The 144179-nt window shown below is 40.0% G+C and overlaps 1 protein-coding gene across 4 annotated transcripts; it reads right to left on the bottom strand.

Annotated features, from left to right (window-relative positions):
• Positions 1-28249: 28249 nt before the first annotated feature.
• On the bottom strand, positions 28250-102491 carry col5a1 (procollagen, type V, alpha 1). Of its 4 annotated transcripts, XM_079364228.1 has the most exons (67): positions 102033-102491; positions 86480-86647; positions 80613-80826; positions 80164-80326; positions 68838-68969; positions 67041-67148; positions 66554-66959; positions 65869-65934; positions 65333-65781; positions 65190-65246; positions 63016-63057; positions 62309-62371; positions 62121-62195; positions 59873-59965; positions 59190-59246; positions 58966-59019; positions 58695-58748; positions 58444-58497; positions 58266-58319; positions 58122-58175; positions 57586-57630; positions 56840-56893; positions 56294-56338; positions 54984-55037; positions 54853-54897; positions 53673-53726; positions 52629-52673; positions 52413-52466; positions 51520-51564; positions 51124-51177; positions 48767-48874; positions 47584-47637; positions 47002-47055; positions 46200-46244; positions 45949-46002; positions 45814-45858; positions 45669-45722; positions 45515-45568; positions 45366-45419; positions 44697-44804; positions 44491-44580; positions 43884-43937; positions 43532-43639; positions 43329-43436; positions 42165-42218; positions 41979-42032; positions 41755-41862; positions 41607-41660; positions 41387-41494; positions 39214-39267; positions 38907-39014; positions 38722-38775; positions 38558-38611; positions 38382-38435; positions 38238-38291; positions 38014-38121; positions 37806-37859; positions 37657-37710; positions 37328-37435; positions 37007-37060; positions 36884-36919; positions 36690-36743; positions 36285-36552; positions 35583-35695; positions 33616-33684; positions 30968-31201; positions 28250-30771 (listed from the first exon to the last, which is right to left on the bottom strand). In XM_079364228.1, exons 1-67 carry the CDS (start codon positions 102130-102132, stop codon positions 30625-30627), a joined length of 6003 nt encoding a protein of 2000 aa, XP_079220354.1. In that variant the 5' UTR covers positions 102133-102491; the 3' UTR covers positions 28250-30624. The 4 variants fall into 4 exon arrangements, with proteins under 4 accessions (XP_079220354.1, XP_079220353.1, XP_079220352.1 ...); XM_079364227.1 differs by lacking the exon at positions 33616-33684 and adding an exon at positions 33488-33556 and having other exon boundaries at positions 65333-65934; XM_079364226.1 differs by having other exon boundaries at positions 65333-65934.
• Positions 102492-144179: the final 41688 nt, after the last annotated feature.

The raw sequence follows: 144179 nt of genomic DNA on the forward strand, positions 1-144179 counted from the left end.
CTTGATTCCAACCAAAAAGTCATGTTGAAGACTCATCAAAACTACAAGTGTAGTGATTCCTGATTGTGTCTCTACATTCGGTCTCGATAGTCTATTGTCTTGTCCTGAAGGTTCTACCGGCACATCGTTGTTTTGCATGCAGGATTATGCATTATAAGCAGAGATTTACCACACAGTCAGCAATCAAATGATGGAGAGTGACATTTTGGATTGTTGGCACCATAACAAATCCTAAATTCAGTCCCTGCACAGAACCTCTTTCTATAGATCAACCTATTGAGCTCATTACTCCATTACAATTGAACCTAACTCCCATTTCTGAAGCAAAAAGACAATGTGGTACCAGGAAATAGTCTGATCCATTTCCGCTCATACTTATTCAATCTTGAAATGCCGATACACTAATGAAGCAAAATGTCAACACACAAGTGCATTGATTTTGTTTGAACACCAAACAGCTTGACTGCATGCACGAGTGTCTCACTTAGGGTTGAATCTACACTGAGTGAAGACCTATTGAAAGGAATAGTTGAGTCCCAGTTCGTCAGTCCATCATGCACCACCACAGATTAATGTTGATCACATGTGTTTCTAGACCCATGATGAGTTTGAGGGGAAAATCAATGGGAGCTCAGTCTCCAAGCTCTGGCTCCTTAAAAATTGGGGCCTGGAGGGGGAAGAGATCAATGACCGCACCAGAGGATGGTGCATGATCCAATTACACCTGTGTAGCAGCAGGAATCCATCTTGCTTGTTGGCATTCACAGAGGAGCATTAAAACCCTTGAAAAATCTCATAGAAATACCCACAGCCCTCCCCAATTCCTGGAGGCTAACACACACTGGAGGATGTCCAATTTACAGATTTAGAAAGATGCTAGCCAGCTAACAAGCAGCTACTGTGAATTAAATGAACATATTAGTCTTTCACTTTTCTAGTAGGAGTTATAGCTCTTGTATTAGTTTGTCATCAAGATTTTATGTTGCAACCATTTGGGTACAAACAACAATTCACTGTGGATTGAATAATATGGGTTTGTAAAGTTTGCTACTGATAAGCAATAAAGGAGGCCCACATGTGCATTTGTAAAATTGTGCAACTATGGCTAAGGGTACCAAATTTCTTCTACTTGCTTCCCAGGAGTAAAGGAATACAATGTTCCACTGAGACAACAGTAAATCATTAAACAGCAAAATAGCATGAAAGTAAGTGGGAAGCTTAACCAAAATACAGTCTACCTATAGGAAACATGAACTCTGTTTTATTGTACCTGTTTAGGTAAAGTTTGTGCCTTGTGTAAAAGCACACAAATCCATCGGGCACATTTTGATTAAGAAAATCATTGGTTTGCACCACATTTTCTCAGTTTGACAACTTTTTGACCAGTAGTGTCCAAAGTGATAAAAAAGGCATCTTAATTCAGCAGCAAGTTCAAATGGAGTCATCTGGCTTGAGGCAACAAACTGTTGCAATTACTTGATAAAGTCGCTGCCTCTCTATTATTTTCAAGAGGCTGAGAAGTGAACTGGGCAAAACATCATAACCCTGCAGAGCTTTTTGACAAGTCTTTATTTTTTTCTAACCAACATCTTTATTCATCATCGTGCCAGTGAACAGAGTGCATGCCTGAGTTAGATTGCTTTTCAGAGATCCACATTTTCTAAGTGTTCTCTGATGTGCAGCTGGCAGGGAATAGATGTTGTAAATAGTCTTTTTTCCAATTGGACACCACAACTTACTTATTTTGCCATATAAACTCACTCTTTTCTTTTGCATGGGTTTTTATTTTATTTTAGTTGATGTGTGCAAGAGCAAAGCAGAACTGATGTTGAATGAGTTTGCATGTGCATACACAGCCCAGCCCTAACTCGATGCCCAAAGCATGTAACATTACACCACATCAACACCCTCCTGAATGAACCTGACACAGAATGCTCATCTTTTTCAGCCCTTTCAAAAAAGGCATGGGGAGCTAAATTGTCAGTGTGATGATGAGCAGGCCTGGGCGCTAGAGACAGCTCATATTGAAATAGAATTTCTAATGCAATTTGAGCAAGCATCCGCAGGCTTCAACCGGATTCCTTTCTGTGTTTGATTTAGTTGCAATGATTCAAGAAAAGATATTGTGTTTGCAAATGAATTTGAGCTTTAATGCAGAACAGAGATTCCATCCAAACATCATTAGGTCTGAGTTTTTCCCTCATTCTATTCTAGGCAAAGCCAGGCAGAAGCTATGAATGCGTAATTTGCATCACATTGGGCATCATTAGCAGCCTTTAACAATCTTAAGACAGTGAGAGCGTTGCTCCTTTTTCTGATGAGCCAAAAAGTATCTTTCCCCTCAAACACTGCCGGCGAGGGAAGACGCAATAACTTCTATGACAGTCAAGATGTCTTTATTCTCTGCCATCATCACATTTAGGCCTGTGAATAATTTATAGTAGTAAATACAAAAAAGTCTAATGAATTTACACTCGGCTCAACCCCAAACCCCTTAACTACCGCTGCTTTTCCCGTTAAGTTTTCCACCCTTGTACGGCATCACTGCACCATGGCAGATTTACCACTAGATTTTTAGCGGTTCCTTTATTTCATTCTGAAGAAAAATACAACTCCATTTGGGTTTTGTTCACATGTAAAATGATGATCAGCCAACTGTGTCCTGTCCCAGTGTGTTATCTGTAGCTTGTTACCACAAAGCTGGCTGAGCGAGACTTCACGAAATTCATGTGCTCCCAGAATAAGATGAACATGGCAGAGGCGTGTCCAGACTTTTTTTTGAGTGGGATCGCCCAACCATGTAACTGATTTGTGCAAGCGTGGCATGCACACAAATGTTATATTTGTATTTCAATCAGGAGAGACTTAATTAAGAATGAACAATTATTCATTTACAATGAAATGTGCAACAAAGTCTTTTTGGGGGGCTCCACTCCATCGTGACGACTTCATGTACTGGGAGGGGTAATGAGGCCAATGCAGGATAGGATACCCCCATGGAGTGTAGACATTGGTGGTGGTGATGAAGAGGAATGGAGGTTGTGATGAACAGTGGGTTACAACCCGAACCTGGAAGCTGCTGAGCTGGATGGAGGTGACTGAGGCTGAAAGAAAGAACACCAGTCTTCCTGTCTGAACTTACGTTGAGTTTCCATTTCTTTACCTTTTCTATCTCCAGTTTCTGACAACAAGAGAATAGAAAATCATTCTTCGTAATCTTCTTAGCTTACATCTTTAAAAAACGAGTCCAGTTTCTAAATATAAATACTTAGACACAATTCTTTTAGTTTTCTTATTCAAACCAAAGAAAATTAAAACCATCCTGTTCCAACACTGCCCAAATACTTGATTTGAACAAAGCAAAAAGTCAATCATATTTTAGGTTTTTGGGGGTGGTAACTAGGGTGGCCTATGTCACCCTTGGACACCTCTGGGGTGGGTTAAACGCTAAATAAAAAGTGTGTGTTCTTCACCTGATCCTAAAACTGCATTCACATTCACACATAAAAAGCCTAAATAAAAAGCGTGGATAATTAAAAAAATTAAAAAAAAGTCAGATTGATAAACTCGACAGACCTTCTGTCCCTTGTTATGGTTGCTAATCTCTGATAAGCTAAGCTGCTCAAGGAAGCTGTTTTGCGCGTTGTCAGTTGTTTGTAATTAGGGGAGCTGACAAAGATTCTCTTGTTCATATCTAAACCCCACAATAACCACCATGAACAAACGTGCTTCTTATCCATCCCACTGTTTCACCGCACTTTAGCATCTCACACTCTGACTGAAAAAGAAAGAGATTTAGAAAGACGCCAACACCGTCTCTTAAGCCAGACACTGAGGAGTTATGAGGGGAGGACAGGAGAGAGACGTTGCCTGGAGTAAGAAAAGACAGACTCCTTTCAGCCTCAAGGTAACTCGAGATTTTCTTCCTGTAGGTGATGCAGCTTTCAGCCAACCAGACTGGGAGGAACCTACTTTGCCTTCCCCAAAGGAACCTACTTTGCCTTCGTTAAGCTCCATAGTCTACTAATTCTGCTCTCAGCCGGCTAATATGGGAGCAATACATTACACTGGCGAATAGTGTATGCAGAATGCTGCCTGGGAGAGATATATAACTGATTTACGGTGCTTTCTAATGGGGTTGTGTTTACTCTGTTCAGAGGAAGAGTCAATGAGCCTCCTCTTATGTGGTCTTCACAATTTGGAAGGCAGAAAATTCAGAGAAAAAAAACAAAAAAACAAGCTGAGACATGATCACTGCTATGTTTAGAAATGGTGAAAGAAAGTGTTCTTTCCTCTGTGGATGCTTGACATACTCTTATATACTAATCCGACCTCTTAAGAATAGCTGTAAGTGTTGTGTTTTGCCTCTGTGCACTTCCTGTCAGCGCTGGTGTGTTGATCCAACTTAAAGCTGTTCTTTTTCACTTAGTGACATTGTTTCCTCCTTTCTAGACCCTTGTTTGTGTTGTACTTCCTTTCTGACGTACATGGCTTTGGATAAGAGCATCTGCCGACTGAACGTAGAATTGTAGAAATTGAAACAGCGTTTTACGTGGTTTTGCATTCATTGCTAACAACTGCTAGCGCATGGAAGCTAAATTCATCCATTGAATGAAAATCACTATTTTGAGGCAGTGCAAGTGTTCCCAAATGAAATTAGCAAGAAAACCTGTTCCTCTTTGAAAAAGCCTGATTCACTCTCGTTGGATTGCAAGCAGCTCGATTGCAGCTGTAAAAATGGTGCACCATTTGCTCCCGCTATGTGCTCAGTCTCGTGGTTTTATCCGCTAAACAAATACGTCAATGTTGTTCAGGCGCAAACTCGCCGATAAAAGTTGTCCTACTCCGTACAGATTGCTCTTGTTGGCATATTCTAGCGGAGAGAAGCCGTTTGCTGCATGTTTTGCTTGATAGAAATGTATTGTCCACATGAAGATGATGAACTAGGAGGAGAGGGTACGTTCTTTTCAGATGCCAGACTTGAAAATGCAAAAATGAGCTCTGGCATTTAAAACAAAGCTTCCTCTCTGAATGGAGCAATTCGATCAATCAATCAATCTTTCAAGTGAGAAAACTTGAAAAAGAACAACCTCACATCCTCGTGCTCCAGACTGTCTCCACAGATGTGGATGAAGTGTCGATTCATTCAATAATATGAACAACAGTAATCAAAGTCAAAGTACCATTTACAGACTTTGAATATAAATCACGTATTTAAAGCCCTGTGACATCTAAAATACTGCATATGTAATACACATAAATACCGATGTGCAGTAAAGGAGGTTTTTTGCTCCACTCCTGCGTGTGGCTGTTAATGCAAAGAAGCTTATGTGCAAGAAAGGAGTGCAAGAAAGGAGACACAGAATAGGCTCATTTAAAGACTCACAACCACCACTGATGCATTGTGCTGTACCGACAATTAGGGTTGCCTTAAACCTGCTGTGTGTGTTTTGTGAATTAGACACTGTATTTTGGATTCATTTGTACAGGTTTATGGGACGCAAGAGCAGGGCAATCCTTTTGTGAATCGGGCTCTATGAAACGCAAAAGCTACCTCTTTTTGTCTGGCCAATAGGTGTAGCCAATATTGTGCGTCGGCCGAATAGACTGCACCATACAGACGTGGTACAGAAAAGAAAGATTGATGTGACGTCACCACTCTCTGGCCCTGACATGTCTGGCTTTCTCCAAAGCTCCAACAACAGCAGGCGATTTAACAGAAGGTGAGTCGTTCCAGCCCTAAGTACTGGGTTAAATGCACCAAAAGGAAAAGTGATGACTATGAGAGATACAAAAAAAAAAAATCTAGTTTATTGGATAACGCCTTAAAAGCACCTCTGTGCCCTCCGTGATTTTACCTTTTGACATCTGTGATCTGTGCTTCTTATTAATGTCCATGCGTCATAAAAATGAATGCAGTACTGCCCAGCATGCTGAACCAATTAAATATCAGTCACTTCATAGCTCTTGGAAACTGTTAGAACTCTTGACTCAGTGTATCAGGCAGGGTTTGAGGAGGATTTGTCCAATGAAATGTGCTACTATGTGTCCCTTGGAGAGAGGACAAATGGAGAGAGAGTGATCCCAAAGTAGCACATCAAAAAGCCTTCAGTCGACCATCCTCACTTTATTCTGGGAGCTCAGCAGAGTATCCTCACAACATCAGCAGCCTGGGCAAGTTATCTTGGAAAACCCAAAGTAGTTTTGCTTTGAAATATAGCTGACGTGCTTTTCAGCTACAAAATTGTAGTTTCATGTCTTTCCTTTCATCTAAAATGTTCTTATGGCCTCCAATTCCTCCCCTCCCCTCCCCTCCCTTCCTTTCTTTGCTCTCTCTCTCTCTCTCTCTTACTGCAGCATTGTGTGCTAAGGACGCATTTAAGCATCATTAACATCCTGTCCCCCCAAGACATAAAAGACCTACCTCAGTGCACCTGCTGTTACAAGAGGAAGAAGAAGAAGGAGGAGAAATAGGACACCAACGATGCCCAACTGCACGCAAAGAAAGAATGGAAAGTAATGAACAATAGTGGTGAGTAATGAAATATAAAAGAGAAGTGAAAGAAAATTGGTGGCTTGTGTTAAAAGGAACAGATAAGGAAAGCAAACAAATAGTCAGAGTGAAGCAGAGGAAGTGCATTGTGAGAGCAGCGAGAGGGATTTAAATTCAGCAGAGCAATAAATGCTCCCTCAAAGACAAAAGAGGAGAGACAGAGAAAAGTGGAGAGGGAAGGAATGACTGTGGAAGGATAATGGGGAGGTGAAGTAAAGGTGGAGTAGATGGTGTCACACACACACACACAGTCACGCACACACGGATACACAAGATAAAGATGATGCCACCTTTATGCCAAAGTCAACACTGAGACAGTGATGAATATAAAAAAGGAAATATTGAGAGCAAAAACAGTCTTCTCCTCATTACCAAGTTTAGAATAATAAAAATAAAAAAGGTCACACAGAGAAGTTATCTGTCAGTCTTTCTCTCTGACTCAATTTGTTGTGTCTCTATTTTTTCTTACTTTATTTTAGTATTCTGCTTGGTTTCTCCTTTACTCATATTCCCGTAAAAAAAAAAAGTGTTTTGAGCAGAAAGTCTTTGAAGTACAGTACTCCAGGATACCCATTGTTTCATCTTTCCATCATGGTACAGAAAAAATGTGTGCAGATTAACTTATTCCACTATGACGGACATCACTGTCATTCTTAACCATCTGTAACGTCATGACGCTGTTGAAAGTCTCCACTGAGCTGTTCAGTACTGTGAATGGTTGTAAATGATGGCAGTTGTATGTAAGGATGTACTGTATATGTTGGTATTTGAGGTAAATCTAACAACGATCTGCAGTATTGTCCAATAACTGAAAAGACACACAATCGTGGATCAATTGATATTTAGTTTAGTTATTGTGTTTATCGTTATTCCAGATTTGCTTTAAATCCTATTAAAGACACATTTATTTACATGGATGAATGGAAGATGGATGGATGGAAAGATGGACCTATGAGAAATCAGGTCATAATTTTGTCTCAAATGTATTTCTTACACTAATATGCGTCCGAAGCCTTTCTACAAACTCCCCAATTATAAGAAAAGTCCATTGTCTCCTCCTTTTACCTGCTCCAGTCCAAGTGTGTGCCCAAAACAGGCTGTTAAGAGATGTTACCTTTGTGACATCACAAGGAAACAGCCTGTTTTCAGAGGGATATGTCTGATAATAATGTTTCGGGGACCTCTGAGACGTATTTAAACTTTTTGAAAAGGAGGATAATACAAACGTTCCTTTGTAACGTTGGCACTCTTTTATGTTTTTTTTTTTCATCAAAAAATAGTTATTTGTTTCTGTCTCTGTTGGTCTGTTGGCTTTTATCTAAATAATAACAAACATTGATCAGTAAAGTTTGAAAGTATAAATCAAGTAATGCTAATCCCTTTTAAAGGCTAACGTTTTGTACTTTAAGTACCTAAGAATGCTAAAATACAGAAACCTACAGAAAAATGGTTCAATTTCAGTATGTAAGGAATCGAACAATACGTTGCAGGGAACATTTGGCTGTCTGGAAGGGATTCAATCAGTCTAAATAATTGTGCAATGCTCAGGGAGACTGTACAAAATGTTAAACATGACTTGTGTAATTATGGTCTTAAATCCACTCGTATGGTCCTTTTTTTGACTTGTTCATACAATCAAAAAACAGTAGGTCTCCGGTGCTTTCTACTCAATTTCATTTTTGTTGTTGTGATTATTTGATTTAACTCACGACTCTAATTAGAGGAAGAATAAAATGGCACGGATAATGAGTTATCGCCGGCGTCTGTCTGCTCATTCTTTTATTAGCTCTATTCATCATCCTGGATCGTGGAAGAGTGGGGAAACAGATCTATGTATTGATGGATTAACACTGCCTCGGAGAAACCAGCCTGTTTAAACATGCTACAGCTAATACCCCCACCTAAAAAAAAAAAATGGTTGTAATGAGATTGCTGTTTTGATCCGCTAACCAGCTCTGGACGTCAGCTGTGTGACGCTATTAGCACAGGAAGTCGAACAACTCAAGAGTCCTATGACGGTGGGGTGGAGGAGGATTTGGAACATGGTGGGCTGAGCGTGATGGGCGCTGAATTGAAAATCTCTTTCAAATCATCACACCATGACAGCATAAAGGGCCTGTAGACAGGAACCGTGACTCACTGCCAGTACCATGACCAACCCCCGACAGCTGTTTTGGCAATGTCTTATGACCCAATCTCTCATGTTCAGTCCCAGGTTTCATACAGAGACTTTAATCCTTATGAAACATTTCGTTTCTTGGCCACATGCCTAAGAGAACACTGAGACATGGCTGTGTGTGTGAGTGTGTGTGTATGTGTATGTGTATGTGCGTGTGTGTGTGCGTGTTGTGTTCTGCCTCTCCCTCTCTGTCTTCGTGCATGTTTGTGCCATCGAGCTGCAATTCTGCCATCTGTCCTAGCTGAGAATCAGGTGCTGAATGCTTTGTGACTTGGCTCCCAGCTAATTCTGTGTTCCCCAGTCTGAGTCTCTCTCCGAGGCCTGTTTATACCTAAACGAGCCCAATTGAAATTACAAGGATAATGGCACTGAGCTGTACAAGTCCAATTTGCATCCTGGAACTAAAGAGTGTGACAGTATGGTAATACCGAGAACCTCCACTGTTACAAGCAAACCAAGACTGCAATCTTTTGTTTCCAGTTTCTTTTTTAGGACTCTGATTTTTTTCTCTCTTCTTTTCCTCTCACGTTTATATTATCTCCTCTTCTATGCTGTGAGCTTGACGTCACTGTAAATGAAGTAAACCTCAGTGTCCTTTGAGTTCAAATAAAGGTTTCGAATACCCAAACTATTCAAGTAAGATAAATTATTGTAAGGTTTGTAGTGGAAAAATACAATTTGATACTCCTTGCGTAGGACGTAACCGTGGGTATTGTTCACTTGCACAAACAGGGTGTTTCATAATGCGTCAGATTCGCCAGGTGTGCGAACTGCGAGTCCCTGTTCTCAAAACCACCCGAGTTCCTGTTCTGAAAGCAACCCCTAGTTCCTGTTTTGACAGCAACTCAGGATTGATCACTTAATCCAAGGATAACTACTGTAAAGCATTGTTGCAGAGCAGATTAGGCAGGGATGGTGTCTCAGAATGACATGGAAGACCAATCACGGAGAGGCAATGAAACATCTTATGCAAATGTACAACGTCCGGTTTAAGAGAATAACGCTTCAGCGTAAACGAGACTGCCCAGGATTCACTTGATGTGACTTTGTATGATACCCCTTTCCGCAGATAGTTATTTTATGCAAGAAAATACCCAGAGACGAAAGACTTTGCTTTGAGATCTTCTTTCAAACAGAAAAAATCCATGACAGGTTGTAACTGTACCAGCTGTTTAGCTGTTAGATTATTCACACAATAATATCAGTGAGAGCAAAAATCATGAAGCCTGGTAGCCTGAGGATCTTGGTGCCAAATAGAGTCTTTTTCTTTTGTGTCCTTTTGTATCCTGCAATGGACATTTGCAGTGTTATCGCAGCAAAACATTATCAATAATGCATTGACTGAGAGAACCATGTGGGCCACGGCACAAAAGCTATTTTTGTGTCAAAGCATAATACACTGATTTGTCTTTTATATACAGCAGAAATGGAGACCACACTGGCGTTATGAGCCTTCGGCGTTCTGTTTGCCTACTGATGCAGATCTCACAGGAATACATGAGATGATAGATGACCTCAAACTAAAAGAGGTCAAACAGATGTATGCAGAGAGAATCCATACACCGACAACAATATGAAGCCTGTCTTTTTTTTTTTTTATTATGAATGTAGATTCATAGTTGTGGCAGGGAATTACACCCACACAGTATGTTGCTCAGTTAGTAACTGCCACCTACATATGAGACCCTGTTGGAGTTTTCTACGGCTCCTACAGGCTCCTGCAGTCTGTTGTCATGTTACACAGCAGCTCAGCTCCCTGTAATGACTGATACCCCCCCCCCCCCCTGTCTCCTACTGATGTATTGTAATATATGACATCACACAGCCTGCTCACATTCTCTCCAGATCCAATTTCCTTCACATGTAACCCCGGGGCACCTGACTGCCATGCAAAAAAAAAAAAAAAAAGTACATAGTGCTGTGCAAATAATTACGCCCCCGCCATTGCATCAGGCGCCTTGGACATGATCGAGAAGAAATAGTGAATTAGGAAGAGAGGTGGAAAGACAGACGCCGGTATGGGAGACTTGAAATGAGTCAACAAAGACAGATGGCCAAAAGACACCCTTATTTCCAGGGTCATGCATAAATTGCAGAAAAGACTTGGTGTGCTATTATTATTTTAGGTGTACTCTAAGTGCGATGGTGAATGAGTCACCTCTGACAAACTTTCTTTTTTTTCTCCCACATTTATTTTCAGAGTGAGACAATTTATAGACAAGCTATTGAAGAGATTAACATGAACATTTAACATATGTTACACCCAAGCAAACAATGTAAAACAAACACAATTTCTATGTGTCAGATGGTTTTTTTTATATCACAGTAATGTAATACTGCACACAAAGAAGCACTTTCTCTGCTTGTTTTATACTGGACACCGTTTATAAGCAATAATTCAAGATTTAAGAGAATGCCCTTTTAGCCCTTCTTGCCAATAGTGTGGTCAGAAAATCAATAGCTTTCTAATGTCTGTCCATTTATTATGACACAGCAGTCAACAGATTGTTAACTCAGCGCCTCTAAAATGTCTAATTAATAAATAGCATCTGCTTTGTTTAAGCCATGCAGAAACAAAGTAAATGTGGTTGTATAGAGTTATTTCTTGACTTTAGTTTTGTCATTGCCATGAAGCTACCAGGCAGCCAGCAGACTAAAAACATGAAAGTCTAAACAATCTCTGTCCAAAACAAGATGTCCAATAAAACACAAGTCACATCTGCCCTCCCAAATACCTCTCATGAATGTTACACCTTAGGTTTAGGTTAAGTGTACCTTATCATGCAGGCTGATAAATTAGTCGCCAAGGACCCCTCAACATGCACCCCCACACACACACACAAAACACCATCGATTATTCTCGATTACAGTATGTCACGTTTTACACTTGATGTTCTGCTATCCGAATATAGTTCTTTCGGAGGTCGATGATCTGCAGGACACTTTGCAGAGGATGACTTCGGCGATGCATGAAAGCCTGCAGAACAATTTTTTTCATGGTCACAATCTTCACTCTCAGAGCTCAAATTGGGTTTAATTCCATCCTGTCAGCAGTTACCCACACTGAGGTTTGTAGTTACCAGCTTCTGCAGGAGACGTGGCTCCCATAATGATCCCCTCCCCCCCAGTGCTGCAGGGTCTTGCTCTCATCAAAGCTAATACAGACACCCCCCCCCCCCCCCACACACACACACACACACACACACACACACACGTACACACACGTACACACACGTACACACTTGATGTGGACACAGGGTGCAAAAGAAGCCTGACAGCTGTGGATGAACATGATGCTTAGGCCACACATCTCCAGACTCTGTTAGCCCCAAAGAAACAATTCTCAGACAGGTGGAAACCTGCAAATTGGCACAAGGAGCCTGTATAGTGATGCAGAGATTATTTCCAGACATCTCTGTAGGTTAACTTTTTATCCTTATGTTTTCCATTGAACTGAGCAACACTGAAATTAGTATTCACAGCAGACAATCTACTTTGTTTTTGGTCCTCCGAGGCCATGAATCACATCTCCCTTGTTCTCGAAACTCCTTATTCACGGCATATACTCAATGAAATTGCTTGCCCTTACAAGCTCACAAAAGGAAACACATTCACTATACTTTTGAATGCAAAAGGCTGATGCTTGCGTTCTGAAGTGGTTAGTGAGACATCACGCGCAGAGATTTCGTCTGTCAGAGCTGTTTCGGCATTAGACTGCAGTTGCCAGCTGCACACCTGTGCATGCGCTACATGTCAGACAGGCACGGTTGCACCTTCCCCGATACAAAAGCGTTTGTATGGAACAGTCAGTGACAATAACAAATGGTAAAGAGGTGTGCAGAGACGTGTCTGCTAATCTGTCACTTTATGACAAATGAGTTGCCAACTGGTTCCCTAATTTACTGTTCATCGCTCTAATTGGTTGAAGAAAAGCATCTGCTTATAAGACTTTAACCCCTTTATCTTATGAAGAAGTTACGATGTGTAAACTGGAGGAAGTGAATATTTTAGTGTCTGTGGGTATTTGCATTATTAGAGTAAAGACATTAAAAGGAAAGGGAAGAAAAATCTATCTTCTTGATTAATCATTTATAGAAGTGTATAAGCACAACGGGAATTTGAGGTTATGCATATGTGGGAGCAAAAAAGAAAAAAAAACTGACTGAGAAAGGCACTCATTTTTAAAATAGAATTTTATTAATAAAGCAGGTTTAAGATGGTTGTAGATCGTCATAGATTCACAGTCATAGTAGGGAACCGATTGAACTGAAAAGGGAGTGAAAAATGAACCAAATCAAATTGAGTGCAAAGTATTGCATTAAAGAATCTTACTGTGTGGAGAAGCTTATTCCCCTTCTTCTGTCAAATGATATCCAAATGAACTGCTACCTGACACCTCAAGGATGAACCCTTAAATGTATATACAGGACACCACAGGTGCATTTTCATATCATCCTATCTGAGTCTATAGTGTCTAATAGTCTAAACCAGGGGTCTCCAAAAAGGTAGCTCGGGAGATATCAGTAATCTTGCAGTCAGGTTTTCAGTAGCTCTTCTACAAGTTGACTGACTGTGTTAAAAAAAAACCCACAGTAAATGCACCTCTTCCCACTATGCTTTTATTTGGCCCATAAAAACAATCTTAAAGTAGTTATGTTTTCTCGGACATTGATGTGAATTTTCAGTAACATTGCTGACTATGTGGCACAATAAGTATAAAATGTTCATGCGGTTTTTTTGGACCTTGATGTGAATTTAAGACTTTAATGTTAATTTGTGTGAATTTAATGTTAAAATAACATGATTGACAAAACGCATCTGTGTAGGACAGAACTGAATTGACTTTAACTGTTAAGCTGCTTAAATAATTACACATGACTTCTCTGTTACTGGATGTTCAGGCTATTGGATGTAATGGGTTATAAGTAAATAAAATAGATTATTTGCAGTTCAACACGGTTACAAACCGTAGCTCCATTCAGCTGATGTTTGCTGTGTGAATAAATGCGCACGATGTGATGCAAGTAGCTCTTGGTCACTTTCATTTTTTCAAAGTGGCTCTCAGATGAAGAAAGGTTGGAGACCCTTGCTCTAAACCAATGATTCTATACATCACCATGAAACATCTTCCACTATAGATCTCTTTCATTGCTCACCGTGTTGGCAGTTTGTCTCCACTATTGAAATTTATGGGCTCATTGTTTTCAAAAATATATTAAACAGCTGGTCACACCATACTGTTGGAGCTTTTAATGTAATAACTCATGTTAAACAGCATGTGTGCTTCTGTTAGTGCAATATTGTCCTTGCAGTTGAGTATGCGTCTTAAATTTCTGAGCACATTCATTTGGCGAATGTTTCTAACTAAGTGATGATCACAACATGAATACACAACATTACACTTTCTCACACACATAAGCGCACTAATATGCCTGAGTACCCGCTATTAAAAAAAAGCCATCTTGACCGCCCCCAATTAACTCCTCCGTTTACCACCATGTACACAGCTGAGGTTGTCAAATACTAATGCTTGCAACAAGCCTGTGCATCTCATTTAGTTGCAAAAAAATAAAATAAAATGCTCGGTCTCATGTTATGAAATCACAAAAGTTAAATTTCAATTTAGCAATTTTATTACATCATCATTTTGCTTTGTTAGGTTTGGGCAAAAAAATTAAAAAATACACTGTCAAGGTCAGAAAATCTATAATGGCGTAAGTTAATGAAACACCATTTGCATTTTGGTTTCACACAGGACTTGGACAAAGGTTGTATGTTGCAAATCCACTAACCCTGACTGCTAATCTGTCTTTATACAAATTCCATTAAAAAGTTTCTCAGAGCTTTACTTTATTGCAGTGGATGGGTTAAACTTATAATAAGCTGGAAGCCTGATGCATGTCATGCAGACGTTAAAGGGTACCTTGTACGTTTCTATGGGACACAGAGAGGCAGAGCCAAATATATCTTATGTGCCGACATGCACTCAAACAGGGCCTTCTCTCTGTGGAAAATGTACATGCTTTAATACTATCTGCTCCCTGAAAACTAAAAGGTTTCAAAAAGAGATTTTGACTCAGGACCAATAGGACTACTTCACTCTGATGATGAGTTTGCCTCAACAACAAGCAGTTACTTATTTCCTCAAGGGTTGAGTCTTGTCATTTATTCATCGTAGTTTATTTTGTATTGTGAAAAGATTCTCAAAGGAGGTGGTGGGTTGCCAACTGAAGGAAAACAGTTATGAAATAACTTTCATTAACAAGAGATAGTATAGGATTTTGATATGAACAGACAGCTTGGTGCATCAGCAATACCTGACTGTCATGGTGAAGGGGCTGCTATGTTTGAAGTTAAACAAAAAATAAAAAAATTTGAAGGCCAGTCTACTTTGCAACACCAACCTATCATCGCAGGCTTCGGTAGCAGCTGCAAGAATGAGATTGCTGAAGAAAATGGCTGAAATTGGTTTCTTAAGTCTTATACCTTCGAAAGGTCTATAACTAGTAAACCTTTTCATCAAATAGGGACAGTTTAGGTGTTTCAGACATCTTATAATGATGCCTCAGAGATGTCAGGAAAGTCCAACTGGAAGGAAAACTCTGGGGCATCAGGCTTGGAAACATCTGGGCTTCCCCCATGGGTGATCTGAAGATTGGTGTTTGTTTATCAAATTAATTTTATAGTGAAAATATTCCCTAAAACTATAAGATGAAGCTGGAACTAATAATTATTCACTTTCTTTTGCCACAGTAGACCATAATGCATAGTGTCAGTGTGACATTTTGAATAGAGAGCATGACAGCAACTGACGACAGCAGTATGCATAATTGGAAAGCATGCTATATTTACATCCTCTTAGATGCTAAAAGCTTCTTCTCCTGGGTTTGTTGAAAGTCTTTCAGGGGAAAAGGAAATCCTGTACTGAAAGAGACGTCGCAGGTGGTTTAGGCAAAGTGGTATACCTCAGAAGCACCCTACAAACCCTCATCACAGGAGCTCTACAGATTGAAGATAACAAACAATGTGAGGATACCTGAGGTTGGATTGTTCCTTAAAAAACGTAATGCTTCCTGATGCCTGCCTAGGCCTCATGAAAGATGTATCAACCAAGGGTTTTTGATCCAGCTGGGTTTTGATGATGAAACCTCTTTGTTATAAAAGTGTGTGCTTGGCTTTTCCCTAATCCAGCCGTCGTTTTAGGTAACATCTTATACAGACAAAAGAAATGTGAAGATGCTCCTTAAAGAGGATCAAGAGTGATCATAGCCAAGCTACGAGAGCCAGCCTTCCCCCCAAAAAATACCTAATTGTTGGTTTTACCAGAAGTCCCGCCTCTGCTAGGGCAAATAGCCAGTCATAGTTTAGGATTTTAATGGGTGGCACCTGGGGTGGCTTATAAGATTTCCGGGGGGTCCCATGCCAACCCTCAGAACACCCCATTGATGATACCAAAATTGCATCCCCCTCATCCTGAAGGGATTGGGGATGGTTATGGGGGTCCGATGATTGACTAAGAAAAGGAGGGTACCTGTTGAGATGTAGCACAGTTGTTGTGAAATGTCGCAACAACTTTTTTTTTTTTTGTTCTTATCTATGTTGGTGTGTCTGTTTGAGTGTGTGCTCGAAGAGAGCGAGCAGTCTGGGCATCTGCTGGTACCAGGGGAGAGGACTGATGACAGCAGTGTGCAGTGTCAACCTAATACCATTAGATGAATTATTCTTCCCATTTCTCAGTCTGGCGCGGCACAAGCCTGACAAGCCATAGTCCAGTGGGTCCAGCCTCAGCAAACCTCTCAGAGGCTCAATGATATCATTCCAATTCACAGAGCACTGTTTGCCATTTTTAAGACAGCTATAGGCTTTTTTATTTTTTTATTTTTTTAACACAAAACATTTACATGCCCCAGCATGTGAGCACGGACATAACCAATACGATTTATGATGGATGTGGTCCTTTGAAGTGTTCCAGTGATGGCTTGGTCACACCTTCATTTCAGTCAAACTTTGTTGAAAATTCTCTTCTTCCAGTGAGGTCCAGGGGCAAGCTGTCTCAGCATTTGCAGGGATGGAAAGCCACAGTGTCCAAATGGAAGTAAGCTATTGTAAGTTTGAGTTTCCTCTCCCTCCAGTAACTCCTGAATGATGTAGTATAGGCTCATGGATCAGTTAATTCTGAATGCAGTGCATGCATCACTATTGATACTTCTTGGACTTCAGCCTGACCGGTTCAAAAAATTACAGGTCTGCCATGAATAAAACATAAAACAATATTTTATAATAAGTATCTGTGTGTGAGAATATTAAAACCCACATTGAATTATTATTATGTCTCTTTGTTTGTGTGCAAAGAGAACAAGCTCCTGTCTCTCTCCAGCTGTCTTATCTAATAAAGGTAAAGGGCTCAAACATGAAACTTTTTAAAAAATTCTCTTTTAGGATGATAATTTGCTTACATTGTCCTTACATTTTATGAACACACTGATTTGATTATAGAATTTACTGTCTTAAATGAAACAGTCATACATTGTACACCCAGATCAGAATTACTCATTTACATCCAATTTGTTTGTACTTTTCTGCTTATGATATTATTCAACTTTAACTAAATGCTATCATATGCGAATGTAAATTCATTTAATTAACAGATCATAATAAAATTGGAAATATTTCCCTGAATAAAGTTTTACAATATGATATATTGGCCTCAGTTTGAATTGAATAAGCATGGTTTTGTGCAAATCCATCAAAACCGTAATGGCATTTTTTACTGTTTGTGTTTTTGCAAAGCATAATGTTATTTATTTATTTATTTTGAGATAGATGTGCTTGTTTGATTCTCACTGTTGAGACCACAATATACAGTATTTTTTTGTGTTGGAATTCATCATATAATAAGTTACCATAGCCTGCAGGGAAAATGAGACAAAAACAAATAATTCACAAGGTTGCACTCCTCTATTTTTGGAGCTTTTAAAAAAAGAAGAAAAGTTAAAATGCCGTGAGTGATATAACCTCATTATAATTAAATGTTTCTCCTAGGACTTCTTGGAGTTCTGTGTTGCTTAGCCAAGTGCAAAAAGGAAGTATCCCGCATGCCAACAATGCTTCACTGCTTTGATTCTCCTTGGCATCACTGTCTCCAGTTGACGTTTAATCAGAGGAAGCCTTTTTGACCTGCTGGAGAGGTGTTGATGTTGAAATGACAGTGATGAATTACCTCCATGTGCTGTGACCTCAGTGCGTTCACACTGTTATAATTTAATATTTATCTTCCCCTTTCCCCAAATTGGAACTTTTTTGGCAGGATACAGGGAAGGTGGATGATTTCAGGTGACTCTAATCAATACAAAATCAGGTTTAGGTGAGTTGTTTTCATCAAACTATTTAAAATTAAAAAACATTAATGAAAGAACATTAACATCGTCAATTTACAACAACTGTATGGCAGAACTGCAACTACCATGGGTGACATTTTACACAAAAGGATTCAGACTTACACTGCAAGACTCGCGGACACAGGGACAAACTCAGGACGGTAGAAACAAAATTACAAATCATCTAAATGCTTTGTATGACAGGCTGAAATATCATGGCCACTGAATGTGGCCAAGGCCAGTACAAGGAGCCTACCAGTTACTATTTGAATGGCTATTAGGGTCAGTGCCTCAGTCTACACAGAGCTATATGAGGGGCCTTGAACACATCGAAAGATGTCATAAACAGAGCCAATAGTTGTTATCAGATCATTGAATGCATGTTTAAGGTCTCTTTATTCGAATTCATTAATATGTTTTAGAGGCTCCAAATGACCAAGCCCCAACAATGTAGATTTTTTTTTTACCACTTGTGAATGATTTAATAGAAATGAGATCTTGCTCTTGATAGCTTTCTTAACGTCATGAAAAATGCAGTTGAGTGCACTGAGATAACTTTATCACCTGATTCATTTCTATCTGTGAGATAAATGTGGATGGAAAGCTGAAAGATACGGTTCTGGGAAGAACATAGGACTCATTTACACAGACATATTCCTTACATCATTTTTCCAATACGATATTTTATACTCATTCATGTTTTACTTGACACGAGTAAACTGAGAAAAACACTGCTTTGTGTTAAAGCAATTTGAGGGACTTTTAGTTTGTCTGGATTTGGATCTTCTTCTCTTCCTCTTCTTTATCTCTCTACCGAATTTTTCCGACACTTGTGTGCAGGGGCGTGTCCAGACTTTTTGGACAAGGCTGACTCATCTGGGGCATTGACTTATGCAAGGGTGGCACATACAAATACAAAAATAATATGCAAATAATAGTAATTATGTATTCAATTTATAACACTAACTACTGGCAAAATTAGCTACATTTTTCAATGACACAAAAAGATGTTTGTTCTTAAAGTACTTAAAGGCAAGGTTGGTAGTGTCCTCCAGATTTACTTTTTTCAATTTAGGTTGAAATTGAGAGTAATTAATAATTAATTTGCTCTAAAAAGGAAACAAAGAACATGTGTCATCTGTAGCAGTTGTAACCACGTAAAAACTTTGACCAATGTCTACTCAGTACATGTTTCATCAACCAATCACATCTCCCTGCCCGCTCTCTACCCCATGCATATACGAGCCCACACAAAGCATGAGTTGAGGTCCACTTCTGGACCAATGGCGCTAGTGCATGTAAGTGAGGGGGCGTGGCTTTAGAGGGAGCACAGACATAAGGGGGGCTGGTGAAGACGGAGCACTGAGGGAATGCTACTTTCAAAATCATGCTAGTTTTCGAAAATGACCTCCCCTGCATTTAAAGGAATTCATGCAATCTCCTGCACAGTCTTGCATACTGTATGTTTTGGACCGGCACATTGCCAGTTCGTTCAATGCAAGTCAGACAGAATGCCTGACTTTCCTAATAACCTGTCCTATGAAATAGAGCTGCACAGTTTTTACGTACAAATTAAAGTACAAAAATGTGCAACAAGCGGCCTTCTGCAAAAAAAAAAAAAAAAAAAAAAGACCAACAGTATCAGGTACAACCGTACAATAAGTCTTGAAAAAGCTGATCACAGCATTTTTGGGGTGGCCAGTGAGATTTCCTGGGGGGCACACGCAACACCTTGCAACCCTTCAGGACACACCCCTCTGTGAGCAATGTTTTTGAACAACAATTCTCCCCCTTCTCATATTTTACAGTCAAATGTACCACTCATCAAGTATCTTTGCTGTGGGAACTGGAAAAATAGGTTATTTTTCTAGAGTTAAGTTCAAAACTTTACCTGCAACCTACTATGTGACTATGACTTGAAGTGATAATAATAACCACACAGCACAGAGCACATACTGGCATGGCAAACAAATACCCGATGTCAACACTGTCAGCTTCTTGTTCTTCCCTTCTCCCAAATCCATTAAAAAGTCCCCATTTCTTTCCCACCTGATTTCATACAGGACATATTAATCTGCAATGTTGTACACCATTGGTGAGTAGAGAGAAGAAAAAGAAATGGGAGTGGTGAGAGGAGAGAGATCACAGCAGGTCGAAGACATGAGAAATTGTTTGTTGACAGCCAACTGAGCCACATAAAAACCTCCCAATTGAATCTGAGAGCAAAATGTATTGGTTTCTTTGTTCATCGACCTAGTGAGCCCTCTTCAGTGTATGAAGTCTTTTTTTTTTTTGTTCCATTCTCCAAATGTCAAAGTATTGAAGACCTACATCTTGTCATGCCACCAAACTCCTTCTTTGCACAAGTGTATTTCAGGAAAAGATGCATCAATGACTCTGCCCTAAATACACTTCACTCACTTTACACTGGAGCTGTACACGAAGGAGGCTACTGTCTCATTATCTGCCCAAATAAACCTAGATTTGCTGTTGTGAAAATGTGAATTGATTCCCCTATTTGGCTATATATTTATAAGTGGTTGGTATCTCTTTGGTTTTATTGGATACAGGAAATGTGTAGAGGATGGAAAACAACTTTCTCAATCAGCTGTTTTTTTTGTGAGCTAACATGATTCAACATGAACTCAATTTGTGCAGAAGTTTGATTCTTTTAGTTTCTACACAAGAGCAGTTTTCATCATGTCGTTTTCTGTTTTTTACTTTCTTTTTCACATTACTAAAAGGCATTAGTTTTCCTACTTTAATACTCAGTCAATATTGTATGCTGTTTAATTTAAGAAGCAATGTTAAGCCACATCTGGAAAACTAGTGACTATTCCCCCTGAGTGGATGTGTGTTAAATCATTTTCAAGAAGAAGAGTAAACTCCAGCTCAGACTGAAGCCAGTGATCTATTTTTCCTACCTTCTCCATTAGTTATCGGACCCATCCTCCCTAAATGAATTCTTGTATAATAAATGATGCAACTACTGTGACTAGTATTTGCATAATTTAGCCAGAAACATGTTTCAAAAACTGGATTTCTTTTTATGATCTGAGAACAGTCCCAGCAGAACAGTCCCTTGTTTTGGGCTTCATATTCTTAACATGGGCTGGCACAAGGTAATGGCATAAAGGAAATACACCTAGTCTCCAGTTTTTGAATATTTGAATCAAAATCTAATGACTTTTAAAAACATTTTTTTATATCAGTCATTTAAGTCTGACTAAACTCAACTACAACTTTTTGGTTATAAAGTCGTATAATTACTAAACATGAATGCTTTAGCATTAAAAACACCATTTCTGACAGACTCTGAAAAACCAACATAATTCTGATGGAAGATTGCGTGATACAGTCTTTTACACTTTCAGGCAGTCAGAATGTAGTGTTTGAGTATTTGGGCAACATTTTAAGCTTTTATAATAAGAATTTCAGTACATTGCTAACACGCACAGTGGCTCTAAAGCAGAATTGCAAAAGACTCCAAAACTATTTAAAAGCACAAACCAATAGCAGAGCCAATAAGTTATTCATTTAAGTGAATAATTTACCCTGTCCTTGTTTTTCTCCTCTTGAATGACATAAAGGTGGGGGGGGGCTCTCATGCTGTGTCTAGATGAAGTAATTAATGCTGTTAATTTGTGCCAGCCTTGACTGTTGTTTAGGTCCTGTACCACACGGGTCTCATTGACCCTGTCTCGCTACAGGGGGAACACCAGAGAGTGGAGGAGAAGTCCACAGCTTCAAAGTTGACACTCTGGGATCCTGAAAATAGAACACAGCTACTGTATGTGAGCAAAGGAGGGGGAAAAGTGCAGGACCATATGCGCTTCCTTCTGGCCGTGAAACAAGACGATCTAATTAAATCAAGCACTAAGTTTTACATGAGCGAGACAAAGCTTCTCCTGCTGGGAGAAGGTTCAAAGTCATATTGTTAGCTATTCCTTTTTGGCACATAGTTCACATCATCAGTTCAGGGCCAGATTTTCTTAATGCAATCTAATGTTTAAAGTTCTCATCCATCTTCACAGACCTTCAGTGAAGAAAATTATGTATTAGGCTATTCCTTTGTCCAAATGGCAAACTTTGACCCAAGTAAAGCTACTTTAAGTCCACATTAGACTTCTGAACATAGAATTCTGTTCAATTTTTCAAGCAACCTTAAGTGTCTAAAGATTTAGTGATAATTCGAATGTATGCAATTTTATTCTCTAAAATCTTCTGCTATACTGAGTATTATTTAGTATAGGTAAGGCTTGGAAATGTATGAAAACAATGGGAAAGGGGAAAGTCTGCAAAACAATTAGGATAAAGTAGACAGTTACTATTTAGAGTTATCATAGTGTTAGCATACTCTGTAACTCTTCACTTAGAGTTACTGTTGTTGACATTGATAATGTATTTATAAAAACTATTACTGTTTATACTAACAAACCATTTTAGCATTGTGTTCGAGGTATAATACAGAATTTTTTCATCAAATATCAAAAATAATACAAAATGGACTAAACCTATGCTATGTATATTTTGTTTTGGCTCACATTATCTAAAATATTTCCAGTAGTCATTAAAGCCAGAGAAATCCCCAATTTTGTAGTTTTAACAGGACTTGTCATGGAAACAGAGGGTGTGACATGAAAGACTGCTACATAAGGAAGTGGGAATGATACTGAAAGCTGGTGTATGGTTGTTGTATTTGCTGTTTTGATTAAAACGTATTGTAAATTACACTTGGATGCATTAGCTCGTTGGTCATATATTATATTTTCATTCTCATGCCCGTTTCACCCGTTCGTCTTGACTACTGTCAAGAATAATGGAATAGAATGCCTTTGATGTCATTATACAAATTGTACAACGAGATTAATTGGCTTCACCTTTAAGTGTTCACAGCTAAAAACGAAAACAACAAGAAGAATATAAAAAGTGACTCAAACATATATAAAATATATAGATTTACACGTTTGCTTAAAAGTTTTGGAACAGGGGCATCTGAGCTAACCTGTGATTACCAGGATTCCTGTGTACGCTAACAGCTAACAATACTGAGAACGACAAAGCATTTTGTTGCTCACCCATGACAAGTTCAACTGGATAAGATGGCAGGGCTTCTTCGTCCTCCTCTGATTCAGAACCAGACATCGGAAACATACTTGCCACACCTTCACAATAATGGTCGAAAAGGCAAAATTATTTTTTTGTACTAGCTATGAACACTTTTTTTTTTTTTTTTTTACTATTTCAAGTGGTTAGCAATGTTTTCATTCTGAAAACATCTAAGGTCTTTTTTTTTTGCCTGTGAGAATCTCCTTTCTTGAGGGTTTAAATTTAACTACATCCCAGATGTTTGTATCCCTCAAGACGACAAGACTAATTCATTCTCAGCATGCTAACGATAGCTGACACTTATTTGAATATTATTCTAAAAATGAACCAAACTCATGTGTTATTTACCTGCATATCTTGTGGGAAAACATCACCGGCTGGGTGCGATGTATTTACACATCAAACATCCCTCACTACTTCCTCATCACTGCTTTTCTTTTTTTTGAGCCTTCGAGTTCTTCTCTGATACTCTTCTATCTGTCTCATCTCCTCTCAAAGGACTGTCTTATATATGATTATAATCTTACTAATTACATAATCCTTATTTAAAAAAGGCCATACTTTATACTCCGTTACATTTGTTATACATGCTTCACTGATAACAGATTATCAATGCAAGGTTGTAAAAACTACATATTAGACATAGCAGCTTCAGCAGAAATAGCTATAGCTAATAATGCTATAATCTTGATTTTTTTTTGAAGGTAAGCTAATGAGCAAACATTAGTAAAAGAAGTAAAACAGTGAAGCCTTCAGTGGCTCATTTGAAGTCTCTGCACACACACACAGGTGTTGTCACTTAGCTGATTAGACCTCTCAGCACAGTGTGGGGGTGTGTACAGACTGCATTTGATTGACATCTGCTCCACTCTACTGGCAGGTATGATGCACCTTTGAGTTTCTTTTTTTTTTTTTTTTTTCATTTCAATAAAATTGTGTGTATGTGTGTGTGTTAAGTGGTTGGGGGTCAATATCCTCAGAGAAACAAGCATGGGTTCACCTAATGTCAGCCTGTAAAAAGGGCTCCAATCAGTCAGGATGACTGAAACACTTGTGTGGGCTAGCAGGTGCTTTGAACAACTCTAGAAGACACGTCCATCATAATCAAAGCCTCCCTGTAATCTGGCAGTACAAAAACTATCTTCTTTTGATTTGAATGCCTTTCACACGTTTATTTTTTAGATTTGTGTTCTCCCAGCTCCAGGGAGGTTAAAATGACTGTTAAAACACCCACACCATAGGAGAATCTGTTAAGCTAATCTTTGGAACATTAGACAGTCGGGCCTTTGCTGACTTTTGTGGGAAGGCAGAATCGGGCCCAAACTTGGCCCGATTACCTTGTAGTATGCAACCAACTTTAGAAGGGTTGCCAAGTTGTTTTTTAAAATCTCTTCAAAGATCTCTGAACCGTACATCTGACTTTTTTTCGAGTTTTAGAACTGACAAAATATCATGAATCCAGCGTGACTGAGTCGGAGGGGTTTGCTGATTTCCAATTAAGCAGGATAAGCCTGCGGGCTAATAATTTTGTGAATGCTATCAAATCTGATTGGTGTCTTGATATCCCACTGTTGCTAGGGACAACTTCCAAAGGCACACTTTGTCCTATGTATACCTTGTCAGCAAACAAAGTTGATGAATTCCGTCTGATAACCGATTTGCTTTCAGTCATATAAATTACAACCAATGTTTGAATCAATTTGTTGCCCGTTGTGCTTCTGTTTGATGAAAACACGTCTCTTATAAATTAAATTTCCTTGGAGCCATCAGTAAATTGTGCTGTGCGTCTTTATTTTGGCTGTTAGCTTTGAGAGCCTAACATCCATCAAGTATATTAAATTACAATTTGTTTAGCAAGGAGTGCCATCATACTTTGGTCCTTTGTAGTCAGAGATAAAGGCTGCTAAAAACGTTTTTGTGTTGGTTTGAGAAAAGAGACAAAAGCATATAATGTTTTTAAAACTTCCAATTTTGATCCCATAATAATGAGGCTCAAAAGACGATTAGCAGACCTGCAAGGACATGTAAAATTGAGCTTTGTAATGCTCAAAGGATAGATCTGATCACATTAGAGAACCAGAATCTTAAACTTCAGTCGCTCTTTAATCTCAAAGTCTATTAGAGTGGAAAAGCCTGTTATTAATATTACTCTGATATGACACTCCCTGAGTTGTAACACAATCTCCTTCTCTCCACTATCTGATTCATATGTAAGTAGGTCAGTGGTGCTGGGGCCAAGCAATGAATGGGCTCTGTTAGCCACAGTCTCAAGGCAATTACACATTAACTCAGGGCTCTGTCCCAATTTTCCCTTTTAAATGTGTGCCACTTGACCCTCTAGCTCTTCTCCAACCAGTCCTGACCGCATATTAAAGACACTTTCAAACGTGTTTCATATGAAAATAGTCAATGAGAATGTAACGTTAAAAAAGTTAAAAAGGAGTGGTATAATGGATGGAAGGAAACAAGGACTTATGAATTGAAAGTAAGTTATAGCAAGAAACAGTTATCATTAATAGTCGAAATGACGTGTGTTTAGATCTTCAGCTCCCTCTGGTTATAACACAAAACAGTAATGGATCAATACTACTATAGCAGCAATATTCCATGTTCCTTTTCTAGTTTGACTCCTAAGCTTATACTGAATTTTCTCCAAACACCCTTGTTATATACTTGTGAAAAAGTCAAAATGTTCTGCAAAGTTTCCTGCTGACTGCAGAGAATGTTTGTACTTACAGTCTCATAATGTTCTGCTATAGCTTTACTCTCTTATCGTAAGCCTCTGAAACCCTGCCTGGAAAAACCATCACAGCCATCGTACTTTAAGCCGACTGTAATATCACACATTACAGTAAAGATTAATTTTGCCTGGAGTATAGTTTAGAGTACAGTTTAACAAGCATCAGCGCATGCTCAGACAGACATTGACATAAAATAAAAAACACATTATTGCACTGAAATGCAGTGATGGTATTTTAATCTATTTTGAGAACTACACTTGATTTAAACAACTTACTTTAGCCATCAGACTTGTTCTTTGATAGATTGAAGTTCAATTTACTTTAAACAAATTCTTTTGAAAGCTACATATGTTAGATACTCTTAATTAATCTCAAGACTTCACCACTAATTCCGAACTTTATTGACTGTTGGGGCCCTTGACATGTTAACTGTTATATTCCATACACAAAAAAAAGCTAATGATAGCACTTGTATAAAATTATTTGGAATTTTGTACTTTCCAAGAAATGATATCTATGTAGCTAATGTTAATTTTAGCTAGCTAGCTAGCTAATGACTGTCATGACAAAGAAAATTAATGCTAATGTCAGCTGTTGTGACGAAGCCATTGGCACCTTATGAGTTGTCAAAGTCTCCCCAACTAATTTTTATTCCGTTTTCTTTTCAGTTACTTTTTGCGTTTGTGGCATTTGCTATCCTGGTAAAGCAGTAGCCCATTGACTATTTGACCATTGTTAGAAACAATTAAAAGCTAGGAAGGAAAGGGTTGGAGCAGCTGCACTTAATGCATATATTCCTACTTGCATGTATTTCTGCAGAACAAGCACTTAAAGGATAAAAAATGACACAGCAGTAGAATTTTGAGTGCAGAACTTTGACTTATCATGAAAACATTTTTACATCTCAGCTATTGCTACATTTTTGTACTTCATAGTTTATCCTCCAGGTGTTCCCACATAGCAGCCCAGTCTTACCTTAGCCTTTGGTGAAAGATTTGCTCAACTGTTTCCCAAGTTTCCCATAGGCCTACTTCTTTCTGCGAGCACATCAGCATGCCCCAGAGTGGTTTTCTTACAAAACCTCCCAACACATCAATGAGCTGCTCTTCTCAAATGTTTCACAAGCTTCTTACACTTGGGTGCTTTTTTTTAATCCTCTGAAACATCACCTGTTGCTATAATTGGTTGGAGCTAAAGCCCTTCTTGCTTTTTTGTTACCTTAACCCACTTTGATGCCCCACTTATCAACCCTGCATCGAAGTAGTTCTGCTTAGATGAGGAATTAGCTTCTTTTTTTTGCTTCAGTTTCTGCATTGCTCACCAGGATGCTGTCTCAGTAGAATCCGCACTCTAATCTGATCGTCCTCAATCCATCCTGTAGTAACTGCATTAAATATTGATCATGGTATCATGGGGAACTTTTTCTCTTGTTTTGCTGTGCGAGGCTAACTTTGTGGTAAGTAACGCTGTGCGAGATTTTTTGCTAATGAGATGCTTTAAGTGCTGAACATCTTCTCAACATCAATTTGATCAAAGCTTAAATATTGCTATTGAAATAAGTGGTGCATCAGAATGTAAAAAAAAAAAATATTCTAATGATCACGACGGAGGGTTCTCATTTAATGCTTCGATGTGGTGGAGATTTTATACATAGAATGCATGTATTTTCAGACTTAAAACTATGAACTGCAGTATGTGTTGAAAAATTAGCTTGAAGGGATGAAAATAAATACATTAGCTGTCCCAAAATGCACATCTAGAAACAGGATATACTGGAGACATCAGCAGGAAACAATCCATTATGGAAAGCAGGTCCAATCGTGAGACGTAGAACTTCTTCTTTCCAGTGGAATATCTGTGGAGCAATAATTATTTGACACAATTACAACAGACTATGTGGGTCATTTCTGTAGGCTCACCTGTTTCCCACTTCTACAGACATGCACTCATTCATTAAAATAGTTCAGAAATGAACTTTAACACACATTCTTACACACAAAAAGCTGAAAAGCTGTAAAAGGATTTAGCCAAATGCATGTTGTAAGGCTGCATTAAAATGAAACATTTCTGTCGAGTATGTGGTGGAAAGAAAAAGCATGTGGTAAATAAATGACCTTTTGACTTTGTTTTCCTGTGTGCATGTAAAGAGGCTGTCTCTTACACTTACACTATGGTGTCATTTAACGTTTATTTTTTATTTTAAATAATACAATAAATATACTACAAACGAACATTGGCTTTGGTAGAGTTACACGTTCATCACTTTTCTCTCCACTTCACAACAGCGGACATGACCTTTGAAGAACTGACGTATCCCAATGAAGGAAAAGGTGAGTTGGAGATCCTTAACTCTACACATTAGTTATAACAAGAGAAAAAAACTTTACAATTTCATGCATACAGATAGGTTTTAATGCTTCAAAAGACATACAAGAGTGGATGGCCACAGTAAACTCAAATTTATTGACATAAAAACCAATATAACTTCTATCTTCTTATCCTTACACAGGTTTGACAAGACTGTGAAAACAAACAAAACAGACAGACAAATTGTAATCTACAAAAAAAAAAAAAAAAAAAAAAAAAAAAAAAGGCAGCATCACTGCTGGTTCTGGAAATTTACAAAAAAATGTTCTTTTCTTGAGAGCAAAGTTTTTTTTAAATTTGGGTGTACTGCATTACAATGAAAAATAAAGCCAAAGATCTACAAGCATATTGAGTTACTTTAACAGAAATGGTTCAAGTCACATATTGAAGATTGAAAAAAAAAAAAAAAAAAAAGTAAATATAAAAAAAAAAAAGAAAAACCTACGTATGAAAAGCTTTAAAGTTCTGTGGTAGATACTAGTGGTCATAAGCATAGAGAGTGCATAGTTTGAACAAAGAGCATAATTACAATAAGGGCAAAAGAAATAGCGATTTCTTTGATACTGCATGAGCTACCTCTTTAGTCTGCCTAATTAAGTGGCCTGCTACTACTGTTTAAATCAAAAAATATTATTTCAAGTTGTTTCCCATACAAAAACGTTGATTTCAAGCCATCATAGCTCATAAAGCTAAAAAATATAAAAAACCTTTGGTGGAGGGCTTTAATACCAAAACAAGGGGACATAACCCTTTGGCCCAATCCCAACATGTCCCGTTCCCTACTCCCATCACCTTTGTTGTGGTACAGATGACCCAAAAGCAAGAGTAAAAATTCAGCATTTTTGCACACTGATATGCAAAAGCCAACATCGGATTATCCTGACGTTACTCCAACATTTTGTAACAGTTTCTTTACTGTGCGGCCCACTGAAGCAGGGGCTTAACAAACGCCACCATGCTGTACTGATGGGATATGTCGAAGAATGGCATGCAAACCGCTGAACATAAAATCAAACAAAAAAAGAATGGATGCAGCAAAGAATCCACCTGTGTCCAAACATGGTGGTTGAAAGAGTCAATAAGGCTGGGTGGGAGGGGAGGGTGAATTCTGGTGATGGAATATTATCACCAAAAAAATCCTTTCATTCATACAACATGTAGAAAAATACATAGCACCACAGAAGTGAGAATATAGCACCTAGGTTTCTGATTTCTTTGTGTTTGTCATTCAAATGTGACATCATCTCTCATTGCATAGTCAGATAGATGAGTACTGGAGGGGGGGAATTAAGAAAAGAAGCTGTTAATTAAGTTAATGACATTGCCACCAAAGTAGGTGTTCTGTTCAGAGGGCATAAAAGGAGGAATGTAGTATTTTATTATGCAAATCAAACTGTCACATAATATCACAGAGCCTGTTTCCGTCTTTTATTTCCATTCTGCTCTTAAATTACAACATAATGTGCTCCACAACTGCAACAAGACAAGATTCCCCAATCGTTTGTTTTTCTAATTTACAAGTCCAATTTCCTCACTTTCCGTTTAATTCTTTTGTTTTTATTTTTTTTTTTATGTCATCCCCGTTTCCATCATCTCCTACATCACAATTGATAAAGTCACATGCATGTTTTGAAGCCAGAAAAGCAATAAACATTACCAGGAAAAAAAAATATACAGAATGTACTTACAAACATAAAAATTATTTATATATATTTATATATATAAGATCCATTCCAAGAGAATGGGGTGGACAATTATGCACAAACAAAGCTCCCGTAGTGAATGAGCAAACAAAGCAACAAAACGAAAAGTGGAAGAAGCCAGGGAAATGAGAGAAAACATGAAAACTCTAAAGAAGAAAAAAAAAAAAGAGAGCCAAATCAGATGGAGTCCGTGGCAAATGCTGCGACCGTCTGGTACGGCTGCAGCTCTCAGGGTCGCCTTCGTTGATTGGGTGAAAAAAACCAACCATAATCAAGTGATGACATGGGGGGCTTACAGATCTGTGCATGCGTTGGAGTTGTGTAAGAGGCAGGATCTGACATCCAGTTTCAAAACTTGCATGTGATGGAGAAGGCACACTGAGGTTCCAAGGTTATTTTTCCTCTATTCCTATAAAATTTCTATGTATTCTCAACTTGATTTCAATTAACTCATACTTGTTGCTTTATGGAAAAAAGTAACTCTTTTTATTTATTTTTTACAAATGTCCTATTCTTTTTTCACTTTGTTTTATTTTTTTTCTGAGAAAACAAATATATGCTTTAATTTTTTCTCCATTTGCACAGTAAACAGTCTTTAGCCCATGAAGCAAACAGGGCCCACTTCGAATCCAAACTTCTGCGTGGAGCCGCCAAAGTCGTTGAACATGATGTCCACAAATGGCACCTGCTCCACCTTTGGTGTGTTGATCTCAAGTACTGTCTTTTCATAGCCCTTTTTCAACTGTCAGAGACAGAAAACACACAGCAGGAGGAGAGTTAGTGTGTTCAAATATTCTTCAGATATAATGACATCACACAGTTTTGCTTTGCTTTTATGACAGAGCCACTTCAAAGACAAGAGGGACTTAAATCTCTGACAGCATTTCATCATTCATAGAACCCTGGGAATTGCCAACACAAACATCTCTTTGACTTACCGCACAGCCATCGACCAGGGCGCGGATGTAGGGGTTGTTATCATAAGACATCTCCTCATCATTGGAGCCCAGGAAGCGGATGGCCTTGTCGTAGTTGTCCTGATCCTGGTTGTGCCAGGCCACCGACTGGTAGCAGTTGTAGGTCATGTTCTGTCTGGCTGCCGCGCTCAGCAACCGCAAGAAGGTCATCTGGACAACACCGATGGGGTTTCCTTCCGCATCCACGTAAGAGAGCTGCAGGAAAGATGGAGTTGAGCATCAAAAATGTAACAGCAATAGGAGGGACCCTTGGAGTGCACAGAGAGAGAATCCTAAAAAGATTTAGAACACGCTATAATCTCGACACTGCGGTGTGTGTCCCTTGGGAGCTATCTTGATTTAATTTATGACTTTTAATTTGCTTTACTGCTGTGTTCAGCGTGTGGGGCGTGTTTCTTATTGACAATAGAGTTGGAATAAGGAGGTGTCATCCAAGGACACACAGTTAATATACTGCAATGCTCTAGGAGAGCAAAAAGAAAACATTGTTTTTATTTTTTTTGCTTGTGCCTGGATACCACAGGACAGCACATTAGTCTGATCACTAAAGGGACATGCATGGATATATTATATATTTGTTACTGTAAAAAAAAAAGATATCAGGTTGTATTCTTTTTGGACTATTTTCACCTGTGGATTAAAACAATATTTATCAATACTCGATTAAAAACTTACAACATAATCCTGTATGGAGGATTAAACAACGACACCCATCACACAATGTCAATGAAATACTGCTTGGGGTGGGTCTTTTCATAGTTTAGGATTTGTTAACACTAAATAATCATAATTTTTTTCTGGCATCAAGTTCTAGTGTTTAGAAAAAAAAAAGGAAAAAAAAAGGTTTCAGTTCACTGTGGTGCGGTTGGGGGACACATTATTTCTTGGTGCCTTGCCTTGAAGCTGTACTAATGTGCGAGGCTTAATGTGGAAAATTCTTCCTTCAAAGTACAAAAATAAGCATAGCGAAACACCTCATTCAAATCTTGATTATGTAATTATGTAAAATGCATATCCAATATTAGAAAATTATGGCAAGTACATGAGAAGGTAATTACCTCATAGGAAATGTGTTGCAGTAATGATATGCTAATTGCCTCGTAATTAACCGAGAATTAACTGAGAATTTTGGAGCTTTTTGAGCTCATCACAGAAAAGCTGAGATTGATCCCATTGAGCTGATTGTATCGCCTTGCCTGATAACACAGCATGTTTGGAACCGATCCCATTAATGTCCCTAAGTGACTGATCTGCATACCAACCATCAGGAATCCATTAGATCCACATGGTTCGCTTCGTCTTTCAGACAAACGGGACTTACTGAGGGAAGAGCGCATGCAGCATCCATGCAGCAAGAGACTTGATGCATCCGTATCTCGACTTGCTCTTGCACATAAGCGACTGTTCTCGCACACATACACATGCAAATACAAACCCAGAGCGTCGACACTCACATTTGACATCAGCGTCATTTTTCTCCCATCTTTTTATGCACCAACTGAGAGCTCATGACTGTTTCAGACAGCAATTGAATTGCAAGATAAACATAATTAAGACTGTTTGTCAATGAGTGTCAGCACTGTGGCTCAAAGTATTCCGATGCTTTCATCCTCAGTGTCAGAGTGGCTTCATGCTTTTTGTCTTTCTCACCCCGCCACCACTCTTAACACTCCACACCCCCTCACTACCCCGCTCAGCGTGTGGATCCAGCCCGACATCGCCAGAGACACATTACCTCTTCATCATCACAGCCGCAAGTCAACAGTGACTGAGTACCCAGAAGCCCCTGGGTGCTGACTGAGTGCCTGACCTGGTCTGACTCAGAGCTGCTCCGCTGGATCTCAGTAGTGTTTTAAGGGAGATACTGGGAATGAGTGTGCGGCTGAATGGCTGCGGCACAGAGAGGGAATGACTCTTTTTCTCCTCCCCCCAAGTAATGAATGAATAACCTGCTGAGGAAACTAAAAAAAAAAATCTTATGTTTGAGGAAGAGAAGTGCAAAGTGATGCGTTCACTCTCAGATGTTTTGTTTTTTTTGCCTGTACTATTAAATCCACTATGTATTGTTATGCTGCTGCGTCTGAGTCATTCAAGTATCAAGGCACACAGTCACTCTCAGGAGATGCTCTCTTAATGTGGCAGAGGAGTGGATATACAGCCAAGAATTTAAACAGTGAAAGAGCAGCACACAGTTTTCTATTTGTTCAACTCCATCAGGTTTAAAATATATCGTTTCACTGCATTGTAAATCGTGCCTGTACCGTCCCCACACCTCTCCTCCATTTCCTTCTAAGAGCATCACCTGTTTTGTTTTTCGACTGAAAGTGAGTTCAGCTCGTGCTCAATCATGCACTCCAACCAACAAGCAAGGTGCCACTGCATGTACATACTTTGAAAGGGCAGAACCATGCAGAGCCATGAAGGCAACCCAGAGTCCAGGCCTCAACCAGGATTCTGAGCACTTCAGGCAGGACCACTTACCAGTGAACCTCTCTTGTAGTGACTATACCATGTGCCTGGCGAGTCTTTCGGCCATTTTGCCATTTTGCTCTGTAAAATATAAAAGGCATTCAGGGAAGGGAAAAGGATTTTGGAAAAGTCGGGCTTACCAGTTTACCACGTTTGAATTCACTGAACCAGGAGCCGGGATTCTCCTTAACCCAGGATGTGAGCCTAGCCTGGGGGCATACATCAACAGAGAGGCAGAGGTGGAAAAAAACAGTTAAAGCAACAGATCTAACAGAAACACATCCCCTCTCCCCTGTTTCACCTTTCTCCTCTATTTCTTGAGGACTATTCCAGACCTGAAAAGTACTTAACTACGCCAATCGGTCCTGGGCAGAAAATTTTAGCGAGCCATTATGCCATTTTGTACAGTACAAACTGTAGCTGGCAGCTAATTGCTGCTGAAAAATTCATGAGTACACAGTGATTAATTAAGAAATGATCGCCTGCGAGGAGCTCTTCTACTGCGGCCTCTATCCCTGCTGTTCAGTGTTAGTGCTGTGCAGCCATGGTGTACTGACTTTGTTATGCCATTAAAGGCTGTGAATTGGCCAACAGGGCACAGCTGCAATGATCTCCGCTATGACAATGATGAATTTCGCCATAATTAGATAGCGGGGTTTGATATGGAACTGTCATCAATAGCTTAATGCGCTAATGAATGATGGGCCGGAGACCACATATCACTGGGAGATGGCATACATTAGACCCATGCTGCCTTGAAGGTGACCTTCAGTTGTTTTCACAGGATTGGAGGGGAGGAAGGAATATATATCCTTGCTACTAACTTTTCTAGAATCCTTGATAGCGTGTCAGGCTATGTGATTGTGTGCAATTCGTGGGCTGTATAACTATGTGCTCTTGTAATAGAAATGCCAACCTAAACGCATGTGGGAGTGTTTGCAGTCTTGTTCCAGAGATTGCCATCCCAGCCTTCTTTTTTTTTTTTTTTTTTAACCCCCTGACACAAATTAGAGCAGCCCATCAGCAACACGCTATAAAAAGTCTGCTTCATTATTCCTAGCTTAAGCAAACTCCTGCTCCTCTGAGGCCTGGTGAGTGGGATCATTAAAGTGGCTGTAGCACTGTGCTATTACACAAGCCCTGGCTTGTCATAGAAAGTGTTCCCAATGTTTCACCACTGTGCTACCTACACACTCGTGTTTAACAAAGCAAAAATCTTCTCAGCGCACCAGTCACCTGCCAAAGGCTGAACAGATAATAAAGTCCTAAATGGTCTTGCATCTAAAAATGCCACTGAAACAATATGGACCAATTAGAGTGAATGCATGTGATTTCCTCCCTGCAGTTACAAACTGTGAGACCTTAAATGAAGTTAGGGATGTTTGTCAGAATGTTTTCAAAGGAACACATCGACACACAAAACACAAGTAAATAATGAGGTCCGTACTTTGTGGGGTCCATATACTAAAAAGCATTCTGTCTTTGTGGGGTCACTTGTACTCACAAACTGGACCTCAAATCCTTGTCGGTATTTAAACAAACACTTAACATCACAAACAGTTTTTACTACTTTTTTAGGGGGGGATTATTGACACTTAAACTTACATACATAATATACCATTTTGTCTACTTTGGGGGGGTGGGGGTGGGTCACACTTGCAAAAATCGGTACATCAATCTTTGAGGGATGACACAGTTGCTCATGCAAACTGTGTTTTATTGCTCTGTGAGGATTTTTACTGACACACACACACACAGATTTTTCAGTCTTTGTTGAATGCAGGAGAGCCTGTTAAGTCATCTCCCACGCTTTCTTGGTAGAAGCACATAAGGTAATCTCATGGAGGCTAATTAAACGGGTGCATGTGGAGGTACAATAGAGTAACTCTTGAGATGTCAAGTTATTCATACATCGCTTATTCCCAGAAGAGAGGAAAAAAAAGACAATCTGACTTATCGTCTGCATTTTGGCTAGTTTACTGGCAATCAAAATCGAAAACCTTTTTCATACAACATTATCTTACTATGACTCCCAACCTTTCCGAATGCTCAACGTCACCTGTGTGTTAATGAAAATGTTTTCTGTGTACAGTACATGGTCACTTACCCCTTCAGACTTCTTGTCTGGGTAGATGCAGCTCTCTCCACCTGCTGTGAAGTTGCAGTAAACCTTGAAGGAGTCCCGGGAGCAGCCCTGGTTTGGATCGATCCAGTACTCACCTGAAGACATGAAGAGAGAAAACACAAAGAGACAGAGAGAGAGAGAGAAATGATGGCACATCGATGATTTGAAGTCTATAATGTCCTCCTCAAGGTTAAGGTAATGTCTCACATTGTATTGCAGAGCTTAGAGCATAGTTCTTGTGTCTTTGCCATACATCTGTGTTATGCTTATATAAAATGATGAGACAAAGTCCTTTATTCGTGCCAAGGGCAACATGACATATCTTGTGTGAAACATTACAGCATGTTGTTGTTGTTTTGTATTTTGGTTAATTCAGCTTCAAACACTGTAATTGTTGCAATTCTAGATGAAACTGTTCGACTGCCAATTTATTAATTTCATGACAAAATAACATAGGAGGGACCAAAAGTTTAAATTTTAGCTGAATATATTTTAAAATTTTAAAAATGAAATCCCCTTTTGTAATTGTTTACCTGTGTGTATCCTGGACTATCTGCAGTGTGTGTGTGTGTGTGTGTGTGTGTGTGTGTGTGTGTGTGTGTGTGTGTGTGTGTGTGTGTCAGGACAGTAACTACTATAAAACATTCACCTAATGCCATGTTTCATACAAATTGTAATACAAACCATCGGGGAAATCAGCGTGGCAGAGTTGCAGGTCCTTGCAGGTTCGAGCCGGGTTGGCCTGTGTTCCCAGCGGGTGCTTCATCTGCTCGATCTCGAGCTTCAAGGAGTTTAGAGAACCAAAGATTTCCTCCATGCCGTCATCATAATCCTTGTAGTTGGCATCCACGGCTGCTTCGTCCATCATCTGGCTGGCATCGATGTTTCTTCGAGATCTGCCCTTCATGGAAGCCTGGATGGGGAGTGGGTGGATCACATCTCCTGGAGGGCCCTGTTGTGTGGAGATGAGAGATGGAAAGACAGATACAAATCAGGAATTAGGGTGGGAATCATGTAATTGTTAACAGAATAAAGAGGAAAACGTGTCACGCTAAGGATGAGATAAGAATGCATGCCTATGTAACTTACTGGAGGTCCTGGAGGTCCAGTTATACCAGTCTCTCCCTTTGGTCCAGTTTGACCCTGAGCAGAACAAATGAAAACAACGTTATTATCTAAAACACAGATTTCATTGTCACAGTCGTATTCTTGTTTCTGTTTATTTGACTTTTGGTAACAATTGAACTTCTGTTCAGAAGTGTAGCTTTCAGAGAAGCACTTACCGATGATCCTTTAGCTCCTTTGGGACCAGCAGGACCCTAAAGACACAACAAGGACCAAGCAATCAATATTGGCTCAGACATTACACACTATTCAGTAACACATATTGATCAACGTCGTCTTACTGGCAATCCAGGAGGGCCGAGGGGACCAAGAGGACCTGTAGGACCAGCAATACCCTGGAGGAGGAAAATGGAAGGAGAGTGAATTTGATTACTTGTTTGGTTCAATCAGAAGAAGCATTGTTTTTTTTCATGCTACAGTATTGACAAAAGCTTCATTTTGGCTGTTCTAAATCTTTATAAAAGACAAAGATTATCGATAACTTTCAGTAGGAGGATTATTGGCAGAAATAGCTCTGCTCTCCCATGACTCACTCAACACAGTCTGTGTGAGCATGTGTAGGCCTTATTCACGATGACTCCATGGGAGTTTTGTTTACTTACATTGTCGCCCTTGGAACCGTGTGATCCGGGAGGACCAGGAAGACCTCTGTCACCCTTTTCTCCCTGTTCACCTGGGGGTCCGATGAGACCGATAAGACCTGGATGTCCCTGGGGGTAAGAGAACAAAGCACATACACATATATTATCAATACATCACTCAATAATGCACCATTATAAACATTAGCAGTATAATACATCTATCTGGCAGGCCCTCTAATGATTAGGGTAATGATTTGATGGCTTGAGGCTAATAACTGATCTAATCAACCTGTCAGGAAATGGAGCCATTAGTCTTATTATTATTGTGGTTTGATGCAGAAGTGACTCACCTTTTCTCCTTTGATACCAGAGTCTCCTTTCAAACCTGCTAAACCCATAGGACCCTGTGAGATGGATTTAAGGAAACCGTTGAAGAAGGATTTTTATTAGACCCTTACAGTATGTTAAAGACCTCAACTCAAAGGCATATTCTACTCACCATAGGTCCTGGGGGTCCATCAGGGCCTGAAGGACCTGGGAGACCTTGCTCTCCCTGCATGGTTAAACAAAAATAATTTTTTAACCAAAGCTTGTTTAATATTATGACGGACTATTAAAAGCCATCTATGTGCACTTGCATTTAAGACTACAGAACATAACTCGACTGTGATTAATTTGTGTAAATTGTGGAGAAACACTCTACTCACAACTGGGCCGGGAATACCCCTGAGACCTTCAGAACCGGGCTTGCCAGGTGATCCCTGAGGGCCGACAGGACCGGTCTTTCCTTGGGGACCTTCCAAGCCAGACTCTCCCTTTCAAACAAAACAGAAAACACAAACAAATTGGTTGTGTGATATTTTTTTTGCCCGTAACCTGATTCACTTTGATTCAAAGTGAGAAGAAAATCTGCACTTGTTGGATATGTTACCTTGGCTCCCTTCTCTCCTTGTCTTCCCTCAGGTCCTGCTAGTCCAGGGGGGCCCTGTTTAAAAGGAAGTAATGTCAGAGAAATTAATATTGTAGCTAAAAAGACAGAATGCTGAACATTTTGTCAAACAAGGACAAGACTTACTCTCTTTCCTGGTGGTCCAGAGGGACCTGACTCTCCAGTGGGTCCAGGGGAACCCTAGTTCAAAAATCAAACAGTAATCGTTTTAGAATTTTAATTGGAAATCTATATAAATTAATTCACACTTAGAAATGACACAAAATGGTATGGTAAAGTAATGTGTAGTTTGTGACACTCACAGGTTGACCAGCCTCTCCATCATCTCCCTTATCACCAGGTGGACCATCTAAACCCTTCATAAGAATTTGACAGATTCTCAGTTATGCACCAAACAAAAAAGCCAAAGAATATGGTCCCTTAAATTCTCATTCACAGCTTATTTTATGAGTGAAGCAATACATACAGATGGACCGGTCTCTCCAGGGGGACCAGGGTCACCTGGGAAACCACTTGGGCCCTGAAAATCAACGAGAGTTGCATTACTTCTTTTTGCGGACAAGATTTAAAGTTCAAGGTGACTGCTTTAGAACTCTTCTGATTTATAAGACACGATATATTTCAGGAAGTTAATGGTGGAATATAACTAACAGGACTGCCTTTGGGACCGTCATCTCCAGCGGGACCCTTAGGGCCAGGAGGTCCAGCTGCACCAGCAGGGCCAGACTCTCCCTTTTCTCCTCGCTCTCCTCTTGATCCCTGGAATGAATAGCAGTTTGTTTAGCTATGTTGTATAAGCAATACTAGAAGATAACAGACTGAAAAACACAGATTTGTAACTGTGTCATATATTATGGTCATTGTAGATTAACTCATTTGTAATCCAGCTCATGAACTTTTCCTTCTTTCTTCCAACTTATTCATGTTAAAATGGATGACAGAGACTCAGATAACTTACTGGTGGGCCAACTTCTCCCTGAAGACCTGGTTCTCCTGTTTCACCAGCGTCTCCCTGTTAAGAGAGAGGAAAAGGGTTAGAGAGGCTTATATGAACAGAAAGCTGATTTGTTGAGCCAACATGCTTCTAAAAGTTCAATCATTTACAGCAGCCCTCACTGTCCCGGTGCCCTTGTCGCCCAAATTGCGATAGAAAGAGATGACACAAGAGGTTTCAATCCATCAAGTGTGGACAGATTGGGTGACTGGAGTACTGGAGGGCGCTGACCTCGCTGTTCTTCCTGGACCATTCACATATATCTTGTCCTCTTCCTCATGCCTTATTGGATAGTTGCCCGTGTCGACTCACCTTTACACCGGGCACTATCGTTATTCACTGTCACATAAGACAACAGTCGTCCCTGCTGAGGTTTGGAGCTGATGCAGTCTGCCACACTAGCTTCAGGGGGAATGTGCAATGTTTTGGGTACCAGAAGTCAATCAATAGCACCAAATGACGAGCTGCGTGGTGATGTGTTATGATGAGCATATCCAGACTCTCTGTAGAATGAACAAAAAGCTCTGCATTGTAAGCTGCTGCTCTAAATTAGTGACTGGCTGCCTTCCAAACTCTCTCTTGTTGCCGTTGAGAAATCCACTCTAAGCAGTTGGTACGCCTGTTTAAAAGCATGACTGATCCTTCTGTATTAGCAGCGTACTCCTCTGCTCTAAACGCAGTGTTGCATCCGAGAAATTATGCACAGGCCCTATGACAACCTGTTCATGTTCCCCCACAAGGGTATGCTGGGAAAATTCTGCTGAGACCGAAGAAAGCAAGAGCATGACAGACAGCTGCTCATCATAGAAATACAAGGGTTGTGTTTACAGAAAAAAAAAAAAAGCCTGAGCTCAGTTGCTTGCTGGCTCCCTGTGCTGGCTAATAAAGTGCCAGATCAGCTAAAGAGTGATTAGGGCCAAAAGAGCACTGTGTTTGTTTGCACGGTAAAAGGACAAGCCATCCTATGGGAGATTTTAAGGGAGCAAAAGGTGATTCTATTGACTGAACCAGATAAAGCAAATCACACTATCAATAGAGCCGGTTGCAATGAGAAGGATACCCAGCACTGCAGCTTGGTTGCTACAAAAGCTACATAATAAAAACAGCAGCAACAAATAAAACAGAAGCTGATTTTAATAATACATTTATCATCGTAGGATTGCGAGAACAGGACCTTCGAGCATTTATTTACACTCCCTGCACCAAGCTACAGCACTGCCGAGGATGGCAGCCTGTCCATTAGATGTGCTGTGCATCTGTTACTTTGCGACAAGAAAAAATGATCGCGTCACATTTTAAAAGGGTATCATACTGTACAAATAGGCACGGGAAATATTAACAGAGGCAAAAGCCTTGTAAAGAGGCATCATTCAGCATCTTTACCGCAGGGCAATCAAACAAACTGCAAGCACACTGAATCTGCCAAATGGATAAAAAGTGAATCCCAGCCTTTCTTACAGAGACGTTTCAATCATAAGTATGCACTCGATCAGGTGCAGAAATAGTCAGAGGTACATTATATCAGGCCCCCTTGGGGACTTCTTCTTGGGTTTTCTGTCTCTATGGTAGAAATTGCAAACTCTTTACTTTAAATGTGTACATCTTGGATATATCTATCTATATCTGCATTGTGCATCTGGAACAAAAAGCTGAAGCACAACAAAAACACCTGAACATTCAAGGAACGCACGTCAGCATGTGGAGTCGGCTCACATTATGCCCATCACTATTCTACTAAGTATGATTTGGCAGCAGTTCCAAAACAGGTTTGTAATGTTGTAACCATGTTTTAGGGGGACTATTTTTTTGTCGTATTTACATATCAAGGAATAATTCTGGTGGGCAGTGATATTAATGCTGTTGCACTGCAGAATTGAAAACAGAACAAAACACCTTTTTGTTTGCTTAAGTGACAGAAGATTTACTTAGTTTTTTGAAGTATATGATTGGTAATTATCAACAGTAAAGAGGCACAAAAAAAGTGTAACTGAAAGGAAGTTAATGTGTGAATTTCATTCATAATGAGGATCAATATTTTGCACTAAAAGACATCTAAATCGTTTTTTGCCGCCTGAACTGCCTAAAGACAACCTCACCTACACAACATTGCCCAACTCAGTGCTGAACATTGTTTTACCTTTTCTCCAACAGCACCAGGGTTTCCAATACCACCAGGAGGTCCCTGAGGACCGTCAGCTCCTGGGGGTCCTGAGGGGCCTCTAGGACCAGGGGGACCAGGTGGACCCTTCAAAGAAGAAAGAATAAAGTATCATCAGCGAAGAAATGACTCCTGCAAAACTGCTTTTCACGTCATTTAAAGCCCTTATTCAAAGTACAAAACAGTATCAAGCACTTACCATTTGGCCGACATCTCCAGTTTCACCTTTCTCACCAGGAGGTCCAGGCAGACCCTGAGGAGTATGCAGACGGTTAAATCATACTGTCCCCTGTGTTTCTCATTCGTACCATTAACTTCTTTTTCAATCAGTTTTTTGCAGATCGCACCTGCAGCCCAACTGGGCCTGGGGGTCCAGGGAATCCCCTCGATCCTTCATCTCCCTTCTGGCCAAACAGACCCTGCTGCCCTCTGGGACCAGGCTCACCATCTGCGCCCTGTATCAGTCACAACCAGAAGGAAAAAAACAGTTGATTATTCTCTTGGTTCAATAGCTACAGTAGATAAGGAATGTTGTGAGGTCATCAACCAATGCAGCAAACTAGAGACGTACAGCAGGACCAGGTGCTCCAACAGGGCCTTGAGGACCAGTAGGACCAGGTGGACCCTATTGAGGAGAAGGAAAAACAAAGAGGTGTTTGCTTTAATTCCCTTTAAAACCCATAAATCCAAAGGAAAATATGACAAGGCGTAAGATTTAAGGTATTGTAATTATATATTTTAAGTGCTGAGAACTTACATGCTCTCCTTTGTCACCCTTGCTTCCTTTCTGTCCTGATTCTCCGAGCTCTCCCTGGGAAACAAAGAAAGACACAATTTAAAATAATACACTAGTGATAGGCAGAAAAAAATGTGAACTGAATAATGTCTCCAGAGAGAGAAAACCCCCCTGACATTAGAAGTAGATTCAAATCTGAACGAAATCATATCCTGTGTCTTTTCAGAAAAACACTTTCACAGAGATCTGTTCATTAGTGTTTCAATTACATCCCTCCTTTTCTGACAAAACGATGAAAAACATAATTCACCCCTGAAGGCTCACGATGAGTCACTGGCGCTACTCGCCGACCAAACAGAACAGATAATAAGTCCCCATCTCAGCCTGTTTGCACCAGCATTCCCACAGTGAGGAACCTTGCCCCTTTTCTTTCAAAGCTGTGGGACTTTAGATAAATAATGTTAATAACTGCCAGAGGCATTTACTATTTGGTTTGAGTCAGACAAAGCTCTTTTGTGAGGCAGTATTAGTGTTTTAAATAAAGGCCTAGGGTTGTATACTTTTCTGTGGACAGGACTAATAATACTAAAAGAAAGAGTCTGAATGTGTGTACACGTTGGCTTTTTATCTACATGTCAAATACCCCTCTATATTCAAAGGGGCCGCCTGCACAGTAGGGAATATAGTAAGTCCTGTTAAGGAGTGAGGCATTCTTCAAAGCATAAAAGATTATTCTTTGAGTATCTTTGTAGCTGATCTTTCCGCAAATGTTTTCAGTTTGGATGAGGAGTTGTTCCAGCCTCAGAATACTAAAGGGTCACTTTCACACATTCTGTCACTGACACAAAGTACTTTCTTCTTCTCCCTCTCCTCCGCCTGTTTATGTGGAAGAGTACAAAGCTGAAACAAGGTAGGTTCACCTTTTAAAGATCTGTTGATCGATGCAAACTCTGTCAGACAAATTCCCCTCTGAGCGTTTAAGGTCACAGGGAGAGAGAGTAGAGGATATCTGCCTCAGATCTCTTCTGCAAAGTTTAGAGTCTTTGTAGGGTGGTTAAGTGTGCATGTTCTGTGTAACGATGTGTGTTGTGTGTTATCCAAAGAGCTTAACGATTGAAAACTTCAAAGCACATTTAAGAATTTAATTATATTTCTCTTTGTTTTAACAAGAAGAAAACAAATCACCTTGTCACCGTCCTCTCCAGGTGGTCCAGGAGGTCCTCCAGGTCCTGGCAAGCCCACCGGTCCCTGAATACCGTCTCTACCAGCAGGGCCTTGAGGTCCTTTCTCTCCCTTTAACGAAAAACAACACCAGAGTGTCAGCCTTGCTCTGTCTTATTACCATTTTCTCAATTTTAACAACTTCCTCTGAAATTTGATTGTCTTACCGGTCCACCTTTCTCTCCAGCAGGGCCAGGGGGTCCCTGAGGGCCAGGACGACCAGGGAGACCTGTGGGTCCGGCAGGGCCAGCAGGACCACGCTCACCAGGAGAACCCTGCACCACATTGAATTTGATTTAATGAATAGTTTTAAACATCAAGCCTATCAAAAATAAGCCTTAATGCAGAACAAAAGAAGCAAACTGTGCCTATCAACATATCATGTAAAAGCCTTTAACGACTATGGGTGGGATATTTACGGTAAAAACAATTTCCAGAGATGGAAAAAGAAAACAGAATATCAGAGTGAGGGAATAAAAGTGACATTCTGGTGATACAGATGCAGTAAATTGTACTCACAGCAGGACCAGGTGGGCCGTGAGGACCCTCATTCCCTTTCAGACCATGAGCACCCTGTAGTTCAGAAAAAAATGAAGGCTTTAGAAAACAAACACATCTGTTGGAGAAGCACACTTCCTGCCTTACACTAGACTCGCTATCTTCAAACAGGCTCAGCATGAGGTGGAAAACCTCCTATAGTTCTCAAAGTGGAGGCTGGGGGCAGATGAGGATAGCTAGTTTTTTTGTTTTGTTTTGTTTTTTACCAGAAATGTCCTTTCCATAACAAATAATCAGGTCTACAGCATAATGTATGTATCCTAGGGTTAAACAAAAAGCTGTTTCTGCCTTCTCACAAAAATATGCAGGAAGAAAATAACATTAATTGCATAACAACCAGAGCATGACTTTGTCAAGTTGGAATAAAACGTTCAAAATTTCAAAAAAATCAACAGCCTGGAGCACACTGTTCCTGTTTTGAAGCCCACTTGGGGATCTTTATATCATGTCTGACTGTTGAAGTTCACCACAGTTGATTTAATTGCCCAGAACTATTATGCAATAAGCAAGCTGTGAGAGATATTGAATGTGTGTGATGTTATTGTACTGAACAGAAGGCAATTCTTACCACAGGGCCAGGCAGTCCTCTCTCACCAGGGAATCCTCTTGGCCCCGGAGGACCATCTTTACCTGCTGGGCCAGCGGGACCGGGGTCACCCTGTTGGTCAAATAAAAAAACATTTAAATTCTGGATAGGAACGAGTAAAACTAAAGTTATTATATATTGTTTTAAGCTAATTGGGCGCTAAATGTATGACATTTTTAATAGAGCACCTTAGCTCCTTCTTTCCCAGCAGCTCCAGGTAGACCCTGCTCTCCAGGTGGGCCTGGGGGTCCAGGGTGGCCTCGATCTCCCATTGGTCCAGTCTCACCTGTTGGTCCCTATAATCGCAACGAGAGAAAAGGCAACAATAAAATCACACTAGAGGATCAATCCAAGTCGCAGAGGAGGTGTGAAGACAAGAAACTACATCAGAGGAACGCTGTGAGCAGAATCAGCAATTTGATACAAAGAAGATGTTACAATTTCTCCAGCTTTTGCAAAACATGGCGCTGAGAAGCTGAGCATTTGCTGTGTGGGAGGCTTACTAGTCATTAAGGCCACATACAGCTCTGCAATCATCAGTGCTCTCAGCTGGCATTAGCACAGCGGCTTGGAGGGAAGGTCTGTGAAACTACTATGCATAATGGATGAAGAGCCCATTGCTAATATGAAAGTATAAACAACACTTAAGTCATGGCTCGTGATATAGGAACAAGGACAAATCCATTCTTTACTTGGAAACATTATGACGGAAGTGCTCCTATCTTATATCTCATCTTTGTTAATGCACAAAACAGTCCAACTTTTTTAACAGAATCAATTGTCAAAGGACACTTTAACTAATTCTATATACATTATAAGTGAGAAACAGTGCAAGAGGGTCCATGACTGTGACTCACCTGAGGTCCAACAACACCAGGAGGACCAGGTGGTCCAGTCTTTCCTTGGAAACCCTGTGAATAACAGAAGAAAAAAATCCCATAACTGTCATACAAACTGCTCTGTGTAATACTGTTAAGGAGCTAAGTAATGTGACTCATCGACTCACAGTCTCTCCTCTCTGTCCAGGATGTCCAGGCAGTCCGTCTTTTCCTGCAGGGCCCTGAGAAATACATAGAAATTAGAGTGGATAAGAATTTAGGTGGACAGAATAATAAAGTAAAGCTACTGGCTTTATATATAGACACCTAGATAAAACTTACAGGAGGGCCTTTTGGTCCTGGGAAACCTGTTGGTCCCTGAGGCCCTGGAAGACCCTGTAACAAACAACAAATGAATCCTGGTCAAAAATCTCTGCAAACAAAACATGAAGACAACTTGATAATACAGTATTGTAATGGCACATACCCTCTCACCAGGAGGTCCAGGTGGGCCATCATTTCCTGAGTTACCCTGAAGAAACAAATGAAGGGAGTTAATGGTGTCCTTTTATCATGAAATATGCAAGAGAAATTGGTGTATAATCTAGTATAATTTTCACACCTTAGGTCCAGCTTTCCCCGTTGGTCCTCTTGGTCCTCTCTCTCCTCTTGGGCCCTTAAATTAAAGTAAGACAAAAAGATTAGAATTCTAGCAAATGTCCTGAGAGATTTTTGTGGCCTAAAATGTGTCTCAATCCACAGTTAAATCTGTGGGAGTTTCCCCTAAGCATGCTCGGTGTTGATGCTCTATTTCAACTCAGGTGCCAAGCTGGCCATCTGTACATGAGCACGAGTCTGCTGAGTAAGACTTACCGTTGGTCCTCTCTGTCCGCGTGGGCCAGGCTTTCCCGCTGTTCCCTGTGGACACGAAGGACACACACAACGATCAAAGAGGTGGCATCATTAAGAGGCTGCATCCTCCACAAGGATGAATCTAATGCCAGTAGACAGCGACATTTGCAAACATGTTTCCACAGAGCTGTGCCATTGAGGAGCTGAGGGATCGGCGTTCACAATTAATTAGGAATAACCTGTATTGAAACTACAGTCAGTAAATAGCATAACTAATTTTTACCTCAGGATTTGACTTTTTAATAAATAAAAATACATCATTTAATGTTTTTAAAGAACTCAATGAATTCAGTGGTTGCATACGAATGTAATGAAGAAAACAATTATAGCTTTTGTTAGGCCATTAAGTTGCTTCAAAACTATGTCAATGGTAATTCTTCCCCGTTCTGCCCGGGCACTTGGTTCGCATAAACTTCACAAATGCTTTGCGAAGATGAAAAGCTTTATTTGTCCTGCTCCATTCGTCGTGGAAAACCATTACTCTTGCAGGCAACCTAATGGCCCATTCCTTAAACAAAGAAAATGAAACATCGCCCAAGTACCACAAAGTGATAAACAACGCTCCTGGCTTCAAAATGACTTGTGTTAGTAGTAACAAAGACGGAATGCAATCGTCATTCTGTCCTCGGTGAGAATCTTTCGTCTTGGAGCCATGCGACCGACTTCCACCAGGTTGATAAATCCGGAGCCCATCTCCCGCTTACTGCTATTGATTCAACTCCTGTCAGAATGAGCGGAATAACAAGAAGTCTTTCTGACTTACCCGAGTTCCTTTCTCTCCGTTGGCGCCAGGGAAACCTTGGAAACCTTGAGATCCCTGTGTGCGACAAACAAGGCAATTAATCATTCAAGTGACAAACTTTAAATATTATATACCTTGTTTATTCCCAGAGATACCGCCGAGCATATTAAATGCAGCAGGGGAATTGAGTGCACCATAAATAAAAGCAGCGTTTTATTGTTGTCATATCAGGAGCTGAGGCCTGACACCAAACTGCATATTCAAATCCCCTTTTGCTCTTTGATCAGGGAGCTTCAAGCATGTCCAGCTGTCAGACTGTGGCTTTGTATCAGAGAGGCTAAAGGGTGAGCCATCAATAAAGAGTTCAGCCTTTACATGCAGATATCTTCATTTCTCATTCTCTTTGAATAACACGCATATCTGTCATGAAACTCTGGCCAGAACTAATCATCACATTGTTTACTTACAAAATAGCAAAACTGCAGGCTAATAGGTGTACATTTATATACTGGTATATCTATGAGTGTGTGTGTGTGTGTGTGTGTGTGTGTGTGTGTGTGTGTGTGTGTGTGTGTGTGTGTGTGTGTGTGTGTGTGTAATTACCTTTGGTCCTTGTCTTCCTGGGTATCCTGGTAATCCAGGGACACCAAGTTTGCCCTGTAAATGGCAAAGCCACATTTGATTGATTGATTGAATATTTATTCCGGTTATTCATATTCCACTTCAAAAGTTGTAGGAAGGATTAGGGTGTCTGAAGCTCCTCATGTACGGAGGCTATGCTCCTCCAAGCAGGAGGCCCGGGTTCCAATCCGACTTTATCAACTGTTCTATCTCTTTAAAAAAAGAGATGAAAAGCCCAAAAATAAACCTTTAAAAAGTTTTAGGAAAGATTAATGACAAACGCTAAGACACAATGGTCGAACAGTCAGATAATAAATTGTTGTGGGTGTTGCCCCCCCTATATGTATTATTAATTTCTTTCCCCATGTATAGAATGAAATCAGAGAAATAAGATGTCCTGACTTTGGGGACTCAAAATCATCACAACATGAAAGTTCCCCTGCAGAGCTTTAATGTGAAACAAGCTCGCGTCATTGAGCTTACATGTAACTGCATTTTTACTGCAGTGGCATACAGACAAAAAACATGATGCTTTTCAAACTGTTTAACTCCATTAAAGTCCTGGCATGCAGTAGCTGAACACAGTGTTTGAATGTTTAATAGGTTGACTACTGTGCAGACTCTAATCCAAAATGACAACGACTCAGCTGTTGCACTATGAACACAGTCCACATGCACTGTATTAACTGTGGAACATAGTCCCCATTTTTTACCTCCAACTCTTGCTAATGACTTGCTAATCCCATTGTGCATGTTCTCAGTGTTACTCAACATCTGATGAATCAATTTTTCAGGGTTTAGTGAAAGCCCATTAAGAGGCTGCATCGACATAGAAAGGATGTTTTTCTTTCCCACAGAAATTGCAACAGCCCTGCTTGAGCTTGATCTCACAATAGAGAATGTGAAGACTGGAGTCCATTTAATGCTTGTAGCAGGTTCAAGGGCAGCAGCGATGAAAAATCAGATGCTGTGCATAAGAGAGCTATCAGAAAAAAAAAAAAAAACATGTTCCTTCTTGAAGCCTTGCGGAGCCATAATCCTCGATCCATCATGCCTAACAACATTTTTTTCTTCTTTTGAAGTCTTTTCTATGAATCAGTGTACAAATGAGAGTGATATTAGTGTTTACGTTGTGGAAGCTAAACTTTAAAAAAAAAAACCTTACCTTTTCACCACTTGGGCCAAGAGGACCAGCATCTCCTGGAAGACCTGAGCGGCCCTTTGGTCCCTCTGGGCCATCTTCTCCTCTGGGTCCAGCTGATCCAAGCTCTCCCTAGGAAGCACACACAACATATTTGACACATCATGACACATTCACTGAGAGCATTAGGAATGAAGACATTCAGAAAACATTGCGCTCGTCTCCTACATGGGCGTGAATGATCTTTGATAACAGCTTTAATGTTCATGACAACATTTACACCAGTGAGAACTCTTCTGCATTTTGCTGTATTGTTGAGCACTATACTGCCATGGCATGTCAATCAGCTGAAAGTATGAAACATGCCTAAAAGTGGAACCACATAACAGAAATATTGCTCCATAACACTACGATCGGTTAAAAACATTAAACTCTACTTTAACTCCCATTGAGTTTTTTTGTGTGTGTGTGTGTGTGTGTGTGTGTGTGTGTGTGTGTGTGTGTGTGTGTGTGTGTGTGTGTGTGTGTGTGTGTGTGTGTGTGTGTGTGTGTGTGTGTGTGTGTGTGTGTGTGTGTGTGTGTGTATCTCATATTGGTTTGAAAAGGGCAAAAGCAAAATACCAAGAACTCCCATGCACCAATCAGGATAAAGAAATGTTTCAAACAGAATCTGGTTACAGCTCTGTGATCAGCTGCTTTGTTCTGAGTCAATATAGAGTTTAATTATCTTCCTCTCGACCGATAATCTCCAGGGATGTGTTTTTTCTTTACCTTTACCTCTACCTTTATTTCTTTGTGTTTGTTAAACATTAGAGCAACATGGCTATGATTTGAGTTTTCACTGAGAGGTAGTACAAGGCGTCGTAAAAACATGCCGTATTCCCTTTCAAAAAACTTCATACCCCTCTACATTGTTTTTGCGTCACGCAGCCACAGTATTTTCATGTTGAGGTAATAAGTCGGTCCAATCTGGGTAACACAGGCTGCCCTTTTAAAACTGCTGTGAGGGGGAAGTTGCTTTAAGAATCGAGGAAGGCTCTTTTCCCCTCACTGCCTGCCCCCTCAGAGCTGTTAGCAATCCTATTATTGCTTTTTCTGGGTTCGTGCGCTCGCCTTCTAGCAGGACGCACACTAAATGACAGAGTACAAACTCGCCCTGACAACCAGTCGTCGCTGCAGGGACCCGATGGTGTGTGAAAGGTATCTACTTAAAGCCTTGCGCAGAGACTTGCACAAGCGCACGCCCACACTCAAGTACACATAAAACGGCATCAAGCTAACTGTACTTGACTCACACACACTTGCAAGCTCATCAAAGAGAGCTCTCTGACTTGAGCGAGCACACACACACATTTCAGAGGGATGCTTGAACAAAAAAAAATAAAAAATAAAATGAGTGATTTAGATTCTGGTCCATGTGTGTCTCCTCCAGAGCAGAGGGCCTCCTCAAATCCTTGCTTTCATCTGAATCTGCTACATCTCCAGAGAGAAACAAGCTGAAGCCCCGTGTCTCTCTCTCGGGGTTGAAGGGGTTTAAAGTGCCATTGATTTCTCCTTCCTTTCGGTGCCAGGCTCGAGACAACCAGGTCAGGGATTGGCGGGGTTTTGATGCTTGAAGTATGGGCTGCAGGAGAGTTATGTTTCTCACTGTAGAAGACTTGTTTTCCCACTGTTTGACATTGTAAATCCCTAACGCAGGTTTTCCGGGTTACACCTGTCAAACTTGTGATTTCCACCTAAAGTTTTTGAGATTAAGGCGGACGGGAGTGAAAGTGGAAGGTGGGGGGGGGGGGGGGGGGGGATGCTCAAGTAAACACATACGCACACGCAAAAACACACATACACACAAACAGCTGGCAAAAGGAACGACACCTTCTGCTTGCTCATTACCCACAATTCCACAGCAGTCTCAAGGGCTTACGCCACCAGAGGCTGACATGTCAAAGAGTTATTGGTACCTTCACTAAGTTTCCTCAGGGTCAAACAGAGCCCCCCCCCAAAAAAAATGCATTTCGATTTTCAATGCATAATTTCCACCCGTCAATCATATCAAGAGATGTTTTGGCGCACCTAAAATGTGACTGACTTTTTATTTGCTTTTAAGACTATTCATTTTATTGTTATGAGTACGCAGCTGTGTTAGGATTCTCGATTAATCTTTAATCAATCTTTGTTTGCCCCTTTGTTTGTCTCTTGTCTTTATTTCTCCTTTGATATTTACGGCTCTCGTAAAGTCATTTGTTGTCTGTCTGATGCTGTTTTTTTCAAACATTTTTATGTACAAGCTGTCGCAAACCAGTTGCCACTTGTTTGATTATTTAAGCAGCTTGATGGTTTAGTAGTTTCTTGTTGTTGTGCCGGTTTAAACAAAAATCTCTTACCCTGTCCCCCTTGATGCCCATATCTCCCTTGAAGCCTGGGAAACCATCTTCTCCCTAGAAAGAGGCGGACAGATGAGGATGTTAAATAAAAGGAGAACGAATAAGATAATACAGATGATAAAATCATTTCACACACTCAAAGACAAGCATACATTCACAAAGACACACACCCAAAATTGTACGGTCTTGGCAAGACCTGCTGTTGCCATAGAAACTCTTAATCGCCTTTTCTTACCCGCCTCAGTGCCAACAACATTCAGATCAGGTTTTACAGAATTTCATTGAGAATATCATTACCGTGAATCAAAGCATGCAGGGCCAGAAGCAATGTTTTGTATAATTCACGCCCTTTCACACTTTTATCACCTCCCATACCAACAGTCTGAAATCTGTTACCTTTTCACCCTTGTGTCCTTGGAGACCACGTACACCGTCGGCTCCCTGTGATGCAAGAACAGACAGACGTTACAGCCTGGCAGGGGAGGCATATTGGACAAACAGAAGGGGGTGATTGTAGAACATAAATTACAACATGAGCCAGGAGGGTATTGACAACAAATCTGAGCATTCAGGTTATTTTAAAAGAACGCTTCAAAGTCAGAAAGTAGCCAATTATCAGTGTTTTTCGAGTTGCATGGAGGGTCCACTAATGGATGCATTTGGATGTGGTTCGGTTGTAATTTTTAATGTAATTAATTCCCAAGGTATTTCAAATCTACGCAATTAATTCTGTGGCCATGAATACACTTGAGACTCGAAGCCAAGCCACTTGTTTGATCCCCTCTATCAGGGGCGCTTTAATGAGAGGATCAATCACTGCCCCCTTGACAACATTTCTTTAATCTTGGTTTTATCAGTTGCCAATAACAGAAAACATGTGAAGGACCGTGGCTGCTGTCAGCCCCTGGAGCTAACCTTAGTGCCACCTTAAAGAAAGTTAAGTAGTATGAGAACTATACAGCTGATTTTCCTATTATTTTTCCCCATTGAGGTTGTTTTTATGTCTCCGTTTTCATCAGAGGACATGGAACCACCCCAGACAAATCCTCCTTTTAGAAAGGGCAATAGAGCAGGAAATTAGGGTTTTTAATTAGTTAAAAAATATATATATAAACGAATTCAAAGAAGCTCTTGGTTGTTGGACAAACCTTGGAAACAACAAAAGAATTGTTTTCCCTAAGGCATTTTTATACGTTTATTTCCAACATTTAGCCAATTAAATTTGCAGGGTACCACTACTAGATTGTGTTATCAAAACTGTATTTCTCCGGGGTTAATAATCATCTTACCTTCACGCCTCGGGGTCCAGGATAACCAATGGGTCCTTGAGGGCCAGCAGGTCCCTGCGGAGATAGACGCTTATGAGATTTTGTTGCACAAGAACACGTTATTGACAAAAATCCAAATGTGACTGAACTAGGAAAAATGGAGGGGAGACATGAAGAAAAGCATCATTTCAGAATAAAAAAGTAAACTCCAAAATCAGAAAAAGAAATGAAACTCACCATGTGTCCTTTCTCTCCAGGAGGTCCCTCCTTTCCAGGGTGACCCTGTAAAATATTAAGAGAAATATTATTGCATCTCATTTCATTGTAATTACCACCATAAATACTATAAAAGCCCCTTTAACTAAGAGATTAAGTTTTAATGCCATTGGAGTGTGTATCAAGATGGAAAATTGGAATGAGAATTCAATCTCATTTGGGATTTTTATCCTTAATGCACAGTATAAATGAGGCACTACCGGCTATTACTGGGACTTGAAAGCCATGACTGCCCTTTTGGGACCTCACAATTCATTACACACATTCTAAACATGCATGTTGTCTAACACACTATGCAGAAGATACAAGAAGAGACACACATCTAATACGGACTTCCAGGAAAAGGGATGGAGAAAAAAGACTGGAAGGAAATTGATTGCATTCTCAGGAGACAAAGTAGCTTCACAAAAGCCTCTGATGGGTTTTTTTTTTGTTTTTTTGTGGCGTGAGAGAGAAGATGGAGTGGGAAATAGATACAAAAGAGGACAAAAACCAGGGCAGGGAAACAGCATTAAGACTGAGGGAAAGAATATTGCAGTTGATGGAAGATGCAACAAATGGATGAATAAAAAAGCTGTAGATGGCATAGTGCTATTTCTATTCCTTAAAGATTCTGAGGGCCATTAAAGGACCAGGGGACATCTTGCATGGTGTGTGCTCTGCCAGTTATTCATATTTCACAGCCTCTCTTGTCTCTGGCTCTCTGAGGTGCCACCTGGTTTCTTCCAAGGCACATCTGCCATTAGTGCAGGTGTTTTATGTGCTGTCTGTACAGAGATGGAAAATAAGAGAGCCTGCACGTGTATGTCTGTGTGAGTGGGTGGGTTGCACAGCTGTGTGATGTGTTTAATGGTAAGTATAACACACATGTCTCTCCCAAATAATTATTCGAGTGTGTTTTCAATGTGCTATGGGATGTTTCTCATCAGCAAATGAAAAAGAGAATGTGAGAAAGAGAAGTCAGTTAGCAAGGTAAGATGCTAGCTTGATTTTTCAAAAACTCACCGGTGGTCCATCAGCTCCTGGCATTCCTGGCAAGCCTGGTTTTCCAGTGGGACCCTTAATTAAAAACAAAAGAAGATGTTGAAGCAAAATAGACAATATAGAATAAAAGCGTTAGGTTTTAGGAGTCATAAAAGTCCATAAATAAAGTCGATGTAGTATACACCATATTTAAAATGTTGCTTCATGATACTATAATGTGCTAAAATAAGCAAATGCTAATATGCCAAACATTTCAAATTAGCACCGTAGCATGCTAAAGTTGAAAAATTAGTAATAAAGAAACTGACAAGAAAACTTTTTTTTTCACAATAAAAAAAAGATTTAAGACATTAAATCAATTTGACGAGGCCTAGGTAGTTAATTTTTTTTTACAATTTTCAAGAACCAAAGCATTTGGTTTACACGATGATAGTAAGGGGATTACCAAAGTCAGAGGGATCAATCATTTAGTCATTCCTACCATGGCTGCTAGCCTTGCAGACAACAAATATTGCAAAGTAGTTGTAAATGGAATTTTTGGTGTAAATTCTGGCTCAGTTTCCAAGAACATTAAAACTAAACTGTCTTTATGAACCATTTCGCTATTGGCTTTGTGCAAAAGATTTACTGATATAGCAGCGTCTAGATGATGAGGACGATTCATATCTATTCAATGATTAAAACCATTCTGTATATGTGAGTTTTAAAGTCCATGATTAACTTATGCTGCTGAATACTTATTTGAACATGTTCAAATATTCATTTTTTTACTTCAATCTCTTGTGATTTATCCAACATCACAGCTTTCAAGATTTTTATTTTCAATCACAAGGAAAACCTATTGTCCTTTCATTCCAACTGTTCAATTATGAACTGAACCCCCTCCATAGAGTCTTTCAAATGTGATTAAGCTAGAATTGGATTCAAATGTATCAGGTTTTAAATCTATCTGTACTGTCTACTATGCAGTATTTAGGCTGTGTATTGGAGACAGGAACAGGTTTGCATAATGGTGTGATAAGCACTTGGAAATGAAAAAAAGATTGCAACTCAGCTTCAGCTCATGCAAATGAATGAGACATGAATGAGTATGTTTATTAACATTTTATCAAGCTGGCAGATTTGTGTTTTTCCATGGGGTTGCAGAAACTGCCTTTTTCAGAATATATCATTGTTAATCAGTGATCATGTAATATCTCACCTTCTCTCCTGGACCTCCAATGGCTCCTTGGGGCCCTGGGAGTCCCTGTGGAGAGAATTGAAAAGTCTCAGAACATTTTATTTGATGGATGGAGGACACATTTAATGTTGGACAACCTGTTCTTTACCTACCTGAGCACCTGGGTTGCCTTGCTGTCCTGGAGGTCCTGGCTCACCTTGAGGTCCCTAAAAAAAAAATCAGCTAATTTAGAAAATGTCATTATAAAAGGTAGAGATTGATGACTTTATTTACTAAGGAAAGAGTGATTTGTTGCACCATATGGTCCATTAAGAGTGAAATGTTGCTCCTAACAGGTATAAATTAGAAGCCATCTAGTTGCGCGTCATTGCAATATTACCTTTTACACCTAAACAAGCCATAATTTTTACACAAACAGAACAATAAGTAGATACAGGACAAACACATTTTGTCACACCTATACTTCTAATGAAAGAAACTGCTGAAGCACAAACACAAAACACCTTCCCTCTCAGATAACAGGCAATCAATTATGTTGCCCCGGTTCTGGAGTGTGGGAAAGCGGTTCATCTTCAATCTCTACCTAGTTGGAACAATCCCAACAGATCAGACAAGCTGCTGCAGATGGGTATTCTCTCATTATGAACAGGCGCTGCAAGAAATTGACTCAGACTGATACAACAGGCCATAGTAGGGCTGCTGGAATGGATTTAATCAGTGTATTCCTTTTTACCTGCTAAGTATCTTGTGTATGTTACTGAGAATAATCATAAGGCCATGTCCTTAATTTCCAGATAAAACAATTAAAGGAGATGACTCTTTTTATTACCTTTTGAGGCTCTGAGGCAGCAGTTTAGTTTTATTTGTTAAGAGCCGCAATAAATATTTCTAGTCATTTCAGTCATTTGCAAGCAGAATTATCAAATGTTAGCAGCTTCTTAAAGTTCACATATTAGCCTCCTTTTCAACACATTTAGGTAATGTTCAAAACATGACTTTAAAGTGTCTTGTTAAAAATCCACTCTCTGATCCTTTATGCCTATAAACGCTGATAATAGCTCTGCTCAGAGCAGGCTGTTTCTGTATCTGGAGCTTTAAATGCAAGTGAGGTGTGTTTGACACAGCTTCTGTTTTCTCGCTCCATGCCCTCAGAGGCAGACTCAGAGGGCAAATCAGACCTAGCTGTGAGAGTGTCATCCACCTGAGTTACTGCACTTTGTGATGTCATGAAGGGAAAATCTCCTAACAGCCCGTCTGAGCACACAAGTGTTTTTCTTTGTCATATATGACCAATTCTGGACTGTTGATGGGGCAACAGAGACAAAAGACTAAATAATTAATCAACTAATCCTGGAATGACAATTGTTGACAAAATAATTATCAGAGCCTGATGTTTCCAGCGCAAAAAGAAAAAAAGACTGATACAATTGATTGGCACTTTAATTGACTCAGATGAACTTACTATGTTTCCTTTGGGTCCAGGGTGGCCGTCCATTCCTGTGACACCCTATAACAGATAAGTCGAAATAAGGACATAACAAGCATATCAAGCATAGCAAGTCCGAAACACACTGTTACACACTGAAAAAGTGTTGTTGTTTTTTTAATGTTGTTTTTGGAGCTTTTGCATCTGCACTACAATGGATTTTAGAGTTTGATTTATTGGATTGGGGATCTCTACACGGATATCAGAGTATGATTGATGCGCTCTGCCCGTGTTAAATTAAATCATAAGAAACAATATAAACATTAGGTTTTAAGCTTTGCTCTGCTGCAGACATTAGTCTGAGACGCCGGATTTAAACTCAATAACATATTCTGCTTTTTGTGTCTGAAATATATTGAGTTTTGTGTTTCCCTGTGGGTGCTGTGTGCTCTGGCTTTTTTGTCTTGTTGTTTGCGAGATGGTAGGAAAAAGAGGATTCTGCAATGTAAACAATAAATCTGATGAAAAAGTGTTTATGAAAAGTCGTGTGGAGGGAGTGTGAGGTGGGGTGGGGGGACTCACAGGGGGTCCGGGAGGTCCCTGAGGTCCTTTCGGTCCCAGCAAACCACGGGGCCCCTGAAGGGAGAAAGAAAGAGAAAGGAAATGAGATTGAGAAAGATATCACACCTGTGAAAAGACTGATGAATTATTAAACATGTTCAGTTAAGTCGAGCTTCAAAATGATTCTCCTGGAAACAATCTGACTTCCTAAATGTCCTTGAGGATATTCTGCAGAGTCAGATTGTGACGAAAAAAGCTAAAATACCTTCCTCTTCTTCTTTTTTTTTAAAAATTTACTACACGTTAATTCCCCACAGCTACGCCTATCAAACACTGCTTTGAATTTCTGTGCTTTGCCTTGCAGCTACAGTTACCCTGAAAAGACGTATTGTCCTGGCAGTGTGAATTCAAACCAATTTAGCACACCCTGGTGGACAAAAAAGTCCAAACAGCCAATATTGAGGGCGCCTCGCCTGCTCTGTGGGGAATATCCTCCATGGGAGAGTGGGAGGCTATTATAACAAGCTTGATGTGAGCTTCCTACAATCCCCACCTCCAAAGACTCTCTTGTACTGATGTAGCACTAGCAAAGCATAACAATCATGCACCTCTCTGCAGGAAAACAATGAAGAAATCTCCATTTATATGAATACGAACACATGATGCATGATCTCATCCGACTGCATGATTGTTCGCCATCACAATGACGCGCTCTATCATACAATCTCTCATTGCAAGGCCGAACAGTAACTCATGTGATCACTCACTGGTTCACCAGGAAGTCCCCTGGGTCCGATCTCTCCGTCATCTCCCTGGGAAAGAGAGAGAAACGGGTCAGGACGTGGAACAGGCCGTGAATGATAATGGGGGAGAACAAAAGTGAGGATGTGTGTGTGTGTGTGAGGATTGAGAGATAATGGGAAGGAGCAAAGGAGAGGAAAAGGCAAAGAGGGGATCAGGTTGCGTCAGCTGTGGGTAATGAGGGTGAGGAGGGAGATGAGAAGAAGATAAAGATGCCAGGGATGAGAAATATTAGGGAGAAGATTAAAGTCAGAGGGGGAGACGGGGTGAGAAAGTGGATGTGGAAATTTGGGTCTAAACAAAAGCCGGTTTAGAATGAATCCAGAGTACAGTACATTCTGTCTTCTTGCAGCATGCTTACAGCGCATTATGTTCAATGGATAAGATGCAATAACACACAAGCCAAATACTCTTTTTTTGATTTGATCAGTTTTCTAATGCTGAGAAGAAGAAAGTAAAAATGGAGTGGGCGAGGTGTGAAAGTGTAACTTTTCTCTTATACCCTCTCTCCATCCTCTCCAGGAGCACCAGGAGGTCCAGTTGGTCCAGATTCACCCTGTAACAGCACACGTGCAGATTAAACATTTACACACACACGGACTCAAATACACACACTTTAATGTCACTGGAAAAAACAAAACCATACTCTGTGTCCTTTTTCACCAGGAAGTCCAGCCAAACCATCAAAACCTCGGTCTCCCTGAGGAGTAGAGAAAAAAAACAAAAAAACAAGTCACATACCTCCATCTACAAGCTTCAGAAACACACTTTGAAACGGGATGATGATGAAATATGGTGCATTGAAGTGCATCATGAAAATGAACCTTAGGTCCGGACTGTCCTGGCATGCCCCTGGCACCATCAGATCCAGAACGACCCTATAAAAAACAAGAACAACGGTTATGTAACAAGTCTGCACACACAACAGTATTAGTCCAAATAAAACTGTGTAGACAAGTACAAACCTGTTCTTTTGCAGAATTTATAAACGTATAAAAGCTTTTCTGTGCGACGATCAAAAGACAAAATACATCTCTTTTTTGCTGCTCCCAGCTTGTTTTTCTGTTGCACTTACCCTTCTGCCAGGCTTTCCAGTGGGTCCCAAAGGTCCCAAAGGTCCACGTGGTCCCTTAACAATAGAAAAAAAAAATGTTGACTTGGGTTTACATTTGAAAGTTATTCAATTTCCTTTTTATCTCCATTTTGACTGTGAAGTAAACAAGCAAAGTTTACTTCCTTGTCTGAACAAAAACAAAACGTTATCCACGCAGCTGAAGTACTGCAGTTGTTCCTGCTACTCAGTGATCAAATAAAAGCTATTTTTGCATTTTTTTTATATTCCGTACCTGAGGACCAGCTTCTCCAGACTCTCCCTTCAGCCCTGACACACCGGGAGGACCCTGGGAAGAAAATAAATTGAAGATTTGATTTGCCACTAAAAAAAAAAATCAAGTTCTCGCCTCACTTACAAATTGTTCTTCAACAACAGCAGATCGCATTGGTGACTTTAAATTTTGATTCGATTTTTCAGTCTGTGTTTGGTGCCGTGAGGTGTATTTGTAAAACATACCAGAGGGCCGGATCTGCCTGTCAGTCCCATCGGACCTGTGGGGCCACGCATAGCCAGCTGGAAATAAGAGAGGAGCAAAAATCAGGAATACATATTGAAATACTGTAGATTGCACTCATGTGAGCTCAAACATGACATGGTGGAATCTATTTGTATACATGCAGTGATTGTATTTGTGTGTTCGTGTGAGCAACACAATTAAAACAATGATGATAATAAGGACAGGATGTATGTAAAGTGCTCGAGAAACAAAGACACAAGTTCAATGAAGAGGTCAGAAACGTGTACAATTATATTATTGCAATCATTTAGCAGCGAATAAACGTAAAAAGTGTTCACGAGAGGATAGCAAAAACTACAAAGACAAAAATAACAAAAAGTTCAAATATAGACACAAAAGGAAGAAAAGGAAAAAATACAAAAGCATCATGCATTCAGACAGAAGACAAAAAAAAATGTGTGATGAAAGGAGTCAAAAGAAAAAGCACAAACAAATAAATACAACTTCAAAGCAAACAAGGGGGAAAAAAACTACAAAATAAAGGCGACAAATTTATTTTTGAAAAAGAGTAAAACCATAAGAAAAAGTGTAGCTGAAAAGAAATGGTCCAAAGGCATTGCTTCTCTGCATTAAGTATCATAAGGCCTGCTGCAGTGTCATGTGTTTCTGTCAGAACTGTTACCCTGGCCTGTTGCATGATGGCTTGCATCTGGGCCTCCTGTGCTGACACAGCAGGTCCCTTTTGTCCAGAGTCACCTCCAGAGCTGAACCTGAACTGTGGAGAGAATCAGATATTGAGGAGAAGTGTTCAGAGAAAGCCACACAGCACAATTTAAGATAACACAAAAAAAAAGGCTGAAAGAAATGGGGAATGAGTTCTAAATATGTTTTATTTTGTAAATTGTGTGTTGTTGCTCTTCGTGTCTTTGTCTGTAACTCTGCTTTTTGTTTGCTAACTGACTTAACTGGTCTCAGTTGGATTGGAAAAGATGTTCTTAATCTCAATGGGACAAACCAGATTCAATAAAGGATATTCCCTACAGTATCTTAAATATTATTTTGATACAGTATCCTTGTCTCAAAACTATGCAACAGATGTTAAACAAAGCACCATCTCCTAACAGCCAAACCAGGCCCATCAGAGGCAGCCTTTCAAATTCGACTGTCATCTGGTGGTGAAACGCTGGTATTGCATCTTATTTGAATTTCCGAGCTTGTGTTTTAGCCAAGCATCATGGTTTGGGTTTCACAGCACACAGAGCCCTCAGGAGACTGACTGTCGGCGGGTTTGCAGATGCGCAGCAACACCGCAGTGAAATACAGCGCCGGATTTCATCACAGAAACGTTGTTACCAAGAAGCACAAATACAAACATTTGATTGGGAACATCAGGGCTGAGTCAGATCAAACTGCAGCACCAACTTTTCTGCAAATCCCTCCGTTTCTTTCCTCTGTCTAGGTTTGATTAAATACTGGCCCTTCCTTTTCACTATCTTACCCTAAATCAAATATATGCAGCTATTTCTTTTTTTCTGCGTGCCAATCTGTGAGCCATCGGGTCTGTCTTTGATTCTTTTCCTTCATCTTCGCTGCACTTTTTGTCATTTCTGCTTTACTGACGTTCCTGTGCATCGCCAAACCTGAAGACAATGTTCTGCCGCATTAAATTGTTGACTGGCAAAACCAGAAGAAGAGATTAAACGCTCTGATTGGAACTGCATTGTCATCAAAAAATATAATGAAGATGCATCACTGGTGGATGATTGTAAGTGGCTTGTAAGCGTTTAACATAACACGGAGACCAAAGATTTGTCATTTTAATTCTCCGTGTTTTTTTCCACGATTTCAACACTGAGCCAACGAGTCTGCTGGTGAAAGACGGGGTGAAACAACAATGCATGTTTCTCATTAGCCTCGGAGCTCAAGGATCAAGTTTCAAGTGGTGCTTTCTGCCAGTGGATAAAGCAGAAAGACTTGAGTTCCTGTCCAGACGGAGCCTGACACATGGTTCAGCCAGACAGCTCCGTGGACCCCCGAAACCACAGCCTCACATCTGTTCAACCAATCAGCTCCAACAGCAGCGGCAGTTTGTTACAATGAAAATAAAGTATAAAAAAAGGAGACAGAGGAGGATGTTGTTAGGGTGGCTGTGGAAGTGTCAAAGGCAAATTATTAAATGCAGCTGAAGCTACAGAGAGAAGCAAATGGGTTGCTTTGCTTCCTGTCTGAAGTGAGATGACTTCCTGGATGGCCGGACCATAGCATAGCTTACATTTTTTTAAACTTGAGAATGTGGAAGATGATGTAGAAGGAAACTCCCCTTAAACAGTCTACAGTCGAGGCGAAGAGTCAAAACAGCTGAGATTGAGCTCTTAACATAACAAATAAGGTGGCGAGTTCAATTATCAAACACACCACAAGGGGATGCCAAAGCTCAGAGTTACAGGATGCAATTTTAATAAGGGCCAAGTCGATAATACCGCCATGCTGTGGTACGCTCATGTCAGAGATCTTGATAAAACAAAGATGGATACTTGATTGTAAACGAGGACAAAAATCCACACGGAAAAAATGTGGGCTTAAAATGTGAAATCAAAACCTCCTGATGTCCTATTTAGTTATTTTCAGCTTTTATTTTACTTTATTCATCCGTCATTTGATTTTTTTCTGATCACCCTTTTGAGTTTTGAATGCAGTGGGCGAATGACATGCGGTCAGGTGGGGAGGGACGGAGTCGAACCCGAGGGCAGCTCATTGGGCATTCAACCTAACCACTAGGCCATTAACCGGCCCCTCACATTTCATTGTTTTCATCTTTGTGCTGACAGAATGATGTTAGTCAACCTTCAGGCTGTACAGTACTTTCACTAACTGAATTAAATGATAGGACACAGGAAATCTTTTTTTTTTACTATTTCATTTTCACTTACAGGCAACATCAGGACAGTTCCAGGGGGTCCTGGCAGACCATCAGCACCAGGAAGACCAGAACGACCCGGATTACCCTGAGACAGAAACACACACACACGTGAGTGCACGCACACTCACACTAAGAGTTTATTTATTTTTCCTTTTACAGCTTTGAAGATTATTTATGGAATAAACAATTTACACTCACCCTCTCTCCTGAATCTCCAGGACTGCCTGGTGGGCCAGAAGAACCCGGGGGTCCTGGGAGACCCTATTTAAAGCAAAAGCATCTCATTTCACACATATCATACATACAGAAATACATACATAATGCAGCACAGAGGAGCAGTCATGTTCGCTCTGCTAAAGTTCTCCCCTTTATCTCGCAAAGTGGTCACACATGGGAGAAAGGAATGCATGAGGCAATATGGGACAGCTTGTTGAGTTGTAAATCCTTTGTGTGAGGTGCTCTTTATTTATCTACAGCTCAATGCCTGAATGGATCGCCTCTGCAGGACTCCATCTGCAGGGTGTCAAGAGCAACTGTGTCTTAAAAATTGTCCTAGATAAATAATTAAGTTCCCCAACATCTGGGTTAGTCCATATCTCTTCTGGGGGACGGCTTTTGGACACTCCCTTTGCATGAGGAATCAGGCACGGAGGGCTTTTGATTTTCTTCTTTTTTTCCCATCCAGAATAAAAAGAAAAGAAAAAAAAGACTACAAATAAAGATGATATTGACTGTTTGCAGCTTTCTCTTCTTTCTTTTTTTTTTTTTTTTTTGTTAATATTATGCAACTAAATAGGAGGCTTTGAGGGAAAAAGAATCAAGGAAAACAACATTGGAAGTAAAAAAAAAAAAGAAAAAAGAAAAAAAGAAGGAGGGGGGACTGATATTGAGACAGATTGACTTACTGTTGGCCCCTCAGGCCCAGGCGGACCCTCCACCAGCATTCCCTGAAACACACAACCACAGACATTGTTAAGTACTACTACAGAAATTCCCATGGCTTCATTCATAAATATGCATCAATCCCAAGTGTTTGCTGTGCCCATCAATACAGCACGTTGGCTACAGGAGGTTAAGTGTGCATGTCCCGACAGTCTCCCAACTCAAAGTCAGCTCACTTAATGTGCATTCCTTGCCCGTCACTTCAGTTACGATGAATTCACAGCAAGCTCGAGGAGTGGATGGCTGCAGAGACGCCCTGAGGTGCTCTCTTACCTGAACAAGTTGAGGGTGCGAAGCACTAATCAAACTGAATTATTCATTTGTTCACACAAGCAGACCAGCTTTCTGATCATGTAATTCGTCTCATTTGAGAATGCTTTTGTGAAAGCACAAAATTACAGATTTTTTTTGTGGCATATCATAAGAAATGCCATCTCAGGACACTTGGGGAAAAAAGGGCAGGTGTAGATCTTGCTGTGTTGTTTTATTTAGAGTGACCCAACATGAATCTACCATGAGCACAGCACTTGGTAACATTTTGCAAGTCGCAGTGGTGAGGAAAAACCTCAAGCTGTGTTAGGACGTTTATTGTACTGTGCGTCCTGACAGCAAACTTATTAAGGATTCAGTAGAAGAGTTAAACAACAGAGTACCAGAAAGTTTTTCTCTGAAGCTTGAAGGTGGAAGATTTCAAAACATTCATGTGTAAAACAGTTTGGAATGGAGAAGGAATAACTTTTTCTTTTTACCCTTAAAAAAATGTGTGTCCAAAATCCCGTTTTTTGTTGTTGTTGTTGGCAAACTGACTATGACTTAGTTGATGTTTTTGGTATTTTCTAAGCTGCCTGCCTTTATTTTTATATCTGGAAAAAAATGCTTGGATGGTCAAATCGGTTACAAATTTGCAGATTTATGAAATGTTCTCATTGGTTTTTGCAATTTTTCTAAGTAAGCCTGTTTTAGGATCAAGATTTAATTTATGGATGACAGAAAAATGAATAACCCTGAGTAATAGATCAGCCAATGAAAGCATCTTTTTTAAAATGAACAAGATCAATTGTAACATTTACTGCACTGACAAGAAAAAGGAAGCTCTTTCAGTTCTGTGTGTTCTCTCAGATGCATTGTAGCAGCACTGCGCCTGCTGAGACGTTTGCTTTGTTTGTTTGTTTCTGTGGTGACATATTGGTTTCCTGCTTTGTTAGGATGACAGAAACTCACACTTGATCCACACTTCAATTAAAATATATGATCTCAGCTCTACTTCTATTCACTACCAAGCTGTATCCATTGATCATTTTTACCAGACTGGTACCGATATTCGACACTCGGCTTGAGCCTGCAGTGTGTGTTGGGAGAAAGCGTTCATGTTTGTGTAACCGTCTCAGCTTTTGTCAGTTTTTACGAGAGGCAGGACACACTGGGTGGTAATGCGTACCCAAACAGCTTTTCTCAAAACATGCCTACACGCACATAAAGAGTCATCTCGAAGTCAGACGCACATATAAACATGAAGACACTCTGTCACTGAGGCGTGTACACTGAGTGGAGCTGGGTGACATCTTGTTTGAAGTGAAGCAGCTGTAGCTGTAATACAGATATAAAGTCATTCAGTGTTTGGTTTACCTTATCCAGGCAAGGACTAAGGGTTGTTCTGATTTTCACAATGTTACCTATGTTTATCTACAAGTGTCTTTATTAGGTTTGGATGTGTTCCACTTGTTTGTGTTTATAAAAAAAAACTTAGCTTTCTGGCAGAAAGGGTAAGAATACTCTTTCTAATTTGCTTTTGTTCTTTGCTCCCTTCTCTCCAGTCATCCCCCCCCTCTGTTTACACACTGCCCTCGCTGTGTTTAGAGATTACAGACCATCCCTGCATGGCTGTTCTCCAAATGTTTATTCTGTAGTCCTGATGACCAGCCAGGAGCGTGGCCTATGAGAAAAGTCTTGAGGGCCCTGAGGAGTGTGTGCGTTTGGATCTGGGATTTTCATTCAGAAGCGACGGCTGGGTTGTGTTTAGATGTGGATCATTCATATGTACTTACAAGTATAAACATCAACGCATGCGGTGAAGCCATGTGCAGACACGCAGCCTACATCTGTTACCCAAGTATGTTGTTTAAATAGTGATACTCACAGGCTCAATAACAGCAGGCTCTCCCTTCTGTCCCTTCTCACCGCGAGCGCCGTCGACCTAAACACCAAACACACACAATCACACCTTCCTCTTTTTCAAACGAACAACCTTATCCTCAAGTGTGTCCTTCCATTGTTTTTCACCTGTCCATAATACTCATCAGTCGCAGCAGGCAGCACTTTGTCCTCTTTGCCGTTGTAGTCCTCTCCTCCGTAGTTTTCATAGAGATCCAAGTCGGTGTAGTCATCGATGGGATCCTCCTTGAACCCATCCAGATCGGTATAGTCTCCCTCTCCTTCAACACCCACGTTGGTTCCAGTGGCAATAGAGCCTCCTGCTCCAGTACCGGCGCTGGCAGATCCACCTCCAGCAGAAGAAGATCCTCCTCCAGAGACTGAACCCCCGCTTACGGACACAGAACCGCCTCCGCCACCAATGGTGATGGTAGAACTGCTGCTGCTGCTGCCTCCTCCACCTCCAAGGTGGACGGTACTGCTGCTGCTGCTGCCTCCTCCACCTCCAAGGTGGACGGTACTGCTGCTGCTGCTGCCTCCTCCACCTCCAAGGTGGACGGTACTGCTGCTGCTGCTGCCTCCTCCACCCCCAAGGTGGATGGTACTGCTGCTGCCACCACCACCACCACCACCAATGTGGACTGTGCTGCTACTGCTACCACCACCTCCACCAGCGCTAACTGCGTCCACGTTATAATCATATCCATCATTGTAGTCATCGTAGGCTGCCCCTACCTATAAAAAGACAGATATAGTAATTAATCTTTGGTGTTTAGATAGTGAGATACAACATGAAAGATGACAAAGGATAATCAATAATACCAACTGTGATTGATAATAAAGACATGAGATTTTTAAAACTCTAAAACGCCTAAAGCCAAATAGGAGGGTTATAAATTGTCTAAAATCAAAGAAAAAAATTGCCATAGTCTTGGGACTATGGGAAGCCAGTGAAGAAATGCCTTAACCCGCTTTCTTGCACATAGCCAGCAGGGGCAGTATTTATTGGTCAAAAACTTTTCCTAAGGAGTTGATGGCTGACTTCAAGTCTTATTTAATAAAGATTGATGATTGATTCTCAATTATGGTCCCTTTTAGAGTTTTTATTCCTCTGTTTTGACATTTTCAAACTCATCCTCAATGTCTGCTGCCTCCATGTGGACTGTTGTATTAAAACATGGGAAAGGGTCGGAAAAGTCAGGCACAGAGTTGAAGGTTGAGTTGAAAGTTTATAACTTGGAAATTAATGGGGATTTACATTGTTTAGTAGTTAAACAATGCATCTATCAGACCTCCAGGAGGTCATTCTGACAATAATCTAGGGACAATCTCAATGTAATAAATGTCAACCTACTGATGTCTTATTGATGGTTGTGGTTACTGAAGTTCCTCCTCCGCTGGTAAGGACCCTGTTGAGTCCGGTCCCTGCTTCCAACTCAATCTTTCCACCTGCTCCCAGATCCAGCTCACCCCCGGTGCCGACGCTAGTGCTGGTGATGGTGACACGTCTGGAGATGTCCCCATCTGGCGAGGCTGTGGACTGGTAGTCGTAGTTATCGTAGTAGCCATCATAGCTGTCGTAAGGGCTGGCCTCCTCACCGTAGGTATCTCCTCCGCCTGTCGCCGTGCCTGCAGAGCTTGATGACGAGCTGCCAGATGAGCTGGAGGAAATGGATGTCAACACTTTGCTGCTGGTGCCACCAGCACCCCTCAGGATCTCATCGACTGCGGACACAACACTGTCTCCATCTGTCTCCTGTAAGGCATGGAGGATCTTTTAATTTACATTTGTACATGAAACCAAACTATTGAGAATAGTTCACTTGTGTTCAACTACCTTGACTTCTTTTGTGGTTGTCTCTGTGTCAGTTGTCGAATCATAAGCCTTGCCATCTGCATCATCATAGTAGGGATATTCATAATAGTAGTTGTCCTCCCTGTTGTTCTAAAGGACAGAAACATAACACAGTTCCAAATCAACCAACTACTACAATTCCAATATGTCCATTGCTCTGTTGCTCATGGGTACTGTTGGGTTGATAAATGTGCAAGAGACTGGCCATCAATCAGAATCAACCCAAGAATGCTTTCCACTCACTGAAACCTCACGTTCTATCTGCTTGTTAGAACTTGTTACGACTGAATGACAAATTACTTTTCTACTTCTTTCTTAATGAATGAATCCAAAAAACAAAGAAGTCAAGTTATTTTAAACCTTGTAGGCATACTGACAGGCTCCAGTGAGAGGTAAGGGTCAAGAGGAAGAGCTTCCTTTCCAGTCTGTCTTTCAGCACTTCTCTGACACGCCTTTACTTAAAACGCACACACTGATTGGTATTCAAAGCGGAAAGCAAGTATGGTGCAGAGATGCAGGCTTAGGCAGGCACCACATCATTCCTGAACATTATTAACTAACTGATGTCCTTCCCAGTCAGCGTTTTCCTCTGGCAGAGTGCAATACTCTTGCATAAGCCAAGAGTCTCTTTATAGTACAGGATCCAAAAAGATCTGATTTGAGTATGAGAGAAAATTATGGATTAAGGGAACTAAACTTCCTTGAGTAAGGTCAGCCACGAGAAGAAATTCTGTTGCCTGTGGTAATGTGAAATGTAATGGCCTTGACTTGAAAAGCCTGAATGAAAAAGTCTATGGACATTTGGCTTAACAAGTAAAAATGTATATCAAAGTTAGAAGTTCAATGTGAGTCAAATTTGAAAGAAAATAAAAGTTCCCATCTTTTTGACCACCAAGTTCATAACAAGCTAATTTTGCTGTTAAGACCATTACTTTGAAGACTGAATTTGCAAGTCCATTAAGGATTTGAATTATATGCCCGGCTCAATACACAACAACCACACAAGTCACAATAAGCATAGAGCAGAGTTACATTTTTGTATTTGTCAGACCGAATCAGAAGTGGAAGCAGAAGTCCTACCTTACAAAAAATATTCATTGATATTGGAAAGCAAATGGTGATTCACCAAAAGCTTTGCTATCCTTTTTTATAGTAGCAAATAGCAAACTTGTTAAATGTTAGCATCTAAACCCCTATTTGTTGTCAAAGATGTGAAGGCAATGCTACATGGTCAATCTGTATCTTTCGCAAAAGCTAATATTGTACAGAGCTTAACCACCACAATGACACTCAACATCCTCCACCAAAAACATATACTCCTATTTCCTATCACTGTCATGGTTAGCATTAGGCATGCACATGCTCAGTTGACACCAATGTATTTGAGAATCTATGAATGAAATGTTAAATGATGGCTCTGTAGCGTTAGCCAGTGCTATCTGAACTCTTGCAAATGTAAACAGACTAATATCGTCGACACTAAACAACAAACAAGTTCAACCTTGACGCTTGGGGAAAACAGACCAGAATCTCTGGCTAACTAGCCTACTAAGATTGGTGATCAGAATTAATTGAGTTGTTTTGGTAAAAAAAAAAAAAAGTGTCAATCCAATATCAGGACAGCTTACATTGAAATTGAAATGACAATACTTGTAAGTTAATAAAACTCCTTTTTAATTCTTCACAGAAGTGCTACGTTCATAAGACCTTACATAGTAAGAAGGGTTTCGTGTATGTAAGTTTCCATTGGTATTAAAACTGTCAGTTAAAGGTACTCACATATTCATCTGTGTTGGGGTCCTGGTTCTGTGGCTGGTCAGGCGATGGCACTTCACAGTCTGGGCTGTAATGCTCACAGTAGTCATAGGCAGCACGATGGTCTGCTACAATCATTAGCTGCTGGATGTCTCCCTAAAAAACCAGAAGAAACAGGAAGACATTAGACTCATTGGACACAAGCCATACATGTGAATAAACAAACAAACAGCGACAAAGATGGCCGTCCTTCTCACTCCCACACGGGGGAAAAAATGACTGAATATAAACAAATAAAAGTTGCTAGAGAACATCTGTGTGAAGCATTAGCACATGCAGAACAGGCAGTGGTGAAAGTAGGTCAAGCCAGGGGGAAACTAAGGATGACTAAATGTTGAAGAACTTTGTCCGTGGTCCAAAAGTGTCATTTCAAATCAGAGTCGGGAAAAAAAAAGCTTACAACAAACAAGAGAACATGGAAGAACTGACTTCATTTAGCTGTGGAATATGACAAATCACAGACACACATACCCGAACAGATGAGTGGTTTCTCAACAGCCTACATACTGTAAGCTCTGCCCCCGATAAGGATCGTGAGTGATTCTGCCTTTGAGCAGATTCTGTCCAAGCAAATTGATCAACTTTGAGAACATGAGCAGACCTGCGCTAACAGAAAACTGACCTGAACTGTATGACCTAAAAGTGTGCTTCCATTTACTCAGTTCACACAAAGGGGGGTTAATCAGAATCAGAACTTAAGAGATATATAGAAAGTGGAACAAGGGAGAAAAAGAGAGTAAGAAGAAAACTGCTCTGAAGGATCCCCAGGCTACGCAGGGAGCTGGGTGTGTGTGTGTGTGTTTGCCACATGTATCTGAACAGCATGCATATGGCACTGAAAAGGCTGTGTTGTGTCTATCCAAACATCCAAATGCACTGATGTCATCCCACATCAATCAAACACATAGTCAACTAAGTCGAAACAAATATATTTTCAGGGTGGTATGAGAATCACGAAGCATTGCAACTATGGGAACAAAAGTGTTTTTAATTATGCGCAATTGCCAAAAAATCTGAGCTCCGTCAACATGTCTTCTCAGCTTAAATTCGCCATGGATTGCAGTCATTTCTGACAAACAGGAACATATTGTATTTGTGGTCTAACCAGTGATAGTTCCGCATTCGAACACACCACCACACCGCACTCCCCGTCTCGGATCCTTTAATAACACTTGCAAAAAAGCCCACAAGCTCAGCGCCTGGCTTATGTTATCAGAAGGGTTTATGGGGGATGCAGGAAAACAAATCTCAATACTTCCTCCAAGGCAGAAAGCCTGAACTAGCCATTACCCGTCTCCCAGGAAACTTTTAAATGGCTACCTTTGAGGCCTAACTTGATATCAGCGCGAGAGTCTCTCTCTCCTTCTCCTGGCAAGACCGCCTGTCGCAGCTGCACCGAAAGGGGATGATGGGAATTCAGTGTTTGAAATGAGGTCACATTCAATAAGGAATAAGCCTTCTGCACAACAAAACAGCCCTGACGTCTGGAGCGTTGCAACTGCTTTCCTATTCACATGCCATTCTCCAGTTTTTCTTTCTCTTTTTTTTTTCTTTTTCTCCCCACCACTCTCTTTTTCTCCATCTCCCAGAGAAGCCGAGAGGAATGTCAGGGTAGATCCCGTGCCGCAAGGGCTGTGATCGTAATAGTGCAGAGATGAGATGATTAATCATACACCTTAATGGGAACATCCTCGCAGCACTGACAGCAGCGTGGCAGCATGTGTTTAATGATGTGTGACGTGTACACAGAAAAGAAAGCGGCGAGTGCATGCTTCGAAAGAAAAAGGGTGCTGTTCGAAGGGTCCCAGAGAGGCTGGAAAAAAAACTGATGGCAGCATTTGATTGTGCTAAGTCTATAGCCAAGTGGGGGGGGTTGTGGTGAGAAGAAGCTGGAGAGGGAATGTGGATCTGAGCTGAGCTGGACTTCTGAGCACAAAGAGTTCGAGCAGTTTTATTTTGTCTTTAAAGTTCTAGCCTATAAAAATGGAAGCCAGGAATTCAGCAGCGCATGAAACCAACAGCAGATGGACAGGGATGTAAGAAACAACAGAAACAAACGTGTATTTGAGAGGCTTAAAAAAATTAAGATCAAATAAGAAGGGTTAAAACAGCAGATCAAGGTATATCCAAACTATAAGCTCCAGAAATACACTGGATACTTCACGAATTGCAACTTCATAGGGACTTTTGAATAGACTGTTGAGCATGAACATTATTTCATCCCATATATAAAGTATTACAGAAGGGTTATCACTTTTGCTTGTACGCCTGCTTATTACGATTTCTCATCTTTGTATAGTCTGAAGAGTTGCAATGCATCAGGGTTTAGTTGAGTATGACAAGTGTACTTCAGTCTGTCTGACACTGTCTACTGTTCTGTCTCTAATTTTTCTTGACACACATACTGTATATTAAGAATGTCAAAATGTACCTCACAAGTTACTTTACATTTTGTAACAGAGTGAAAGTATGCAGCTTCAGAAGCACAGCCGATACTCCACGTTCATCAAAGTTAACCCGGATGACATCAGCATTACATTATTAGACAGTAGGTTTCTGAGACGTAAAGGGTTAGCATCCTCTTTAAGATCCTTCAGGTCGTGAAGAAGCGGCCTGAAACTGCGTCATACTCTCCCCTTCAGAAGTCGCATGTTCCCCTAAATTACTTTTAAGCAGAATCCGCCATGAAATGGTATATAAATGTGTTGCTATTCGAAACGATACTCATTTCTTTCTCACGAATCAACATGATGACAAACTATTTGCATGATGTCTCTGATAGTCCACCTCGCAGCTCGTCAAAAATGCCCGCTTACATCCTTTTCATCCTCCATCTGCGCACATAAACAATACAACGCACGCATTCCTGTTAATATACTGCACACCTACACAGAGAAACTATTGTCAAAGCCTTGATCCACTGTGACAACCATCAAAGCTGGTTCTGATTTCCTTTCTTCGAGCCAGCACTGCTTTTTTTCACCGCGCGTCACTTCACAGACCTTGGTGCCAAACATTATATAAGCCACTGTTTTACAGATGTAGGAAAGCAGTAAATAATCCTACACTGTACTCCAGCTGTATGCTAATGCAACGTTTCTTATTTAGTATTCTTGTACACTTAGTCCAGCAGCGCACAAACTCCATTACTGAACGTAGAGGCTATACTTTTTAATATTCTGATGACATGATACCACACTTAAACTTTACCACTTGTGCAGAGTCAGGGATTCAGAAAAGCGGATTGGGTAACCAAACACTTAAAAAGAAAAGGAATTATAGCTGACTCTTCTAGTCACATCATGGGAAGCAGATATGGGACACTGAAGACTCCATTAATCCTGCAACACATGCACATATTCACACACAAGTGCAACCAATCCCACACCCACACACACCATATCGTTGGGAGATTAAAAAAAAGGCTGAAATTATAGAATCACACCCAAACGCCACAGGGAACCATAAAAGACATGCAATCATCTTTCCTATGTGTGAGGGGACGGTGACATTTTTCACTCTGGAGCATCAAGTGGCACATCAGAGTGGTGCTTAAGGGAGAATTTTCAGACAATAACAGGCTGCTGTTGTCATCATCTCCCTCGCTTCGGCTGAAATACGACTCTTGTACTGGCCAATGCTCGCCTCGTGTTTCAGCTCTGGTGGAAAAGTGGAAGAGCGGTTGCCTGTGGCTGCAAGTTCGTAGCGTGCACACTTCACACACTTCATGTTAAGGGAAACTGTCGCATGCACACATTCATTCATGGGTGTGAAGAAACTTGCAATTAGACTTATCAAGAACACTTGTGATCATTCCTGTTTTGCACAACAACAAAAAAATGAACTCCACTTTTTTTGGTTTTAAACCCCCAAACCTCACCCTCTTTGCTCCCCTTACTTCTCACACACGCACACACGCACATATTAGTCCCTGATTGATGTTCTGTGTGTGTCCAGCTGGGGGCAGGAGAGTGCTCTAGTAAGATTAAAGCCAAACTTTTGTCTCCATCTGAACCTGACCCAGAATCATGCAGGGTGGACCGAGTTCATTGTGTTCCCCCTTCGGAATAAAAAAAAAAAGGATTCATGCAAAGGGATGGGAAGCATTATCAGTGCTGTTTCAAAGCATCAAAACACTGCTCGTGTTGAATACATGGAGAGAATTATCGCTACACAAGCGGCATGAAAATAACACACATTCGACACATACTAAAAACAGGAGGTGACAGGAGCTGACGTGCTTATTTTTGCTTCTTAAGGTGATGTCAGTTTAGGGGGCTCAGCGTGGCATGAAATTTGCAATGTCTTGGCTTAGAGCAGCATAGCATGAAATAAACAGCAGGAGCGAATGCCAGTATTTCTTGGTGTCCTCTGGGATACCTGATAACGACTGTGTTTACCTTAAACGCCCCGCAGAACAGCTTAAAGAAGAAAAACTCCGGTTTCTCATCACTTTTCTGGTCATATTTCAGCACAGGAAAATTGGGTAGGAGGGCCCCCTCAGAGCGGGATAAGACTCTGGGAGGTCCAAGCTCTGGCTGTGTTTAAAAGGGGCGAGCTACTTTCACAACATATTTACACAGTCAACCCGTTAGCTCTGAGCCAGGCCTTGGTCCCACTGCCAGCCCACACGGCACACTCACAGCCCCACAGCCTGGGCATACTCCAACCTGACCACGAAAAAGCAAACACATTGCAGAGGTCCGCTTGCCGCACAGTGGCCATAAATCAGCATGGACACGCACACAATGGCATTCTAGCCCGAACCCTAACCCATGCAGTCTGCTCTTTATACGTGTAGTTAACATGTTTAGACACACAGAGAAGGGCCTGTTGACAAACCCATCTCCATTGTCTCCAGACTGAGAGTGCATTTTCACCCACATGCACTTTCCCTCCACACTGAAGCTAAATCCCATCCCAAGAGAGTCTGCCAAGAGTAACAGGACCGTCTGCCACCCGACTTATCCATTACACAGCACCTTGCCTCACCTCCTCTGCTTTGTCCGGATTTTGGATCCCATCGAGGCCTCCTCATCCCCCCCCTTTCCATCCCCCTATTCACCCCCATCTTGTGTAAGATTTTAATTCCATGTCTCTGTAGACTTAAGACAGCCATATTCCCATTTCCTGTTCATTTGGGGGAGTGGAAACCAGAGCACCTCCTTTCGTCTAACAGACGTAGAATCAAAGTGTTTGGCTTGGCCATTTGGTGAATTTCACATCACAAAAAAAAGTGCTGAGGGCACACTTCAGGGCTTGCTGACGCAGTAAAGGAAAAACAGAAGGACTGGGGGGGTTGAAAGATAAACATTTGACATGGGTTAAGGAAATTCTCTTAATTATCCATGTTGGAAACTCCATCTTCCCCAGGCCTACCAAAGTAGACATACTATTCCGCAGCCTGCATTGCATGCATTATGCATAGGAACAGTCTACATTAAAACTTAAACCTCGGCTTTGTCATGTTTTAACATGCACCATTGGATGAACAAAATCACAATCTCTTCTTCAGAAGTGACATTATAGTTACATTAACACAGTGAAATACACAGCAGTGAATGATTGCCTTCAATCTTATGTTATCCATTATCATGATGACTAATGCTTCCAAAATGAATGTACCAAGATGCATGACTGTTTCCAGCTGGTACAGATTGTAGTTCACACACTGAGTTTGAATGCTTCACAAATTAATCTCGAATGCGTCGTTCCAACATACTTTCCCTTATCTATGGGAAAACTGCACTTCCACACCAGAAACACACTTGCTGATTCAACGTTATGATCTTTTTGGAGGTTTCACATATTGTGTTGAATACTAGGGGATGCTTGAGAGTAAGTCAACCACCAGAAACACCTTCACTAAGCTGACTTTTTCCTAATCATTGACCACAGTTTTGTTGTTTTAAATTTGAGAATTTTTGAGAGTCTGTTGGTGCTTTCAATGACTGTGTTCAAATTCTTGAATAACTATATAGTAATCCATCTAAATAGATCCGAATCAACTACAACTTTATTCAGAAGAGCAATTTCACCACTTTTCAGAACTGAAGTGCTTTTTAGAACAGGGCCTTATTTCTAAAGGAGTCCCAACCAGGCCGTCAGACTTCCAGGGCTCAACAACATAAGCTATGATCCTGGTCCATATTATTGTTGCGCTGTGAAGCTAATGATTCCATCTTGAGTAAAAGTAGGTTAACTTCTGCCTCAGACATTGGGCCAAAATGGGTTAAAACCGGGCACTGAATTTGGAAAATATATCCTTTAAATACAGAAAGTGTTGATACCAGTGTCAATAAGTGTCAAATGCATTTATTAAAAAAGTTTCCAAGCAAATATCTTATGTTTCTTTGGGGGGTGTTTAGTGTTTGCTGTTTTCAAAATGAAATTTTAGAATTTAAAAACTCTCAAAATATAAAAGGATTCGAAAATATTGAATCAAAACCCATTTATGGATATGTATTCTGATACATATTGCAGGGTATGGCCAGATTCATGTAAATACACAGATTTTTTATAAACAGCTGTAAATCATGAATACCTTTCGAGGTTAACGCGTCTTCACCTTAGATTGCTGGAGAACAGAAACTGTGTATAAATTAGTATTTATGCTAGTATGTGCTGAGTATACATCAGGAATACTCATGAGTTAAAGATGAGAAAACAGGATGTGTAAATGTCATCATACCATCACAATATCAAAGCTCTTAACGAGCATAAAGTTCATGTGTTGCATGCTTTCACTACTTTTTCCTGGCACAGGGTGCACCATGGGAGCCCCACAGCCCACTTCAACCAAGCACTGCTCCTCTTATCACGATGACTCCCACACTCATTCCATCTCTGAACTTACACTCAGTATCTCTTAAGCTCTTTTTTAGCTCATCACCCCGTCTAACCCATACCCTAACCCAAATTCATGACTCCTAGCCCGCACAAATCCAACCCCTCACCTAGTTGAGACAACCGGCCTATCAGTGGATACCAAGGAAACCTCTGGATGATGTCATGTGGCGTGCTTGCTGTTCCAAGACTGACATCAGAAGGGAGAAAACCTCCTCATTCTTTCCAGACTATGACCCACAGGTTTGGCTCCACAAGCCAAAACCTACAGCTCCAGCTTCTACACCACTCCTCCACACACTCTCAATCATTGACTTCATGTTTTTACAACACCAAAATACTTCTTCCAATCTACTCTGCTCTTCCTTCTCTGTAACATGTCAAATTCATTCCTTTCTGCGAAAAAACCAAAGTCATTCAGACAGCAAAACAATTATAGGAAATATCTTTAATGCCGCCTCTTTTTTTTCCTGAGAAATGCTCAGGTCTTTTTTTCCCCCTCTCTGCTTGAAAATGGTTAGTTTAGGCAGAGGTAAACACAGATTTAGAAGAGCTTATTTCTAGTAATTTAACACAAGACAAATTTACAGAGCTAACCAAAAACAATGTTCAATGCTTTGATAAGTTCTGCTATGAGGAAATATTTCACACTAGAATTACGTGAAAGTTAATTAATCTAGGAACTGAGTAGTGCACAATGCTTCAATTTCAATGTTGCACACTCAGTTCAGCCATTAAATTAATTTGAGATATTGAAATTGGCACAAGGAGAAAAAAAAACATGGGAACATTTCGTACAAAAATGACACCCACTTTTTATGCTGGACAAGGATGCATTCACTCAGCTTTTTTTTCTGCAACAATGGAGGCCAAACAAAGAACTGCTGTGTTTGCAGAGATCCACCTCAAGGTCCCCTGTGGATTACCTCTGAGTGAGGCCAAGTGGTCCGTCTGTCCTGTTTGTGTTCCCTGAGACCCACCACAGCCATTTGTTTCACTGAGCGCTACCATTGGATGAACATTAAATTATCTCTGGTTGTTCTTGGCAAACTCACAGGGAGGGAAGCAGCCGGAACACGGGGGGGGGGGGGGGGGGGATACATTCTGCAGATGGAGTGGGTCATGCAAGCGCTACACCGCCTTTACAACAAAGAAAAAGAAAAACCCAGAAATAAAAAACACGTCAACATCAAGAAAAAGTCATGAACTTGACTTCACTGAGGATAATGGCTTTTAATGACAGATTTGAACAGAAACATTACAGTCATTCTGATGGTGTAATTGCTGTTTCAATTGCATCAAATGAGCATTGATTAGCAGGTAAAGTACCCGTCTTCTCTTAGATAATCATCACCTTAATTGCCTCCATAGTCTTCTCTGGCACACACTACAGTACCCGTATTCAAGCTACAAAGAAAAAAACCAACACTGGCAGTTTTAGAGGGCAAAAACTCTCTTTGCGACCACAATAACCATGCTGGAAACCAAACCAAAAACCACCTCAGCTTACAGTAACTGCCGCCTGTCATGCTGGATGGAAAGAATGAACCCAAGCTGCTCTAGAGAAGCATACAGCCAAGGGAAGGGAAGCATACAAGGGAAATGTATATTTCAAAAGTTTTATAGATGTGAAAGACCGCTACCTTTACAACTATTCTCAGCATTTGGAAAATAGTCAATATTTCAATATCCCCAATCTCTATCCTTAAAATACTAAATGAAAAACTATGTGGCCCATATACTCCTCTGTGAAGACGTGAGTATTTGTGTATTTCTTTGACTTTTTCAAACACTCTGAATATTGATGTGCTCTTTAATTGCCACTAAGCAATTTTGCTTATGAGACACTTGAATCTACTGGGACTCTGCTGAAATCTGATGAGTTCTCCTCAGAATTGGTTTGAAATGTGAAATTTTCAATTTAAACGTTTTTGGGTTTTTTTCTGGATTAGAGTCTGCAGTAATAACTGAATCAATTGACCAATCAGTGGAATCAAATATGGGTTTTTTTTTGTTGGTTTTTCATGTTCAACACCTTTTGTGGTAATCGCAAAAGTCAACTCAGCATCGGATTTAACTTCAGAGGCGGGGAGGGGAGAGGGGACAGATGAGGAGGGACAGAGTGTAGAGCCTGAGCACAATTTGGAAACTATGTGGCATATTTTCCATTTGCTGCACTCACTGGAGCCTGTCCTGTCTCTCTACTGGCAGACACACAGCAGGAGGCCTTTAAATATCTCTCACTAAATATCTGTCTGTTCCCACGGTAAAAAAAACAACAACAAAAAACCGTCAGTTACATTAGTTCTGATATCTGGGTAAGACTTTAAATGTTCCTGTATAAAATAATTCAAAGTTGATTAACAAAGCATAATTATGCTGCTAGAGCAAATCAAGTTATCAATAATAGTATTTCAAGGAGTCAAAATAAATTTACGCCATCTTACAACAGATCACATTTGTAATCACAGTCATTTGTAATAAAGGTTTGAATTAAAGTCAGAGGGAAAAAAAAAAAAAAAAAGACTTACTATGTCCAGAAAAACGGCCAAAAAAGGCCTATCATCAATAAACTTTCACCTAGTTAGAAATTCAGTGTTGATTGCAAATAATTCAGATTCTGACGTGAGAATGAAGTGGTAGAGGAAATTCTATAAAAGCTTTTTTTATTCAAAACCAAGGTTTAAAGCAGAACAGCTGTAAATGAGTTTTGGATTCCTGAAGATAGATTGATGATTGATATTGAAATGAACATTTCAAGTGTTACTGTTGCTACTTATCAAAGTTGGATCATAAATCTGAAATGCGGCTAGCCAAATCTACCAAACAGTGTAAAGACACTCTATGTAAAGTCAGTTAACAATTCAAATCAATACATTTACTAAAGAATCCAAACACATTCCTTGTTGTATAAAACTGAACTTGAACAACATCTGAAACTCTTACAAAAAACAAAAGCTAAAATCGATATTATTCTATTTATCATATTGTTCTTGTGATTAAGATTTGGGGAAAAGGAAGCTGTAGGTTGTACAGCTTTAAATAGTCTGGAATAAGGGTAAGAAGTGAAGTTTTACTTTTATAGCCCATCATATATCTCCTCTCTAGCTCTGCAGATGAACTTTAGGGGAGGTGATGTCATATTTCATTCTTTTTGTCTGTTCCCGTTGAGCAGCAGTGAGGCTAAAGGTCAGCTGGCTCAGCATCAGTCACATCAGTCAGCCTCTGTTACTAATTATTATTGAGGGCCTCAGCCTCACAGACTAATCCCCCTTTAAACAAGCACAACTCTGACAGGACAAAGACAACACTATTCCTTGTGCCTTGTGCCTCTCTGTGTGTGTGTCCCTCACCAGGGTCATGTTTAGGAGGCACAAAAGCCCATTTTAGGCACCATCCTCCTCCTAACGAATTCTGAGTCTTCCCGGTGAGAAACGAGAAGTATCTCATGTTGTGATTCAAATCAGGTAAAAAAAAAAAAAAAAGAAGAAGAAAAATCCTCCTGTTATTAGTCAGACTAACATTCATCTTTCATCTTCAGTCCCAAAGCTTTCATAAACATAAAAAGAGGAGGAAGGAAGAAGTAAAGCCCTCATTCTAATGATGAAAGCCTGTCAGTGCTCGTAAAAAACCTCTGTAAACAAAACTGTTGCAACCTTTTCAGAAAGAGAATCCAGACATGAAACCACGAAGAGAATTTCCTACTTTTCGGATTCAGCTATAGTATTCACAATGAGGCCAAGCTACGGAATAGAAACAAAACACTATAACAGATGCAGACTTGAACAGCAAACAGTTTGAGATTTGGAACCGAAATCGAAGCCTTTTGTTTTATTTTTAATGTGGAGGATTTTGGAATACATGGCACGTTGTAGATAATTTGATTCGTGAGTCTGTCATTGTGTGCATGTGTATATGCTTGGGGATCAGATGTTGTGGATGGAGGATGTGGTGGCCACGACTATCACCACTCCAACGACACCCGGAGTTAGACTTGGGGAGGAGCATTATTTGAACCTCCGCCACGTGTCTGTACTGTAGTCTTAGCAGATGATCTCATTTGCCTTTATCTTATGGACCCGAGAATCTTAACTCAAAGTCAAGCAGGCCTGGGACTTGTTTAGGAAAGCCTTAAAAAGGACAATTGCATCCCTATGAAACCCATTCTCTTCACCCATTTCGATCTAAGGACGCCTAAACAAACGCTCTCTAAAACCTAAGTAACGTTTGAAATCAGCCTCCCAAACTGCACAGAATTTCTCTTTACGACTCAGCCTCTGTATCGGTGACGTAAAAATCAAACATTTGAAAGCTTCAAACTATTGGCTTTAACTGTAAATTTAAGATTTGCTTGGCTTTGCACTCAATTCCATTGCCTTACGAAACGTAGACCTCTCATCAGGTCTCATCAGGGGTAGATTATGAGTTCAAGTAGGATTCCTACCTCAAAGACTTCTTCATCAAGTATCCTCGTTCCAAACACTATAATTCCCTTGGTATCGATGATGGGGTTTGGGCTTCGGAGCAGTTTCTGGGTGGTCTTCTTTTTACAGTCCAGAATGAGGGTGATGGTCTGCTTGTGCACACTGATGGCCACTCGATGCCATCTGTAAAGGAAAAAAAAGGGTAGATGCAGTTCGTTCACACACGTACTGGGTTACATGCTTCTTGCTTAACGTACTGCTTGGAGCCCCTATTGTGTTTGGACTTTCATTCAAATTCAGCCCATTCTGTTATGTGACAGAATTAGAATCACATTTGACTCCCTTAAATCAGATTTTTTTTTTGGTGGCGCAAAGAAATTCAGACACAGACGCACAAAAATACTGATTAATAGAAGTGTACTTAAAATTATCAATGGATGATCATAAAGCCCATAACGAGTGCACCTACTTTCCGTCGGCGAGATTGACTCCTCTGAAAAGTGGGTAGTCCTCAGGGCTGGGTTTCCCCGTGTGGTCCTCGTACAGGAACACAGGAGATCGGCCCACCTCAACTCCTAGCTGCTGGATTCCCTGTTCATTGTAAACAGACATCAGGAAGGACTGGCTTCCCTTCTTTGGCTTCACTGTAGCCATGATGGAAAAGTCCTCCGGGAACACATCACCTGGCAGGGAGGATGGTGGATTGGACAGAGAAGGAAACAGTTTGGAGAGTCAGAAGAATGCCGAAACTATTCAACGCCGTTAGGAGGAATGAAATACTGTTTGTGTTCAGGATTTTGTAACCTCGTTATTTTTAGGAGACGGAGTGTTCTTTATGAAGTCTCCTGAATAAGTCTCGCTTTTACATTTGAAAGGAGAATTTTCAAACAAACTCAAAACCGATCATTTAGAGTTGGTGTTTTTCGAAAAAATGGACTCAAGGGGAAACTTTAGTGATATGTGGTTTGCCAAAAGGTTAAGAGGATGGCATCACACTGACAGAGATGGCTGGCAGGCGAAAGCATACGAGAGAAAGAATAAAGAAAGGTTTGAAGCAGAAGTGCCGAGTAGCTTTCAGCAGCACAAGCTGGGACACATAATTACAAAAGCAGGTGATCCTGCGAGAGTTCCTGGAACTATCCTTCAAGCCTCTCCTCTCCACGTCGTTCTTCTTCCACAGCTGATCTACATAACAGACACTCAGACCGCAGAGAGTGAAAAAGAGGTAATAAGGAGTAAAAAACTTAACAAGAGGAAGAGTTCCAGTGTAGAAAGTATAGAAAGGTGAAGCATTTAACACATAGAAGATGAAGAAACAGTTTGAAGATGAAGAAACAGTTTGAAAATGACGTGTTTGCCTCCATTTGTGTGCTTCCACTCAGCAGTCTCAACTATTTCCTCCATTTTGCTGCACTGTGAGACACATCTGCCAGACAGATTCCCTGAGTGGGGTGTTCTCAGGACCCCAGAAAGAGGGCGGCCTTCCCAGCCATCTGAAGAGACTTTTTTCGAGCTCTGATGCCGACGTCAGACTGCACTCAAAGCTTTCTGATCTCTTAGCTTCGGAAATAAGCGAAAGCAATGTGACTTTACAGAAACCGAGATTGTCATAAGATACCAAAGAAAAGAGCAAAGAAACCCCTCTACAGATTCCAGTAGCAGAGTCTTGCTGTTCGGGGAGTGCAGAGCAGAGATTTCCAGACGACAGGAAAAGAGAGGCTGGGCTTGTGGTTGCAGTGGTTTTGTAGCACCTCGTGCAGCCATTAAAACCCTTTTTTCTCTGCCATGGTTTTCAGAATAATAGATGGAAAATGCTAGACTAGAGTGACTTTGGTTTAGACAGCCAATCAGAAGCTGTGTAGCAAAAGACGCCTCAAAGAAAATCCGATGGAAACCTGAGGATAGGAAGAGATAGCGGAAAATAGAAGACAAATAAAAAAAGAGAGAAGAGATTGAAAGCTCCAAAGCAAACTCTGCTATTGACCCCTGTTGAATTTATTCTGCAGACTTTCACAGGGTTCGGATTTGGGTGTCTGTTTGCCTTCTTTCCTTGTCCTCCTGCCTTCCTCTATGATTCCTTCATTAACACCAGGCATCAAATCTCATCATGTGGAGAGCACATGCCTTGGCAGCATGCTCCCACAGGAATTTAGCTTGGCATCATTGCTTCGATTGACAGATGCTTCGAAAGGAAGGTGTTAGGCAGACAACAAAAACGAGAATATAAGAAGAAAAAAAAGCATAGAAAAGGAGGCAACCCTTTATCTGTATTTTATGGAAGAGATTAGAGGCAGATGTATATTAACTTTAGGGGAGAGAATATTTATGAATCAAAGTGTTGTGATGCTAATTAAAGGATGGGCTGGGGTACCAAAGGACAGAACCAGGTGGAAGTGCATTTGGCATTACTTCCGGTTGCGTGTCTGTCACAGAGACAATGACTCAGGACAAGCTGTGTGTGTGGAGGTCACAGGTCAATTGTGGGGTAAAAGGGACACCATGGCACAGAAAGGGGGGGTGAAATGGCTAATTTTAAAAATTCAAGGTACACCTGTTGGAACTGTCTCTTGATTTAAGTAGAAATTACACAGTAAGGGTTCTCACTCATGAGTTTGTGTTCATTCAGTGCAGCCACATGTTCCCTGAGGATGAAAATGCCTTAAATGAGAGGTGGAAAGATGAAAATCAAGGATGAGAGTATAGTTCAAATGAGTTCTCTCTTGTGTCCCTTCCTCAAGTAGGAAAGGGGGTTGTTCAAGAAAAAAGCTCAGGTTTCTCTGGAATGCGTCTTTCAAACCCCGACTTCAGGCCACCAGATGAGAGATACCCCACTCCTCATTTTGGGTGTATGAGCATGGTGGGAATGGAAATGCGTTTGACTTAAAAAAAAAAAAAAAAAGTCTGGGAGGCATCTCAACCAGCCAATCAACCCGCCAATTTTCTTAAGATTAAATAACCATTTGGAAAAGAGTAACATGTCGTTTTTGACTTTGACTTTTCTGTGTGAGCTCTAACTGCAGCATTAGAACATATAGAGCGGTTTCAACAAGGTCGTCAATTTCACCCTTTTGGCATTTTACATATCCGCCTCATTTTTTTAATTTTTAAGAGTCTCCTTGAGGAATGCCAAAAAAGTCAGGGAGGAGCAGGAGTTATGCCAGCACTTTGGCAGACCATCTCTCCATCTGTCACTATGCATACAAGCAGGTAAATGGAGTAGAAAGTCTTGTAATTGGTCATTCACTCATCACTCCATCCGAATCCCTCCTTATAGATGAGGCAGGCAGCATTCCAGTGGGATTGCATATCGCGGCACAAAAAAAAAAGTGCATCTGTACCTTTTGGAGTTCAAAACACGGACAAAGAGAAACACACAACAGACAGGAAGATCATCTATCTTCATCTCTTTCTTTGTGTGGCTTTTGTGCAGGTTAGTGACCCTAAATGTACTTGTGTCGAGGTTGGACTGAGATTACTAGTGTTAGATGTTCAAAGCCCCAAAAAGAAGTTCATAAGTACAGGTAGAGTCCCTTTTTGTGTCCAAACGTATGGATAAAGAACTACAATTAATACAGTGATTTTTTTAAGGGATTTTGTACAAAGATATATAAACAGGAGAACTTTTTATGGTGCTTCAAGACTTTACTACTCCAGCTTCTGGTAGTGACCTCACCTTCTATGTCTTGAGGCCAAAGATGAAAAGACGTGACGTGATTAAAACAATGTTATGTTATGATACCAGCAATGATATGTTATAATATGATACAATATGAAACTTAACGATACGATATGTGTTATACAATACCTAACAATACGATGCAATACGATACAAAGCTGCACAATATGTAATAATATAATATATAATATATAATAATACAATATAATAATATATTGCCATATTGATCCATTTCCCTCCCCTAATCTGATCTATTGCTGCCTGTACCTCAGCACCAATGTAAACAAGTGTTCGACCTCAATGTGTTTTCCAAAGATTTAAACAGTAAACCAACATAAATGGTTGTGAGGCTCATGGGGACGTTAGCTTAGCTGCAGCGTAGGGACATCATTGACTGGACAGTGGCGTATGCATATAGCTCACCCAACCCCTAGTGAAAGCTCACCCCATCATGTGACAATGTAAGAGGCATGGCATCAATATGAACTTGTAGTTTGTGCCAATAATTGTCGTTCTGCATCAATGAGAACGGCTTAAGACGAAGTAAAGACAATATTGCTCACATTTTGAATCTGTATACACATGTGCAGTGATACATGCTTTTTTCTCATAGACTTCCTAGGATATAGAGATGACATACAAAGACTACTGAGACATGGGAAGTGTTTGGTACAAGTTAAATAAGGGCAGACAGCTTTATTGCCTTGTTCCTTCACTTCTCATTCACTTAATGAAAGGTAAGAAAGGACTGTTCTGTTTGCAGCGCAGTCTCAAATGAATCATCCCTTCCACATGTTTGCCTAATGATTGCATGTCTGCACACGCTCTTTTCCAGCACATCATCACAGACTGTCTGTGGTTACAGGGTCACGGGCCAGTGTTTTCTCAATCCGAGCTTCTGCGGTTTTTATGACAATCATTATAGTCATAATAAAAGAAGTCATTTGTATGCCTTTGTTTGTACGCCTGTATGTAGCTTTGTGTTAGCTTTGGGGGACTCAATGCTGTGCTGATAATTTAGGTTAAGTGTACCTCAAGGCTCTATGCCAAAGTCATAACTCAGCAGAAAAGTTAGTTAAACTAGGGGGAAAGAAAGTGTTGGCCAGAATGAGCTCACAAGTTTAGCTGCCTTGTGGAATATATGAGCTGTACATTGTGTTAATGTCGAGACGAGCGAGCGACCACATCACAGATGGGTTTTTAAGGCCTTCAAGCCACAGACGGCTAGTTATTCTGTTTGCACCTAAAGACTGTGTGGGGCCTGTGATGAACTCCTCCAAGCTGGTTTGTTTTATGTGGACTGTTATTTTGGATGATACAGAGTTGGTGTATAATTACAGCATGCGTATCTAAACGGAGACTCATAAGGGCTCTGCTGTCACAAGGCTTCAAAGTGAAGAGTATTTGTTTGATTGGAGAGCATGATAGGGCATGCAGGCTGACTTTAAAGCTCCAAAGAAGAACCATGACATGGATCAAAGGTCTACTTGGGCCAATGAAACGCCTCAGAGGACCATGAATGAGGCTGTCATCCAACCCAAGCTTTGTAGGGGATTTACTCACAGGAAGCGTTATTAGTTTTCCCTGTTTTCTGCTTCTAAACCACATCCATGCAGGTTCTTCTTCTTTTTCCCCCTGTTAGCTGCAGGACTCCAATCGCAGTCATTTCAGAAATGGGTTATCTGGGGTCATAGAAATGTTTCTGCCGTAAAACATAGAAAAAAAAGAAAACAAGTACAGAATAGGGCGCACGTCTCACCACAGACAGAAGAAACACAAAGAGAAAACACTGCAGGCGAACAGAGGAATCATAGAGGGAAAGATTATGGAGCTAGAGGGAAAAGAAAGAAAGAGAAGGAGGGAGGAAAAGATTATCAGGAGAGAGGGGAGGAGAGGGAGGAAAGTGCTACTGCAGCGTAGCATAGAGCAGAAACCCAAAGCCACGTCAGCACAATAGAACAAGGCAGAAGTGGAACCCCAGACTTCCCTCCCCTCTAAAAACCCTATTTTCACAGATTTTCCACGGGACGGCTCCTCCTCCAACGTCAAATATTACAGGACTAGAACTCCGGTGCATCTGATGGTTTTGAAGCCGCATGAGATAGGAGCCTTGATATTCTTTATTGTTTGGTGTGTGAGCTACAACAGTTTACGTTTGTTCAAGGTTAACGGTAAGAGCTGCAGGGAGACAGTATGTTGTAGTAACAAGATCAACAAGTTTACAGGGGTTTTGAGGATGAAACAGCAGGCGTACCCTTCCTGAAATCTAATAAACCAAAGATAGAGCTGACATAAATAATCGAGTTACAGGAGCCAATAAAAGTTCCACCTTCAGGGAATGGAAAGGAGAAGGCCAGGTGGGAACAAATACACATTGCTTTCCAGCTATGTTTAATGCTAGTTTACAACAATGTGAGGTGAAAAGTCAAAGATCTGACCAGATTGCAGAAGCAGAGGCAGCTTGTAAGAAAATGTGAAGACTGTGGAGAAGACTCTGCTGAGAATGCTGCTTAACTGAAGTGTTAAGTTGGAAAATCTGAATGTTTCTGATTTCCATAAGCGCTTTGTTTGATGTCAAGGAAGAAAAAGTCAGTGTTTGGACAAAGAAAAAGACATGATGGTCTTTGTTTGTGTTTGTACGTGTCGAGTCAGATACTCACCAGGATACAGCTGTATGGTGGGGGCGCTGAGCTGGGCGTCTTTGGATACTCTGTAAGCCACATCAGGTCCTTGTGTTGACCGCCTATGTGAGCACAAACCCGTTGTTTTTGTAACACCCTCGGGTAAACTGTGAAAATCTAAAATCTTCAAGAGGTCTGATGGTTCCGCTATGGAGAGGGAAAAGGGACAAAAGAAGAAAAGAAAAAAAAAAGAATGTCAGGGTTGAAATTGCGTATAAATTTAAACTCCAGAGTACAACTCTTCTAACCCCTATATCAAATGGTTTACACAATGCATTTATAGATATAACATCCTAGAATTTATGCTTATCAAATAAGCTGAAATTATGGCCCATTTTCAAACCATTGCCTCCATTTTCTGTCCTCTGCTGACTCAGAGGGTCTAGTTACTCAGCAGGAGATTTGGCTGTTGTGGTTCAGAGAAGATTTCAGTTATCCATTTCAACGCTAAACCAAGATGTGCCCATTTATAGATCACCATGATCATGGGTTCCCGCTGCAACAAAATCCATCCTTTCATCCAGCTCTCAGCAATGCTAAATCCACAGCTGCCTCCTTTTTTTGCCACAACCATACAATTAGAACACTTTAAGGCCGGTCGTCCCCGGCTGTGACCGGGCCACCGCAGAAGAACACTGGGTCAGAACAATGTGACATGGGGTTTGACCCTGGACCACACCCCACGCATGCCAAAACCACCCAGGACAAACAGCTGTTCGTGCAGCCAGATGCTCTCATAACAAGCTTTACAATGACAACCATTCGCATCTAGCCCGGTCCTAGCACAGGAATAGACTGAAAAGGATTACGTCTACAGGGACAGGGTGTTTAGAGGCAGACAAACACTAAAACAAGTGAGCAGACTAAACAAAAGGAATTTATGGCACGGAAGTTTAAGAAAAACAAGACAAACGCAAAAATGCTGTGGTATGCTGCTGCTGGATGCTTTTTTTTTTGGTAATGTGAATTTGGAGTAGCAAAGGAAACTCACACACAGGTACAGCAGTCCTATCAGGCTACAAAGACCACACACACACCGTTCAGAAGTTTAAAAAAAAAAAAAAAAAGTCAATTGCTCCATCCATCTGTGAGCGAAAGGAAGGCTGGGAAAGGTGGAGAGGGGAATGGGCCGAGCAAGAGTGTTTGTACATTCTGTGTTACCGTGCAACAACCTCCAGCTGGATGTCATTACACATGACTCACGTGCAGCAAAGATCAATTTGAAAAAAAAAAAAAAGCTACATTCTTTAACAAAGGTTTCCATTTATGAGGGCTTTGGCCGCACATACACGGCCACAGCTGCAAAGTGAATGTGGAAAAGAGACTTCCTCCTTATAAGCTTAATGCAAGTCTGATTGCACGTTAATATCTTATTATGACCTGAGAAAAAAAAGATTATTCATGAGATTTCGAGTTTTCTCAAAGTCATGAAGTTCAGTGATCAGTAAAACCATGTGCCTAACAAAACATCAGTGATCACAGGACAGTTTCAATGGATTTAAAGTTTCAATTAAAAAAAAGGTACTGCTTTGGGTCTGCTGCAAGTTGTCACTAATTTTTATTTAAGCTTCAGTTGTGCCTGAAGCCTTGATCTAGTAATATCTAGTAATAGCCTTAATGCAGAGTTGAGATTTTTTTAGTAAAACAAATGTAAGTCAATGCCACAACTGGTGTTTATGGTCATCTGTGATAAATATGCATTACAAAGCTAAAACAGGACACTAACAAGTCAGCTAATATGAGTTTAGTGTGGCCCTGAAATTCATAAAGCAACAAGAAGCTAATCCAGTCAGACAGGAGCACAGTCAATACAAAACGAATAGCTTGTAACAGTAGAAATCTGAGCCCAATGTTTTGAAGCAAAATTGTTGCTTCAGAGTCTGATAAATTTGGAAAAATCTCCCAAACCTGCCCACTCTTCCTATCTCAGAGGAAGTCTAACCCCAGGCACTGTAATCATATTTAAATGTTAAGGAGCGAGGATAATGCTGCTAGAGGCAACACATCAGGCAGATGCTAATACACCCCAAAATAGGTCATATGAGGGAAATATTTAGATCTAGGCACTCGACCTATGTGCTTAAAGACATACTCGTGTCAAAGAGGTCACACCAACCATATAAGTGAAAGAGCACACCACATGGTAACCAAGTATAGGCAGGTGGAGGGTCTAATAAAAATTAACAGTTGGGTCTGTCATCAACCTATAATGAAGAGACAGTCAAAAACTCACTGACCAGGCAGAATCAATCATCACCATGACAGAGGCTCATTTAATTAGCTTGTCTCTGAATGCTCTGGGACAGTGATACAATATGTCAGGCGATGGGAAATGTAGTTCTGCTACAAATGTACATTATCTATTACACTGGCTGCTTTGCAACTAAAGCCTGACGGTAGGTTTTGGAGGTTTTAGTACTAAAACTAGTAAGTAGACAATAAGTGGCAACATTCACAACGTAGCTCTGGAAATATTAATAATCAGAAAACAAATACTCTTTACCTTTTGTCGCTAAAAGATTACAATTTGTCATTTTCAAGGGGTAAACTGGTAATTTGATATATATATGTATCTCACTGACCTGGAGAGACAGTGCACAATTAGAAAATACTAAAGTATTTGAGAAAAGTATGTCCTTGCATTTCCCAAAAATGCCAGTTATCATTAAGAAAATAAAAGCAAGGACAATCCCTCAGTTTAGTTTTACAGTGTCATTTTCAAACAAACTAAAACCAATCTCCCACACTTAAAAATCAACATCACTCAGACTGACACAGTAAGCTACACTTTCTCAGCCAAGAATACAAGAGGAGTAGGTGACACATACACTGGCATAAAAATCATGTTTTTTATTAAATACCATTTTAACAAGGACCTGTGTAACCAAAAGCAAAGCTTACAATTGTTGCTCAGACAGCCACAAATGGTCCCTATAAAAAAATACCACAACCCTCTACTTATCATACTACAGTCACTGGCTGTCCACATGGAATTGCATTTATTATTTAGGAGGTAGATTAATTGATCACTGATGTTTGCAATGAGAGAAGTCTGTACAAGGCATGGAAGTCTCACTGTGGTACAGTGAAACACAGCAACCTCTCAGTTTACAGGTCAGATAAATCTTTGAATGGTCAGTCCATCACATTTATGTGGTTTTAGTCTATGACGCTCAGACTGCAACTACAGCTGTATCCTCCCTTTTCCATCTCATCTTTGCTTTGCTGGAAACAACATTGCATAAGTTTCACAGCTAACTCTTGTGGTGACAGGTACCAACACTGACCTCATATTTTACGCAATATTAGGTAAGGTGCCAATAAGTTGCATTTTATTGGCTACTGATACAGAAAGTTAATTACAAAGCCGTGAATGGAGTCATTTGAAAAGTAGTCAGTCGAAATGCAGTGTAAACTGTTTGAAGTTATCAAGCAAGCGTCACTAAAGGATTCAAATACATTCCTATAGGCTAACTGAAGCTGCCTCACAACACATGAAATAAATCAGTATGAAGAGCATCCAGTTGATGCCAGCCACATCACAACTCCTTCAGTGGAGGACACTGTTTTTCAGCTAACTCAAACAAACAAAAGGTAATCACTATGCCTCAAGTAAGTAGAGGGTTGTGGCATTTTTTACACAGCAACAATTGTTCTCGTTACACTCTTTGTAGTAAGCTCATATGTGAAAACTGCTGTATGCTAGGAAGTTAGCTATAGTGTCTGAAATGTGCAAAAATGCCATAACTAACACTACAATGGATAATTGAAAACCTGGAGGGGCACCGGATTATAGAAGGCTTCAAGTAAAAACAGCAAATATAAGCTAGCAATAAACAGCAGCTCCTTTTCGCATTTGTCTGCTTCCAAGCTAGTGTAACGTATAGCTTAGAGCTAGCAGTCACTATCAAACATTACCATTAGTTCTAGACTGCCATAATAGCTTGGAAGTGACTGAATGCTAACCTCCAACTCCATTGACCATTCCCCATTCCCCATACAGCTTACAAGCCAAAGCAGTAAGACATAACAGTTTTTGAACTTCACATCCAGACAGTGAGATCATAGAAAAACAGGCTTCAGCATGAAGCTCAGTAGCTCAGTCTGTAGGGACTTGGGTTGGGAACCGAATAGTCGTCTGTTCAGGTCCCGATGCGGACCAAAAATATGGAAGTTGGTCCAATAGCTGGAGATGTGCCAGAAAAACTTCTCACCCTTGAGCAAGGCACTGAACCCCCTCCAGCTCAGAAGGCGCTTCCAGTGGGGGCAGCTTCTGCACTCTGACATCTCTCCGTTAATGTATATCTCTCCAATAATGTATATCCTCATGTCCCATGTCGTGTGTGTGATTCAGGCCTGTGAGTGTGTGAGAAGCAATTTATACTTGTTACCACGCTTTCCATAAAAATGTTATTCAAACGTTCCACTCTCACATTTCCATTTTATAATTTCCTTTTCCTTAAGCAAAATCTGTTCTATCAGCTTTTTCATGGATGTTTTTAGATCCCCTGAAGGATCTAAAAGCGGCCACAGGGCCCCTGCAGGGTCACCTGGAGGTGAGCCAGGTTTAGAGGGCCAATTAGCAGCTTACAGGAAAAGAGCAGGAAGGTGAAAGGACATCATAATATATCTCTGTCCAGACACAAGGTGGAAAATAAAAGCCCTGACGAAATCTATCCAGACATTAGTAAATGTCTTTTCCAAAATGAAAGATGGAAAAAGCAAGAAGTCAACAGCTGACCTATTTTCTCTGTTAAAAAGGATAGTTAGACAAGCACAAACATTATCGAGACTGTTTCCTGCCTCGTACACACCGCCATTCATGGATTTCTGTCACCAGCAGTCGACCTTGCAGCGGAAACTGTCCTGACCACATCCTAAGCCACAGGTATGCCTCTCAGTCCCACCTTGTTAAGGTGAGATGTTTACCCACTTAGCGTGGCAGACCCCTCAAGAGACCAACACCTCTTACGCTTGTTGCTAAATATACTTTTTCCTTCTGACCACAGCTCCTCACATCCAAGAGGATGGTACACAGAAACTGTTTATACGACACGACCCTGTGCACATTTGCTCTTTGCAAGCCTTCCTTCTATCTTCTGATGCTTAAAATAGCCTACTTTTGCGAAACCCATAAAAGCATTGCTATAAAACACAAAGCATCTTTTAATCCTTCATGCTCTTGAGATGCTTTTTATGTATAAATTAAAAAAGATTCTTTCCTTTGCTTCTCATGTTATCCTTACAATGCCTCCATAACCACACTGTGGCACTATTCCAGATGTGTAAAACTTGGATCAGCCCAAGGCCTTTTGCTGTCAACAAGTACAATCATTTACATCACAAATATGATTAAGTGCAACCAAGGCTATACAGTAAATGTGTATAGGATAGAGCTGGGCTAGTCCTTAAGTGTAAATGTGGTTGACAAGTCTTAAGTGGATGACCGTTCTACTTTTAATCCCACAGTGACACCTCCCCATGCTGTGTGCACAGTCATAACTAGTACTTCTTTACATGGCAATTTAAGTGCTCTGTCTTTGATGTAATGTGCTATAAGAGGAGCTTGTTTTCTGTGTTTTATAGGTTTGTTTGTCAGACATGGGCTGGATGAGGCTGCAGTGTAGTAAAGCATAATGAATTCATAAAAGTATACCACTTATACGCGAATTATTTATAATGTGTGGTTAAAACATCACAGCAGACTGAGTATGATGATATTCTGCTACATATTCACTAGTCTTTACATCTTTCCTCTCTTTCTCTGAACAGTAGCTCAAGCTCCAGACTCATAATCCGGCTCTCGGCTCAGTGCCAAGACTGTGGTGTATCCCCTTCCCCTGACTTATCCATCCACTCTTGATTTCCACGGATGCACACATACAAACATACACACATTCTGAAACAACACTTAGTTTCTCCAGACAGCACCATTTGGATTGACAGGAGGCGGGGTGCCGGACCAGTGAATTAGGACTTTTTCATGGGGGGGGGGGATTAACATTCTTCACTTTTTTCCCTGCCCCCCATCCTCCTCCTTCTCAAACCCCTCCTGAAGTGAGGCCAGATTCTCCAGGCACATGCTTGACCTGGCGCTGAGGACAAGAAGTAATTAGCAGCCATAGAGAGGACCCTGCAACTCTTGGAAACCAGCACTGCCGAAAACAAGGATGCCCAATGAGAGACTTCCCCCTCCTAGAGTGCATCACAGACAGGGAAGGTTTATGAATCTTTGCTTTTTTGTGGTTTCGCCTGATGCTGTTCTAAAACTTTAACTAAAGCCAACTGTCTCTTATGAGATTTCTCTTTCTCCCTCACATTACTCCTTCAAAATTCGAAGACACACTTCCTGCAAGATTGACCGTAAGTTGTTGCTTCTGGCTTTCATGTGACCAGACCTGGAAATCATACAACAGGAATTACGTGTGCTACATTAAACCCATTACACACACTGCATGGACATCCTGTGAGAGACAACACACAGAGCAGAGAAGCAACCCATGAGTAAACTAATAACCAGCACAAGTTGAATGGGATGTCCGTAAACCAGCTAGATAGCAAGCAATCACACATACACACACGCACACGCACACGCACACACACACACACACAAGACATCAGTTTGAATGCCGCATAAATGTCAATGGCTTTTGGACTACTGAGGTTAAACAGTAAATAACAGAATTTGTCTGACATGAATTAAAAAAAATCTGATTAAAATAATTAATGACATAGAGAAAAAAAGATTAATTTAGACAATATTCAATCAGTTTTCTTGAGCATATGATTCAAAGGGAGAAGATGGCTTTAAATGAGATCATGTCACATAAAAAACATGTGTAAATAAATACATTTAAAAAAATTAAATTAAAATGATCTTTTAATATATTGTAGATATTTTGGTTTGGCTGCAACGGCCTTCTTTCGTCTGGTATGTTCATGGTGGCTAATGTAAGCTAACGTTAGCAAACTTTAGACACTGTTAATGTAACTGACAGTAATGAGTCCATCAATTAACTTGTGACAAGTTTCTCTTCTAGCTTTCTTGTCACCACTTGTTGCCATCATACCTCAAGTGTAATTCATCAAATGTGTAAAGCCAAAGCAATAGCATTAGCATTAGCAATTATGTTGTCAGCTGCTTTGTTTTGAGTAAAGATAAAGTTTGGATGCCAGCCAGATCAAAGTATGCGACTATGACGGCTAAGAACTCTGAGGCAACTGAGGTGTTTTGTAAATGAGCTCATAAGCCGGAATCACTTCAGTTTCTTTTTTATCAATTAGTTTGAGTCCAGACTTTAAAGGACACTGACCCAGTGACCTGAACCCAGAGCTACATGTGAATGGGAACTTTTTAATCGTTTCCACAACTTAATTCTTATGGTCATAATTGAACTAATTCAGTTCATCATGGAAACTCAGAGGATAGATTTACCACCACTTCTGATTATGACAAACAGCCAACAGCAGAAATAATTGCAAAGACAGAATATGCAGAGAGCCTTGCGAATTTACCCCTGCACCAACAGACGAGCTGACCCACAGACAAAAACACAGACCTCTAAGACGATCCAAAATTCTTTCAGAAGTTTTTCAAACCAGAGCTTCTTCTGTGTAGTCTGGAGGCTCAGTGCTTTAGCCTTTAGATTCTTATTGCTTTAACAAGGGGAATACCAGATGGTTTACTTCACTGTCTCCTTGCTGCAGCCCACAGCAGTGCAGATAAATCACCGCCTGCTATCCACCACAAAGATGGAAAAACTGAGTCAAGAGTCCATGGTGCACCTTCGAATGCTCATTTTACAGAAAGTCATCCTTTTAAAGCTTTTATTTCCTTTCCAAATTTCAAACCTTATTAATTTGCACCACTCTTAAGTTTTACATCCAAGCTCCTATTAGCAACTTCATGTCCCTCTTTCTGTTTTTAGTTGATCGTGAATTGTACCCTTTTCCCTCACACTTTTGATGGCTTACTGCAGAGAATTATATGACAGTGTAGACCCTGCAGCACTAACAGAGCCATTTCCTCGCTACCCTCCCTCATAGATAGCCATTATTTAGCACCAATACACTACACAAAATACAATGAAACTGGATCCATAAAATGTAACATCCTGCATGATAATGAAGCTCTTTCCCTTCGCTCAGGACTGCAGCAGTTAGACTGGAATCACAGAGATACTTTGGCCTCTTATCCAATGATGGGAATCAATCCAAATACAAAACGATTACAAACAAAGGCTGAGTTTCATCATCATCAGTGACCTCAGTGACCCATAAACATTTTCAGAAATACCCGTTTGTCCACAGTCATATTAACACCAATATACTGTACATACAGCTGTGAAAATAAATTAATGCAAAGCTTTGAGGGGATCTAACAGGAAATTTAAGATGCATTTCAAAATTTCTATATGAAATCTGGTGATGATTGAAGACTAATACTGACAATAGGAGAAAATAAAGTTAAAGCAACTAATACATTAAAAACTGCTCCACATGATGAACAATACATAATAAATTATGCAGATGATGTCTAAATGGAAAAGAAAAGAAGTTAAAATATGTGCTTTATGGAGGAGGGGAAAGAGTGATAACATATAGTTTGAGTAATTGCAGCCTGGTGCAAAGCTCCCCAATATGTAGTTCAAAATAAACTACTTGAGTTGCAGTGACAGTCAAGTCAACTTTTAATTTATCTCCTTTTGACACTTCAACCAAGTTCATACATGAGCAACACTACACTGTCAGTCAACAAGCGCCACTGTGAGAGGACAAACATACCTTAAGATTGGTTAAAGGATGCACTATTTTCCCATTTCAGTGCATGTATCTTGGTTGACATATGAAACTGGTACATGTTAATATTCCTTGTTAATTGTATATGGTTAAATCTCCCGCTGTTTCTCCTGCTGCTGAGTCTTTTGTAAAAAAAAACAAACAAACAAATCAACAGTTTGAGGCAGGCTTTTATCTGAAACAGGAAATGGAAGGAGTCATCTCCTTGTACTAGGGTAGGGGACTTTCTTCAAGAGGTAAATATTTCTCAAGGTTTGTAGTTGTTTCATTACATTTAGTTTTAATTATTACTGATAGTTGTACATTATATTACTGATAGAAAAGCTATATTGTTTGAAGGGTATTATTATTATGTTTTAATTGTAAGAAATGAACCCACTTCACCCCCTTGTACTTATATGGACCAATCGAAAGGGTTTAAAAAGCCCCTGCTGGTTTGGTCAGTAAAAACTGATCTCCGTAACTGGCCCAGATTTATGTCCTTACGTTTTTTACTCTTACTCTTAAAAATGTGAAAATGAAACTTGTATTAACACTTGCCGCTATCACAACTAACACTGTAAGTAGTTGTTTCAACAGAAGTATTTCATGTTGTACTTAGTTTTACAAATATAATTTTATACAAATAAAGATCACTTTCTAGACTTTATTCACTGCTTTTTTTAAAGTAGTTGGGTGCATACAAAGACACACATGGTTAGGTTGTAAGCATTTTGGCTAAGGTTAGCAAAAGATCATGGATTAGCTTTCATGCTAGTACAGTTTGCTTGATGTGTTTGTCTTTCACCTTCGATTTGAAACCAACAACAGCTTTGACTTAACTTAAACTCAACCATTACAAGGTTTGCCATATACATTTTAGTGGTAAGTTCAGTGTGGCTTTAGCAAAAATGATTACAATCTTAATCAAATATATTTCTCATAATATGAGTAATTCATTACAAGAAGTTATGGTTGAAAAGATCAACCATATACATCATTTAGGTGACAGTGTTAATTAAACATGGAGATCTGCTGGAATGAAAACTTTTGTTCATCCAGCTCCTCTCCTTTAGCTTGCTTCAGCACAGACTAGTTTGCGGTCAAACTCCAGCTGGGTTCCCTGTTGCAACAAAACCAAACTAATAAAGCCTTAAGCTTAATTACATAACACTGCCTCATAAGCAAAGACTTTTATTAATTCGATGCCGCCTTTCCATTCCAGCTTTCTCTAATTAAATCACACATTTATGTAAAAATAGAAATCATCAGACAACTGAAGTTTCTGCATTGACCAGAACACATTGTCGTTCCCCCTCGTAGGGAAGAAATGCTTACACTCACTATTCTCCTGCCCAGGCTGTGGCTAAGCTCTGGCAGGGGAAGGGGGAATGGGGTTGGAAAGGATGAGTCATACATTGCTTTCCATGCTCAATGATTATAATACCCCATTACAGAGAAAAGCACTGTTTCCCAGCTGAAGTGAATACTCGGCTTGTGAGCCTGGACCAGACTTAACTGTTTCACGTTTTGTACATACTGCAGAAAGCATATTAGATTCAAATAACGTGAAATGCATCATGCTGTCCTAAACTGTCTAATGTGGACATCACGGATGTGTCCGTGTTCACATTTCTACATTCGCTGCCTCTATTGTGTTCCTTTTGTCTTTGAGGGGAGCACATTCAGACCCTTGTCGGTGTTCTCTGCAACAGAAATGACACATTTGACTTCAGCAAAAACTTGCTTGTAACTTTAAAGGCAACAGTTTGGCTTCAACTCAAGCATGCTGTGTAATTAGTACAGAGCACAATTTAAGCAGCACCAATTATTTGACCCTTGATTAGTCTGGAAATAGACAGTATACTGCTCTGAAAATGGCAAATAAAGCCCTAATTGTGCTGCACAAAGGCTCTCCTAAACCCCAACACAGGGTCAAAAACTTGTCCTGCATATTTTGTTTTATCTTCCATGTTGTTATCAGGGCATTAGAGCTGATTTACAGACTCCTTTCCACAAAGCCTGCATTTATAGAGCCCATGCACTTGCAGGGTCACTGCCTCTCTCCACAGTCCAACTAACTCAGATTCTTTCCTCTTCGCCACAGCAATAGGCACACACAAGAAGCCATTTTTTCTCAACGCCACTTATCTGATTGAGTTGGACATGACCTCAGGATTGCCACTAAAAGGTGAGTGAAAAACAACCCACTCAGAACCCTGAAAAAAACCTTGTTACATGTCTGACAGAAAGTCAATTTCTAATTGGAGCATGTGATGTCACGATGTCTTGTTTTATTTTATTATGTATTTGAACAAACTGTGTTTGATTTATTGTTCAAATGAAACTAACCGACCAATTTGAAAAGCAAGCACCAAACTGTATCTTTGCCCTTTTATTCACTTATATAATGGGTAATTATTGCAAAGAGTCTGCATGAAAGTGTACTAAAGCTGCATTCTTTATAATGGCCAGCAGGGGGAGACTGCTGCTTCAAAAATGAGTGTGATTGTGTGGAACCAGATGGGGAAATGACCCAACTTTTTGGTTAAATTATAAATAAAGTAAAATGTTACCTGATAGTTTTGTAGTCTCAGTTTGTAGTTTTGAGCATTCTTTAATGCAACATGATGTTTATCTTTCAAGGTAAGGTCCAATTTAAGATAAAGAAGAAAAGATGTTGACAGCCAAAATTGCAAACGTAAGGCTTCTTAAAGGGTTTTTTTTAATTTTTTTTAAACTTTATGTTATGTTATGTTAGCATTTCAATGCTAACACGGCAGTCAGAAATTTTACAAAACCTGACTTTATACGTTTATTAAATATATTAAATATAATTTTCCATATGAATTCCTTTAGAGGCGTTGTTGTCCAGATATAAAGGCTGTGAATGAAAAACAGCTGCCGACCAGCTGTAGCCGACCTTTAACCCTGTCATAAATTTGGCTTGCTTAAACAAAAAGAACCTTTTAATGACCCGGGATGTGTAGGCTATGTGCAACGCTATTGCTGAAACACTGCTGTTATTTTAACAAACTCAGCTATAAGGCTGCAGATGTTATACGATTTCGGAGTCTTCTCTCAAAAAACGGAGCAGAACGGCGCATATTCTGTAAAAAAATGTAATCGTTCTTTTTTTCTTTTTTTTTTATGGTCCCCTGTTCCACCACGAATGGGAAGAAAACATCTGGAAGACATTTTTTTGGCTTTTTGGAGGCCTTAGCAGACAGCACAATGGAACTTATCGATTCCAGATGTGAAGGTCCTCGTTAAAACAGTAAAGGCCTTCTTCTGTTTATCCCCTTAAAATGTACATAAGTATAAAACAAACATCATAACCTTAAATATGGCCTAATTCCTGTATCATGACATTCTTTTCTGATTCCTGAGCATATCCACAGATCCTTTTAACATTGTCTCTCTTCGCTTCTTTGGCCAAAATCAGTCCCTGTTTTCTTTTTAAAAGGTATCTAAAGAATGTTATTCCAGTATTTCTGATGTCTAAAGTACTCCGCCAAAGTAGCTTCTGGTACTGTGTGGATGTTTGTAACCGACTTAAACCATCTTAAAAACTTCTGGTTGGTTAATAATAACAAGCTACAGAGAAAAGAGTCAAAACAGGTTTTCTTAGACTAGTGAAAAGAGTCCACTGACTGAGAATTCAGTAGAAAAAGCAACTCAGCAGAATCTCCAGAGGAATCATTAGGGGTAGACAGGCGTTAAGTTACAATTAGACTCATATAACTGAGTCACACATCTATGAAAAAATACATAGTTACATAGAAAAATACACCTTCTTGTGTTAATGTTGCATCTCAAGCTATTTATTGTAAGAGAATAGGAGAAATTAGTGCAAAATGTGTTAAATATTGCACTCAACTCTCCTAAAATACCGACACCTTTTTTAAACTCCTTACCCTCCAGGAGTCAGTGGGAATTTGACTGAAACAAGAAGCAGTGAAACAGCAAGAATTCCTTTCTTCAGGCAGTGAAACTGTAAACCTAACAGCAGCGGCAATCCTAAAGTCCTGACCTTCACCCTTGACCACTGACCCCTCTTCTCATTCTTAACCTCCATGTCCTATGAGCCTTCTGTTATTACCACTTTTCACATAAGTTTAAAGCATACTTTGCTCATTAATGCCAGGACAATATGACCTCCCTTAAGAACCACAGCAAATGAATTCACTCAGTCTGTCTAATAAAGCTTGACTTACACACAGTGTGCCGATCCGACATGGCCTCAGGCTTCTCATGACTTCTTTTTATAGTCATAATCAAATGTATAGACATGTTAGCTGTTTAGCAAGCTAAGAAGTAGGGATGTGCTCGACTCGAGAACTTAACAATGAAACATCCTCGTCAGCTCCAAAAAAGTAGTCTGAAAAATTATCAATATTTTCATAACACGTTTTGGTTTAGACACTGCAGTTTTACTGTTTTTACACTCTTGCCATATCAGCTTTGTGTGAAGCAATAGCAAACAGACGACAGTTAGCACCATGGACAATTTAGCAAGCTAAATTTGTCAGACAGTAATGGACTTATATATGCCATCTCGCAATATAAGTAATTTCCTGTAATAAAATCACGTTCTAAGACAACATATTATCCTCGAGATAATAGTTTGGGTGATTAATAAAATGTTGTCATCACATAGTTATTCCAGCAGAGGGCGCATCAAGGTTTACATGTCTCTCAGCACTGTCTGCAGCACATGTAGCAGAGCATCACAGCTGGCCTGACTGTTGCTTACAACCTCTGACATCAATGTTTTATTAGTTCTCACAACACGTTTCATTTCAATTTCAGTGTGATATAAAAGTCAGACAATGTCATATTGCATTTGGCTATTTTAATGTAATGCACACATTTGTATAATGTCAGCTTTTCACAAGTACAGAGCGGAAACAAAGTAAACTGACCATTTAGGAGGACTTAAGATTTTACTCGAAATATTACTAAAACTTGCATTTTTCTGCTGGCACATTGGCATGTCCCAGATAAGCAGTGATGCTGGGCAGGCCCATGCAAGCAGGTGAATATTGGCCTATATCCAGCTCCTCCCTGAGGCTAAGAGGTCATCTGGTTTGGGTCAAGATGATCCTTTTGCTGCTGTCAAACTGCCTATTTTTCTAAACTCCAATGTTTTACTCTAAAGTTACAGAAAGATACAGAATATTTTAATGTTCTACAATTAAACACTACAAAGAATATCAAACTAGTTAAATCAACACGCTACTATATTTAATGCTTCGAAAAGTTCATAGGAGAAACTTCTTACACTTCAAGTACAAGATATAAACCTGTATGTAGTTGGCATGTTGCTAGCACTTAATCATGAAGTATTTCCCATTTGGCTTTTGTCAAGTGTCAAGTATCAGGATTTAAACAGACACCTTGGATGCTTGTGTAAAAGACTCTGTTTTCTCTCTGTTATATTAAGAGCTGATTACAACCAGCCTTCAGTTTCATAAGTATGCAGAACTAGTCCAGCTCCCTTTCCGTGATACAGGTCCTGATAACACCGTTAAACAAACCAGTGTTTATAGGCAACGCAGAAAATAACAGGCTGCAGTGCTTACTTTAAAAGTTTAACAGAATTGCCTCTGTGCTGATGTACTCAACTGCACTTTTTTTTGTTTCATACTGAGCATCTGGCTCGGTCACATTCCTGCCATCAGCATAATACTGATCACCTTCTGACTGTCCATGAAGCAGACAGGAGAAGCCACCTGTTCCCCTCAAAGTCCCGTGTCAGAGTGTCACAGCAGACCACCAACCATGCCAGGCAGCCTTAAGGCGCTAATAATACTTGTAGGCCGTTGGACCCCAGCCCCACTTCTATAGCTCTACATGACCGAGAACACACAGAGGGGGGACAACAGCACGTCTAATGATTAAATAAGTAATATTTTCCTGCATGTGGACTGGGTTTAACTGGTATTAAAGTGACATACCAAACTCATCCAGTCATGTTTTCAAATTTGGAGTTGTGTAACTGTTACATGCAAGCATAAGAAAAACTTGTACAGTAAAAATAGGGAACTGTTTGGTGTTTGGAGCTACGGAAAAGGGCTTCTTGCTTTAAAGCATTGAGTCCTGATGTTGGAGTCCTTTAGGCGGCTCCACCCTGCCACTTCAGAGCAGCTACAGCCCCTCCCTCTGATGAACATTATGCTCATCCCTCTCATCAGTTAAAAAGGACTATGGAAAAAGCCTTAAAAATGTATTTAAACTATCTCCACCTTAAAAAGGTTACTATAAGAACATTAAAATACATCTGCAAAACGAAAAGCAGCATCTGGCTATGAATTCTTGTTTTAAGACTTTGCAGAGTGTGATTTTATCATCGTGTGCATATGTAGCCTATATAGCCACAATAAGCAAATGTGAATTCAAGCCTACACCCTTGTTAGTTATTAAATGTTTCAAAAGTGCCATTACTTTTGCACAATATCACTGCAGACCAGTTTTTTTTCCCCAAATCCATAAAAAACTATGCAGTTCCAGCTTTTCTTGAAAGAAAAGCCTCTCTCCTCAAAACGTGCAGTCTTTTGATGCTTTGACAAGTCCCATAGTTTCGGCTTCACCAGGCTGAATACATTAGGGCACCACTAAAGGCACAAAGATGAGTTTAGGAGGAGGCGGAGGAGCAGACATCACAGTAACCAAGAAGAGAAACTTTCAGTGCACCTTTAAACTGTTTGGGTTTTTTTTGTTTTTTTTCTTATTTCTTCCAGCTGCATCTTACCTGAACTTGCTTGTGAAGTGACAAAAAGAAGAATCACCGCTAAAGTGATTTGGGCGTCCCTTATCCTCCGTTTAACTTTCCATCTTATAAGGGTATCCATGACCGCCAGAGACGTCCACGGCAAGTGGATTCACTTCTTCAACTTGGAGCAACTAATAAGACTTGTCAAAAAAACTTCTGGTCAGGATAAAAAAAAAACTAAAAGCCAAAAGTCCCAGAGAAAGAGAAAAAGGGGGAGGGGGGGTGTAGCGGTATTTCTCAAGCAGCCATAGGGGGTTTTTGTTGGTGCGCTTTCCTCCGGCTAGTCTGACGGATGTGCACCCGTCTCTCTCCCGCACAGCTCCTCTCCTCTCTGCGCTTCTCAACTGTCCTGCACCGCGGTGTTTCCCCCTCTTTCAGTCGTCACGTACAGCCCCTTCAAGTCCAACGGGGCAACATATAAAAAAAGCGAGTCTTCTCCCCCCCTCACACACACACACACACACACACACACACACACACCACCTTCAGGCTGTCAGTCACTCCGTGGACGGGAGACTCAGGCAAATCAGAGGAGTCCATACATAAGAGGCCGCCCTGTTATTGGCCGTGGGTGGGACGAAAAGTTTGAGGGGAAAGTTTGACGCCTCCAATTCTTGCGTTCGGGATTGTTTTACATGGAGTCTGCTGTTTGAGGAGAGGAGGAGAGGGACAGAGCGGGAAAAGCAAACGATTTCTGAGGGAGATCAGGAGAAATGTATGGTTTTTCATCATGCAAGACACTTGTTGTGAGAAGTCGTGATCCTCCCAGACTGATCTGATAGTCATGACGACTCAACAGGTGTTCCCCTCTTCTGTCAGTAGCCCACTTTTATAGCCCATCATTTGTTTTTCTAGAAGGCCTGAAAATTGTCATTGACTTTAATCAGGGGAGTAAGAGTTAGACTACGCTACCCATTTTTTTGTCATCATTTGTTTGTCAAAATGTGGCTGGAAATGTTTTTTTGTTTTTTTTAAATAATATTGACTTTTATTCTTTAACGTAATGTATATACTATTTAAAATGTACTGACAGGTAACCTACAGATCCAAAGAAATAATAAGAAACATCCATAGCCCAAACTCTTTTAGTTGTGTTTTTTAAATAATTTTATTAACTGTGCATTCTTATTTTTAGCCTGTCACTTCTCTTTGCATACAGCCAATCAAAAGCGAAATTATTTTTTTTAGCTCTCATATGTGCAGTGAGTATTCTTTTCTTTTGCAAATATTTTTCTACAAACAAGAAGTATGCACACATGTTGTTTAACTTTTTGCTATATTATTACAATTGACTTGATGCAACTTCAAATTCTTGATGTTTCCTCCATGTAAATACATTTGATTGATTAAAAAAATGATTTCTCCCCCAATTAAGAAACATTACACCAGATGTCATTGAAAACAGCAGCCTCTTTTGATTATTCAGATAACTATTCACTTTTGTTACAAATCCATAAAAACATTTTGTGGCAGGGGAGGGCCCAACAATTCTCACTGTAAGTGTTACCTCCCAATGACTTGAATTTGAAAATGCTCTTCATAAAGTGGTTTGTTATAACTAAAAAAGTACTTGCTCTTCAATACCAGTTAAAACCAAATTTGGACTTAAAAATGTGTCTCTCTATTGCCTTAAAATTACTGTAGGGCAATACAATTTTTAATTAATTCCATGGTTTATTTTCACTTTATTATTTGACATTTGAAAATTGAAAAATGTAGGCTTTTATTTTAAAATGTTTGTCTTGTCCCAAGTTTGAGGTCATAATGTGGATATGAATTTTGACTCATCAACTCGAGCTGTCGGGATGTTTTTTCAAGTGAAACTAGGCTTTTAAAGATGTAACAGTGTTGTTCTTTTCCATCACTTGGGCTCAAGATTAATGCATTCATTTCAGACCTTAATTTATCACAATTAGCTAGTTTCTGACAGCCCAAGTTACAATACAACACAAAGACTGAAATGCTTTTTTTTTTTTACCAGCCAGCATTTAAGGAATTTTTCTGTAAAGTAAAAATTATGCTGCCGGCCTACTGTACATTGATAATGTTACAAGTGTGACAACTATGACATAAAAAGCGACACAAAAAGTATTGAAACTGTAGTAAATCCATCTATAATGAAGAACATTTATTTTGCTTAAAAGCATTAGTCAGTTTCAAGCACAAACTCATGCAGCGTTGTCTCAAGAACAGCCAAAAAATGGCAGCTGTCTTTTATAAGCTATCACATGACTAGCCCAGTTGGGGGGGGGGAGACTTCTTTTCACTGGCCAGTAAAAGTTAAAGCACACTAAACAAACAGCATGGTGGTTGTGGACACATCTGACACTGTGCCGCACTGTGAGGAATATGAAAAACAAGTTTAATGTGGATGCTAAATGGTCATTGCAAAGTTGAGTCAAGGCTAAAAACATGCAAGTTACCATTTTATGTTTCTGTTCTGCCAAATAAATAACACAAACAAAAGGAACCGCTTTAATGTCTCGTTGTTGTGATGCTCAAACGATTTTAAGATAAAGAAGAAGAATGACTCTTTGTAAAATGAAATTTTCATCAAACAGAAATTTACATGTGGAGTTCAGATGCCATCAGTGTACAGACAACTATTTGTTGTCTTAGAATAGAACCAAATCTAATCATATCCAACTTTTGCCTTCAGCAGTTTCACCTCAAGTGACCCATATCACCACATGTTTGTACTTTCTTGTGTTTGAAGGCGTTTCTATTTAATTGTATTACATGAAAAGAGAGAAGGATATTTACATCAAGTACAAGCCAGCCCTTCTGGACTGACCACTTAGCCATATCATGGTTATGTGGTCAAATATATGGTTCAAATTATGGCCTGAGCCCTGTATTTTGGGTGGTTTTATACCTACACCACACTAATCTCAAACTACTCCTGAACAAGGCCTCTACTTGCTCACATAAACTTCTAACCCCAAACATGGTGATTTATTTAAGACTGGACTGCTGTATTTCATTTAAGGACTTTTAGAATGAATAACTCTCACAAATATAGTTCACAAGGTAGAAAAAGTCTAAAGCAGAGAAGTCAACTGTGATTTAGTGCTCAAGTTCTTTTTTTTTATCCAGAATCATTCAGAGTCTTTGTCCTGTTTTCAGCGTTTACTTTTACTAGGTGTTGGGTTGGATATAAAAACCTCACAGAACCTAATTCAATCCATCTTTTCTGAATGTCCTCCTCTGAAACACCTTTACATAATCATTGAAGCCAGCTGAGAAGTTCAAAATTCTTGGCTAAATTAACTAACTGACGAAGCTAACTTAAGACCCATATGGGATGAATACATCAGACCTGACACTTGATGAAAAGTTTAATTTAGTGTCATTGTTTGATTTCATCCTCTTTAAACAAGTGCTTAATGCCTAAACCAACCAAAATATTACCATAGAAAGGACTTTTTAACATCATGTAACCAATCAGTGAAAAACTCCTTTTCCAACAGTGTTTGTTACAGTGATGTTACAATATGTCCGCCTCCGTTGCCACCCGTCAGCCTTTTTTTTTGGCCAATTCGACATGTTGAATTGGCGTAGGTGAGAGGAATCTCTCTGATTGAATGTTCAGAGGTTTCATTTATTGCCACATTTCTGCTCCTAACACAGGTTTGGGAAAGCTCCTCGAGTATGCCAATGCAGACAATAGGTGACATGAGGCAACACTAAAGCCCAAACCCTTAATTTACAGCGAGTGTAAAATAACAGTGCCAAATAACATATGAGTGATGAAATCATCAACGACAGCATAGGGGAATTTAACAGTACTATATTGTTGGACAGATTGAATTATCTCTCCTCGTGAAAAACAAAGCAGAAGAACAAAACAGTCAGCATACATTTCTGGGGAATGTCATTTGTCACAGGGAAGCACTGTCAAGACCAAAAAGCCAGTAAAACCTTCATCCAACATTTCAAAACAATACACCATGACAACTGTATTTCACAGAGGACCTCTCACCTAATAGGAGCTAGGTGTACAATTTAAACTGGAACTTGTCTATGTGAGAATTATCTGAACTGCATAGCAACACCTTAAAAGTTAGTAGTGCATAAACCTCAGCCTAAATTAGGAATTACTTTCAAACTATAGGCTGACACACTGCTGATGCAACCCAGTGCTGGGCTTTGTGTTTATAAGGTGGTTGCTGTTATGTAGTGTTTAACCTTAGCTTATTCACCCACTGACCTTGCCTCTCAAGCATAGATAAATAATTTGCATTGTTTGCTTAAATACAGACATGTGCTCCAGCTTTGGTAAGTGAAATCTACTTCTGTTTTATTTTATTTAATCTATAGACCATTAAGTAGTTATTTGAGTCAGTCTGTGCTCACTGTACGTTGCTTGCTAGATTGTTACATGTAGTGCATAGGTTTGTGATTGCACCTGCATGTGTGTCAACAGAGGTGTCATGGGTCGTAATAAGTGGACCTGTTTTTTAGGGCACTGGTATGACTTAATATGCTACTAGCGCTCTGACTGGAGAAATTGCCAAGTTAGTGTATGCTTCACGAGCTCGCTTGGCTTTGTTTAACTTCAAATCTTTGTTCATACCACATACTGCAAGTCATTCTATAGGAAACAGAACTGTTATTTATCACAAGTGCCAGTCAATGAATGTCATCATGTTTACAAGTATAGTTACTGAAAGGAGAGCTGCATTTCAAGCTCCATTAAGCCATTTTATTGGTCTATTGTCCAACAGGAGCTCGGGGAAAAATCGATTTGACAGAAAAATTGACAGAAGTATGTCTGTTTCCACTTTCAGCTAGTTACTGTTTCCCCTTCAGAACATTTTGTATGATTCTCTCTCTAGCATGCATATGTTCATACCTCTTTCTTTAAGGCTTTCTTCTATGCATTTCCATTATTTTTATTTTGTATTCAACCTCTATTTAACCAGGAAGAGAAACTCATTAGAGATTAAAAATCTCTTTTTCAAGAGTGTCCTAAGTGGTTTAACTTCTTTGTCAAAGTGTGGCGCTGTGGAGCATGAGCAGAACGCCTCGCCAGTGTGGGGCCAACTGAGGTGTATACACACAAAAATAAAGCAACTCCCAGCCACAATATCTAGATGTCTTTGTCCCATGTCTAGAAATGTTGACATAGTATAATTTCAGTTGTACTGTTTTTACGTGTAACTTGTTACATGTTAACATCTATTTTAAAAGTATGACACAATCAACCCACTTTTCTAAATGATTTTTTATACATCCTTTTGACATACTGTGTTGGTTACTTGCTGTCAGCTGGCTCGACTCTTTTGTCTAAATATGGAAACTTTATAAGATTATGTTCTCTATTTATATGACCTGTGGTGAGATCTGGTTTTATATTGTTAAAAGTTGAGGGTCAACAGCCATCTGAAAAACAAATGTGCAACGTGTCTAGGTTGACTTGCAGATGCTCTTCTTTCAATTTTTGTTGTTACTCTATTCTTTATTAGATTATCAGTATTTTGCTGAACAAGCCGTCATTTAAATAAAACAGCATTTTCGTATTGATTGTAATCTGGGGTTGAAAACATGTTAGGAAGAAAATGAACCCATTGCCTTGCCTGTCGGATGCTAACTTGTGTTGTTAGTCATTGTTCAAGCCTGTTTGGCATGATGCACTATGGCAGGATTTCATATTTTCCATGCAACAATCTGACTCCATCCTGTGCCAGATTCTTTCGTGGCAAACCTGCTTAAATACACTGAGGAGTTCATTTATAGCACTAGACTGTTAAGTCTGTCATGGCAAGAAAAGCCTCAACAAAACATAGACATGCACCTGGGATGATGACAAGAAAAAAAGTCTGTCATAAGAGAAAACAAATGATTGATGTCTGATGAGTCAGTCTTCTCATGCTCCCACCTGCAGCTCATTTATTCTTCAACATGTTGTATTGGAAGCACTGATTTCATCTTGTGTGAAGACGCAGGTCGAAATTATTTAACCAGACATGGATCAATTCAACTAAAATGAAACACAATAAAACAACCAAACATGAATGACATTGTTTTGTGTGTTGTTTATCTAGTACACAGACACACAGTGAGCTGATTCTCAATAAGTTCCGAAGATTCCAACATGATTTTGTTCGAGAGCATAAATACAGTCGGCATCAAGGGGAATACCAACAAAACGTCACGTCCAGTCCGCGCTGTTGGGGAAACAAATTGCTCGACATAATGCTAAAGGGCTGATGTGTGCCCTTTGTCTTGACTAATAAACAGAAAAATAAAAATCTAAGGTTTTGTATTCTATCCCATCGAAGGGCAAGGCCGAGTAGGAGAGATGGGGAGCAGAAGGATGAGCTCAGTTGCCAGTTGGATCCAAAATTCAAACATGTAGGATTGTAGTCAGCACTGCAGCACAGTTCAATTCAACATAATTTTCACCTTATCCAAACTGTGTCCGATTGTTTCAAGATCATGAATGTTGGATTAAAGGCAATTGAAGTGCACACTTCATTAAACGTCTAATTATTTAAGAGGACAAAAGAAATTGTAACGCTGTTTAATCTCACAATGACACATGACTTGTTGGGAAGTAATGATGAACAAGAAAAGTTATATTGTTGCCAACGACAGAAGGTGATGAAAGAATTGAACAAGTCCACACATGGTTTTCTTTGAAAGAGTGAAGGGAACAACAAATTACTCTTTGAGTCATTAAACTAGCTTTGATGTCGATGTTAATTAGTTGAGGGTTATCTTGCACCATTTATACAGCTATAGAATGCACTATTTATTAAAACTGTGTAAATACAATAAATCTCTGAAATAATTACAAAGAATTCCCTTAATTAGAAACAATAGTTCTGTACCAACCATCAAATGTATTATATTTTTCAATTTTTTCTCATTTTTAAACTGCTGGATTAAAAACTTTGTGTGAAGATTTCTTTGGTTTTGGTTGAAACCTCATCCCCCTCTCCCATGAAGACAGCAAAAACCCCTTAAAAAATAAATATGTCAACCAGAGCAGCAAGAAAAAAAGTGCCAAAGTTGTCGCCTACCATCTAAAAAATAAACTAACCATGTCTCCTTTCCCACCAGCTCCACCCTGTCGGCTGTTTGTAGTGGTGACTGTAATTATGGAAGGCAGTTCGTACCCTTGTGTTTTAACAAGACCCGTTCGTTATGTTCCTCTCTTACTGCTGAAGGCGGCTGGTCGCATAATTACAAAGGTCTAAGGAGTGACGCTGTGTAAACAAGTTACAAGTCCATGTCCATTGAGGTTTGAACTGGAGTTTGTGTAAATACAGGTGCAAGCGTACCCTCTTTTACAAAGAACGTTACTATTTATGAATAAATCATTTGACAACTGTTTTCTTCAGTTTGCTCTAAATAGTTAAAGCTGTTAAAATGACTGAATTGCTATCGTTTTTGTAACTCCAGCAGGTGTTAAACTGTGTAGGGAATGTTGCTCCTACTTTTTAAAAGTGGAAATATGCATAGTTCTGTTAGGAAGCACCAAATGCAACCCAAGAGAATCTGAAAAATGTAGACCAGATTTTATTACTCTAATTTCTACAGACAGTTTTTCCATTCTATTCCACTGTAAAAACAAAAACTAGTACTTGAAGGTTATTTAATCTTTGTCCCCTGTTATCTTCCAGGGCTCGAAACTACACTGTAAGTTTCCTTTCACTCTCAAATATCTAAAAATACTCACTTCTCCATTAAATAGGAAATATGAGGTTGACTCCTTTTGTTTGGTTCTTGTACATCAGATACATCAACAACAACTTAACATACTGTCCAGACATATACGTACATTTATAGTTCTCCTATGGGGATTATGAATGAACTTCACTGGGATTATAGCATCATATAGCCAAATCCAAAGACATCCTATTATGTTAAATGTCAAACTAGCTTTCTGACAACTAAAACCATGATGGTAAACATGTAAACAATATGTGTTAAACAAGGACAAGGAAATGTATGTCCTGAATGAGTGCAAGCATTCATCATCCCCTTAGAATGATTTTTAATGGCAAAACACATCAATTCACACCTGTCTTTAAAAAGGATGGAAGGGATGCCAACATATTTGTTGCTGTAACACATGGAACACTGCTTATCTAATAAAAAAATGAAACGTAACCTTTGCCAGGGCCTCTTTTCGACTGCTGCCTGTAAACGCCTGTGTTGATTACAAAGTGCAGTTCTCAACTTGTGAGGCATTACATAACATTTCATTCCGATATATCATTAGTTCACAAGCCTCCACATTCTCTACTTGTAGGATGCAGCAATTGTTCTTGTATTCAATCCAAACAGCTCAAGGTCAGGGTCATCTTTTATGGGGCCTGTTGCCTCCCGAACAAGCCACCAGTCATAGTTGGGAAAACGGACTGTTTCTGGATCCACGCCCTGTGGCAGTACAGTACCACAGTGATTTGCACTTTTTTTGAAACAAAGTATGAAATGCCCACAATAACTGGCTTAATGACTAAAACATTCATGTTTTGCTGACTTCATAGACCTTAAAGCTCCATTATGAGGCCAGTGTACAGTGCACTGTCACCCTACAAACATTTTATGGCTGCGTCTACAACGTGACTGGTTGAATCCTGTAGATTGATGTTCTTTAAAAGAGAAATTTTATTTATTGGAGTGCTTTCCTGACGTATTTTTGACTTGTTGAAGTTTCAGCATCAAGGAAAACTTAGATAGTAGCATTTTGGTCGTCTTATATTCTTGTAAATTGGTAACATTGTATCATGGTATCATTCACACAATGATGGCAGAGGCTGCTATGTAAAGTATCCATTAATATTAACTAACCCCATTCATACACATTCATACACTGCTGAAGAAAGCAGGAGCAACTTGGGGTGAAGTGTTTTGCCCCTGGAAACATTTTGTGTTTCCAGGGAATGTGGCTGAGGGAGCTGGGAATGGAACTTTCTAACTTTCTCGATGAGAGGCAACTGACTCAACCACTGAGGCACACTATCTGACATAGAGTATCATGAGACAGAATGCCTCAAATGTATTTGATTTGTGCTTTTGATCGTCTAATAAAGTCATCCAATATATTAGAAAATGGCAACATGTCGTGGAAATTATTTAGCAATAACGTTTTCAAGGCCTCAATATTTTAGAACCTTTGCTTTCTTCTTCTTTTGTCTTCTCAAGTTACCAAACACTGGTAATTTCAGATGTGACGGTTTTGTTTTGGACCTGCCTCCTTTAAACGACAACCGAGATAAGATGGCAGACAAAGCAAACCATGATGCTTTAGCTGAATTTAAATGACAAGAGTGAACAATGACACTTTCATAGAGGATTGTCTTGGAATTGAAAGCCTTTTCTTTCTGTTACTGTATATTTAGACAGCATCTTCTGCGTCAAAATATTTGCCTTCATATCAAATAAAGAAGGGGCGAAAATGGTAATTATGCTCAAACTGTTTTTTTTTTTTTGTTTCTGACAGTTTTGATGGTTGCTTATATATTTTATGAGTATAAAAGCGACTTTGCAGTCAAAACATACTAACACAGTACACTCCCTGTTCTTGGTGTTTGTTTTGATGATGATATGAGTGCTGAAGATGCAGAGAGTTTCCATTGGCCTATAGTTGGACCTGAGCTCACGTAAATATTATTATGACTGAAAAATACTTGTGCACATGTGAAAGTGTTGAACAGCTGCTCACAGGAGAGTAGTACATTAGAGTGAACATAGAAGAAAGGTTACCACAAAGGCTCTAAAACACACACATTGCCGCTCTTCACGCACACGACACACTTGACACGTTGTCATGAACTCAGCAGCTGCCAGTTATCAACGGAGTGCAAATCCCACTTTGGCAAAGAACTGTGGCCTGCATGTTTGTGTGCTGAGGAAAAACTCTCCCTTGAGTCAGTCAAGGTGTAATCTCTGTGGAATCAAAGCAATTGGATTACATGCTCCTTCATTGCTAAATTGTACATCTAACTTATATTCAACACACACAGACCTTAAAATCATGAAACTCCATGATATAGTGGTGGTGGTTATGCAGGGTTTTTTTTGCCCACAAATGCTTTCAATTATTTTCCAGAAAAGATGGAAAACAATAGTGCAATGACCTGAAACACCTCTTGCATCTGTACTGGGGATCATCAAGTTCAAGAATTTCATTTTGAAGATGTTGTTAATTTGTACTGTAATTCTGCAATCCTGTAATTATTTTCATCGAGATTTAATCTGGCTACATATTGATAAAATGTTGCCTTTCCTACTCCAAAGCATTCTCAGTTTACCTTAAACCTCTTGAAGGGACAGGCCACAACATTCCTCGAGTAAAAAGAAGGAGAAAAAAAATCAGCTGCTGGATTTGTATGTCATTGAACTTGTTGATGCAACCACGAGAGTTGTTTAAACAACGTCAGAATATCTGCTTCACAGATTTGGTATTGTTGTCCACTGTCCGGGTTTTGTCCTTTAAATTTAAAGAAACACCAATATCTTTCCTCACACGTCCAAGAAATTATACAGAACACCCATTCTTGGTCACTTGTGTTGTGAATGTAATGTAATAAATTCAGCATAAAGTTAAATATCTATCAGGACATCATGTATATGTTAACACTATACAGAAGATGATTATGTAAAAGACGGATAAGCCCTTATGTCTTCTCCTTCAGTTAAATGTCCTTCATATCCTCATACGTCGCCCAGTTTAAAGTAATAGAGCAGAAGACCACCTGTTAAAAGATATCTGTACCTCACATGTACATTAAGTGTTTTGCATCTCTTGCATGTAATGGTATGACCCCCACTGAGTTTCAGCAGCTGAGAAATGGCTTGCATTGTCTGTTGCGCTGGTTGGACTGTACCCTCAACTCTGCAGGCAACCAACAACTCCAATACACCACCGTGTTGCTACATGTGGCATGCAGCCCCAGTTCTTGGCTCACAGTGGTTCTGCTGTTCTCTGTCCCACACTCTTGTTGTTACTTTTTGGAAAGCTGATGTCATAAATTAAACATCACATACAGGCTGTAATAATTAACAGCCAGCAGGATATGCTAATCACAGACTCCAAGATAGAAGTTGGGACAGACCAGCTGGAGGCCCAACGAGTTCTCTTCAGTTCAGAAAAAAAAAAGATGCCCACATTACATTTCTTGAAGTGGTGTTATTGAAACATGAGCGACGCAGGGGTTGTCCCAAAATCTGGATCTGATATTTTACCCCTTTTTTAGTTTCTGTTGGTTTTTCAATGCTTTGAGGATTCAGGGATGGGCTGAATGATCTGTGCCCAATGGCCTGCATGCCAGATGATGAGGCAGTGCATGAAGAATCCATCATAAAAGCAAAATTTGAAGGAAAACGTTTGTGACGCAAACCTCTTGTTGAAAAAATTAATAAATGCTCAAGCTTTGACCTTTGTCAGTGATTTGGCTCGAGGGAAGGCAATATCAATTGTCAATACACCATTTGGGTCCAAGTACTAACATTTCCTAAAAATGGATGTCATAAACTTTTGTAGAGATGTTTAACTGGTTAGGGCCCAAAGCACTGACAAGTGTAATACCATCAGTGTCTTATCTCAGCAGAGTTCATTGTTGCAATGTATTCCCAAGAGAGACAATCAGGGAAAGCTTTGGCTGCTTCACAATTCAAGACTACTACTGCAATGTTCATTGCAGTAGTAGTCTTGATCATTGGACCTCTGCCATCAGAGGAAGTAGATACCTCTGTCAGCCCAAGAGCGACTGTAGTATCAGTTTACTTCAGTAGAATATGTTGTTGTAATGATACCACTGTCTGCTAGGAAGTGGTTTAACCAACCTTACCTTGTCTTTGGAGCAGAGAGTATTTCATCAACCAGCAGACTGGACCAATGCCTTGCTCTTCCTCATGCTGTCCTTTGTTACCCTCTTTCTCTGCCAATAAAGTCTACTATCACAGTTAGTTTTGTCTTTTGTAGTCATTTAGGAATTTGCTGGGTCAAGGTTACATACAGTGGCAAGCTGTTTCAACATCCAGTCAAGTAATTTACCACATACATTGCATTCATAGGACATGTGCTAAAATGCTAACAATATTTCTTAACAAGTTGACTTGGTATGTAAGCCAACAGTTGGACATTTAGTGCTTGCATTGCCACAATAACTTATAATGTAATATTTTTGAACTGATATCTCACATAACACTACCAGCAAGTTTCTCTTGCATGAAAATGGAACACTGATAACTTTGAATTTTTCTTACTTTTCCGAAATTATAACTAGAATGATTCAAAGAAATGACCAAATAAAGGTCAGGACATTTTCACCAAGCAGTCTAACTCTAAAATAAAGAAAGCAAAAACTAAAATATCCCTTTATTTGCATGAAATTAACATTTTATTGCAGAGATGCACTGATTGACCGGCTTGTGACTCTAATTAGTAAATGTTTATCTTGATCTGCCGTGATCGTTGACTAGCCAATCCTCACAACATAGATGATTCTGAGCCGATCTTAGATTTACACGCACAAGCTGAAATCTTCAGCAGAGACGAACAAGCATTGACACAGATATACCTACACTGGAGGATAAACAAAGAGTGTTTCCCTGAAATGACCTCTCTGACCTACAGCGAATCTAAGCATCCATGCAGTCTATACGTTCTTGTGTGCTCCTGGTGTCCCTCTTTCCCTCCTCAAGGCACAGAGTAGCACAGTATGTAAAAATAAGATTTAATTAATATTCCTGTAATATTCTTTACAGGACCTGTGGGACACTCGTGTTAAAACCTCAGTGTGTAATATTAAAAAGTATGACCTGAAGATCACTGTGCAGGAAATATTAAAGATAATAGTATAATTTGCTTTTTACTGAAATGTTTTTCAAGCATCGTGAGGATTGTAGCAAAATGTGGTACAAACAGTCATTGTTCCACAAGGATAGTAAATAGTCCACTATCATAGCTGCAGTCTTTTAGAATGTTTTACACCTGGCCTTGATTACATCACAATAGGATCCGGGCCACCTACAGGAGTTGTCTGGCTGACCTGATTGCCGTTCCTTCCAAGTGTGATTTACATGCATTTACACCTGGCTTTAACATGTGTTATCCATATCCAGATAATCGTTAGTGTTTTAATGCCATGTTATTTTTTATGCTGGTTGTGTGTCTAAACTTCTACGAGAGGTCAATCTCTTACCCCGAGTTTTTTTTTTTTTTCCAGATCTTTTTTTGTATGATGGATTGGACCTAAAATGCTGGAATTAGTGAGATGTGCTGAGTCAAGCAGCCTGTGGCCATCATTTTCCCGAAACTAGTCACGATGCCTTTGGCTCACTTGCATCTCAAACTTAAAAAGTCGGTTTGAGGGTTTGGCTTGAAACAATCCCCACTTGAAGAAGAGCTTCTAAGAGACATTTGACTCTTTACTGACTTCTTGGTCAAATGAAATGTTATCTTTGAAAGTGACGCCAGTGTTAGACTCTTTTTATCCTACTATGTCGTTCAATAGAACCAAATCATTCAATGGTTAAAAAAAGGTCACAGAGAGCAAAGACTTCTGGACCATCGCCTCTCACTCATCTTAATCCCATCCCAGCTCTGCCCAGCAGATGTTCTCACACACTAAAAAAGACAGTTTTGTACTGCTGTAGTTAAAGGGCCATCCTGAATTCCAGGAGCACCCGTCTCAGACATTCAAACTATTTCCCTGTGGTGTTTTAAGACTAAGGGATGAATCCGCACCTAAGTCCTTGTTTCTGCTGGCTAAGAGAATCCCAAGTTTATTTGTTGTAAAAGTTAAGAGTATCAAAGAGAATCATTAACACCCCAGGTGGAGTCCAACACAGTCAGGGGCACCTGAAGTACACAGACTTGATTAAAATCCCCAAACTGCCCCTCCCCAGCCTTATTTCAATGCCTTGCATAAAGAATTGTGGATTTCTGGGGATATTGCACACACACACACACACACACACACACACACACACACGCATCACACACATACACATACACAAAATGCATAAATGCAATTGTTCCATAGCTCATCATTTTACTGGTTATCTCTCTGCTTGGTCCTGTTTTACACTCTTTAATGACATTCATCACAAACATCTCAATGAGGCTTGGCAACACTCCATTGGAAAAAAACACTTCACACTGGAAGTCATGCCAAAGTGCTCATTGGTCTTGATAAACACAATGTCTAGTTTGGCGACTCAAAGCACAGTGGTGAGTAATTGTTATCGACGTATTGCTATAGTACATTTTGAAATCAACGTTTTTATTAACATTCAGATGAAAGTAGCATAAAGGCCCAATTTGCCCATTCATCAAACATTTCTTACAGCAACACAACTCCTTGAGCTCTGTTATTCAATGGCTGCTACTTGCCACTTCTCTCTGTAACATCGTAAAAACTGGGACTGTTACCATGTAATGGTCTGCAGTTGAAATCCAGATGTCTCCTGATGGAAAATGACGAAGAAAAGAAAAAGAGTTAGAGTTTGGGGGGTTGTACAGTGAGTGGCGACATATGGTACAGATGGAAGATGTAAGGTGGGAAACTGTTTTTGCTTTTGTATTAACACAGATGGTCACACGTGCTGCTGAAAATTCGCAGACAGCCACAGGTCATGACAGTCTGAAAAAAAGAGTGGAACCAGGGGGCACAGTACGTCAGAAATCCCAGCGTGTTGAGTCTTTTATGTGGCTGATGACACACTTACACACCCACACCACAAAACTCTGAATGAACAAAAAACTGTCTGTGAGGATTTTCCTTTAACTCCAGACTACAGCAGACTGGCACAAAATGTAATTTTCTCCATAAACAAGACATAAACTGAACAGCACATAATGGAGACAAAACCATCCTGAATCATGTCTGTGAAGTGTAATGGAAGATTCTGCTTACAGTACATGTATAACCTTGATTCAGTCCAACGCTCCCATTCAGACCTTGTCCCTGAGGATTGGATCTACTGATGAGGAAGGGAGAGCGGGTAGATGAAGAGAGGGAGGGAGAAGAGGGGGACTTTCCCAAAACTCACTTGGAGCTACTTCTCAGCTCTGTGTATATGTTTCTCTCTAGCCCCTTTATTCTCTTGTTTCAGTGTTTTTACTTATGACATTTTTAATCTATGTTTCTGCTTTCTATGGATGACAAGAATGTCAGCACATTCATTTGTTTTAACTATTGGAAAGATGAAATTGTGTAGACATTCATTATCCCTATTAGATCGAGCAAACATACAGTAAAAGGTCTTTACATTAAAGATAATATATTATCTTAAATAGATATTCATTGTCCCGAGAACATCCCAAATTAAGCTTTTAGTTTTAGAAAGGGTGCTTAACCCCAAGGATTTAAAATTGTAGAATACACAAAATGGATACTTGACAAATACCTCTTTTATAGCAGTACAACAGTTGGCCACTCAAAGAAAATGGGAGCAAAGTCAACAGGGGTCATACCTCGTCATCACCTGCAGGTTAAGGTTTTTACTTAACAAGTTAATCACCTCTTCATCTAAAAAGGAGGAAAATACTTTATTCGAAACTGTGGTTATAGTTTCTTCTCGAGTCATTGTTGTCATACAGCAGTGAAACACTCCAAATGGGGACATGACGATGAAAAAAATAAACACAAGAGAAATGGAGAGAGGCCAAAATGAACAGAGGGAGACTGGATGGTGTGATAGGAAGAGCGTGTCTAGACTGTTCTTGGCCTGCCTGTGCTCTGCTCTTTGATGTGTGTGCTAGTGATGCGTGATGCACTCCCGAGGCATGTGTGCAGGGCTCTGGTGAAGCTTACTCCAGATCTTCTGTTTTTAGACCATCATCTCTGGGTTTATAGTCTCATTGCCCATCGCACCGGGCTTGCTTCTTTTCCCCTTTCCATTCATATTCCTTTCACTGATCTCTTTCCCCTTCGCGTCCCCCCTCTCTTCTCCTTCCATTGCTCTCTCGAACGCAATTTTCCATCCTCTCTTCAGCACTGGCCCCCACTACATTCCAAGCAGATGTGTGTGTGCATATATGTATATGTGTGAAACACAGATTGTATTTTTCATCAGAAGCAAAGATGGAACTCATACCTGGATGCTCTAATTGATTTTCTGTCTGGTCTCCCTTGAGACTCCAAAGTCCGCTGGTTCCTCTCACTATAAAACATGACAGTGCCAACTCACAGAAAAAAGTAAATAACACTGTTGCTCTGAAGTTTATCAAATGAACAAGATTTTACCAATCTAGTTATGACAGTGGGGTTGGAAACATTTGTATTTCCTTCTTTTATTGAAAGGGTGAGGTAGCAGTCTCCAGAACCTTCTGAGAATTACAAGGAGTGAGGGAAGCCAAAGGGAAGTGGAGGGGAAAGGAAGGGACTGTGTAGGTTTGTCTTCTCAACTGTGAGCTGCTGGCAGTTATTAAGCTATACAACCCACAGAGCAAAATGTACACCAAGAAACTCGTTAAAAAGCAAAGGCTGGGTTTTTCTTTCCGCACTTTCAGATAAAGACGGGAAGAAATAATGAGCTAACTGACTGAAACAAGATGACTTAACGTTTTCTGCGGTCAATTTTGTTGTAGTTTGGCGTCTAGGCTGAGGGGAATTTACATGATGTCAGAAAACAATGGTGAGATGGGTTGTAGGAGGAAAAGATAAAGATAAAATAATACATTTAATCAGAAGTGTAAACTCTGCTTCATGCTTGAGATATAGAATTGAATAAAGATATAATCAGTGGCTCAATAAGAAGAGACTAGTCCTTAATTTAAATATAATGGAATAATATTCAGATTTATTAGCTTGGTGGGCAGAGACATTGACAGACAGAGATAAATCTTCGTTTCTGGAACAAGTCAGTGCCTCAAGCAATCCCTGGCACACCTCAGTGGAATTAGTTGGTAACAGAATGAGTTTCATTACACTGACAGCATGGCATGAAGGAAGGAGGTTATGGAGTCTATTAGGCCATGTCATTTCGCTGACATACTATTCCTCATAATAACCTTCAGAGGCCAGGTTCAGCGAAGCGAAACCTCTTCTCATCAATATTTTCATCATGTTGAATGTAAAGAATAAAGCTGGATGAAGATGGGGTTTTAAAGTAGTCCAGTAGATCTAAGAAATGCAGTCCTTTAAATTACTCTCGAAAGACGGAAATGTCGTCTTATTTTGCGTAAAAATTATTTGTTTGAGTGCAACCCTTGATTTGCAGCCAATTGAATTACAAACACTGGATGTACTGTTCCTGTTACAGTAGACAGGAACAGGGAAAACTAGTAAGCGGTGAAAAAATTGGGGCCGTGGTGAGCTACCCAGGGAGAAGAAAAACCATTGGTGGTAACCTTACCTTATACTGTAATGTTACACTTCTCCAACTGCTACATGGATTCCTCCCTAACGTTTGCCGTATTGGATTTGGCCTTGTACAAATATAATTAAAAAGCTTGAATTAAGAAAATCATGGGATAGGAAAGGCTTGGTAATATGGACACACTGAAAACATAAAACACACAATCAATGTTGCTTATACGACAATGACATGGCTTTAAAGAAACTTTTTTTTAATTAAAAGAAGTAAAAGTAAAAGTTTTCATGTTGCTTCCTGAAACAACATCTGTGTCCAAGGACAAAGTCATTGCTGTACCAGTCAATCTACGTTTCAAGCATAACCTAGAGATTTAGGTACTGACTGAAGAAATGAGGCTGTGTGAACATGTGGCATTTTCATCAAAACATGCTCATTGAGATAAATGTAATCTGGTTAGGATGTCTGGGTACCGTACTTTTGAGGAGACCATGAGGTAGACCATGTTGCAAGTATTATATTGTCAATCTGGCCTGGTAACTCATCTAATGAGAAGAGGGTGGTGCATGAAGTTTATTTATATGTACTATTTCTCTGGAAGACAGACGAGAAAGTGTAAAGTGTCCAGCAGGTTCTGTCAGTTACTGTGAGTTACGGGACATTTAGTTTGAGCAAACATCTTTGCTTGCATTTTTCAAGATACCACTTGTACAAAGTCATTTTGGGATTTCCCTTGTCTTAACCTTAAACTTGTCCATCAAGATGTCTGCCTTTGAGATTATAAACTGGTTGTAATAACCATGTTTCATCAGTTGTTAAACATGAATTTGTCTTGTCCTTGAACAATATGCCAAAGCACTACACTTGAACTCCCCTTGAGTCAAAACATTTGCGAGCAATTAACAAGCAACAAAGTGTAATCTAAAGGGGAAACGGGGAAATGGATTCCTGTGGTGCTTGCCTCCCACTTCACAACTTTGCAGACATCCACCTGGAGCACATCAGTTTATGGGCTGAATGTTCTTGTAAAGTATTGTGGAATACAATTTTTGATTGCTGCTTAAGGTGTTGGGAATATAGCCTGTGATGCTGGTAAAAGACCCATCCATCTCTTTAAAAAGAAATTGCAAGATATTGATCCCAGTTCTGTAGTGCTAAATGATAGCCAAACAATATTTGTAGGGATACTTCCTTTTTCAGTTTTTCCAGGTTACTCTTTGTTCTTCTTTAATAAACCAATCCATGACACTTGTTGGATAGGAGTTTTAGTATTTAGGCTTCAGTGTAGGGCTGCGTTGACCCTTTCCACTCGAAAAATGTTACGATCCTATGTGCTTCATGACAAATCTTGCATAACATGACCTCAAGGAAGACAATGAAATTCCAATACCACGCTATGGTGATGCAATAACCAAGGAGTAGTCATTGACCTGTGTGTCTACCCCATATTGTCCAAACACAGGCAGGTAGCCATTAAAAGACACAAAGCAAGAAAATGAATAACACTGTGTGCAACAGTGACTGCCAGAAACCTGCAGCACATGCTGGCATTAGTCGTGCGACCATCTGGACCTCTAGTGAAAGAATGCAATCCAATTCTTCCACAGGATAGGGTGTAATCTGGTGTCCTATTGATGGTGACACAAACTGCTGGGTCCATTGCCATTCCAATACTTTTGATTTGAAGAGGTATACAAACGCCTTGAAATACCAGTCAGAGTTGTTTCTACTTTTGACAAAACAATGACGAATAAAGGCCAGAGTCTTTGGCAGATAGGAGCAGAAGGAGATAGAGCTTGGTCCAAATCAATGAAGGCGTCATAATAGTGCCATTTAGATCCGCATGAAATTACAAAGTGATAGCCAACTGGCTTAGACTATTAACTTTGCCTTGGTTCATGGTTTCTTTCATGAAGACAGCCATATGCTAGGCATAAGTACTTTTGTTCCACTTACCTTTTGGAACATTCTTGACAGTCTGGTTTACAGTGAAACTTCGTCTTTGCATAAATCTTTCTTGTAGCTATATATCAACAGAGAGTACAAAATACTTACGTATAGTAAGTATTACTACGTATAGTCTTCATTATTATCCGACAAAAGATTGCTAGTGAACATCCAGAAATGGTTTGTCATTTTCCCACAAAATTTGTATACATCATCAAAAACTAACAGCAGAAGCCTTATTCCAAGCCTTTCAATGTTTTTGGCTTTGCTACGCTACTAGTAAGGTGTTATTTGAAGCCTGAAATGGCAAGTGCTCTACTGCCCAGGAATGAGACCAGTAGATTGATACTCTTATTTACATTCACTTGAATTTCCCTCGGGATCAATAAAGTATCTATCTATCTATCTATCTATCTAGACTAAACTTTATGCTAGCAAGACAAGAACAAGGCAAGAATTCAGGCAACTCTTTAACTTACTGACTCATCCATATGTATAAATATAGTTATATGTATCATTAGACCAAACTAAGCAAGTCAAATAAAAACAAGTAAGCAGTTTTTCTACAGTGACGAGCTATTCTTTTCAAGATACATCTGTAAATCTAACGCCAAGCTCTCAAATATGAATCAATTCATTTGAATCATGCAGTATGTGATTAAAAAGTACAAAGGATTATGTTGACCTTACATAAGTATAGGTGAAGAAAATAATCTTAATCAATTCAGAATCACGTGTGATGAGGAGTGTTTCACTTTTCACAATGTCTGTGCTTCTGTTTTTTCTGCTGAGTCATTTGTGCTGCGGTTAGTCTGTAATGTCTACTGCACCAACACTTAAGTCAACCTTATGATTGTGATGATTACTTATGGAAGCACTTTTTCTGACTGAGAATTTGGTTTACTGAAAGGTCTGGTCAGCTAACAGCTTTGTCTTGAGGAAGGGACTACAATAGCATTGATTTTCTAATTCAGACAAAAGATTTTTCTGGAAACAATCTGTTTTTATTAAATGTATTGCAGGTAAATATCTGGCAAATACTTTTTTTAAATGAAGCTGTTATGTGCTTGAAAAAAAAAAAAAAGATATTCCCAAAGGCAAGTAACCTATCAGAATCTAAGACCATAAAAAAGGTAAACAAACTGTTTAACGTCAGCCTGTTAACGTTGCTTGGGTATGTTAGCTTGCTGATATTAGCGATGAGAGCACCAATGGGCCTAAGTACAGCCTCAGAGAGTTGCTAGTGTTGCGGTGTATGTTTAGCTTTCTTGTTTATGTATTAATAATAAACTTACTCAAAACCCTCCGTGTCTTCCAGCAAAACACATGTTGCGAGACCATAAATAGCTCACTGAGAGATACCAGGTCATGAAACAAAGGCCCTGCAAACATACATCTCAAGGAACAAGCAAGAATTAGATGATCGCTGTATACTCTATTGTAGGACAACATTAATACCACCTGCATATTGTAGGCTTGGTCTCTGATGAGATACTGTAGATACCAATAGACAGAAGCGTTAGCTGGCATTTATTTTAGGATGGATTGACAATATATAAAAAGAACCCGCTAAATTTAAAGTCTGTTGACATGGAACACACAAACCCATCTCCCCTTTTACTGTCCGCCAGTCACTTAACCCACCCACCCCCAAATATACACACACACACACTCAGAAATGCTTGGTATGTTTATAGCTTGCACAGACAAAAAGACAACTGGCAATGTTGCTGATGTATTCACATAAATGTGTAGTTTGCAATAAAATGTTAACAATTTGAACTATTTATTTGTTGAATCTCTCTCTCTTTCTCTCTCTTGACCTTTTTTTCTGTAGAAACACATTCAGTTTGTTTGACAAGCCCATCTGCTACGAGGGGATGTAACAAAGTCTTTCCTCTCATATGCCTTATAGGGTCTTCAAAAATTAAAGCGTGTAAAGGATTTCCATTCCTAGTTTAAAGATAAGCAGCTGTTAATGACTTATACCTTATTACCTTCACAAACAAAAAGACAATTTGAGATTGGGGAATGTAGCATTTAGGCATCTTTTCTTTTACTATATTTTTTTTACACACAACTTTACTTTTTTTAGACTTATACGGCTCTGGTAGCATTACTTTCAGAAACTTCTTGTTACTCAGCTAGACAAAAACAAAACAATATGTTGGTAATATATTGTATAGCTAATGTAAACAAACTCTCAATTCAATTTGGAAGGGTAAAACATTTATGTGGTCACATAACAGCCAAAATGCAAACAAAAAGCATATTAACTTGTTTAACTTGACTAATTGCTCTTTTTTGCTCCCTTTTTTGTGCTTTTGTATTATACGTTGTACTATTTCAAACTTTTATACTTCACTTTTTGTTTGGTTTAAAATTAGCTTTAATTTTCAAACAAAATAATGAACTTTAGGTAGATCAAAAGTTCCAACTTTAACTTAACCACATGAAAAAGAAACTTTCTTCAGATCAAAAAGTAAAATAAAAGTAGATAAGCTCAAGGAGTTATACAGTGGTTGAAGATTGCTTAATTTAACAAGGTGCACATTGTTTTGGACTTTTTTGAATGAAACGATCCATCACTGCAGCTGCAGGAAGACACTGCTGAGCATTGAAAGGGACGAAATAGCACCTGATTACTGCAATTTAAAAAATGAACACATGAACGCTTACAGTCCTCTTAAGAATACTTAAACTAAACATTATCTTCCATTGTATAACATTAAAGCCTGTAACAAGGTGAAATATTTGCGAGGGAAATAGAAATGCCACCAGCTGGCATTAGCTGGGATCGAAGCCCCCCCCCCCCCCCCAAGCTAGCAATAAGGGAATATTATGCACGTGTTACATCCACTGATTCACCAGGAAAACCCATAACACAAGTGTCAAAACATCCCATAAGATCATAAATGAACTCATGGGATGACATCACGGCACACTTTGGTGAGCCCCTTTACTTTGTTCTACCAAACCTGGCGAATTGTAGCAAGCCTCTGCCAAACATCAGCAGCATGTGACCACTAAGCAGATGACACAGCAGCAACATACCAGACAGTCTTAAAAGGCATGACATCACCATGCTTTCCTCACTCCAGGATCATGCTGTTTAAGTGAAATTATGTGTGAGTGACTTCAGCTCAGTGACATGTGAGGTGATAACTACAGCCACATTTCCCTGAAATGCTCAAATTAGACATTTATCCTTGGACTGAATGTTGAAGACCGGGAAGGTGGAAGACAGCCGTCATGATCTAAAACAGGAAAAGAGAGATAATGTGGCCGAAGTGTCTGTCTCAATCGGAGGTTAAACTGTCATTGTTCAGTAAGAGAGAGAAAAAGCATATGAGAGCGATAGAGGAGGTGGGACTATGCAGTGCTCCTGGAAAACTTCAGGCGAACAGATACACGAGATGAAGGTGGAGCTCATTGTCAGCTTTGTCGGCTTCACTCCACCCCCTTCTCTTCTATCTGCCTCCTCCCAATGCACACACAGATACGGTTTTCCTATATTTTCTCCACAGCCTATCATGTAATAGTAGAAACATATGCGCAGTAGTGTGCTGACATGTGCACAGGCCCTGGGTCCACAGGGAGGCTGAGGGATTCATGGTGCACTGAAAAAATACTATTAATTCCCCTCCTCCTCTCCTTTTTTTTTTTCTTCCTGTTTTTCTTTGGTTTGTTCTCTGCTGTTTTTCTTTTCACTTTTGACTTGGTGCACACTTTTCCCTCCCACATGTTCCATATGTAACCAAACTCTGTTACTTCTGTTTCTCATTTCTTCTGGCCTCTCTAAATCTGTCCAGGTCTTTTCCTATTTAGTAAGTAAATCTTTCTTCTTTTTTGCTCTTTCTTCTAGCTTTCTTCATAGAGTTTCGACCTTTTCCTTGTGTATTGAAAGAAGCCACACAAAGACTGATAGATGTTTTTAAAAGCGAACAAAAACTCCTTGACAGCTGCACATTTGCCTTGGCTCCCACTTTTGTGCAAATTCCATCCCTCCCTTTTGCATCACTCTCTGCTCCGTCTGCCTCACGTTCTCATAGCTCCCACGTTTTCTCTGTCAATTTTTCTCCCCTCTACACTCACTCCTTTCTTTTTCTTGTCTTAACTCTCCCCTCCTTTCTTTTCCCCTATATAACCCCTTCCTTCTCCATACCTCCTCCCAACTTCTCTCACCTCTTATTCTCCCTCCTTTTGTCACTCTGTATCCCATCCTGGAGGTTGTTTATGCTTCCATTTTGGTCTTGGATGACAGAATTGTCATTTGTTGTGACCGTGATCCAATATCCTACTGTCAGCATGGTTTTAACCAATCAGGATGAGGTGTTTTCTAACTGTGACTCCAAGGAAAAAACAGGGAGAAAACCTGTATGAACAATCAGACGGGACAATTAGCACAGACACACATAAGGAGGCAGAGAGACATTCAATCAGTGAGAGTGCTGCCTGTCACATCTGTGTCTGACAGAGCTTCATGGTGGCTCATTTTTGTCTAGGGAGTGTATACTTTTCTTGGGTGGGTGTTTACTAAAAAAAAGAAAAAAAAGGAGGATGACTCCGGTCCTGGGGACGAGAAACAGACAGGCCCTCGGCTCGTTCCATGGGGGAATGTAAACAGCAGCGTTTTACAAGAGAAGGTCATTATTTTCTCAAGACTTCCTCCCAATCAAGTGAAGTGTGGTGGTAATAAAAGAGATTCCCACATCAATGATGCTTTCAAAAAGTATATGAATGACACTTTGCTTTGAGTGCTTTCATAAAGTGGGATTATTGTCAGAACATCCCTTTTTTTCTTTTTTTTTATTATTGTAGTTTGTTATTATTATTAGATGACAAAGAAAAGGGCTTACTGTTTGAAATATTCCTTCTCTCTCAGCTGCTGCAGTTTTTGTTTCTCATTTTGTTTGACAGAAGCTGGCAGGCTGAGCTCCTTTGGGTAGAAAAAGTAAACACACTTGCGTTGTTTTTTTAAAAGCCATTGGCAGAAAATGAGCCACATAAAGGATCTAGATCCTGGTTTTGGAACATTTAAAATCAAAAATAAATAATGCATGTTTGTTTTTCTGACTTGGCGCAGCTTATTATTCATTATCTTTTTGCTGGGGAACTTCTGAATACAGTCTCCTGCATTTCTAAGTGTGCAGGTTTTTACGAAATAAGTGTAAAATATAGAGTTAAACTACTCCCCTGGTGTGTCCTGTTTAAGGTTTTTTTTTTTTTTGTTCAATGCTACCAGCGAGTTCCATTGAGTAATGTTTGCATTATGTTTGTGTGTCTTGTGCACAGTATGGCTATCTAAAAATGAATTTACTGCCATTGTCAATTATAAAGAGGAAAATGTTTATGTTAGATTTGGGAAGTATTTTCGATGACTGAACACCAACAACAACAACAACAACAACAACAACAACAACAGCACTGCATCTATTTACAGATCTCTTTCATATTTAGCAAATGACAGGGGAGCACCGCCGCCATGTGAGGTTGAGGCTTCATTGCTTTTAGCTCCTGGAGTCAAACAAGACTCTAAATCATGCTCTGGTGGACTCTCATCTCTAACACTGTTCTGAGTCAGCGGTCAGAGTGAATGAATGTGGCCGGTATGCTGCCTGTTTTGTTTTGAGCCACAGCTTTTGGTAGGTGACGGCCAATTTAGGTGTCAGGTGATATCAAATTAAAAATGACTTATGGAAATGCTGGCCCTGTGAAGCACTTTTCTCTTTAGGTGGGTCTGACCACAGCTTTAAAAAAGTTGTTTGAAAGTCTCTCCAGTTTTCATCCTTGTGGGAATATGCTTCATAATGTATAAGGACTCTCTCTTTCTGTTACGCTGTCTGATCTGAGGTAGTTGTTTGGATTCTGGTGCCTATCCATGTCCCAGCTCGTCCTGCCCTAGCAAAGCCTCAGGTCGAAGAGGAGCAAAGGAGGTCTCCAAGAGTCAGGTTTTCCTTTTAGCCTCGCCTCACTGTTCCCACCTTTCTCTGCTCCCTGCACCCAACCTTGTGCATTATACTGACAAAGCAGTTCAGCCCCTCCAAAAAAAGTGTCAAGTTCCCATCAAAATGACCTCTTTGGATAAACTTTACTTACTTTTCATAAACTGCTGACAGAAGTGCATGTTACCTTACATTTGTGAGCTTTAGAAAACTGAGGTTTTCTCTGCAAACCATCCTATACTTAGTGGGAAATTCTCTTGAGGGGTTACGATTACCCTGCAATAAAGTTTCTTCCATGATTCAGCAACTTGGGTCTCTTCCATATTAACAATCCAGTGATGGAAGTCACATGCAAACCTTTCAATAAAATACATGACTAAACTGGAAGTTGTACCAGTGCATGGCAAAAGCATAAATGTTTTCAGTTAAATCATTTAGAATCGTGGCAAACATAGAAAAAAAAAATCTGAAGTGCAGCTTTGTTTTTTACTTACCCCACTTGGCACCTCTGACGTAAAGCGATAGGCATCTTGTGGCGCCATTTCTTCAACATTTGTGTTGTGTGTTGTTGGTTTTCTCGCAAGCGTGTTTTTGCACTCACTCTGAAATTCTCCCAAGCTCCAGGACATGGTCTTTAGCACCACTTAATGAGCCTCAACTTCAGCTGCTTTTTTTACAACACACCATAAAGCCGAACAATACAACAACATTAGCGTTTTCTCATAAAATCCGAGGGCTAAGAATCTATTTCCAGAAAGGGGAAGTTTCAAGATCTTTTAATGAGGATGCAGTGAGGAGATCTTGTCAAAGAGGATTCTCTCCTCACCGGTGGTTTGTATTTGTTTCGTTTAAAACTCACTCTCAAGCAGGAGAAATGTAGCAGGTATTCTTTGTCTACTTCTCTGGTTCATCCTCAACATTTTCCTCAGAGGTAACATCTGGTTTGGGATCCATGTAGTTGAAAACTGTGCCTGGTCACAGGTCGGGTAGTTCTTTTGAATGTACTTTAACTATATATTGCCCTTTTTGCATGAACTCCAACGTAATTTCAGGATAATCAGGTTTATTTTCAAGAACTTGCTTTTCGCTTAAAAGCAGCAAGAGTGCCAACAAAGAGGACTTCAGCAAAGCAATACTGGGTGATCTGGAAGCAAAGTTGAACTATGCTACATTTTTGCTGGATTGCAGCATTGTATGGCCAGTCAAATATGTGCAACATTATTTGAAACCCGCTTTTTAGTTTGCAGCCTTCAAACTCAAGAGTCTGCTACCCAAACTAGACTGCAGGTACCCAACACGTGTATTATTATTTGTTTTGAGACAGCTCTGCCTATGTTTTCATAAGTATTTGTGTGAAACATACAAATATATATGTCTGCCAACAACTTACACATAATTAACACAATGTGCCATCATTTTTCTTGATGATTGAGATGAAATTGGGATAGTTATTGTGGAGGGTCCGACGGGAGGACAGGAAGCCGGTCATGGGTGCGTTCCTGAGCAGGTCAGGGGGCTGAAGGCCCTGTTTACAAAATTCACGGTCTGCTAAAGACATCAGGACCCTCTCCCCTTAGCCATCAACACTTCCAAGAACAGTCATTTGTAACCTCATGCCAACTCAAATTATGCTCTGACACACTCCAGAAAAGAGAAAGTATCATGAGCAAATGGGTCCACCTCTTTTATACCTATAACGGAAAATACAATGAAACAACACATGATTAGAAATTCGATTTTTTTTTTTTGCACTAGACTAGATTGACTGCAGATAAGTAATCATAGCGGCCCTGCTGTAATTAGCAGACCCAATGGGCTTGTGGAAGAGTGCTGACGTGGATGTTCTGCCTGGAAAGAGATGCCTTGCAGTTGAGTCATGGAGGGAGCCATATTCTGGTGAGGCTGGGCCCCTCTGACCCCTCCCTGGTTCTCCCCCAGGCGTCCAACTCTCTGCCTATGATTTACACCGTCTCTCCAGAGGGACCCTTAGCTGATACACAGAATACCAACGCTCTTGGGAGGTCACCCCAAATCAAATTTTCACATCGTCGAGCAGGGTCTTCTCTCCAGGATATGGAGGCTGACCATTGGTTACAGACAGGTGAAGGTCTGTTCCCCGTAAACTGGCTCTATTAGGGAAAGAGACCCCCAGAGGAGGCCTGACACCTAAATGTATGTGACAGCAGACACACACACACACACACACACACACACAACACACACCCTGCTGGCTGGGTGGGCCTGTTGTTTAGTGAAACAACAGGAAACATCAGGACTGTCAACATTTCACCAATCGGATCGTTTGTTTCTGGGTTTTAGTTTAACTTCTTCTTCCAAAGAGAGATCAACATGTTCTCACTTTCTGAAAACCCAGTCTTTAAGACCTTTTAAACCAAATTGAGGAATTTTATTTAAAAAATGTATCTTTCCAGCAGCAATGTCCCAAGTCCTTGGAGCTGACATTTTAAAGTGAACCTTTTTTTAAAAGTATTGGCAGGCAGATGTTTTTCCATCTTCGAGAGGCCCCTGAAGTTCTCTCTGCAGAAGGCTTCTTTCAACCCATACAACTTTTTAGCCAACAATAAATCTGAAATGTATTTTTCAAGAATTCATATTACCTGTGTATGCATACTTTGTATAAAATGTAGGTTTGAGAAAAATAATTGAGTTCAGAATCAATCAGAATGTAATATGTGTCGGCTTTATGTTAATGTATTTTATAACAAGCAATAAAGTTGCTTTGCATGTTTTAGTCCATGTACTGTTATGTATGAATAATATTACAGCTAACATGTTTGTAAATCCTGCTGTACACAGCACACTGTGTTTCATTTGTCACTATTAGTGCGAAAATCATTTAAAGAAGTAATGATGCTTATAAGCTGAGTTTAAATTTGGAAATGCAATGATCCATCTAACAGGTTTTGTCTGTGTATACAAAGCCTGGTCATCTTTATTTCTGTTTTCCATATTACTTCAACGCTGTCCAGAGACTATTAAAAACACATCACAGAGCCAGATTATAGAACTCAATTTTGTTTTGTTGTCATAAAGACATGGAACTTCATTAAGTATGTAGACCAAAAACTTGCTGTTAAAATGTGTCTTTAAAATATTACACTGAAAATGCACAATTGTAGTGTAACTAAGACAAAACAAATGTAGCCCACTGTCTGTACCTCAGATGATTACTTTTAATGTCATTTGTCCTGATTGAGGATTTTGGCCTGCAGGGACCCTCTTTTTTATCAGTGTCTTTTTATTGATAGGAGGAGACAGCTGTGGATTTAGCTCCCACTAAACAGTGTGTTAACAATCAACAAAGAGGCAATCTTCAGCTAAAAAAACAACCCTAACCCTTATAAAATAAGAAACTAGCAGCTTCACAAACAGCCCATCCTAATGTCCTGGTCCTGTATTCACATACATTTTAAGAATCCTCTACTAACTGAGCTTCAAAATTCCTTGCAAGGAGTATTTGCCTCGGAGTGATTTAGGAATATTCTCAGAGCACCTCTGAGCGAGGAAGGGACAAACTTTTATTATGGTGTGGAGGCGTGGCTGACCCCGTTGCTAGGTATGACACATTTTTTTCAGAAGCTGTGATTGGTTAATGATATGTTGATAAAAAAAGTAAATCATAGAATCTAGTCCTTATCACAGTACCGTAATTATTGTGGAAAAAAGCCTATCAGTGGTCATCTTTACTGCTCTTGATTTTAAATTTGGAGTTTCCACAGACTAAGACTGAGACAAGAGGAAAAAATGCTTTTTGATTCTGAGACCTTCGAAAAGTGATAGCTTTTGTTTCAATTTAGCTACAGATTATGATTTAAAAACACAATTGCCTGCTCGATCTGTTCTGTCAAAAGAAGCACAGGTTAGTTTATTTCCTTGTTTCCAGGCCAAGCTAACTGACTCTCTGTAAACTAATCAAACTTTACACGGTGGAGAAATGTTTCACTGGTGTCAATCTCCTCATCTAACTCTTGAATACAAAGTGAATAGCCACATTTCCCAAAATGTCAACCCATTACTGAAAAGATTTACCCCCGTTTTTTTTGTTGAGTCAGCAATGAGAGGACTCAGGCCACCTGGCTGCCACACTGCACTGAAACAAGTGGTGTGTTTTTTGTCTAAAAAAAAAAAAATCAAGGTTAAAATGCATCTTTTACTTTTTTTTCCTGTCTTTTTCAGGCCACCCACTTTCTTCATCCCCTTTTCTTTAATTCTTTTTTTGCTATTTACTGGTAATACCTTTTCCATTCCTCTGCAGTTAGCATTTTTGTTCCCTTCCTCCCCATCTGCTTTACTCCTCCTGTATTCCCCCTTACTCCTTCTCTCTTTGTGTAAATGCCTGGTGGTTGTGTGTGTGTGTGTGTTTGGGGGGGGGGGGGGGGGGGGGGGGGTGAGATGGTGGGAAAGCAGCTTGTAGGAAGTTTTTTTCCCCTCTTTCTATGTTAACGTGTTCACCGGCTGGACAGCAAATTCTTTCCACCTCTGTCGGCCTCGCGGGTCAAGAAGCAGAACTGTACCTCCTCTCTCTCTCTCTCCCTCTCTCCCTCTGCCCTGGTTTATACACTGATCTGAGGAGAAGGAGCCTCAGATGTGGTGGGGGGTGGGGGTGCAGACATTTTCAGTTGAATCACACTTTCCAGCATTTCCCTGTCCTGTATTTTTCAGGTGCTCTTTTTGCGAATGAGTAGAAGAGGAAAAGACTTTAACTCTAAACACATGTGGCGCACCAGAAACGTGAGTGTTTCCATTCCAGACACTTGATTTATGTCTGCCAGCTAAAACACAAGACACATTATAAAGATGAGTGGGTGGAGGAGATAGATGTGGTCAGAGTGGAAAGACTGAGAACGGGGGGAGAAGATGATGAAGGCACCTCAGATTACAATAAATGCCGGCCTTTCGAGAAGACGTCTCCATCGCTGTTTCTGCCACTGAAACACGTGCGCAAATAAAAACACATGCAGACAAATCCCAACAGCTGAACAATCATTAGGACAAGATCTGGATAGTGTTGACCGTCTTTTGCATGAGTGTTGTCGAGTCTGCTCCACTAGCTTGTTTACTTTATTAGAAGCAGGAAATCTCCGAGTTCGCGTACACACACATAACTGGTGAAACGTCTCAATTGAAGAAATCACGTGATACGAATAGAGACCTACTATGCTTCACGTCCGCAGTGAAGTGCTAAAGGAGTGAGTCATTGGGTACTTAGAGACACATTTTCCTCATTGTGGGTTGTAATACTCAATCAACCACAGTAATCACCAATATGGAATCAAGCACAGACACTGACGAATCCTTATGAGGGGAGATCCAACAGGGGCCGCATAGAAGCAACCACAAAATCTAGACTAAATTTTGTGGGAATGGAAGAAAGTATCCAGTCTCTTGTTCTGCGGTCCGTTTTTCATTGCCATGACATGGTTTGGATTAATTTTTGGATGATGTGGCAACAAGATGAGGTAATATCGAAACATTTCAGAAAGTGGAAATATGAACCTGGAGGAGCTGATCATACAGGGAGCTTTGCAGGGAAACAAAACTCACTTCGGTCAAGAACAAGATGACTCAAGGGCATGTTAGTCAGGTTTTCTACAGGATTTGAGGAGGCAAGAGTGAAAGGTGTGGGGGGCATGAATGTCCAAAAAGGGGATGAAGATGATGTGATTGGTGGGTTGAGGTCAGGGATAGTGTGGTTTAGATCTATATATCTTAGGTAACCTAAACCTATAGCTTCACACTGAGAGAAGTATGGTCGAAAGGGGAGACGGTGAGGTCATTTGTTTTTGGGGTCAGGGGTACATGCTGTCAAATGGGGGTAAAGTAAACAGGTGTTTGACAAGCTTTTACTGAAGTAGGCAGGTAATGAGTTCCCTCTCTGCCTTTTGTCTCAGTCACAAAGAATCTTCTCGTTGCCCTCAACATCATCTCCTGCTCGTTGAATGTACACACAGACATAAAACCAATCAAACACGCGTCACCATTCGCTGAAATAACACGCACACGTTGAGTGAAATGCATCCGTTTAAACTTACACAAAAGACTTGTGATTGTCTGACAATGATATACCTTAAACAGTAGTCCTCTTTTAACAGTAGGTGTACCTTACTTTTGTTTCTTTTCAAAAGAGTTCAATCCAAAAAGAGGAGCCTGAACAACAGCGGCACAACAACATGGGGAGCTGAGAGGTCCCGAAGGTCTGTGGGGTAGAAGATGAAGGAAAGAAAATCAAAAGGCTGCTGAAGCACAGGAGATGGATGATTTTAATAAAACATTGGCAGGCTACAGATTCTTTTTTTTGAACCACACATTTGTTGGTTTACAAATGCTGCTTTATAAAATAGGGCAATAAACAGTAGTTGTTTTTTGTGTCTAAAACAAAGAGCATTAAAAACATGAAACTCTTTTTAAATGCAGCTTTCAAGAACTGCATGTTTTAATAACAGAGATTGAACAGATAAGTACACTTCATTAGATGAAGAGTATTTATAAAACTGACAAGAACTTTGAATCTGCTCCACACAGTTTACAAGGAGGATTCACAAAACCATCTGATAATCATCAATAATGATGGTGACAGAAAGTTAAAGTTATCGTGGTTTGATGACTGACCCATAACATTAATTCACAATTGCCTGCCAAAATCCAATAATATCATCATTTTGGACAAAACCCTCTCCCCCTCTCTGGCACGTGTATAAAGGAAAACATATCCAATGATTGATTGATTGATCCTCGTATCTTTTGCAATCAAGGATGTGATCACATTTTCCCTATATTTCTGAAGTCCATACAATAATTGATTATTTCTCAGTCAACGGTCTACTTGTTATATTGCAATCATATATTTCCATACAATAATACTACACTTTTAACCATTTTATGTCCAGTTCTTCATGACTTCAGATCATCCTTTATTTGTTACAAACACTCAGTCTTTGGAATCACAAAGTGAATTGTGCTTCTATCTTTCTGACTGTTCTTTTTTTGAGTCCTTTCTATGTGACTAAAATAATTTTAGAGAAGATTTTTTTTATGAGAAAAACTTAGGACTTACCTCGGTGTATTAGACACAATGCCTCCACTAACTATCTAAAAACTTTCCCTGAAGAAATATTCTTTACTGATGTCAATCTCATATGTTATACTGGTGACATCTAAATCTACAGCAGTAACTTAGATCAATAACCATGATAAAAAAATGTGTCTTTATTAAATGGGTCAATTGTGCAGCAGCATACTGTATTTTATATCTAATCTCATGGTACAACCTTGATTGACCAAAACAAGTTTACAGGAACAAAAAGTGAAGGTGACTGATTGGTCAAACAAATGTAGGACTTTAAGTCAGGAAGCTGGGGTTGGAGTCCAGTTTGGAGTCCAATTGTCAACGTTGAATGACTTGTAAAATTAACAACACACACTATGTAACACTTATAGTTCAATTTCATGCTGCAAATGTTATCTTTTTAACCTCAACCATGATCTCTTGTCTTAGTTGTAACTCATCTGTTTACCATGAAGGCCCAGTTAAGGTTTGTTCCTCCTCAGTCAAAAGTTAAAGATATTTGAACAACAATTTTATGTGTTTAACCAGCTAACAGACCCTTCCACTTCCAAGAAACTCTTGGTGTTAAGGTTCTTTAGAAGACCCCCCTCTTCCAACGTTTAATCTGGGTATTACTCAACATTCAAAACCAGACAGTTTCAGCACTTTTAGTGACTCAGTCAACAAAAACAGGGAGTTTTTAGAACTCATAGCCCCCCCCCCCCCCCCCCCCCCCCAATTAAATGAAGGAGTGGAATATTGCAGGAAATAGCAGAAAGGCATAGGCAATGTGAGGATTGTGTTGTTTGATTAAAAACAGCTTGTTGGTCTATAATAGCATGATGTTCTGAGGATGAAGGCAAAAACTGCAGCTGGGGATTATTCTGTTCCTCTGCCTTTGCTGATACTCTCAGGCATGATTTATAAACTCCCAGCTGTGTGTATCATTCGCCTGCCATTGGACAGTCATTTTTTGGATGGATGAACCGCTGTCGTGTTCAAGTTGTTGTTTGCTTAAAGAAAAAAGAAAAAGGTAAATTATAAAAGGAAACTAATCATACTGTGCATAAATAAGGCAAAGTATATCTATCAGTGCCAGTCAACTTGCCATCAACATCTTGCACTCCTTCAAACAGAGCCAAGCAACATGAACAATCTTGCCCGGGTCTCTTATGACACACACAACTGTGTAAAGCCTCTGCAGAAGCCAAGCTCTGACACAAGTGTTTTAAAGCCTACAACACTGACTGAAGAGCAATAAATCAACAAGAATAACATCCCAAAACATGGAAAATATGAGCCGATCTTCAAATCTTAAACAGGAGATACAGAAAAAGACATAATTCCATCTGTAAGAGCCAAATCAAACAATTTCCTTGGGGCACCACAACTACAAAAGTAAAAACATGCTGGAACTATGAAAAGCAAAAATATTTTTAGGTTAGATTTGTTGATTATGTTGTTGCAGGTTAAAGCCAGCTTTTATTTTGTTGTAAGTTGCCAATCACTGGCAACTTGCTAACTCGTGCTAGTGATGGTTTCCTTGGGGAATCCTCCAACATAGGAAAGGAATTTATCACCCAATGAGTCAGACCTCTTTTCCACTTTTCCAGACTAAAGGAAGGATAACCCAACAGGGGGGGGGGGGCCTTGTCCTGACTGTTGTAGAGGGGTGGAAGTTTGTTCACCAGAACCGCCACCCCCTGGAGAGTTTCACGATGGAGTGGGGTAGAAATTGGTCATGGAAAAAACGTTTGTCATGATGGTCAGTTTAGCTATGACCTGATGTGCTACCCCAAATGAGACAGGAAAGAGGAGGAGAGAGGAAAAGAAGAGGAGGAGGGAGAAGGAGAGATTAACTGGATATGTGGCATGACAGTGGCATCCCAACTCAGCCGAGTTCAGGATCAGGGTTCTGGAGAGCAACAGCTCAGCTGCGGTCCGCTGTGCTCCGAAGGCCCTGCTGGAGACAACGACATCACATGTTTTTGTGGCTGCAGCAGTGGGTCAGGCTGCTCTTTCTCTGAGTGAACAAATGTCCTAAATCATCTCCTAAATGTACGACACACATAGGCTCTGGAGACTACTGTAAATTCAACATTCTCTTCTCTCCTCCTTCTTCCTTCCCCCTCTTTCATTGACGTTTCATGTCATGTTCTCTTGCGTCATATATTTGGACGACCCTTTACAACTTTGTTAACCTCACACATCAACTTCTTTTTTTTTTTACTTCCCGCCTCCCCTTACTGTAAGCTCCCTCTCCTCCTTCGATGTCAGTCAAAGAAATTGAGAAAATAATACATCAATTAAAAACAAGAAAAGAAAGAAAGAAAAGAGGGACAATGGGGTGTTTTGATTGGGTAGAAGAAAGCTTGGTAGTTTTGATTTAGTTTCAGTGACTTAGGTTGAAATTTTGTTTGCAAGAATGTTGCAGGACTGGAACAAACATCTGGCAGGCAGCTTTTCTCCACATCCTTTCATCGACCATCGCCTTCTCTTCCTTCTACTTCCTTCTTTCAGCACTTCCCATCGTAAAGGCTATGCATGAATGTGAAGTAGATGTTAAGGATATTGTTGCACTGGGCTACTCCCTTTGTGTTCGGCTTCAGCAAACAAATATATGATCCAATAAATATACTCTCAGTGGAAATAATCATGGCGCCTGATTAAGATTATCTTCCTCTTCTTTTGGACTTTTATTACAGCCATAAACGTCTCCAGTTCTCATGATTTTGACAGTCACTTACATGATTTTAGTTCACCCAACAAAAAAAGGGAACTTGTCTCCCCCTTGTGGTGAGAATGAGAAGCAAAATCTGGAGAAAAACTTTTATTCTTTTGCTTTATCTCAAATATCCAGAAACCAAAATACAACAAATAAAAAGTAAGTTTAGACACACAAACACATTAATCTCAAATTATAATAGTATTGTATCACTTTTTAGTTACTAGAATTGTGGGCAAATCTTAAGCAAACTGCATCAGCTTGGAAATAAATTAAATTGTGATCCCCTCCAAAGTGTTCTGTCAGGAGGAACATCGTGCACTTTTATTTTCTAACAGCCGTGATCTTGTTTCTGTGCATCTGCTCATTAATTATTTTGCGCAGAAAAGTCGTTTGCACTAATTGCTTAAAGATATCTTTTTATGTGTTCTACAGATAAACAGCCCTTTTTCCTCTCCCTCTTTCCATACTGCTGATGTGTCACCAGACCCCAATTCTTCTAGCTCCCCCCTTCCCATGCACACATACACACACGGACAAACACACATACACACTGGCTCTAGCGGTTCCAGATGTGTGCAGGGATGATGTCATTGCAGACCGGAGGCATTGGACTCTGATCCCTCTCTCTCTCTTTTTCTCCAGAAAACAGTCATCGCACAAGAGGGGGAGTACAAGGCGGAAGAGCAAAACGTTGATAAGTTCCCAGAGAACATTTGGAGTTTACGGTGTAAAAGCAGACTTATCTGTCTTTGAATAATCAAGCCTGTAGAATTTTCTCTGAGTCACAGCCTTAATTTAATGAATCATCCACCTTATGACCCTGACGACTTAGGAAAAGTGTTACCATATGAGCATTTCTGTATTTCACACCCCTGGCCTACCAATAGTACCTGAACATCCTCAGCAGATGTTTTTTTGTTTTTTTTTAAGAAGGGGGTTAACAACCAGGGACACAGTATAAGAGGAGGCGGGGTTGTTGAGTGTTGTGGTGGTTTCCAGGCAACTGCAGTGTAAATAAATTGCATGAGAGTAAAAAAGGAAGAAGAAAAAACAGGGGCCATGTAAACTGTGGTCCTCAGCGTGAGGACGGTCTTAGATCTCATGGGAATCGTGAAAAGTGGGTGGGGGAACTAGTGAGGGATAACATGAGCTGTCCGGGACCCTGTTACACCCCCCAGCTGGACCAGAATCTGGGCCTCAGACACCAGCTGGAGGGAAGAAACTCACCTATATTACAACCCTGTCAAACTTAATAACATACGTGCTTTTGTAACCTATTTTCAAAATCATCAAATCATACATGTTTTTTTTCAGGTAATTTGTTGCAGAGCACTTTGTTGTATCTAAGATTACAATAAAGCCAAGCAACAGTGTGCTTATGCCACAGATTGTAATAAAAGCGGATGTTTTGGATTGAAAACTGAAGCCATTGTGCAACTGCCTTCATGATGTAATACCTCAGTTGCCATTTTTCAAATTACAATATGGTCTTAATTTACTAGCTTCAAGTTTTGTTCAACAACTCTTATTGTTCTTCTGTTAATGGGGGTCTCTTTGGGGTATTAAAAATTACTTGGCAACCTGTGATTTACAAGTCAATTCCAAGCTTCGCATTCAAGTATGGTCACTACTGGCTCAAATAATCAAAAAAAAAAAGCCAGAGTCACATCTTCAAAACAGTTGATGGGCGATGTCAAAGTATGCAAACTACAGTCAAACTACAGTTTTGGTACACTCAAACTCAAAAAGCATATTTAATAGCCTATAATTAATATCTAAAGAGACATATCAATACACAACAATTGTGTACAGTCAAAGGCGTTGCTAATATCTTCATGCCCGTTAGAGTTATCCTTGAATTCTGTTGTATACGTCTGCTCTATGGAGGACTTTTTTTTTGGTTGAGCTTCCCTGCAATCTTACTGTGTGGATTCAGTCTAACCACTCCCATCACTAGTTATTGCTTATTTATAATCCACTCTCTTTTAAGCAAAAGTATACACTACCTTAAGAGTGTCTACAAATGTTTGTGACTTGGGGAAAGTGGTTTTGCTCACATGGTAGAACATGGACCCTTTAGGCAACAGTCCTCGACGCTGAGGTCATAGGTTTGACTCCTGGCCACGCCCCTTGATGGATGACTACCCAACTTTCTCTTTTCTTGTCTCTCATCTAAAGTGCCAGGTATTTTCCTCAGTAGATAGGGGGACAAAAACACACTGTCAGTGTTGTGTTGGATTGTTTCTGCTGCTTCTAAGTCACCTAAAAGTCAGTTGCTGCAGATTCAACTTTTTGAAGCCAATCGGCAACCTCTGGTCTTGATGAACGAAGCCAAAGCAGAAGTGCAAAATCCTACAGTGAGTTGAGTGTCGGCTTGAGGCTGGCTCCAGGAGCCCCAGAAATTACACCGCAGCCAGAAAAGCCAGTTTATACAGCCGAAATGAAAATGTTTATAGCCTGGTCCAATTAAGAGGTGTGATTATTTATCGTCACCAAGGGCCTATAATTTAGGGGGTGGTTTTCTTTAAACTGATTTGTTTTCGATGTCATGAACAATACGTGTTATCCAGAGTTAGCTGCATAGCTGACATGATTGACAGGTACTGTAGGTCGGTGTTACAGTTGACTTAATACCCGCCTAAGCTCCAGCGCTCAGCCTGCCGTTATGTTTAGCATCCAGAGCCCCCTGCAGAAAGAGATTGAACCTTTGAACCTCATGGCAATGTACTAAGACTTTGGAGCTAAAACAATTAAAAAGTCCAGAATACAAATAGGAAATCTTTTTATTTTCAGTTTATTAATCATTGACCTTCTGGTCCCATAGTTTGATTTTCAACTGTGCACACAATGCATCGTCTTTTGCAATGTACTTAAACACCACACTATGACATTAAGTGGAGAGTGCAAACTCAGTACTAGAATACATAGTATGTTAGTAGAACAGATGCTCTACAAATGAATAGTGGGCTCTCTGACCTGTCAGCAGCAGGTGTTAGTATTACTTTGACAGAGTCTGTAGTTGAGTTACGTGTTCCATTTCAGAGCTCTGGTTTGTCCATGATGACTCCCTTTTGCATTGTAACAAAGTGGTAGTATACAGTATGGCACTACTTCCATCTGTGTCTCATCATTTTAAGTTTTCTGTCATGTCTGTTAAAAATCTTTTTTTAAAGTACATTGTACCCATCCTCAAATGTATAAGAAATGTTAGGTTTTCTATCACTTTTGGGCCTGCGATATTTACATCACAATTTCTTTTTTGCACATGACTTCTTTCTATGTTGGCTCAATGTGTTTAGCAGTACTTCGCTAACTTTAATCAGATTATCTCACTGTAGCCATAAAGCTTAGGTCTCTAGCCCACCCACAGTGAAACCCTCTTCTTTTTTTAAAAAAAAAGACCTTCTGAGGACACCAAAATCAAAGCAAATGGCCGACCAGACCAGACAATTGCATTTGATTCTCTGTTATGATTAAAAATAAGACCAAATCTTGGCTTTATTCCCCGTAAATCCAAATCCCCTCTCTGTTTTTCTCTGCTGGGTGGTTTCACTACAAAGGCAGTGTGACGGATCTCCTAGCTCAGGCTAATCTCTCCTGATCTGTGTGCCACCTTTTGGGTGCTATGTTATTCTCAGCTGGAGCTTGTAATCAAGTGATGTTTTCCTGCTCGATTGATTTAAGATGTAATCTCTGAATTGACCTGACATGATGGCTTAGAGTTTCATCCACAGTAACAGATAGGGAAGCAAAGGAAAAATCTCACATCTGGCTTTAGTTTCTTTTGATAGTAAATAAAGCTAACGCAAGCGCCCAATGAAATCCATCTTTGAAGTTTAATTCCTTGAAGTAAAGCTGAGAAAAATCACAATTTAACTTTTGCAGAAAGATCCAACATGAGTTGAAGAACGAGTGGGTCCCTTTCTTTTTCTTTTCAGAAAATGAAATCACAGATAGATCCATAATAGTGATAGATTATATAGCGGCATTTTGAGACTTTTCCAAATATTCTTAAGTAGTCAGACTTACCTGTATTTTCAAAGAGGAATGAAAAATAGTATAAAATAAGCACCCTGCCATTCTCTGAATTTCATGTGCCAATGTCAATAGTCCACATATTAACATGTTCCAAAAGAAGTTAAGGACCTGATGGAATGGTTGTTTCACTTCTCTAAAAGGTTTGTTTATATATATAAAACTTCTTCTCACATTGCACTCTTTCACTCTTAATATTGTTGTATTTCACTTTGAATCAAACTCAGCACATATTGTAATTACAGTGTTACAATGGCAGCATTCATGAATGTTAAACTCCTACTGTATGCTGGAAATAGTTTTGACCACCTTTTTTAAGCCTACTTTTAGAAGTCACATCATCCAGTAGCTCCTGCCCGTCAACAATATACACCGACATAATTGTCACACTATTTTACAATTCCCCTTGTATAAAACATCCCTTTGTCCATTCTCTCAAATATCTTATGGAGCAAAATTGTAACAATGAAACCTTATATGTGCCATCACATACTGTATGAATTAATAATGGTTTACGCATTTGCCATGATATCATAATGTTACATCTTTTGAAACTGTCTCTGTTTTCTTGGCAATTTCTGCATAAAAAAATTAAGCAAACACTGCAGTGCAATAAAGTTTACACTTGGGGTTAACCACAAAAATAACAAGTAATCACCATTAACACACATTCAAAAGTACCCATTTACAGTTAAAAAAAAAAAAGAGAAGGTTTTGGTGTGAAGAGCTTTTGTCTCTATTGGTACACATTGTAGGTAGGGGGAAAAATTTATTTATAACAGTTTTGATGATATTAAGGCTATAGAGCCATCTGCACAATTAGGGTAGTGCCTGTTCTGACTGACAGGAGGCAAAGTGTAACTGTTGGTCAGGAAGCTAAATGCTTTCCTCAGCTTGAACTCTGTCTGTTTCTAGAAGGATCAACAATCAATTGCTCAGCTGAATGATGGTGCAATGATTAGCGCTCTTCAAAATGTTATTTTTTAAATATGACATTTCCTTCTGTTTATTGTGTGGGTACTCAGGCTTTGTCCCACAGTCTAAAATCTATCTTGTTTGGTGTATTTGTGTCTCTAAATTGGCTCTCGGTGTGAATGTTACATTAAATGTGATGACTGGAAAACTGACAGCTGGGATAAATGCCTTTCACCCAGACCCCCAACAGGATAAGTGATATACTGTAGATAATTGATTGATGGATTTTAAATGGGATCATCAAACATTAAGTGGTTCTAACTGGTTCTTAAACATATCTGCACAGAGGCAGTGTATCTGTATTATATAACCTGGAAAGTGGTTTTATTCTCTCTGACAGAACAAGAAAGTGCTAAGATTAACTTTCCAGACATATTCTCAAACATATATTCAGACTTCTCCTCTCTTTCTCTCTCAAAGGACATGAAGTGATAAAAAAAAAAAAAGAAGAAGCGATCCTTCATTTAAATGTGTGTACTCATTTGCTTTCAGCAAGGTTTTCATTAGTGCAGCCTGGGGAGCATGTTCTCTGATTGGTAATCAGTTCAGAAGTGATACAAACCCTGCGGTAGGAGTCGTCTCATATATTAGCTGAAGAAGAAAATAGATGTGATGTCCTGCAGGCGCTCTGGGATTTCATTGGTGGCAGTGTGCTCTTAATTAAATCATGTTTTTGGGTCAACCAAGGCGGAGGCCATCACTCAAAAGCGGTCAGAAACTCCCTCAGAGGCGACACTGACATCCTGCTTTGGTGATTCATAACATCAACCCTGAGTCATCTCTAAAAGCACCTATTTGGTCACTCTGAAGTTTCATGTAGACTCATGAATACTCAGTATTGTCCACCCAAAAGGCCTGTCGACTATTTTCATGGGAAAAGAATTTAATATAGCTGAAACCATGGCAAGCAAATTAACATTATTTAATAGCCATTGAAAGTCACAAATGCCATTAAGGTGTTATTTCCTTTTATTTCTCAAGGGCTGGACACAAAAACATGAACACTTTAGCATGCACCAGTAAAGCTGTAACATTTTTATTTGAGATTTGATTGAAAAATAGGTAAGGAACTACATGTATATACCGCACATGAGAAGCATATGCTGGTCTGTCTATAGCACATGAGTGGCAAATGAGTGGCATATGCCAGTCTGGTCCAAATAAATTGGTGGCATATGTTGGTCTGGCCCCATCATGTACCACAGCATATGCCACATACAGTATTAGTGGCGTATGCCGCGTCACATGAACAGCATACACCTGTCCACTAACATGCCACAGCATATGTTGGTCTGGTCCAATCCTTTGCTGAGGCATATGATGCATATGAGAGGCACATTGGTTCATCAATTTGGTACCTTGTGGCAGAAATTGGTCGAAGTTTTTACCGTGTGTGCCACAATGACGGCACACTGTTGACATATGGCATATGCCACTCATGTGCGTAATATGACAGTCTGTTCCACTCATGTCACTTATTTTGTGTGCATCCATGTCCTCTGGAGGTGTCCAGAAGAGGTTGGGAAATATCTCTACCTATTTTCTCTTGATTTGTTTCTGGATTCATATGTATGCAATTGGACCCTCTCTGTACCAGAGCAGTTTGACCATCGTTGGCTGTGAGGCGGTTCTGTGTGGTACAGATGCATGGAGTCAGAGGTGGTCAATTGGTCTGGGTGTCTGCCACAGCTGCAGTCACACCGGGCAAAAAAAGACAGTATAAAATTGTCCAAAGATTACAAAGAGCAGCTACAGCAACAGATGTTCCCTTTGTCCTGTGGTGAAAGCATTCCTTACACTCATGCGCTGTGGTAGTCATTCTCATATGCACCGTTTGTTTCCAAATGTCATTTTCCATAGTGGTGTGCATGTGTGATTTATTGTGGGAGCTAAAAGAAGATGAGGATACTGAGAGAACCATCCCAATGGTAAAAATGTCACACTGCAATCTGAGCATGTGGCTTCGATACCAAATTACAAGTCAAGGTGGAGAGGCAAACCAAGGAATGTCATTGTTGGTTGGACTTGTTTTTGTGTGTCACGGATAATGGTTCCTATAGGTGACAACTCAATGTCGTCTTTTTTCTTAAACGAACCCTAAGGATGTTAAGATTAATCGCAAGGCAGTTAAACATCAATTCAAAGTTGTC

This window comes from Symphodus melops (genome assembly GCF_947650265.1).
Source record: "Symphodus melops genome assembly, chromosome: 16".
NCBI lineage: Eukaryota > Metazoa > Chordata > Actinopteri > Labriformes > Labridae > Symphodus > Symphodus melops.

What these genes read in the sequence shown, in the direction of transcription:
- col5a1 (XM_079364227.1), bottom strand. Translation starts at nt 102,132, where the DNA reads ATGGATACCCTTATAAGATGGAAAGTTAAACGGAGGATAAGGGACGCC. An exon ending in CGGGGAAAGCTGGACCTAAG is followed by an intron (nt 45,859 to 45,948) that starts GTGTGAAAATTA and finishes TTGTTTCTTCAG; the next exon opens with GGTAACTCAGGAAATGATGG. An exon ending in ACGGTTCCAAGGGCGACAAT is followed by an intron (nt 37,061 to 37,327) that starts GTAAGTAAACAA and finishes TTCCTCCTCCAG; the next exon opens with GGTATTGCTGGTCCTACAGG.